Here is a 132,585-nt window from a genome sequence, read left to right as displayed (position 1 = left end):
ATTGGCTCTTCTCTATCACTGTTTCACCCTCTCTCTCCAAAGCTCGCTGCGTTTTGGTGGGCTGGATTTTAATGTATGTGCTTACACAAATTTAAATCCTCTAGATTGGGTTCGTAAATGGTACACAGAGAACTACTAGCCCAATCATAACAGGTTCCACCCACCAGTAAAAAGGGCCTCTGACTGGGCTGCAGAGTTTTACGCCCACCCACTCTCGAGTCCCAGGTTAGCCTTTCTGCTATCTCCTGAGCGTCTGTGCCACCTCCCACCTCTTTGGAGGCCAAGTCTCCACGTCCCCCGTCACCATCCATTCCAGGGTTTGGTCCTGGACTGGGTGCCTCATATTCATCTCCAACATCCTGGGATTTGCTCTCTTCCTGTGCACTGGCCCCTAAGGGGTGGAAGAAGCCATGAGACTTGGCTCAGGACACCTGGATCCCAGGAACTCGGGACAAGGTCACCTGGAAAAGGCCAGATATCCTGGGTTTCTGGCCTCTTCGTATTACCCAGCACACTCACTTTCCATATCCTCTTCCTCCCCCATGTACACTGGCTGAGAAGCCTCTAACTACCCTGGATCTAAGGACAGAGAGGGGTTAGAGTCCTCGGTTTCCCTTCTCCCAAAGACCACCTCAGAGAGACTGGGAGCTAAAAAGGGGCAGAGGAATGAAGTTTGGGACGATAATTATTGGGGCGCCCGTGTGGCTCAGTCAATGAAGCCTCCGACTTTGGCTCAGGTCATGATCTCAAGGTCCACGGGTTGGAGCCTGGAGCCCACTTCAGATTCTATGTCTCCTTCTCTTTCTGCCCTTTCCCTGCTCGTACTCTCTCTCTCTTTCTCAAAACAAACAAACAAACATTAAAATTTCTTTTCAAAAGGAGTCCTGCTATTGGATCATTGGTCATGTCATGAGAAGAGAAGGAACTGTGATACAATATCATTAAGAAATAAAAAGTAATAAAGTACTGATAATGCTACAGCCTAAATGAACATTAAAAACATGCTACGCAAAAGAAGCCAAAGATCATATACTATCTTATTCGATTTAAATGGAATGTCCAGAATAGGCAGATCTAAAGGGATAGATTAGTGGTTGCTTAGGGCTGGAGGTATGAGGTGTGTATGTTGGGGGGTAGGGGATGTCACTGCAAAAAAGGTACAGGGTTTCTTTTGGGATAATGCTAATCTTCTACAATTGAATGTGGCGATGGTTGCTCATCTCTGTAAATATACCAAAAAGCATGGGATTGTAAACTGTTAATGAACGAATTGTATGGTACGTGGAATATATTTCAATAAAGCTGTTACAAAGAGGGGAAGAGGATTTCACCCAGTGTCCCCGAAATTACCAGATCGTTTGCGGGGTGGCCAACCCCTGCGTCGAGTCCCCAGAGGCTCTTTGTGAGGAGGTGGAGAAGCGGGAACATCCTCCACGGACACTTCCTCCAACTCCGGATCGGAACTCTCTGGTAGCCAGGAGAAGGAGAAGGGACTAGAGACCAGGATGGCTGGGCAGGGCAGGGGGAGGGGAGCCTGGAGATTCAGGTTCCTGAGTGTTGGAGAAGGAGTTTCAGGACCCAGATTCTGGTGTGAGGGATGACAAAACCCAGGGTGGGCTGGACTCCTGGGTCCTTTCGAGAGAAAGTTGGAGGTTCCAGAGTCCTGAATTCTGGTGGGAGTGTAGTTCTGGGCTATAGGAGGTCCAAGGACTCGAGATTACCTGCTTCTGTCGGCGAAGCCAATGGGCCACGCTCGCCGCTGCCATCTCCACCGCAGATCACGATACCCAGGGCACTGTGAACACCAGAGCGCAGATGTGCCTCTGGCACGTTCTCTTGGAGGAAAGGGTTCCCAAGGCCTGGGAAAAGGGGCAGCGGGGCCCATTAACACGATGTACAAATTCCATCCCTCTGCGAAGATCTGCTTCCTCACAGACTCCCAGGTACCGTCCTTGATTGACCATCCAAACCCCTGAGACCCATTCAGAACGCAAACTCCATCCTAAGGCTCAAGCAAGCACAGCCCTGCGGCTAAATTGTTGCAGACTGTGGGGGCCCACAATCCCACAGGGGGCTCTCGGTCTCTAAATTATCCCCACGCTTTGTTTAATTCCAGCCTTCATTCTCTCCTGACGGAGGAATCGAGTCCTTAGGGCTTTTCCAGGCCCCGCCCCCGAACTCCAAGAAGCCCAATCAAGAGAGTCTCTCCGGCCTCACCTCCCAGACGGACCAAGCCCCGCCCCCGCGCTCTTGCTTTCGCGCCGCTGAGCTCACACTGGTCCTGCTCCTGGGTCCCCAAGGGTCCTGCACTGGGCTCTTCTGGATTCCGCTCGGCCCCATCCCAAGTTCCCACAGACCCCTCCCTCCAGACCTAGGCTCCTGCCGTCCACTGAGAACTTTCCCTCACCGCTGTCACCTGCAATGCGCTCCTCCCGCCGCCATGGTCCCCGGGGCCGCAGAGAAGCGTCGGGATTGGCCTGAACCATGAGGGGCTCTTGGCGCTTCCGCCGCTGCTTCTTCTCAAAAAGCCTCCGCTGCAGGGGTGGAAAGGGGGTGAGGGGTGGGGGCCAGGAACCGGACAGGAAGACAGGGGTGAATAAGGGCCTGAGGCAAGGGGAGGCATGCGTGGGAAGGAGAGTCCAGGAATCCAGACTCTCAGCGCCTCAGCCCCTCCTTCCTCAGATCCAGGAGTCCTCCCGCAGGACCCCAGCAGTCCTGCCCCCCAGAACCTTCATTCCTTAGAAATTTGGGATTCTCGTCACCAAGGTTTGCTTGTTTACGATCCCAACTTCCTATTTTCTCATTTCCCAATTGCACACTTGAGGCTTGGAGGGAGCCAAAGAAAGGGGGCCAGGAGTCCCGGAGCGAGTCCTGGGGGTGGTGCTCCTGGAAGCTATGGACAAGGGAAGAGGGTGGGCAGGACTCCCGGGCATAGTACCTGCTGTTCCAGCTTCTGGAGCCTCATGGCGGCCGGCTCATCCCCCAGAAGCCTGAGAGAGGTGCAGGCTCATGGTGACAGCAAGCAGGGCAATACCTCCCCCCCCCCCGCCCCGCCCCATCGCTTCCTTCCCTAACCCCCTCCCATCCCAACATCCCCCTCCCTGCCCTCGCGAACTGCCCAAGAGCCTCTCCTTCCCTTCCTTCTCCCACCCAAACTTGGGGTTCTGAGCACTTGTGAGGTCACAGAAAAGTTCCGAAACTTTTTCCCCAGCATTGGCCTGTCTGGAATCCAGGAGTCAGAGATCCCAGGCCCCTCCTTGTCAGGACTCAGGAGTCCAGGCCCCCCGGCCCCTTACTGCTAGGCTGATGGTGCCGAACGAACTGGCCAACATGGGTATGAAGCCAGAGTTGAATGGGTGTGGGCATAATCACACTTTGAGTTCCTCCTGCACCCCCATTTCCCCATCCCTGCCCACCCTGCTCTCCCCACTCACTCTTTCTTCCATGTGTCATTCTCCTGAGACATCCTGGAGAAGCAAGACTGAGGCGTCAGGACACAGATCAAACGTCCCAGCGGACTCTGTCTGTCCTCTAACACCCGATCGTATGCTTTGAATCTTCTCCTGGACGCAGGCAGCCCGAATTCCAGGGACCCAGCAGCCTGTTTGCAGCTTGCATTACTTTCGGGGGCCCAGGAATCCGGTTCTCTCTCCCCCAAATAGCTAACTCTTCTATACTCAGGCATAGGAACGTAGGACCCTGGACCCCCAGGGACTCCAGACCTCCAGCACCCACCTGCCTGGGATCCTGGAAACTCCTCTCCTCTTCCCTGCAGAGAGGCTTTTCACATTCAAGCCTCACCAACAAAGTAATGACCCCTGGCCTCCAGCTGCAGCCAGGCAACCCTGCTCGGGGGTTCTGAATTGGAACGGCATGCAGATGCTCCTTAAAGGGACCCGAGAGAGCCAGCACCACAGGGTCGCTCTCTCACTCTCTCTCTCTCTCGGCTTATATATTAGAAACGTATAAGATGACCAACAGCTACCGACTGATCTGTAACTGGCAGCCACTTCTTGGGGGAAAAAATAAATGGGAAAACTACAACAGCCGTGAGGCGAAGGGGCCCGAGAGGCCCGCGGAAGTTGCCTCATTTTCCACCTGCCTGCAGGGAATTGTAGTTCTCTTTGAAATCCTCCGCTTTCCTTTCGCCTAAAAGGCAGGAAATGCGGCGTCAAGGGGTAGAGCTTCCGAGAAAGGAGGAGAGCCTTTCGAGAACAGGCTAGCGACTTCCACGAGGGGCGGGCCGCTAGACAGGGTCCAAGGGGCCCGAAGCCAGCGCGGACCAATCAGGCCGCCGAGGGCGGGTCCTCTGCGGGAAAGTGGGCGTGGCCTAGGGGGGAAATCACCGGAACGCACCGGAGGTCCGAGCCCGGGAAAACGCCCTCTGCGGTGAGGGAAAGGTGAGCGGCTGCGGGGGTCCTAGACGGGGTCCTGGGGAGGGGCGGGAGGAAGGGACCCAGAGGGCTGGAAAGCTGGGTCTCGGGGAGGATGGACTGAGCACCAGTACTTGTAGACCCGGGCGAAAGAGGAGGCTGGGGGGTCCTGGACCTTTGGTTCTGGGGAAGGGGACTGAGATCCCGGATTCCTGAGTCTGAGAGAAGAAGCTGGGTGCTGGGAGCCCGGACTCCTGGGTCTATGGAAGGAAGAGCTGGAGGTTCGGAATCCCGTGTCCCGGGAAACGAGACGCTTTGAGGCTTGACTTTTAGATGGGGGGCGGGGGGCGGGGGGACGACGCTGGGGGCCCAGACTCCTGGGTCCAGGGGAGTAAACGACTTGGGACAAATATCCACCCCTCTGCCCCCCACAGGCCACGTCGCCATGCCTTCCTCCGGGCCCCGCGCTGTCTTCCTCCTGCTACCGCTGCTGCTGCTGAGTGTTGTTTTGGCGGTGCCCCTGGAGCGAGGGACGCCCCAGCAGGAGACCCCTGCGACCGAGAGCCCCGTGAGTGGCCCTGCCCTCCTCTCCAGCCAGGTGTTTGCAAGTGGTACTACAGTTCCCGCAAATCTCTGTCGCCCCTGGGTGGATACTTCCCCCAGGGTTGCAGCCTGGAGTTTGACATTCTTTGCAGTCCCGGTGCTTTTGATGTTGTGAAAAACGTGGGGGGGGGGGGGCTGCATATTTCTAAGTCCCTGGCTCTGAGCTGTGGGAAATCAGGTCAGATTTTAAGTGACAAATCTGCATTAACCCCTACCTAAACCTCTATTCGTTTAAGCCCCCCCCCCAGCAGGAATCTGGGGAAAAAGAACTACATTTCCCAGGAGCACCTGCAGCAGGTGGTGTTAGCCAACTGGAGTGTTCTCAGTTCATGGAGTGCCTAGGAAGGGACATGTAAACGGCCCATATGTTAATTCCAGCATGTGTTTATCAAATGCTAGGAAGCCTTCCGGGTCTTAGGAATTTGGAACTTTAAACCTCTTCTCAAGGCCAAGGTCCTGATTTGTGGCCTGAATCTGCCCATAGCGCCTATCAGTAAAGGGCATGTTACTATCTCTGGAACACTCGTCTCTGTTTGGTGTGGCGGTCCTGTCCCGACCTTGTGAATTAGGCTGCTGCTTTGTGAAACCTTTGCTGACACAGAAGGACACCTTTGAGTCCCCTTTCCCTTCATTCATTGCACACATTTCTTGAGTGCCTCCTATGATCAGGCCCATTGCTGCTGCAGCCCCGTGCCCTCAGGGACCAGCCTCACCTCGCCAGGAAGCGACCATTGGGGCTCCCTGAGAACGGACACCAGAGTGATAGTCAAGGATGTCAGGTCACGAGCTGAAATCTGAAGTGCAGAGAAAAGCATTCCAGGCAGAGGGAACAGCCTGAGCAATGGCTGTGTGGTGGGGAAAGTAGAGTGAGTGGAAGGGCATGGAGGTGGCCAGTGTGATTGGAGCAGAGTGAGCCCAGGGGCCGATTATTCAGAGCGTCAGTGGGTACTCGTGTTTTTTTTTTTTTAACATTTATTTTATTTATTTATTATTCTTAATGTTTATTTTTGAGAGAGCAAGAGAGAGACAAAGCACTAGTGGGGGAGGGACAGAGAGAGAGGGAGACACAGAATCTGAAGCAGGCTCCAGGCTCTGCAGTGTCAGCACAGAGCCCGACGTGGGGCTTGAACCCACGAGCCATGAGATCATGACCTGCGCCGAAGTCAGATGCTCAACCAACTGAGCCACCCAGGCGCCCCAATGTTTATTTATTTTTGAGAGAGAGAGAGAGCACATGTGTGAGTTGGGGAGGGGCTGAGAGAGGGGGAGACAGAGGGATCTGAAGTGGGCTCTGTGCTGACAGCAGAGAGCCTGATATGGGGCTTGATCTCATAAACAGTGAGATCATGACCTGAGCCCAAGTCAGAAGCTTAACCGACTGAGCCACCCAGGCGCCCCTTATTGCCTGTTTTACAATGGAAGAGTGAGGCCCAGGAAGAAGAGTGTGCTGACCACGGGGCAGGTCTGGGTCCAGGAGCCTAGTGATTTTTGTCGGTCTTGGTCACCTGCTATATCCCCTGTAACGGTCCCCGGCACGCAGTAGGGGCTCAGTGAGCACTTGACAAATGATGAATGAGTGTGTGTCTCACTACTTGCCAACAAGTACTCGTGTGTCAGCTCTAGGCACCCACTCCGTGCTCAGGGGTGGGCTGGGTGTTTACCCATGTGATTTTCACTTGGTCTCCACTGCAGGCCTGGGAAGGGAGGAATGCTGTGGCCCAGAAGATGAGGCAGGTAGCCTGCGGTCACAGAGCAGAAGGGGATTGGACCTGGGGTCGGCTGGCTCCGAAGCCTTTGTCCCATGGCGCAGGCCTGCCCCTTGCTCCAAGCGGGGCGTCTCTGGGTCCCTCAGCAGGTGCCCAGGGGAGCGGGGCCTGGGTCCTACCTGCAGGGAGGAGCCGGGGGGGGGGCTGGGCTGCTACCTTCATCCTTGTCGCCCTAGGACACAGGCCTGTACTACCATCGGTACCTCCAGGAAGTCATCAACGTGCTGGAGACGGATGGGCATTTCCGCGAGAAGCTGCAGGCTGCCAACGCAGAGGACATCAAGGTGTGGCCCGGGTGCGAGCCAGATTCAGCAGGGGGAGGGGCGGGGGGAGGAGCCAGGGGAAGGAGGAAGGGTGCCTGCCCAGAGGACAGAGTCCAGGCAAGGACCCGATTTTCAAGAGGCCACGTGTCCCCAGTCCTCATAAAACCGAGGCAGGGAGGCACGTCTTCTGGGTGCCGCACGGCTGGGAGGGGGTTTGAGGAACACCGAATGTGTGGTTAAGCGTGGGAGCGGAGGACACAGGCTCCTTTGCACCCTGTGTGAACGCACCTCGCCGTGCCTCAGTTTCCCTGTCTGTAAAACAGGCTGACCTGCATTACAGGGCTCGGGTTAGGATCATCCAAGGGTAAGATGCACAAAGGGCTGAGACAGGCCGGGTAGCGGCCCTTGGCCCTGCCGTGTGAGTGCTGGTTCCATGGAACGTTCGATGTACTGCATTGTGCTCAGGAAGAATGCAAAACCCTAGAGGTGCTGGGAACACTAGACTGGCATCACCTCCAGCTCGTGTAAGGCCTCCAGAGGGGCTGAGGTAATCCTCATTGTTTTTTAAGTTTATTTATTTTGAGAGAGACAGAGCGCATGAGCTGGGGGAGGGGCAGAGAGAGAGAGAGAGAGAGAGGGAGGCAGACTCCCAAGCAGGCTCCACGAATTGAGCACAGAGCCCGAGGCGGGGTTCAAACTCATGAAACTGAGATCATGACCTGAGCCGGAATTAGGAGTCAGACGCTTAACTGGCTGAGCTCAGACCCCAGCTTGGAGAGGATGCTGCCTTCCCGGTTCCGTTCCTCCTCCTCCACCCCCCTCACCCCCCACCCCCCACCCCCCACCGCCTCCCTGTTCAGGTGCCTCCCGGAGGCTCTAAATGCCTCAGCCCAGGGCACAGGGCCTGGGACTGGTGGGAAGGTGGCCCTGGTCCCCCAGAACATCCAGCTCTTCCTGGCCCAGTGCTTATCTGGCCCCCAGTGAAGGATGGGCAGAAGCAGAGACTGTAGAGCCCCACCCCTTCCACTGCCCGGCTGGCAGAGCCCAGGTTCAAGAGCCTGTCATCAAACTGGCCCAATGCCACACAACTGGAAAGCGACCTTGGAAAGGGCTCGGCCAGGGAGGCGGGCAGGTTCGGGACTGGGACATTGCCTGCCTTCAAGCCAGCTCCTCCTTATGCACTCAGGGCCAGGGCCCGTACCCTCTGTGCACGCACTGGGTCCTTTCTGCGAAAATGAGGAGGCTGAGCCAGATGTGGGGCTCGAACTCACAAAATCGCAAGATCATGACCTGAGCGGAAACCAAGAGTCAGACGCTTAACTGTCTGAGCCCCCCAGGCGCCCATGGTTGAGGCCCGGAGCAGGAAAGGGATGCAGGGGTGCCAACCTACTACCCTCGCTGTTTGAGGGCCCTCGGACAAGTGGCTTCTTCACCAGGGCCTCAGTTTATCTGGCTGTAAAATGAGGTTGTAGGCAGGATTAGGGGACAGACCCAGGGAGTCCGGCACAGGGCTTGGCCCATAGTAGATGCCTCACTGGCTTTGGTGAATGTGACTGTCGCTACTGCCTCTCGAGAGCCACGCCTCCTGCGGGCTGGAGAGACCACGTGAGTCTCAGGTGACTGAGAAAGCAAGCTGAGCAATGACAGATAGTAGAGGGTGCTGGGGAGGCCCCAGGGAGGGCCAAGTCCAGTCTGACAAGTGAGAGAGGGCTTCTAGAAAATGGGTGGCCCTGAGTGAGGTTTGAAGTCTCACCAGGAAGGTCTGTGGGGTAGAAGTTACGGTGGGGGTGGGGCAGCGGCTTTTCAGACAGTGGGAGCTGTGTGTGCAAATGAAGCATTCTGGGGCGGCTGGGGGGCTCAGTCGGTTAAGTGTCCAGCTTCAGCTCAGGTCATGATCTTGTGGTCCGTGGGTTTGAGCCCCGTGTCGGGCTTTGTGCTGACAGCTTGGAGCCTGGAGCCTGCTTCCGATTCTGTGTCTCCCTCTCTCTCCACCCCTCCCCAGTTTTGACTCGGTCTCTCAAAAATAAAATGTTAAGGGAAAAAAATTTTTTTAATGAAGCATTCTGGTACCTTCCGCCACCTGCCAGTGGTTTCTTATAACGGACCCAAAGGAGAGAGGGGATGCGGCTGGAGAGATCCGTACGTGTAGGATCTTGAGCGCCAGTCCCAGCGATTCTGTCCTGTGGGCCCTGGGGAGGCTTGGCAGTTGTGAGCAGGACAGGGGCGGGGTTAACTCCAGGAAACAGACATAATTTGCAGTGACAGTCGAGGGGGCCCAGGGAAGCCACCTCTATCAGCAGTGTGTTGCCATCTGCTTTGAGTGTTTGTTTTTAAAGTTTATTTATTCATTTGAGAGAGACAGTGTGAGCGGGAGAGGGGCGGAGAGAGAGGGAATGAGAGAGAATCCAAAGCAGGTTCTGTACTGTCAGCGCAGAGCCCCGTGCGGGGCTTGAACTCATGAAATTGTGAAAGCATGACCCGAGCCCAAACCTAGAATCAGATGCTTAACCGACTGAGCCCCCTAGGCACCCCTGCTTTGAGTTTTGAAGGGCAGTGAGGATCTGCTTAGACTTGAAAAGTGGTGGCAGGGGAGAATCCGAGGCAGAGTGGCCAACCAGCAAGTGCAAAGGGAAGGAGGTAGGAAGGAGCCTTGAGTGTAGGCGCCAATGCCCTGTTAGTGCTGCTGGAACTGAGTGCTATTCGTTGGATGACGGGAGACGGGGCTACGGAAGTGGGCAGGGCCTCGAATGAGGGCCTGGAGTTTTTTCTCTGAGGCTCTGGGGGCAGGTATGGGGTCTGTCAGTTTTCCAGGCATCGAAAAGCTGGTAGAAGGTTCCAGAGAGGGCAGAGAAAGGACGAGGTCGCCCAGTGTGCCCCCTCCCAGTCCCCCAGCCTGACCTGCGTCCCCTCCCTATTCGGGCAGAGCGGAAAGCTGAGCCGAGAGCTGGACTTTGTCAGTCATCATGTGCGCACCAAGCTGGACGAGCTGAAGCGGCAAGAGGTGTCGCGGCTGCGAATGCTGCTCAAGGCCAAGATGGATGCTGAGCAGGAGCCCAGTAAGTGGGGGCAGGTAGGGTGGGATGGCCTCCCTCGTGGGGACTCACTCCCTGCCCCAGAAAACACACAGAGACGATTGATCGATTTTTCTTTCTAGAACATTCTACTGCTAACATAACTGATTGGGAGGTTGTTTGTTGTTTGTTTTTTGTTTTTAATGTTTATTTATTTTTGGGAGAGAGATAGAGCATGAGCTGAGGAGGGGCAGAAAGAGAGGGAGACCCAGGATCCGAAGCAGCTCCAGGCTCCGAGCTGTCAGCACAGAGCCCTATGCGGGGCTCAAACCCACGAATTTGAGATCGTGACCTGAGCCAAAGGCAGACACTTAATGGACTGAGCCTCTCAGTTTTTTGGGGTGTTTTGTTTTCAGTTTCTTTTTTTTCTTTTCTTTTCTTTTTTAAATCATGGTGATTCAGAATTTTGATGTAACTTCCAACTTCCAGAAAAAAGTTGCAAAAATCATGCAAAAAGCTCCCGAATACCCTTAACCCACATTCTCCAGATGTTAGCTTTTTTCTAGTTGCCTTTCAGTCACATTTGCAAGTTCCTCTTAGACTGTTCTCCTTTCCCCCTCTTTCAGTGTGATTTTCCTCTGAGCCACCACATTCTCCTGCATAACCACAATGGGTGATCAAAGTCAGGAAGTTTCAAAGGGTACACTGTATTTTTCCTTGCTTTGTTATTCTCTATCTCCTCTGCTGGGAAGGCATTTTTATCCGAGATTATATTTTATAGTCTAATTATTTGGCTGGGAAAAAGAAAGAAGAAATGTACCTGGAGGAGAAAGGCAGTTTTAGATTCTAAGATCCCACCCAGTGTCTTTTGTTTTAATGTTTATTTATTTTTGAGAGAGAGAGCACAAGCAGGGGAGGGGCAGAGAGAGAGGGAGACCCAGAATCCAAGGCAGGCTTCAGGCTCCGAGCTGTCAGCACAGAGCCCGACGTGGGGCTCGAACTCACAAACCGTGAGATCATGACCTGAGCTGAAGTCAGATGCTTAACCAACTGAGCCACCCCGGCACTCCAGATCCCAGCCAATTTCTAACAATCCCAGAGAGGATTTGTCAGAGTGTGTCTGAACCACAGTATTTCTTTCTTTCTTTTTTTTTAATGTTTGTTTATTTTTGAGAGAGAGAGAGAGAGAGCATGGTTGGATGGGCCCGAGTAGGGAAGGGACAGAGTAAAGAGGGAGACAGAGGATCCGAAGCAGAGGCTCTGAGCTGTCAGCACAGAGCCTGACTTGGGGCTCAAACTCACAGACCCTTAGATCATGACTTGAGCTGAAGTCAGACGCTTAACTGACTGAGCCACCCCGGCGCCCCCACATTATTTATTTTATTTTTTATTAAAAAAAAAAATTTTTTAACATTTATTTATTTTTGAGGGACAGGGAGACAGAGCATGAGCAGGGGAGGGGCAGAGAGAGAGAGAAGGAGACACTGAGTCCAAAGCAGGCTCCAGGCTCTGAGCTGTCAGCATAGAGCCCGACACCAGGCTCGAACTCACGAACTGTGAGATCATGTACGATGTGAGCCGAAATCGGCTGCTTCACCGACTGAGCCCCCCAGGCGGCCCACATTATTTCTTTTAATAGCTTTATTGAAATACAATTCACACGTCATATAACTTACCCATTTAATGGGTACCATTCATTGGTTGTTATTGATTCACAGGTATGTACCACCATCACCATTATAATCCCCCCCAAAATCAAACCCAGAACCCCTCGGCTATCACCCCCCACCCAGCCTCTGCAACCAGCCCCCTACTTCTGGTCTCTGGATTTACCTATTTCTGGACATGTAAATGGAATCCTACCATCCATGACCTTTCGTACCTGGCTTCCTTCACTTAGCACAATGTTTTCAAGGGTCAACCGAAATGTGCCATGCGTCAGTCCTTTGTTCCTTTTGAGGGATGAGTAATATTCCACCGTGTGGATGGACCACACTGGGTTTATCCATTCGTCAATCGATGGGCTCCTCGGTGGTGGTTTGCCCCGCTTTGGCCATGATGGAGCGGTGGCTTTATACTTACTGTAGCTTCGTGGCGTGTCCTGGGCCGCTTGGGCATCTTCCCGCCTGTCGCTAAGTGTAAGAGCAAGCCCCCTTTATTGAGATTCACCCCCTCCTCTCCTTTCATCTCCGGACACCCCAAGGGGCTCCCGTGTTACGGATGGGGTCGCCGAGCGTTGGTGGATGGCGTGGATGGCATTGAGGGCCACCAGGAGAACCGGACTTTGTTTTCATTTCTTTTTTTTTTTTTCTTTGTTTTCATTTCTGTCAGACTCCATTGATCCATTGAGCAAACATGCCTCGAGCTCTGCTGTGTGCTGGGTACCAGGCAGCCTCCTCTGTATTACATGCCCATGCCTCCTCTGTCCTTCTGTTTTATTTATTTATTGTATTTGTTATTTGATTTAATGAACTAATTTATTTATTTTGAGAGACAGAGAGAACCTGTGGGGGAGGGGCAGAAAGAGAGAGGAGAAAGAGAGAATCTCGGGCAGGCTCTGTGCGCTCAGCACAGAGCACCATGTGGGGCTCATGAACCGTGAGGTCATGGCTTGAGCCAAAGTCTATCATTCAACCAACTGAGCCACCAGGCGCCCCTGTTTATTTGTTTTTTTGAGGGGAGGAGGCTGCATTCCTTTGCTAGGACCTGCTATAACAAAAGTGCCACAGACGGGGGTGGCCTTAACGTGAGAGATTTATTGTGTCACAGCTCTGAAGACCGGAAGTCCAAGATCAAGTTGTGGCAGGATTTGTTCCTTCTTTTTTTAAGTGTATTTATTTATTTTGAGAGAGAGAGAGAGAGAGAGAGTGTGTGCGCGCGCGCATGCGCATATGAGTGGGGGAGGGCAGATAGAGGGAGAGAGAGAATCCCAAGCAGGCTCCATGCCATCAGCACAGAGCCCGGCGCGGGGCTCGAACCCACGGACCATGAGATCATGACCTGAGCCAAAGTTGGACCCTTGACCGACTTGAGCCCCCTGGGTGTGCCCCCCCCCACATGCTAGTTATTACTACGGTTATTGTTATTTTAAACTGACCTTTAGGGCACCTCTAACCCAGGACAGAGATTTTAAACGGAAGAACATTCCATGAGGTGTTCTTTTGGGGGGAGGGTTGTTGCTGTTGATTGCTTACTGTGCCTCCCTCACCCAGGTGTGCAGCTGGATCACCTGAGCCTCCTGAAGCAGTTTGAGCACCTGGACCCCCAGAATCAGCACACGTTCGAGGCTCGGGACCTGGAGCTGCTCATTCAGACGGTAGCCGCGAAGGGGCCCGCAGGCAGAGGACTGAGGGAGGCTTTGCGGCAGGGGAACAGGGAAGGGAGCCTGGGACGCGAGCCTGCCCGCCCCGGCCTGGTGTTGTCTGAGGCCGGTGGCCGCAGAGGCCCGGGTGGTGCCCCGGAGGCTTCCCCAGAATCTCTCTGGGAAAACAGGTACGGGCAGGTGGGCTTGACCCAGTTCAGACCTTTCAAATTGCCCCTTGGCTTTGTCCTTCCCATATGACTTGTGGAGGTGGGGTTGTGGGACTGTCCCTTCTGTGTCCTTGTGGGAGGCAGAACAATGGCCCCCCAAAGATGTCATACCATATACATCCTTTTTTTTGAGAGAGAGAGAGCGCGCACAAGTGAGCGAGGGGCAAAGAGATGGGACCTTGCTTTCTTCCTTTCTTTCGTCTCCACACCCAGTGTGGGCCTTAAACTCACAACCTGGAAATCAAAAGTCCTACGCTTTCCCGACTGAGCCAGCCAGGCACCCCTAAATGTGTATTGTTTTCAGCCACCAAATTTATGATAATTTGCCCCAGCAGGCATAGGAGTTAATAGAGTCCTTATCTGAGAAATAGGATCTCCAGCCCAGCCTCATGAGGAAGGCCAAGGGCCACGGGGTTTGGAGTGGAAGAGGATGCCCACACCTGCCCCTGCCTCTCCCCTGCTCACCTTCTTTCTGCAGGTCCTCAACACCCCCAGCACAAACCCCCTCCCTCCACCTGGCCTGAGCCGTGTTTTTCTGATCTCCTGGAGCTCCATCTAGTGGCTGTGGAGATAATAGCAGCAGTCATTTGAGTCCATTTCTGGCCTTGGACTCCGTCCCTGAGGGATGTTTTTGCCGCTTATTTCTAGAATATTCTAGAAACTGTCCATTTTCCCCCAGTCCCGCTGCTATCCTAGTTTTAATGCTCATCATTTCTCACCGCCAGTTCCTCACTGGGCTCCTTGCTTCTGCCTTCCAAGTTCACCGGCCAGACTCTTCAACCTAGCACTCTTAACATTTGGGGCTGAAATATTGTGAGAGAAGTCTGGTGCATTGTATGATGTTTTAAAAAAGTTTTTTTAATGTTTATATTTATTTTTGAGAGAGACAGAGACAGAGCGCAAGCAGGGGAGGGGCAAAGAGAGAGGGAGACACGGAATACAAAGCAGACTCTGAACTTCAATGACCGTGAGATCATGACCTGAGCCAAACTTGGATGCTTAACCGACTGAGCCACCCAGGCGCTCCCATTGTATAGTGTTTAGCCGCATCCCTGGTCTCTCCCCACTCGATGCCTGTAGACCTACCCCTGTTGTAGCAACCAGAAATGCCCTCAGACATTGACAGTGGCGTCCTGTGGGCCACAGTCTCCCCACGTTAAGAACCCTGCTGTACCCTCTGTTCCCCACATAACAGCTGTGTTTATTCCCTGTGCTGCCCAGGAACGAATTACCTCAAACTTAGCAGCTGAAAACAACATGAAATTCTTATCTTACAGTGTAGATCACACCTTACCGGGTGTGTGAGGTTGCTGTGGCTGCTGTGACAAATTACCACAGACTCAGTGGCTTAAAGCAGCAGAGATGGGGGCCACCTGGCTGCCTCAGTCCTTAGAACACGCAACTCTTGATCTGAGAGTTGTGAGTTCGAGTCCTACGTTGGGTGTCGAGATGACTTAAGATTTTTTTAATTAAAAAACAACAGAAATGTATTCTTTCTCTGTTCTGGAGGCCAGAGGTCCAAAATCAGTATCCCTGAGCCAAAACCTTGGTTTTGGCAGAGCTGTTCTCTTTAGAGGCTATGGGGGAAACCTCCTTGCCTCTTCTAGCTTTCGGAAGCTACCAGCCTTCAGCTTGTAGATATGTCACTCCAGCTTCTGCCTCCATTGTCACACGGCCTTCTCCCTGTGTCTCTCTGTATCTTCTCTGTGCCCTTCTTCTAAAGATACCACTCATTTGGATATAGAGCCGACACTAATCTGGTAGGACATCGTTGTAACTAATTAAATCTACAAAGTCCTATTTCCAAATAAGTTCACATTCCGACATTCTGGGTGGACATGAATTTTCTGGGGGGATACTATTCAGCTCAGTGTAGTATCGCTATCTCTAGCTTACAGGGGAGGAAATGGAGGCACAGAGAGGCTAAGCAACTTGCCCAAGATCACACAGCCAAGTGGAATTTGTTCACACACCAGAGCCTGGATTTGAACCCTGGACAAAACAATTAGAGACCCAGAGCTCTTTACTACCTAGCTGTATTGCTGTCCGTAGTCCACCTCATATGTTGTTCCTTATTGCTTATACCTCCAAGATCTTTATTTTTAAGTGATCTCTGTATGCAATGTGGGGCTCAAATTCACAACCCCCAGATTAAGAGTCCACCTACTGAGCCAGGCAGGTGCTCCTGTTCCTCCGAGATCTTGAGATTGTGGAGGACTCAAAAGATGTGGGTCAAAGCCAAGGAGTGCTTAGCTGTCTCAGTCAGAAGAGTGTGCAACTCTTGATCTCGGGGTCATGAGTTCGAGCCCTGTGTTGGGTGTAGAGATTACGTAAATAAACTTGAAAAAAATAATCATTACTGCGTAACCATCCTAATCTCCTTTGAGCAAATAGAGGCGGCTCTGTTATGGGACAACAGTGGGTCACAGAGATCAAGAACTGAGCTCAGGACATGGAGCCCAGGACTGGATGGAGGTTGGGGTGGCCCTTGACCATGTTCAAGGCTGAGGGCTTGGAATTTGGAGGTTGAAAATGAGGGCCTGTGCGCGGCGGTGAGATGAGAATGACCGTCTGCCTTTCCCCAGGCCACCCGAGACCTTGCCCAGTACGACGCAGCCCATCACGAAGAGTTCAAACGCTACGAGATGCTCAAGGAACATGAGAGACGCCGTTATCTGGAGTCACTGGGAGAGGAACAGCGAAAGGAGGCAGAGAGGAAGCTGGAAGAGCAACAGCGGCGGCATCGAGAGCACCCCAAAGTCAATGTACCTGTAAGGACCCCCTTTTGTGCCCACCCCATAACCAAGTTCAATTCTCCAAGCGCCGTTAAGATGAACAAGTAGCTAAAGAACTACAACTCCCAGCAGGCCCTGAGGCTAAAAGTCCCTTTAAATATGCCCAGCCACTCCAGGGACTGCTGGGAGTTGTAGTTTTGGGGGTTTGTTTTGGTTGGTTGGGTTTTTTTCACTCTCTTGCTTGAGGGAAATGACATTTGAGGGATGGGGGCAGACCCAGACTTCTTCCTCATGAGCCCATGGCTCTCCCTTCCACAGGGCAGCCAAGCCCAGTTGAAGGAGGTGTGGGAGGAGCTGGATGGATTGGACCCCAACAGGTTTAACCCCAAGACCTTCTTCATACTGCATGGTAAGGTGGGGAGGGAGCCCCAAGACCCAGGCTGAGCCCTGAGCCTCTGACCTTTCTGAGGCCTGAATACTAAGGAGGGAGCTCAGGCAGCGGGGCTCAGGCAGGCCAGAGAGATCTGAGCCCATCTCGCCTGCTGGTCTAGAAGGCTACACCTCTGCCCAGGGCTGGGATCTTCTATAGAAGAGCTAGTCCTCCTTTTTGGGACACACCAGACTTCTCGGTTCTCGGAACTGGCCGATGTCCACCAAGTAAGTGATCCAGGCTTGGCCAGGCCTGGGCCCCAACTCCCACAGCAGCCCAGGAGCCCTATTGCCAAGGGTGGACTGCGCCGTCATTGCTTCTGGGACCTAGGTCCCCTTCATTTTCTTCCCATCTAGAAACATAGCTTGCGGTTGCCAGGCCGTCTCAGATGTGCCTTGGACCCTGTCTAACCCTAACCCTAACCCTAACCCAGAAGCTGCAGGCGGTCAGCAGGGCTTAACAGGGCATGACTCATTCGTTCAGCTAACATTTACTAAGCTCTGTCTAAAGACCAGGCTTCATGGAGACCTCATGGGTACCGCTGTGAACAAAACAAAGTGCCCCCTCTCACAGAGCCAGTGATCAGGCGAACAGCTCACCCTGTTTTTCAGTGACTGATTCTGTCTCTGTGAATTTGACTGTCCTAGCTCCTCCACATAAATGGAATCCTCTAGCATCTGTCTTTTGTGTGACTGGCTTGTTTTATGTAGCATCATGCCGGAGAACTGAATTCCTCATTGTACGTGATCGTTATTCATTTAAGTCTCACGTGTCCCCTGTGGCTAGTGTCTGCCATATTGGGTGGTGCAGCTCTAGAGAGTTGACATTTGAACTTAGACCTCAGTGAAGGGAGGTTGAACCTTGCAGATATTGGGGGGAAGAATGTTCTCGGTGGAGGAACAGCAGACACACACAGGGAAGAGGGAATGTGGGTTTCCAAGGTAACAGCAGCCCGTGTGCTCCGAGCCTTCTGGCCGGGTTAAGGAATTTGGATTTTATCCACTTTGGGATCGGACACCACAAAAGGGTTTTGAGTAGAGGACTGATACCATCTGCCTTAAGGGTTGACAGAATCCAGCTGGCTGCTTGTGTGGAGGACGGGCTTCACAGGGCCAGGGTCAAACCCAGGAGAAGGCTGGAGACGCTGGTGGCTGCCCCATGGGAAGGAGGGAAGAGTGATTGGATTCTGGATTTATCTGGAAGGTCAAGCTGGTAGGACTCACAGATGGACTGGATAAGGAGTATGAGTGAACAAAAGGGTCAAGTTGACTCCAAGGTGTTTGGCCCCAGCAACTGGAAGGATGGATGAGGAAGAGCAAACATACTTGGCAGGGGAACTTGGAAGCCATGTCTGTTCAGGTCAAGTTGGAGATGTCTGTTGGACATTCACGCGGAGATGAGAGTTGGGGGTCGGGTATTCAGGGGTCGAGGCAGCTCGTGGATGGCACTGGAAGCCGAAGGGTTGGAGGAACCCATCTTGCAGAAGCGCTGGCCCATCAAACTAGTTTTGTAACGATGGAGAATGTTCCGTCCCACCAAAGATGGCAGCCACCAGCTACATGCAGCTACTGAATGCTTTACATGTACGAAGTGGGACTGATTAAGATTTTTATCTTAATTTAAATTTAGGGGCGCCTTGGGCGGCTCAGTCGGTTGAGCATCTGCCTCTTGATCTCAGCTTAGGTCTTACTCTCAGGGTCATGAGTTCAAGACTCACATTGGGCTCCATGCTGGGCGTGAAGCCTACTTAAAAAAGTAATAATAATTACACGTAAATAGACTATAAAGCTAGTGGCTACCAGGTTGGACTTGAAGATTAGCTGGACAAGAGGTCCCAGAACTGAGCTCTGGGTGCACCAATATGTAGCATTCAGGAGGAGGACGGAGCCAATGAAGGAGAATGAGGGCATCTGGAGAAAAGAGAATGATGTTCTAGAAGCCAAGGGCAGAAAGTCCAGTAAAATGTGAATTAAAAATTAACCATCGCCACGGCCCCTGGCTGGCTCAGTCGGTGGAGCGTGCAACTCTTGATCTCGGGGTTGTACACTTGAGCCTCACGTTGGGTGTAGAGATTGCTTTCAAATAAAATCTTTAAAGAAATTAACCATTGGATTTGCAAGGTCAGAGTTCTTGGCCATCTCTGAAGGACCAGGGTGGGTGCTGATCTGAGTGAGCAGAGGAAGGTAGACAGTGAACATGGCCCGTGTGGCTGAGAGGCCTGGAGCCCTGTAGCTGTAGAAGCTGAAAGGCAGGTAGAGGTGCCTCTGGCCTGGTTCTCTGGGCCCCTGACACCCTGGATCCTGGGCAAAGGGGTTGATCCTGTGACCAGATCACCAGGTGTTAGGGATCAAATCATCTTGAGTGACAACTGCCCCGAGGACCGTCCTGGTGAAGCCCACCTTCATTTACTCCATTCTTAGGGCCCCGGTTGGTAGGGAACGGGCTGACCTAGTGATGGGCCAATGGGATACTGAAGGTGGAAGGTATCACTCTATCGTTGGAGACCTAAGGATACCTGGCCTCTGATAACAGAGCCCACACCAGCCCCAAATTCCTTCTCTAGAAGGTTCCTCAGGGACCCGACCCACCCTGTACTCAGTCTCCCAAGATGCCTTGTTGTCTCCCCCTCAGATATCAACAGCGATGGTGTCCTGGATGAGCAGGAGCTGGAGGCCCTCTTCACCAAGGAGGTGAGCATCTTGGAAGCCATGGGTGCAGAGGAAGCCCAATCAGCTATATGTCCCCTTAGGTCCCCTGCACATCCTGGGGAAACTACAACTCCCAGCAGCCCCTGGAACAAAAAGAGGCTGCCGGGAGTGCCGGGGTGCCCCGAGGACTGCTGGAAGTTGAAGTTGCCTGCTTGTGTGTGTCAAGAAGTGGAGTAGCCTGGGAGGGAGGTTGCCCTGGACCCCTCAATGTGTCCTGCCTCTCACTTGCCCCCGCAGCTGGAGAAGGTGTATGATCCCAAGAATGAAGAAGACGACATGCGGGAGATGGAGGAGGAGCGGCTTCGCATGAGGGAGCACGTGATGAAGAACGTGAGAGGAGGGCCCGGGGACCACGGGGACGGTGGGGGCAGGGCTGGACGGGGGCCCAGCTCTGTCACTTACCCTGGCTCCCTAGGTGGACACCAACCAGGACCGCCTCGTGACCCTGGAGGAGTTCCTCACATCTACCCAGAGGAAGGAGTTTGGGGACACCGGCGAGGGCTGGGAGGTGAGCACGGGGGGATTCTCTGGGTCCTGGCTACCTCTGTGCCCCCAGCCCTGAGGCTTCGTTTACTGTCTGGGTCCCCTACCCTGGGTCTCTGCCTCCTCTGTCTCTGGGTTGTCTCCGTGCCGCCTCTGGGTCCCTGTTCTCCCCTTTCTCTGGGTCTTTATCCCCCTCCCCGGCTTGCACTCAGGCGTCCCCCGTCGCACGCATGGCCCTGGCCTCCCAGCCTCCCCCACACCTCCTCTGCTAGCGGTGCCCTCTCGGGCGTGAGTGGCCCCAGGCTGGCATCGGCCCGCTGACGGCCCCTGTCCCCTGCCCGGCAGACAGTGGAGATGCACCCTGCCTACACGGAGGAGGAACTGAGGCGTTTTGAGGAGGAGCTGGCGGCCCGGGAGGCAGAGCTAAACGCCAAGGCTCAGCGCCTCAGCCAGGAGACGGAGGCCCTAGGGCGCTCCCAGGGCCGCCTGGAGGCCCAGAAGAGAGAGCTGCAGCAGGTGACTGGCCGGGGAGGCTGGACCCGTCCTCTGAGTCTCTGGTGGTCTTTGTCTCGGGTGTTCAGAGGCTGGGAAGGCCCGTGGCCACTGTGTTCATCACTGGTAGAGCCTCGGGTGGCGACCGCCATCTTGAGTAAGGGCAGACGTGGTCCGCGTCCCCGACGGTTCTGTGGCTGCCATGTTGGATAAGGGCGGTGGCGCTGTAAGCAGGAAGGGAGGAAGAGGAGGCCAAGAACAGGGCGGGTTAGTTAGACTCAGCCCAGTTTCAGGGCCGGCTTCCCTGTCCCAAAGGATGACCCGAGCCGTGACCGAGGAGGGAGAGCTGGATCTTTTTAACTGTTATTAAGCTCAACTCAAGGGAGAAAAAAACAGGCCCATAGAGAAGGGGCTGGTTCACCACCACGGAGACTCGGTGCCTTACCCCCTGGCCTGTGCCATCTCCCCCACCCCCTGCAGGCCGTGCTGCAAATGGAACAAAGGAAACAGCAGCAGCAGAGCCACAGTGGCCCAGCCCCCGGCCCCGAGGGACAGCTCAAGTTCCACCCGGACACAGGTGCTCTGGGCCCCGGGCCACAGGGCGGGAGCGGGAGCGGGTAGCCGACCCCTGGGTCTGAGGGAGGAAGAGGTGGCAGAGACGTCTGCTGCTACCATTTCCCCCCTCCGTTTCCAGATGATGCGCCTGTCCCAGCTCCAGCCGGTGACCAGAAGGACGGGGACACTTCAGAGAAGAAGGTTCCTGATCAGCGCCCTGAGCTGCCCCAGTTGAATACCCAACACCTGTGATCCTCCTGGGACACCCCCCCCCCCCCCCCCCCCCCCCCCCGCCCAGCCGCACCCCCGATACATACACTCTGGGTTCCTGACGGGAAGGAGATGAGGAGTCTCAGTCCACCCCCTCTGGGGGCCAGTCCCATGCGGTGGCCTCCTGGGGGAGGGGAGGGCAGGGCGCCCACATCTGTCACCTCCGCCTCCACAGCCTCCCAGTCTGCGGCCACTTCTTGCCCGTCCCCTCCGAGGACTTACCTTCTCAGCTCTGTTCGGGGCCCTCACTGGGCCACCCTAACTTAGGGAAGCCCTCTCCCTCCAGGAAGGGTGTGCTTCGGGCCTGCCTCCCTAGACGGTAAGGCCTCAGCTGCGCAGGTTGGGGCCTCTGTGTCCCCACAGCTGCTGGAATTCTGCCTGCTGCCCAGCTTCTGTTGGTTTGCGAGGCTTGGGTGGTCCTTCGAGAGCTTTCCCTACCTTCCCCTTGCTGGGGTGTGAAAGCAGCAGAGTGCTCAGCCTAGCTGATTCGCTGGTAACTAGGACCCTGGTCTTCCAGTTGCCATGGCCTGGCCTCCGCTGGGCTCCTTGCCCCTCCCCCCCACAGTCCCAGAAGGGCCCTGGATCCAACCCTGCCCCAGGGTCAGGTTCCAGGCCCTCAGCCTCCTGTGGGGGGCCTCACCCTTTCTGGCCTTCTCTCCTACATCTCCCAGGTCTGCTCTCTCCTCCCGTTCCATCCAAATACAATTTCTGGAACAATCTATGCATCTGTCTTTGCATATGCTGTTCCCTCTGAAATCCCATCCCCAATTCACCTGCTAAAGTCCCCTCCTTTGTCTTTTTTTTAAGTTGTTTTATTTTATTTTTAAAGTTCATTTATTTTTGAGAGCGAGAGAGTGCACAAGTCAGGGAGGGGCAGAGAGAGAAGAGACAGAATCCCAAAGAAGCTCCTCGCTGTCAGTGCAGAGCCCGATGAAGGGCTCGAACTCCCAAACCGTGACATCATGACCTGAGTCAAAATGACGAGTTGGACGCTTAACCCACTGAGCCACGCGGGGCCTCAAGTCCTCGTTCTTTAAAATTCAATCCAAGCGTAATATCTGAGAGGCTCCAACCTGGCATCTTTTTGTCCTCTCCTGATGTGTCCAATGTGAGCGCACGCACACACACACACACACACACACACACACACACACACACGCCAGCAGGATCTTGGCCACAAGGATAGAAAGGCTTAGTAAGGGGGCGCCTGGGTGGCAGAATCGGTTAAGTGTCTGACTCTTGATCTTGGCTCAGGTCATGATCTCACCATCTGTGAGTTCAGCCCCGCATCGGGCTCTGCGCTGACAGCACAGAGCCTGCTTGGGCTTCTCTCTCTCCCTCTCTCTCTCTGCCCTTCTTCCATTTGTGTCCTGTGTGCACACACGTGCTCACACACCCTCTCAAACTGAACTTAACAAAAAAAAAAGGCTTAATGAGGGAAAGTATTATCTCCCAACCCAAGACCTCCCAAGGTAGGGTGCCTCGAGGCCCTGCAGGGAACCACGTTCTCCCATGTCCTCGCTCCCCGGTAGTAGATGGGGGGCTGCTCTCCTCTTGTGCTCAGAGTGGCTGCAGCTGCCCCGGATGTTACACCTGCTGCACCAGCAGCTGAGGAAGGAAATTAACAAGCGACAAATCAGAGCCGCCTCCTACCCCCTCCCCACCAGAGCCTTCTGATCAGCGCACCACTGGGCAGGTCTGGCTGGGCATCCACAAAAAGGAAGAAATGTGAAGGAGACTCCGATGATGAAAATTACCCGAGGAGACAGAGAAGGCTTTGTGTGGGGCACAAAGGGCCAGCAGATCGGTGGGAAGGGTCAGGCCCCGCCAGGCCAGGACCGGGGGCTCCGCATGCGGCAGCTGCCCCTGGGTGCCCCTGCCACCAGGGAACGTCCCTTCGAGCCCATTGGCCTGGAGGCAGCCGGCAGGCATCCTGGAAGAGGCAGCAGTGCAGGGAGGGGCCCAACACACACACTTGACCCTGGTCTGGGGAGTGGCGGCCTGGCCCCTTGTCTACTTTCAGAACTCCCCTGGGGCTGCAGGTCAGGGCCCTGGCAGGCAGCAGCTGCGGGCATGAGGGCCCAGAGGGGCACCAAGGGAAGGTCACTGTCCGATTTGACCACCAGGGGGCGCCTGGGTGGCTCAGCCGGTTAAGCGTCTGACTTTAGCTCGAGTCATGATCTCACGGTTCATGGGTTCGAGCCCCGCATTGGGCTCTGTGCTGATGGCCAGCTCAGAGCCTGGACCCTGTTTCAGATTCTGTGTCTCCCTCTCTCTCTGACTCTCCCCTGCTCCCACTGCCTCTCTCTCAGAAATAAATAAAACATTAAAATAAAAAAAAAAAAACAAACAGAAAAGAAGTTTGACCATCAGGAGCTCCGGAAACGCTCCATAGGAGTGGATCCTGGAGCCTCGCCTTTCCCACTGGCAGGAAGAGGAAATCCCGAGTTGGAGACTGATGTCGAGCTGGGTCTAGTCGCTGCTGGTGACTGTTACAAGACCTGCACCCTTCATCTCTGGCCTGGGGCCCTCTTCCCTGTCCCACTCAGACTTCCTTTTGGGGGATTTTTCAATTGTTATTAAACTGATGAGACTTAACTTTTTTTTTTTTAATTTGAAAGACTCATTAGCAATACAAATTCCCAGAGCCTGAAATGTCCTACGGAGGGTTCTGGAAGTTGTGTAGCATGCCATGCCCCTCAGCTTACACCCCAACAATGACCACAAGCATCAGCTTCTGGGAGACTGGGAGCTGAACCTCACTGAGCCGATCTGGAAAATGGCATTAAATGGCAGACTTCTTTGAAGGATCCGATAATCATACACATGAATAGCATGGCTCCTGGCTTGAAATCTAAGATCAGCAAGCACTAGTTTGTTATTATATGGACACATTTGTACAATGAGAATCCCCAAGGGCCTGTCCCTGACTTCCATATGGAAGGAGACCCATTCCAGCTGCTCAAGATGCTTTTCACGTTTTGCAATTATTTTATTTATAAGCGTCTGCTTGAATACTCTGTCTCCCCAGGCAGACTCTAAGTTCTGAAAGGGGTGAGGAGAGGGAGGCTCATGTCAAGTCTCCATTCCCATACAGCAGAGTGCCCAGCACACATGGTCAAGATCGAAGTCACCTCTTTCCTAGGCAACCTCCACCCCATATGGCTTCCTGCCTGTGTTTTTGTTCTAGTTTTATTATTTTTTAAGTTTTTTATTAAAATATGTTCTTAATGTTTCTTTTTGAGAGAGAGACAGAGATAGAGTGCAAGCAGGGAAGGGGCAGAGACAGAGGGAGGGAGACACAGAATCCGAAACATACTCCAGGCTCTGAGTGGTCAGCACAGAGCCCATTGTGGGGCCCGAACCTATAAGCTGTGAGATCATGACCTGAGTTGAAGTCGGACACTCAACCGACTGAGCCACCCAGGCGCCTCCAGTTTTAAATAAATAGGACTATTTTGACCCTTTATGTTTAATCGGAAAATGATTTCTCTAATACTACTATTGCTATTATAGCAGCGACGAGACGCTAATACACAGTAGCTAATGGTTCTAGAGCACTTACAGTGTGGCAGCTGCCATCCAAGCACGTTATATATTGTATAATTTTTTTAAGTTTATTTATTTATTTTGAGGGAGACAGAGACAGCGTGAGTGGGGGAGGAGCAGAGAGAGGGAGAGAGACAGAGAACCCCAAGCAGACTCCGCACTGTCAGCACAGAGCCCCCACGCAGGGCTCGAACCCACAAAAGCGTGAGATCGTGACCTGAGCCAAAACCAAAAGTCAGACTCTTAACCTACAGAGGCCCCCCTCCAGCCACCCCTGATATATATTATAAACAGCAGTTCATTTCATCTTCATAAAAACCCTGTGAGGTAATTACCCTCATCAACCTCATTCTATAGATGAAGCAAATAAGAGAAGCCTATTGATTCGCCTGAGATCCCACAGCTAATCAGCGGCAGGGCTCTGATTGAATCCCCGGCAGGCTGGATCCAAAGTTCATGCTCTGAAGTATCATGTTAAGTTCTTTTGGGCACGGAATCTGTGCAAATAAATAAATAAATAATAAAATAAAATAAAATTCTCATGAATAAGTGAGTTAATGAGGGGTGCCTGGCTGGCTCAGTCAGAGCATGGGACTCTTGATTTTAGGATCGTGAGTTCAAGCCCCATGTTGGGCATAGAGGTTACTTTAAAAAAATGTTCGGGGGGTCACCTACGTGGCTCAGTTGGCTAAGCGACCAACTTTGACTCAGGTCATGATCTCATGGTCTGTGAGTTCGAGCCCCAGATCGGGCTCTGTGCTGACAGCTCAGAGCCTGGAGCCTGCTTGGGGTTCTGTGTCTCCTTCTTTCTCTGCCCATCCGCTGCTCTCTCACTCTCTCTCTCTGTCTCAAAAATAAACATTAAAAATTTTTTTTAATAAATGAGTTAATGAATAAATGCTCTGCTCTCTGCCTGGCACGCTGTCGACCCATCTGTTACATGAATGACAGTTAATGTGTGACCTTTAGTTTCACAGGTATTTTTTTTCAAACCCTATTTATCTCCTCCTTTACTCTCACCTTCACACTCCTTCGCCTGCAGGGTGAGCTCCTTGACCCTTCACAAATGGTCCAGTTGACCCCTCCAGGTTTATCTTTCACACATTTTACCCACTCCCATCCTGGATTCCAGATTCTCACTTTTTTTTTTTTTTTAAGTAAATGCCTTACTTAAATGACATGGGCTTAAATGACATGGGCTTCAGCTCAATGACCCCAAGATCAAGAGTCCCGTGCTCTACCTTAATGAGTCCCCAGATGCCCCCAGGCTCTCACTTCTGAATCCATCCAGCTTTCTCTTACTGGAAGGAGTGGTTTTCTCTGGAATGCTATCTCTCCTTCTACTCCTTCTAAATCTCCACCAAAATCTTTCAAAAATGCAGGGACGCCTGGGTGGCTCAGTCAGTTAAGCATCTGACTCTTGATCTCAGCTTAGGTCTTGATCTCAGGGTCATGGGTTCAAGCCCGGTGTTGGGCTCTCCACCCTGGGAATGAATACTACTTTAAAAAAATCTGCTTGGAGGATGCCTGGGGGGCTCAGTCGGTTAAGTGTCCAGCTTGGGCTCAGATCCTGATCTCGTGAGTTCAAGCTCCGCGTCAGGCTAGGTGCTAACAGCTCTGAGCCTGGAGCCTGCTTCAGATTCTATCTCTGTCTCTCTGTCCCTCCCCTGCTCAGGCTCTGTTTGTCTCTCGAATATAAAATAAAACATAAATAAATGAAAATAATAAAAAACAATTAAAAAATCAGCTTGGGCATCACTTCATCTGCCCAGCCTTCCCTGGTCCCCAGGTTGAGCTAAGGGTAACCCCATTCCCACCACCTGCGTCTACACTGCCTAGCATTTCCACCATATGGCATGAGTCCTGGATTGTGCACTACACACAGCCCCTCAGGAGCTGTGTGTGAGTTTCCTGCTACAACAAAGTAACACAAACTTGAGGCTTAAAGCAAGAATGTATCACCTTGCAGTTCTGGAGGTCAGAAGTATAAAATGAGTCTTGCTTTGTATAAATCAAAGTGTGAGCTTCCGCACCAGAACTTTCCAGGACTTGCTGGAAACATCATGTACAGACCTTGGAGGAAGTTGAAGTTGTGGGGAGAACAGTCTGCAGGGCTGCATTCCTTCTGGAAGTTCTGGAAGGGGGAGAATCTGTTTCCTTGTTTTTCCAGCTTCTAGAGGCACCTGCATTCCTTGGCTGATGGCGGCTTCCTCCAGCTTCAAAGCCAGCAGCACAGCTTCTTCAAAAAATGCAAAAATGTTGGGGCGCCTGGGTGGCTCAGTCGGTTAAGCGTCTGACTTTGGCTCAGGTCATGATCTCACAGTTTGTGGGTTCCATCCCCGCGTCTGACTCTGTGCTGACAGCTCAGAACCTGGAGCCTGTTTCAGATGCTGTGTCTCCCTCTCTCTCTGACCCTCCCCTGCTCACGCTGTCTCTCTCTCTCTCAAAAATAAATTAAAAACTTTTAAAAATGTAAAAATGTTTATTTATATTTGAGAGAGAGAGTGATATCAGGAGGGGGGAGGGGTAGAGAGGAGGAAACTGAGCATCCCAAGCAGGTTCGATCCTGTCAGTGCAGAGCCCGACGTGAAGAGCCCGACGTGAGGCTCAAACTCATGAACCGTGAGATCATGACTCAGCGGAAATCAAGTCAGACACCTAACTCCCTGAGCCACCCAGGTGCCCCATCGAATCTCTTTACTCTCTTTTGTGGTCACATGCCTAGTTGAGTTCCCTTCCTCCTTCCTGCCAGGACCTTTGTGATTACAATGCGGCCACCACAAAGTCCGGCATAATGTCCCCATCTCCAGAGCCTTAAGGATCACATTCACAAGTTCAGGAGATCAGAGCGTGGACCTCTTGGGGGGGGAGGGGGGCATTCCCGAGCGCGGCACAGGTTGTGTCTCCCTTCCCCACTAGGGGGCAGCAGAGAGCGGAGCGAGGCTCATCCCTGGGTACCCAGCATCACCCAGCGCATGGCCAAGTCAAAAGTAAAAAAATGTTTGTTGAGGGGCGCCTGGGTGGCTTAGTCGGTTAAGCGTCCGACTTTCGCTTAGGTCATGATCTCGAGGTTCGTGGGTTCGAGCCCCGCGTCGGGCTCTGTGCTGACTGCCAGCTCAGAGTCTGGACCCTGCTTCAGATTCTGTGTCTCCCTCTCTCTCTGACCCTCCCCTGCTCGTGCTGTCTCTCTCTCTCCTAGGAATAAATAAAACATTTAAAAAAAAAATGTTTGTTGAATGAGTATGTGAGTCATGCCCATGGTGCTGCTGAAACAAGAAAGCTCCTCACAGTAGATCTTTGCCCCTGCTCCTGCTGAAAACCCTCTGGTGCCATTTCCAAGCCGGTCATGACTCCCCCCCTGCCTGCGTCCCTAGTGTCGTCTTCCATCCCACTTGCCCATCGTCTTTTTTCCTCAACCATGCCGGCCCCATTTTTAGTTCTCAGAACATAACTAGGTCTTTTCCACCTTACGGCTCTTGGTCATGCTGTTCCCCACACTATCAATTCCCCTGGACTGAGAGCCGATCGAAGGCAGAGAGAGTCTGTCTCATTTCTGATGTGTCCTCAGGACCCAGAACAAATTAGATGCTCCACAAATATTTGTGTTCTGTGGGGAAGACTGTCTGTGGAGTGATCCTGGAGCCTGGAATTCCTGGCTATGAGCTGACCGGGACAGGGTCTTCCTCTGTCCGCACAACTTCAACTTCCTCTAAGGTCTGTACATGATGTTTCCAGCAAGTCCTGGAAAGTTCTGGTGCCCAAGCTCACACATCAAGACAATGGTCTCGGGGCGCCTGGGTGGCTCGGTCAGTTAAGCATCCTAGTCTCCGTTTCGGCTCAGCTTGTGATCTCATGGTTCATGAGATCAAGCCCTGCATTGGGTTCTGCTCTGAGAGTGCAGAGCCTGCCTAGGATTCTCTCTCTCTCCCTCTTTCTATCTCTGTCCTTCCCGCTCTCTCTTTCTCTCTCAAAATAAGTAAACTTTAAAGAGAGAGAGAGAATGGGCTCCTTTTTATTCACTGATGCTCTGCCTGTTTTATTTATTTGTCTGTTTACTTATTTACTTAGTTATATGCTCTGCTCTACATTTCACTTTGTCTTACTACCTCTGTTAATCTCCTGACTCTCACTCTGGGTCCCAGAAATGCTGTCATGCGCTTAGCGCTCGTAGTCTGCCTCCCAGGAGGGTGCCTGACTTGCTGCGGGCCAGGCTCCTGTCCCAGGTCAGTGATTTTTCCTGACTCAATTATGAATTAAATTAAACACAGCCGACTCGGTTCAGTGTGTGCGTGATATCCTTGTGATGTCCCTTGATTTTTTTTTTTTCGGTGAAGTTGAAGGGCTTGAGATTCCTTGGGATGTGATACCCTGTTGTTAGAATTCGCCACCATTTATTCCTACGTTTTTCTACTGATGGCCGTTCCCAATTTTGAGCTATCACACCCAACGTTGCAAGAAGTATGCTTGCGGGGCGCCTGGGTAGCTTAGTCGGTTAAGCGTCCGACTTTTGCTTAGGTCATGATCTCGCAGTTCGTGGGTTCGAGCCCCGCGTTGGGCTCTGTGCTGACTGCCAGCTCAGGGCCTGGAGCCTGTTTCAGTCTGTGACTCCCTCTCTCTCTGACCCTCCCCTGCTCACGCTGTCTCTCTCTCTCTCTCTCTCCTAGAAATAAATAAAACATTAAAAAAAAAAAAAGAAGTATGTTTGCATCTCAGGCACACGTTTGAGAGTTTCTCACGGGTATGTACCCTCTATCCACAATGGAGATCACTAGACCATGCAGATACCCTTATTTTGTACTTGACTGGGAATCCGGGTATAGGAACCCACTGACAACAATTTTAAATCATAACATCTTCTTCTGAAACTGTTTAAGAACTTACAAAAATAATACAGAGATTTCCCTTGGACCCTACACCTAGCGTTCCCCCAGCCAAGCCCACCTCGTCATATCTTAGGTAAATATAGTGCATTGTGGAAAACAGAAATTGACATTGCTACATTATTGAATCAGGCACATACCAGATATGGATTTTTCCAGCATTTTTTTTTTGTTTTTTGTTTTTATTTCTAGGAGAGAGAGAGAGAGAGACAGCATGAGCAGGGGAGGGCCAGAGAGAGAGAGGGAGTCACAGACTGAAACAGGCTCCAGGCTCTGAGCTGGCAGTCAGCACAGAGCCTGACGCGGGGCTCGAACCCACGAACCGCGAGATCATGACCCAAGGGAAAGTCGGACGCTTAACCGACTAAGCCACCCAGGCGCCCCTCCAGCATTTTTAAAAAATGTCCAGGATACAGTTCTCTGAAACGTTATCAAATGTGAATATTCCAGTATCCAGCGCCACAATCATGATACGGAACTGTTCCATTCCGCTTCAGAAACTCCTTCGTGTTACTCCTTACTAACAGCACCCTTCTCCAAAATTTAACCCCTTCTCTCTCACAAATGTTACCGGACAGAGAATTGATTCCAAACTCAGGTTTGGCTGCTTGCCATGGGAAAATCAATACTCGATATACAAGTGATGGTGGGAAAGGGAAGTTTCTTTATTCAGGAAGCCGGCAACCTGGGGAGATGGTGAACTAATGTCTTAAAGACCATCTTCCCCATCTTCTTTTCTTTTTCATGACAGCAGTGATATCGTGTACTCAGTGCGAGCCATTAATATTTTTAGTCAGCAGTTTGTGTGAACGTGGAGCCTCTGAGTCTGTGAAACTCAGATCTTAATTGAATGCCTACAAGGCAAGAGAGGTGAATGGATTTGCTGTGGGTAAAGTTGGCCAGTCTTTGCCAACTGACTTAAACAGTCATAACTTGCTACATTTTGCAACAGGTAGATACCATTGTAACCTCTGTTTTCCAGAATAGGAAAGTGAGGCTCTGAGAGGTAAACCCTTTGTACAAAGCAATACAGCCGGGCAGGGGCAAGGAGGGGCTGGGAACCCATCAGCCTGGCTCCAGGGCTCCTAAGAAGCAGTATAACCTGATTTCTTTTAATATTTTTATTTATTTCTAGGAGAGAGAGAGAGAGAGAGACAGCGTGAACAGGGGAGGGTCAGAGAGAGAGGGAGTCACAGACTGAAACAGGCTCCAGGCTCCGAGCTGGCAGTCAGCACAGAGCCCGACGCGGGGCTTGAACCCACGAACCGCGAGATCACGACCTAAGCGAAAGTCGGACGCCCAACCGACTAAGCCACCCAGGCGCCCCAGTATAACCTGATTTCTAAAACTATAATCTGGGGGCACTTGGGTGGTTCAGTTGGTTGGGCGTCCGACTTTGGCTCAGGGCATGATCTTGCGGTTCGTGAGTTTGAGCCCCACATTGGGCTCTCTGCTGTCACTTGGAGCCCACTTTGGATCCTCCGTCTCCTCTCTCTATGCCCCTCTCCCATGTGCTCTTTCTTTCTCTCAAAAATAGATAAACATTAAAAAAGAAAAACCTATGATCTTTGGAAGCAGCCACTTTGCAAGTCCTCATATCCCATGGCTCTCTGGGGCTGCTTCTCCCTCTGTAAACAAGGAGCAGTTTGCAGACCTGTGGTGAGAAATTAGAAATATAAAAAGTAAGGGGCGCCTGGGTGGCTCATTTGGTTGAGCATTTGACTCTTGATCTCAGCTCAGGTTAGGATCTCAGACTTTGTGAGATCCAACCCGGCTTTAGGCTCTGCACTGACAGTGTGGAGCCTGCTTGGGAGTCTCTCTCTCCCACTCCCTGCTCCTACCCGGCTGGCTCACACTCCCTCTCTATAAATACATACATACATACACACATAAACTTAAAAAAAAAATGACAAAAGTAAAGTGTGGAGCCGGGGCCCTGGGCCACAACAGGTGTTCTAGAAATATTAGTGATTCTTAACTTTTCTATTACTATCTTGTCCCTCCGTCTGAACAAATCCTAACGGTGTGCAGCTTTCTGAGCAAAAGAGTTGGGAGAAAGAGGAAGAGGGACAGCCCCTAAGGGTTGAAGGTGACAAGAAAGAAAGCCTTTCTTGGGGCGCTTGGCTCTCTCAGTCCATAGATCATGAGACTCTTGATCTCTGGGCCCTACACCTGGTATGGAGTTTACGTAAGCAAAAAACAAACACCCCCCCACCCACCCCCGCCCTGATATCAGGTGGTGAGACATCTCCGACGAGGTATGAAGTATTTCTGGCCTCACCCACCGCTAGGCGGAGCCAACGGTGCGCTCTTCCAATGGGGATGCGAGATTTAAATAACCTTCTCCTTTGCACGGGGACTGGAGTGGCTCGCAGGCCTAGTGGCCAATGAGGAGTGGCGTAGGGGCAATGGGGGCGGAGTGATGACCACGCCCCCTGGTGGGCGGGGCGTCATAGCTTTAATTTCCCGCAGGAGGAGGCTGGACTTCGGGACCCAGCGTTTTCGCGATGGCGCTGCGCTGGGGCATCGTGTCAGCCGGCCTTATCTCCAGCGACTTCACGACTGCGCTGCGGACGCTGCCTCGCTCCGAGCACCAGGTCCACACTCCCTCCGGAGTCCTGTGGAAGCGCAGACCGGGGAGCCGGGACTCTGGGTCTCAGGGAGGAGGGTGTCGGGGTTCCATATTCTTTTCTCCACTTCTGTGAACCCCAGTTTCGTCAAGTTTGGGAGGAGGTTTTTTTTTTTTTTAGTTTTTAAAAATTTTTAAAACTTTATTTATTTCTGAGAGAGAGAGAGAGAGAGTGAGCAGGGGAGGGTCAGAGAGAGAGGGAGACCCAGAATCCGAAGCAGGCTCCAGGCTCTGAGCTAGCTGTCAGCACAGAGCCCAACGCGGGGCTTGAACCCACGAACCGTGAGATCATGACCTGAGCCGAAGTCAGATGCTTAACTAGGCGCCCCGGGGGGAGGGTCTTGTTCTGAGCTGCTGTGAAGAGAAGAAATGTAGGTATTAAGGGGTTAAATAATTGCTTGTCCCAGATCTCTTTTCCCCAGGGCCAGTGTCCAGCCCCCTCACCTCCTTCCCTAAGACCATTATCTCCCCGCCTCTGGCCTGGGAAATCCAGTTTTTCTTATCCCGGGGCCTTCTCCATCACCTCCTCCCATCCACCTGCCCCGCGCTGCGCCGGTCCCAGCCCCTCAAGTCTGACCCTAGTGTCCCACCAGGTGGTGGCGGTAGCCGCCCGCGACCTGACCCGGGCGAAGGAGTTTGCGCGGAAACATGACATCCCCAAGGCCTATGGGTCCTATGAGGAGCTGGCCAAAGACCCGAACGTGGGTGAGTGACAAGGGCCTCCGAGGCTCCCGCGGCGCTGCCTGTCGGCTGCTCCGTAGGATCAGCAAGGCTCTGCGGGATGGCCCAATCCCTGTGTGCTTCTGGAAGGATCTGGGGCTGGGAGGCAGAACTATAAAAAAGGATTTGGTCTGGGATTAGTGGTCTAGTATGAAATTGCGTTCAGGGACCTGGCCTCCGCCTTATGGGAGGGCCTTGAGTTCCTAAGAGAGCCCATTGAGGCTTGCAGTGTTCTGGAATGGCCTGGAAGCAGAGGCAGGGCAGTGTCGTTGCACAACAGCCTGGCTGGAGTTAAGCTGCCTCAACTGGCCTTGCCCTCTTCTGCTTGCCCGTCTCAGTTTCCTCATCTGTAAAACGGGCAAAATAATAGTATCTACCTCTTGGTGGTGTTGTGACAAATGACTTACTGATAATTTTGGAAGGCTGGAAATTATCTAAAGAAAAGAGTTGTAGTAGAGAATGGTTAGCTCCTTCCTAGGTTAGCCCCTCCCTAATGAGAGACTATGTTTGGCCACTGGAGAGGACTTTGCCCTTGGTTGGTGGAACCCAAGGTCCTAGGATATTGGGGGTGGGGCCGCTGTTGGGAGCGGGTCCCAGAAGTCTGGGGAAGGGCGGGGCTTCTGATCTCTTGATCTTCTCCCTTCCTCACTAGAGGTGGCCTACATTGGCACTCAGCACCCACAGCACAAGGCCGCAGTGTTGCTATGCCTGGCAGCAGGCAAGGCCGTCCTGTGCGAGAAGCCCATGGGCGTGAACGCTGCGGAAGTTCGAGAAATGGTTGCCGAAGCCCGATCCCGAGGTCTCTTCCTCATGGAGGTGAGGGTGCACCCTTCCAACTCCAATGTAGCGCTACTTGCCCTTACTAAACATGGTTGCCAGTGGATGTTTTTGGAAGAACACCAAGGAAGGGGTTGTCAAGAATTAGGTTGTCCAGGAAGTGAACTGGGGTTGGTGTGTTTTCCAGGGCATGGTTGAGCGAAGCCATGCAACCTACTAGCAACATCTAGGAGGAGTGAGAGCCATTGCTTGTGGCCGTTAGCAAACATGGCCGCCTGAAAGATCCTTCGCTCAGCTTTTCAGAGAAAGATGCCAGTGGTGAAAGTGGCACAAAATAGCAATGGGCTTAGTTTGGGTGGAATCCCAAGGATAGTGGTCAGAAGGACAAGAGCGCTCCTACCAACTCTCAAGGTCAAACTGCCTTTGTTTTTGCCCTTATCTCATAGGGGCCATTTGACAGCTTGCAGAATGCCAGTAATTAAGATGGCTGCCAAATGGCAATGGATAGTGCCAGCAGTTAAGATGGCCACCAGATGACTTCTTGGCTCTTAAATGCTACCTTGCTGTAGGGTCTGCCAGTAGTAGCAACAGCTGCCTCTTAGCTCCACATGCGCTTTCTATCCAGCTGCCCTGCGCCCATTAAATAACTGTGCAACGTAAAAACTTTGCCTAGTCTGCAAAGTCCCCTGTACCTCAGAAATAGATGATCAAGGTTTTGATCTGATTACCCAGTGCTTCTGGTTCTCACTGTGCCTTGTCAGTGCCAAAATCCTGAATGTATTACTTCCTCATTGTCATTGGAACCTATGCCAATATGTATGGGCGTATAAGTATACGTGCCAATGCGTTCCAGATCCACCCGTAGGAACTGGGGATTCATAATGTGTAAGATACGGGCTCAGATTTCCATGAGCTCAAGATCGGCTATGGTCACACAAATGGGCTATCCTGATGCCCAGCTGCATGGACTTTCTTGGATACAGTATCAGGCAGATGACAGAGCACGGGGGGCAGGAGGGAGAACCATAGTCAGTAATTTGCCCAGGTAAAGGGGCCGCAGGGGGAAAGCAGAGTGGAGACTTAAACAAGAATGGGCAGATTTCACCTATTGAGTGTGCACTTGACCTTGGACAGGCTTTAGAGTCAGAGGACTCTAGACTTCTTGCCAGTTCCTAGCTCTGTGATCTTGGGCAAGTAATTTGACCCAACCGAACCTCGGTTTTCTCATCTATAAAATGGGCATATGACAGCTACCTGGCAGGGATGTTGGGAGGACTCATTGTGCAAAGTATGTGCACAGTGTCTTGTTCCACACGTACTCAGTAAATGGGGGTTGATATGAGGCATTGGGGAGCCATAGGAGGGGCCTGGGCAGGGGTGAGACAGGGTCAACTCGAGGAGAAGGAAAGATGCCTTTGGGGCCAGGTCGGGGGTGGTCTGCATTGCGGGGGAGACTGTGTCTGTGAGTTTGCTGGGGATGCTATGACCAAGTCATGACTGGGGGGCTTAAACAACAGAGGTTTGTTTTTGTGTGTGTGTGTGTGTGTGTTTATAGTTTGTTTATTTTTGAGACAGAGAGAGACAGAACATGAGCAGGGGAGGGTCAGAGAGAGAGGGAGACAGAATCTGAAGCCGGTTCCAGGCTCCGAGCTGTCAGCACAGAGCCCGATGTGGGGATGGAACTCATGAACCGTGAGATCATGACCTGAGCCGAAGTCAGACGCTTAACCGACTGAGCCACCCAGGCGCCCCATTAAACAACAGAGATTTGTTTATTTCCTCCTGCTTTTGGAGGCTAGGAGTCTAGAAGATGTCAGAGGCTAGGAGATGTCAGCACGGTGGGTTTTTCCTGAAGCCGCTCTCCTTGGCTCCTAGACGGCCATCTTCTCCTCGTGTGTCTGAATGTGGCCTTCCCCATGTGTGTCGCTGTCCTAACCGCTTCCTGCTGGATTAGGGCCCACCATGATGGCCTCATTTTAACTTAATTTCCTCTTTAAAAACCTGGTCTCCAGACACACTCACCTTGGGAGGTACTGGGGGGGGTTAGGACATCAACATGAATTTGGTGGGGGGCACAGTTGAGTCCCTAACATTGGGACGCTGGGGTAATGATCCAGATGAGAAGAGACAAGGCTAGAGCTGGCGCTGTGGGAAGGGAGAGGAGAGGACGCGGCAGGGAGAGTTAGGGGCCCAACCTGGGGGCTGACGGGGTGTGCGAGGAAGGGGAGGGGTCTTGGTTGGATAGTGGGGACCCCCTCAAGATTGGGCTCCAGGGGCGCCTGGGTGGCTCAGTCGGTTAAGCGTCCGACTTTGGCTCAGGTCATGATCTCACGGTTCGTGGGTTCGAGCCCCGCATCGGGATCTGTGCTGACAGCTCAGAGCCTGGAGCCTGTTTCAGATTCTGTATCTCTCTCTCTGACCTCCCCTGCTCACGCTGTCTCTCTCTCTCAGAAATAAATAAAACATTTTTAAAAAATTAAAAAAAAAAAAAGATTGGGCTCCAGAAGGGAGAGGCACTGGCTGGCTACCTCCTGGTCCTGACGCTTTTCCTTCCTTTTCAACGGTCACGCTCTCTCCCCCTGTGGCGTGCAGGCCATCTGGACCCGCTTCTTCCCTGCTACCGAGGCTCTGAAGTCAGCTCTGTCTCAGGAAACTCTGGGGGAACTCAGGGTGGCTCGGGCAGAGTTTGGGAAGGACCTCACCCACGTGCGCCGGGCTGTAGACTGGGCCCAGGCTGGCGGCGGCCTCCTGGACATCGGCATCTACTGTGTCCAGTTCATCTCTATGGTCTTTCATGGGCAGAAGCCAGAGAAGATTGTAGCCGTGGGAAGGCGCCATGAAACAGGTACTTTCTATCTCGGACTGGACGATGGTGGTAAGTCCTCCTCTCTCACCGGGAGCCCTGAGCTGGGAATTAGTCTCCTAGCCCATGAAAATCAGCTTAGACGTCTGGAGGAAGCTTCTCCCTGATGTCAAAGAAGGTCAGATCTGGGGCGCCTGGGTGGCTCAGTCGGTTGAGCATCCGACTTCAGCTCAGGTCATGATCTCAGGTTTCTGGGTTTGAGCCCTACGTCGGGCTCTGTGCTGGAGCCTGTTTCAGATTCTGTATCTCTCTCTCTCTGACCCTCCCTGCTCATGGTGTCTCTCTCTCTCTCTCAGAAATAAATAAAACATTTAAAAAATTTTTAAAAAAAAGAAAAAAGAAGAAAAAGAGGGTCAGAGCTGAGAGAGTGGGCAGGCTCCATACTGGGATTTGCTGGGTGATCTCAGCCAAGGGACTCAACGTCTCAGAGTCTTGGGTTACCGGTAACGTGTCGATAATGGGGTTGTCATAGGGGCGCCTGGCTGGCTCAGGCGGTAGAGTATGTGACCCTTGATCTCGAGGTTTGAGTTTGAGACCCCTGTTGGGAGTAGAGAGGGAAGGAAGGAAGGGAGATAATAGTTGAGTTGTCATAAAGAGCGCATTAGTGAAGTTTTTCAGCTGGCTAGTTTGGCCTCATGCACGCTGTCGGTGCAGCAAAAAGAAGGCAGGATGCAACGTACAAGCATTTTTCCAACTTTTGCTTGTCCCTTGTTTGCTACTGTTCATGGCCCAAAGCCAGCCCCGGTTTCAGAGGCCCAATAGTCTACACCTCTTGACGGTAGGAGCTACGAAGTCCTATTGCCGTAGGGGCCCTCACAGGGTAAGGAGAGGGATTCTGTGGCCATCTTTGCAAACAGAACCCCAGGAGGCAGTGAGTGACCGGGAAAATATTTATGGGTGAAGGTCACACTTTAGGAAACCTTCTCAGGCTAACATCTGGCCAACTTCTAGGCTACATGGTAGCTCTAAAAACAAGAGTCTATTTACCGGGGTGCCTGGGTGGCCCAGTTAGTTGAGTGTCTGACTCTTGGTTTTGGCCTGGGTCAGGATCTCCCGGCTCATGAGTTCGAGCCCCATGTGGGGCTCGGTGCTGACAGCTCAGAGCCTGCAGCCTGCTTCAGAGTCTGTCTCCCTCTCTCTCTGCCCCTCCCTTGCTTGCCCATTGTCTCTCTTTCTCTCTCCCTCAAATATAAACAGTAAAAAGCTTTAAAAAGTAATTTATAAATAAACAAATAAAAACAGATTCTATTTTATCAAGTGCCTCCTCTGCATTAGGGTTATTATAGGGATGATCCCACCCGGGATAAGGACTTGGGCTTCTCTGGAACCAGAGAACGAGGTCAGTAGGTTCCCCCGTCAATGGCATGCGTGCTGTGTTCCCGAACCAGCCGGCTACCTCGCATGCTGCATTTCACGTTTAACTAGCACTTATATAGCACTTACCGTCATCTCAATAGCATTCTGAGTGCTTTGTGCATTTTACATCATTTAACGTAACACTTGTAATAACTTGTATCAGTTTCCAGTATCCCTATTTTATTTAAAAAAATTTTTTTAAATTGAGAGAGCAAGTGAGTGAGCAGGGGAGGGGCAGAGAGAGAGTCCCCAGCAGGCACTGTCAGCACGGGGGCCCAAACTCACAAACCGCGAGGTCGTGACCTGAGCCAAAATCAAGAGCCGGACGCTTAACCAACTGAGCCACCCAGGCGCCCCCTCTATTATCCCCCCCATTTTATTTTATTTTTAAATATTTATTTTTGAGACGGAGAGGGAGCACGGCCGCACATTAGTGGGGGAGGGACAGACAGAGAGGGAGACAGAGAATTCAAAGCAGTCAGCGCAAAGCCCTGCGTGGGGCGTGAACCCACGAACTGTGAGACCATGCTCTTAGCCGAAGTTGGGCGCTCAGCCGAGCCACCCACGTGCCCCTGTTACCCTATTTTAGAGCTGGGGAAACCGAGTCTCCCAAACCCATACCCCAGGTATTTGCAGAGGAGGCTCTGGGGCTCTGAGCCGTTCAGTCTCTCTCCCTCTCTTTTTCTCGTTTTGGTAACAGCTTTCCTGAGCTATAATTCACGCACCATGTAATTTATTCATTCAAAACGTATAAATCCATGGCGTTAGTATATTCACAGAGTTGTGCGTTTAATGCGATCAATTTTAGAATATTTCATCACTCCAAAAAAAAAACCATCCAAAGGTCCACCCCCACCCCCCAATCGCCCCCTGAGCCCTCAGCGGGCACCAATGTCTCTGGCCCTAGGGATACGCCCAGTCTCGCACACTTCCCAGGAGTGAGATCCAACAACAGGCTGCCTTTCAGGGGTGGCTTCTGTCGCTTAGCATAGCACTTTCTCGTGGCTGCGTTAGAGAGATCTCTTGCCCAAGGCGTCCCAGGCAGGCTCTGAGGCAGGCCTTCTCCTCTGCTGTGCCTTCCCCAGGGGTGGACGACACGGTCACTGTGCTTCTCCAGTACCCAAGAGGGGTCCACGGCAGCTTCACCTGCAGCATCACTGCCGAGCTCTCCAATGTGGCCTCTGTGAGCGGTACCAAGGGCATGGCCCAGGTGAGGTGCGACGGGCCACGCCGGGCTGGGGCCAAGTGCCGGGAGCCGTGGCCCTTGGCCACAGGAGCGGGCCGGCCCGCTGTGGCTGCTGGAGCTGGTGTGGGCCGAATCGCCCTTCGCCCACCAGGCTACGGCATGGGTTTGGACCTCCGGGCTCCTTCCTGACCATGAACTTAGTCTGTCAGAAATCCTTAGGCCTGAGGAGAAACCGTTATCGACCCTGCTTAGAGGGCAGTTGTGGCCTTTGGGACCGCTTCCAGGACGGGACCTGAGCAGGACTTCGCTGGGCTTCGTGGGGCCCTGTCGCTAGAAAGAAATCCTGTTCTGAGCTGAAGAGTTTGGACCTTGCCCCAGACTTGAACTGCAAAATGTGGACCTTGCCCCGGACCACATGTCTATTTCCAGTGTGGCCTAGACTGGGGGACGGAAATGATGGAGGCTTCCCAGGGCTCTAGGGCCCAAAACTCAAGTCACCTCGTGGATAAGAAGGTGCTGGATTATCTAAGCCTCCTCCTTGCAAAGGGGATTCACACACGTGTAAAGATAAGCTGTCTTCACTGGTCCTAAGCATCGGGTGAGAGAGGTTTGCCGCCGGGGACATGGACAGACAGGCTGCTAGCGGGACAGTCGTGCTGTTGAGGAACAAACCCCCAGTGGGGGATGGGGGAGGCCTTCCTGGGGCTGGAGGGTAACCAACCTCTAGCCACCAGGTGGGAGAGGGAGGTCCCTGAGCATCGTTAGGCTGGAGCCCCCTGCAGCCACCTCTCATCTGCCCCCAGATCCTCGACCCCTGCTGGTGCCCCACAGAGCTGGTGGTGAAGGGGCAGCATAGGGAGTTCCCGCTGCCCCCCGCCCCCGGCAAGGAGTTCAACTTTACAAATGGAATGGGCATGACTTACGAGGCCAAGCATGTCCGGGAGTGCCTACTAAAGGGTAAGGGCGCATGGGATAGGGTGAGAGGGTGGCAGCGTGGAGAGAGGCAAGCCTGGTACAGAAGGTGGGCCATTCCAGACCCCTCGGCCACTCTCAATAGCCATTTTGAACTACAACTCCCAGGATCCCCTGGGGCATCCCATCGGCTCAATCCATGGTTACTTTTGTGCCTCAGGGGATTCTGGGGATGGTAGTTCTTTCAACCTTTGTGGTGTGAGTAGGAGGGGTCCCTGACTGTACTCTCCCCCAGGCCTGAAGGAAAGTCCTGTGATTCCCCTGGCGGAAAGTGAACTCCTGGCGGACATCCTTGAGGAGGTGAGGAAGGCCATTGGAGTCACCTTCCCCCAAGACAAATGCTGATGCATGCCCCGAATAAATAAAGGCATGGTTCACACAGAAATCTTGGCACTGGTGGTTTGGTGGGGGTTGATGCAAGCCCACCCATCAAAGGGGTCGCTAGTGAGTAAATTTGGTAGAAGGAGGTGGGGAGGGCGGGGAAGGCAGAGTCAGGACCACATTTCTCACACGTTTTTGGAGCAGACAGCTGTGGGCAGATCCTTGGTTTGACTACCATAGACTGTGACCTTGGGCAAGGAAGAGTGGGTGGGTAGGAGGCTTTCCCAGCTGCCCTCTCCCACAGCCTCTGCCTGCCCCTGCCTCCTCATCGGCAAAGGAGAGACAGAATACCAACCACTCTCTGGAGAGGAGTAAATGCAATAGTGTATGAACAGCCTCCACACACAGTAGGTTCTCAAAAAATGTTAACTGATGGGGGCACCTGAGTGGCTCAGTCAGTTAAACGTCTGACTTCAGTTCTGGACATGATCTCACAGTCTGTGTGTTCGAGCCCCGGGTCGGGCTCTGTGCTGATAGCTCAGAGCCTGGAGCCTGCTTTGCTTTGGATTCTGTGTCTCCCTCTCTCTCTCTGCTGCCCCCACCCCACTTACGCTCTGTCTGTCTGTCTCTCAAAAATAAATAAACGTTAAAAAAAATTGGGGGCACCTGGGTGGCTCAGTCAGTTAAGTGTCCGACTTCAGCTCAGTCATGATCTCACGGCTTGTGAGTTTGAGTCCCATGAGGGCTCTGTGCTGACAGCTCGGAGCCTGGAACCTGCTTTGGATTCTGTGTACTTCTCTCGCTCTGCCCCTCCCCTGCTCATGCTGTGTCTCTCTCTCTCAAGAATAAATAAAAAATACTTTAAAAAAATTTTTTTTAAATAAAAAAATACCCTAACACATATACAACATACATAACGTCGTGACATTCATTGGCAAATACTAGTCATATGACCTTGGTGAACCAGAGAGTCCAGGAAGTTCAATTCTGCCAGGTTCTAGAAATTCGAGATGGATACTTTGGGTTTGCATGAATAATTCTCACTGTGGGCAAATGAGAGAGACTAGATGTCAATCAAATGAGTTTTCCGTTCCAAGTCCCTTTATACATCATTCAGGTATCACTGACGTTGGTTTCAGCCCTCTGTTTGGTTGGCTTCAATCTTTTGTGCGGCAAACATGACTAGATGTCCCTTTAATCATGTACCGTAGGAAAGTTTTCACTGGACATATGGCTGCCCAGCTAAAGACTGCATTTCCCAGGCTCCCTTGCAACTAGGTCTTGCCACGTGAATAGGTTCTGGCCAATGGGATGTGTGCAGCATCTGAGTTATGGCCTTTTATAGGCAAAGAGGATGGCCTCCCTTTCAACCTCTCCTTTCCTGGGACTGGAGTAGAGATGCGTCGGGCATTGGCGCGTCCATCTTCCACTGAGAGAGGGAAGCCATGTGTTGCAGATGGTGGAGAGAAGGAGAGAAGAAAAACACGATCATGGAGCAAGGCAGGCCCCGAGATCTGCAGGGCGAGTTGGCAAACTGAAGACCCAGGAGGGCCGATGTTCAGTTCCAGCCCAAGTCCACAGGCCTGAGTACCAGGACAGCTGATGGCATAGGTCTCATCAGAAGGCAAGCAGCTGGAGATGCAGGAAAAAAGCCCATGTCCGAGGTGCAAGGCAGGCAGAAAGAATTCTTTCTCCCTCTGAGGAGGGTCAGCCTTCCTCCGATTGGATGGGCTCGCCTACATTAGGGAGCATGGTTTGCTTTCCTAAGTCACCGATTTAAATTTTTTAAATGTTTTTAGTTATTTTTGAGAGAATGAGAGAGAGAGAGAGAGACAGCATGAGCAGGGGAGGATCAGAGAGAGAGGGAGACACAGAATCTAAAGCAAGCTCCAGGGGCGCCTGGGTGGCTTAGTCGGTTAAGCGTCCAACTTTCGCGTGGGTCATGATCTCGCGGTTTGTGGGTTCGAGCCCCGCGTCGGGCTCTGTGCTGACTGCCAGCTCAGAGCCTGGAGCCTGTTTCAGTCTGTGACTCCCTCTCTCTCTGACCCTCCCCTGCTCATGCTGTCTCTATCTCTCTCCTAGAAATAAATAAAACATTAAAAAAAAAATTTTAAAGCAAGCTGCAGGCTCTGAGCTAGCTGTTAGCACAGAGCCCGACGTGGGGCTCGAACCCAAGAACTGTGAGATCATGACCCGAGCTGAAGCCGGCTGCCTAACCGACTGAACCACCCAGGCACCCCCCAGGTCACCAATTTAAATGTTAATCTCACCCAAAACACCTCCCAGAAACACCCAGAATGTGTTCGACCAGATATCTGGGCCCAGTCAAGTCGACATAGAAAATTAAGCAGGCAGTTCCTGACACCAGAAATTCACTCCCTGTTAATGTCACCAAGGACTGCATGTTCTTGGACTGTTTCTACGCGAGAGGTCAGTAAATTTCATTGTTATGTAAGCAACTCTTACATTAGCCCTTGAGAAAGCAGCTGAACTGGTGTGCCACTTTCCATTTTTCCAGAGATATCTCCTGTCCCCACTTACTTGCCCCATTAAAAGTTGGAGTCTAGAGGAGCCGGGGTTGCTCAGTTGGTTAAGCATCTGACTTTGGCTCGGTCATGCATGATCTCACGGTTCGTGGGTTCGGGCTCCGTGTCGGGCTCTGCGGACAGCTCAGAGCCTGGAACCTGCTTCACATTCTTTGTCTCCCTCTCTCTCTGCTCCTCCCCCTCTCACACACTCTCTCTCTTAAAAATAAAAGAAATAAAAAATAAACTAAATAAAAAGAGGTGGAGTCTGCTTAGTCTCAGCTTAGGTCTTGCTCTCAGGGTCACGAGTTCAAGCCCTGCATTGGACTCTGCGCTGGGTGCGGCGCTTACTTAAAAAACAAAAAAAAAAAACAAAAAAAAACACGGGGAGCTGGAGTCTAGTTCCTCTTCCCTGAAAATGGAGCTCATGACTCACCCCACTTGTAACCCTTGCAACACGGATGCTGCATGACTAGTGAGGCTGGGGGGAAGACAGTACAATTTCTTCCTTGTTCCCAGAAATACTCTTGAAACCTTTGGCCATCATGCCAGTAGTTCAGCTGTCCTGAAGCCACCAAGCCACGAGAAAGCTCAGACGAACCCATACAGAAACTACATAGGAAGCCTTGAGACTCCGCTCAATGAGCAGGTCCCGACCACCTTGGCCTATTCCCGTTCTAGCTCCAGCTGCTGTCTGAAAACAATGAGCAGCCCCAGCTAAGCCCTTCCCAATGCCATTACCCACAGGCCTATGCAAGATAAGATGTTGCTTGTGGCTTTAAGCTGCTAACTCTCTGGGCTGATTTGTTACCCAGCAGTAGCTAACCAGAAGAAATGCGATCAGAATTTTTATGACATGAGAGATGGATTCATTAAATGTCTAAGCAATAGTGGAACCCCCAAATCCCAGCCATTATCCTCCACCCCAGAAAATTTCCTAGGTCAGTCACCAGAGCCCTCTGTCCCTGAATAACTTAGTGCCACAATGTTATTCCTCTCTTCCACTGCCCTTACTTGCTGCACAAAGGGTTCCTCCTTTCCTGGCATGGGGAGGGGCAAAGAGAGAGGGAGAGACAGAATCTGAAGCAGGTTCCAGGTTCCAAGCCGTTGGCACAGAGCCCTATGTGGGGCTCGAACTCATGAACCACGAGATGATGACCTGAGCTGAAGTTGGACGCATAACCAACTGAGCCACCCAGGCACCCTGAACCTGCAGTAACTCTTACCAGTTAACTCTGGAAATCACACTGTCATTTCCACAATATCTTATTGGTCACACTGGTTAGCCCTATTGAGTGTGGGAGGGCCCTACACAGGGGCATGAATTCACCTGAAGACTATAATAATCATTGGGGACCATCTTGGAGGAGGGTTTCACAGTTCCAATGTAGCTTCCTTGTTACTCTAAACAGTTTTGACTTCAGAATGAGCTAAAAAGTTTTCAGGGGCCCCTGGGTGGCTCAGGTAATCATCCAACTCTTGATTTCGGCTCAGGTCATGATCGCAAAGTTGGGGGATCAAGCCCTGTGTGGAGCCCGCTTGAGATTCTCTCCCTCCCCCACTCATGCTCTCAGTCTCTCAAAAAAAAAAAAATCAAATAAATAAAATAAAAAGTTTTCTCCCTCTTGCTCAATGGCCGCACTGTTTAGAGGTCAGCACTAAAAGCCCTTTCTCCTCTTCTTTGTAATTAAGACAAAGGCAGGGCTAATTCATTGGGCTGAAATAACAGGCGCAGATGAAGCGAGCTTCAAAGTTAATAGGAAACACTATTTCCCCCAAGGACATGTCTTCTTACAGAGAAACTTTGTTCCCTAAAATCGTAGTGTTGAACATTTCCATCAGTAAAAATGAAACATCCCACTCTTGCCTGTAGGCGTTTGACACAGAGTAGCAGCCTCAATTTCCAATCCAGGTGCAGAGCCTCACATAATGGATTTAGGGACCACTCCACATCTAGATTCACCTTGTGATCTCCAAGACCTCCAAGACCCCGGTTCCTCGTCACACTCTGTGCCTGGTGTTGCCCTACCCTTCCTGCAAATCCTGTAAGAACTCTACCTTTTCCTTTATTTTATTTTTTTACTGTTTTATTTATTTCTGAGAGAGTGAGAGAGGCAGCGTAAGCAGCAGAGGGTCAGAGAGGGCGGGAGATACAGAATCTAAAGCAGGCTCCAGGCTCTGAGCTGGCTGTCAGCACAGAGCCCGACGCGGGGCTCGAACCCACGAACCGTGAGATCATGACCTGAGCCGAAGTTGGACGCTTAACCGACTGAGCCACCCAGGCGCCCCTGAACTCTACCTTCTCCTTTGTCGAAATGCCCCATGGTTTCTCTCTTCCGTGGTCTCCATCATCGCAAATGGTCAATAAACTTGACTTTGTCAGACTATGTTCCTCTGGTGTTAGGCTGATGTGTAATCTTCTATTGCTATGGCTCCCAGCCACCCTTAGGACAGAGATCCCTTCTCTTATATGCTCCCCCCACTTCATTATCTGACCCCAATCTATTTTCGAATCCGAATTCTCCTGCCCTCTTCCTTTCTTTTTAAAAGGAGATATGATTTCCACGCAGTAAAGTGCTCATTTCATACGTACCGCTCCATGAAGTTTTCAACATATGTATCCCCGACTGATCACCACGTAGATCAAGATACAACACATTTCAGGCACCCCGGGAGCCTGCCTTGGGGCCCCTTCCCTGTTCATACCCTGCCAACCGGCCGCCACAGATTCGTTTTGCCAAGTTTTGAACTTCGTATTCCTTTTATTTTCACAAAAACAACTCAGACTCTAACCGTCTAAAACGTCCTGCCTCAATGAATGGTATTTTGGCCTCCGATGTTCCTTCTGCCCTGGGAAGGGCTTCGGTTGCATCCGAAACTTCTGAAAATACTGCACGAATGAACGAATGAATGAAAGTTACAGCTGCGACTGAATACTGGGCGGGTGGAAACGCGCCACGACCGGTTCTCACCTGGAGGCTCTGATTTGATAGTCACGTGACAGGGGCCCAGGCTCCCCAAGCCGCCGAGGCAGGTGCCGTCACGTGACCCGACAGCCCTGCGGGGCGATCGCCGGCGGGCAGCCATTTTGCGGGGCGGTCACGTGAGAGGACGCACGTTCAGCGGGGCGCTCACGTGACCAGGGGCGTGCTGCGGCCGCCCGGGCGGACCCGGCGAGAGGCGGCGGCGGGAGCGGCGGTGATGGACGGGTCCGGGGAGCAACCCAGAGGCGGGGGTGAGGCGGGAGGCAGACGGGCGGGAGGAGGGCGAGCCCCCTCGCCGGCCAGCCCCACGATATCCTCCTGCCGGTCTCGGGGCCGTGCGATCTCGAAGCACTCCGGGGCAGAAACTCCCGGATCGGGCGCTGCCAGCTTCCAGCCCCCTCCCTCCCCGGGGGTCCCCGGCTCTCTGGCCTCGGCTCTCCGATCCCTTCCTGTCTGGTGCTCTCGGACCCCCGAGAAGCTGGAGACCCCAGAACCCAAGCCCCGGGGCAGGCCCGGGCTTGTCGCCGGCACCACTTCCTGGTGGGAGGGGCGGGTCTCTCCTCTGCCCCCTCAGGCCAGGGGTCGGGATGCTCAAAGCGTTCCCTCAGCCTCCTCCCCCGGAAGAACGCAGGATACAGGCCGAGGCTCCCGGCCTTTTTCTCCATCAGGGACTCAGATGTCCGGGCCCCTAGGCACTATATCTACCAGGGACACCGAAATGCAGGACCCCTTAAGGCTGCCCTCCCTCAGAGATCATGAGCCGCCCCAGTTCCCTGGATCCCCTAGGACCCAAGAGTCCAGGCACCTCTTCCCTCCTTTCTCCTCTAGGGCCCACCAGCTCTGAGCAGATCATGAAGACAGGGGCCCTTTTGCTTCAGGGGTGAGTTTGAGGTGTGATTATTGCCGAGCGGATTGGAGGAGTGATGCCCCATTCTGATTCTGCACCCCCCCCCACTCCCTTCCCACTCTAGTTTCATCCAAGATCGCGCAGGGCGAATGGGGGGAGAGACACCCGAGCTGGCCCTGGAGCAGGCGCCCCAGGACGCGTCCACCAAGAAGCTGAGCGAGTGTCTCAAGCGCATCGGAGATGAACTGGACAGTAACATGGAGCTGCAGAGGTGCGGCCCCTGGGCCCCAGGAATCCAGCCACTGGTCCCCTTCTCCCTCACATCCCCGGAGGCCCCTCTTCCCCTGGGCCTGGAGTTCAGATCCACAGTCTGCTGCTCCCTCGGACCCACGCGTCCGGGGCCCACCTCTCTACTCAGCTCCCTGGCCGAGAAGCCCTTCGTCCTCCAGGATACTGGAACCTTCCCTCAGGGAGTCGTTTTCACCACCTTCCTAATTGTCCGTCTTGCCCCTTTCCCTCAGGGCGGCCCCTTCTTTTCCGTGACAGCCTAACACGCCTCCTTTTCCTCGTCTGGTGTGAGGCGGACGCCAGAGTCTCCACCATGCTCTGCCTGGCCTTCCCTCGGCAGCGCTGCCTTCTCTTTCCTGCAGGATGATCGCAGCCGTGGACACAGACTCCCCCCGCGAGGTCTTTTTCCGAGTGGCAGCGGAGATGTTTTCTGATGGCAACTTCAACTGGGGCCGGGTGGTTGCCCTTTTCTACTTTGCCAGCAAACTGGTGCTCAAGGTGGGCGGCCGCCGGGCAGTGAACCCCGAGGGATGCTCCGCTCAGACCTAGAAGGACCTGGGAGTCGTGAGGTCACCCCCTGTGGCAGCCCGCTAAGCGCAAAGGGAACAGAGAGGGCAACGGGCTGGTTTGGGGGCCCCTTCAGTTACTCCTGCGGCCAACATTTTTTAGGCCCGCTGTGTGCCCGACCCGAGACGCGGCACCCAACAAATCGGCTAGGTCCCTGCTCTGGTGGAGCCCACGGTATCTGAGGAGTGCTGAGAAAAGCAGACTAGGATGATGTCATTGTGCAAAGTGGGGGGGAAAGACTTCTAAGAGGGGATGACCTCAAAGGCAAAGTTGCAGCGATCTATGAAGATCGGGGAAGAGGCACCTGGTAGCGGCCACAGCAAGTGCAAAGGCCCTGAGGCAGGCCCAAGGCTGATGCGTTGAGCGCAGTGGGGGGGGGCGGGCAATGGGTGGGAAATGAGAGGAGATCGCAAGGGGTCCGCCGGGGCCCTGCGAGGATGTTAGCTTTGCTCCGAGTGAGATGCGAGTGACTGGCTGGTTCGAAACAGGAGCGTGGGGCCACCTGATTGATAAATCTAAAGGAATATTCTAGCAAGCAAAATGTTAATTGTACAACCTAGGCTGCAGGCGTATGGCTATGCACCGTAAAATTCTTTTAACCTTTCTATCATAAGTTTGTCATGGTAAGACGTGGGGGGAGCAGAAGCCCAACAGTTTTCTTCTGGCCACTGTGGGTAGAAGAGAAAGATTATGGAGCAGAACCTGGGGAGTTGGGAAGGAGGCCCCTCTAACAGTCCTGCTGCTGACCAGATGCTGGTGGTAGCTGTGGAAGCAGGGGTGGGGCAGATTTCTTAATGTGTTTGCCAGATTGAACTGATGGGGCTTGAATGTTGGAGGTGAGGAGGACAGCAGGGAAGAAGCAGCCGGACAGAGGGTGGGAAGGGGAAGTTCAGGTCTTTGGAGAGTCACGGGCAGGGGGGTATGGCTGGTCCTGCCTAGTGTGAAGGTCAGAAAACCCCTCTCTGGAGAATGACGTCAGACCTGACATCAGAGCTTTGAGGGAGGAGTAAAAATTTGCTTGGTTGAAGCCTGTTTAGGTAGAAGAATCAGCATGTGCAAAGGTCCTGAGGCAGGGAAGAGTTGGTGGGAATGAAGATGTGGAAGAAGGTAAATGAGACACAGAAAAGAAGTGGAAAATTGGAATGCGATCAAGTCAGAGCCTTCATACAGGGCCTTATGGGCTGAGCTATGCCTTTTGGTCTTTACCACCTGGGGAGCCATGGAAGGTATGTGAGCAGGGCAGTTGACAGTAAAAAGATCCAGTTAATTTATGAAGCTCGTTCTGATTATGAACGGAAAAGAGGCTGCAGTGGGGCAGGAGGGGAGGCAGAGGTGAGAAAGGCATCGGGCCACTGTCCCCAGACAGTGGGGGCAAGGCTCAATCCCTAAGGCCTATTCCGCTCCCTGCAGGCCCTGTGTACCAAGGTGCCCGAGCTGATCAGGACCATCATGGGCTGGACCCTGGACTTCCTTCGAGAGCGGCTGCTGGGCTGGATCCAGGACCAGGGTGGTTGGGTGAGGCCCCTCACCCCCCTCCCCTGCTGCTGAGACCCCCGAGTCCTCCTGAGCCCAACACAGTGTTGCCTCCCTGACTCTGGATCATCAGATGGGGTCTATAATGCATTTCCTCACATGTCTGATCAACTCCTGGTAGTCGTCTGGTTCCCACTGACCTCTTGGTGACCTCTGACCTCTTGGTGACCTCTGACCTCTCAGTGACCCCTGACCTAAGTAGTATCTGCTATTCTCCCCCCTCCCTGTGCCTCCACTTTCCCTGGAATCCGTCAGGATTTTTGAAAACCCTCCAACCCCAGCTCTTTCAGTATCCATTAATCTTAGGCCCTTGCCCCCACTCGTGCCCTTTGACCTCTCGCTGGCCCCTCTTCCTTCCTGATTCCTCATGTGCTGGCTCAGGGGGTCCCCCTTGGCCCAGCTCCTGAAGTGACTGGTGTGTCTGTCTACAGGACGGCCTCCTCTCCTACTTTGGGACACCCACGTGGCAGACAGTGACCATCTTTGTGGCCGGAGTGCTGACCGCGTCGCTCACCATCTGGAAAAAGATGGGCTGAGGCCACCAGCTGCCTTGGACTGTGTCTTTTCTGCATAAATTATGGCATTTTTCCGGGAGGGGTGGGGATTGGGGACCCTGGGCATTTTTCTTACTTTTGTAATTATTGGGGGGGGTGGAGGGGAGTGGTCCGGGGGGGGTCAATAAACCTCTTTCGGGCCACACTTCGGAGTCTGAGTCACTGAGCCCCCTCCCTGGCTGCCATGGAGACCAGGCTTCCTGTGCTGACAAATCTTTTGAAGGAGCCCAGCGCCCTCTGGGTTGGTGAAGTTAGGTCTCCACTCTGCCCTCCAAGAGCCCGTGGTTGTGAGGGGACCGAAGAGCACTTGTGTTGAAGCCTATAGCAGTGGCGCGTCCCAGGCCCCAGGCTGCAAGGGGCGAGACGTCAGGCAGGCAGCGGAGCCCGGGCTGTAGGGCAGGGCAGCAGGCTCTGAGGAACAATGCCTCGGAAGTTTCCACCATATGGGAGCAGAGGAAGTTGTCCACTTACCGAGGTGGAGAATGGGGGGGCAGGGCGGCAGGACTCGGGGCTCTAGAGCGTGTGGGGAAGCTACTGGAGGTCAGAAGGCTGGGACCAGAAGGGCCAAGGGACAGGTCAAGGCCTGGACTTGTGCTATGTGGCCCGAGAGGAGGGGACAGGGCTGGATGGCGGGGGAGGGGGGCTAGTAACACTGGGTGGGGCCTCCCAGAGAACGGGCCCCAGGGCCCCAGTAAAGATCGTGCTGACTGGACACAGAAGAGGAAATCCGAGCCTGAAATCACTTATTACAGGGTCTTTCTGTCTCTTGTCTTCCCCCGTCCCCTCTCTACCCCTCACCCCTAAAATCTGGGTCCTTCAAATCATCCCCCTTCATCTTCCTCTACCTGTGGGCATTTCCAAAGCCGGCCCTCTCTGCAAGCGCGACCTGGCGACCTGGCGGAGGCCAAAGGTCTTGAGGCTGAGGTATGAAATTTGGTGAATGAGTAACTCAGGCCCCATTGTGACTGTGTGCCTGGGGCAACCGCCCCTCCCCCAGAGACACCAAGTCTGGGGAGAGCTGTCAGCTAGATGAGATAGCAGTGAAGGGAGACTGAGTCACCGCCCAGAGAGAGGGGACAACATGGCCGCAGGCGGGAGGAGCCCAGGGAAAACGGCAAAGGAACTGAAGAGACAGTAAGCTGCGGAGACAAAGCACTCTCGAGGTGGCACCCTGGGGGTGGGGGTGGGGGGCAGGCTTGGATCCCCGCCAGGTACAGTTCCCGGGGTCCCAGCCAGTCAGCAGTCTGGCGGGACATGAGGTCAGTCGTGGCCCCACCCCGTCCCCCCGCCTGAGACCCTTACCGCTGAGCTCAGCATGACTCAGCACGGCTGCTCTCCGGGTCACTGGCCCACGGGCACCTCGAAGACCCCAGATACCAGCCTCCTCCAGTGTCCCCTGAGTTGGAGTCAGGGGACACCTTGCCTGGGCTGCTTGGAGTGCCCCCCACCCGCCGCCCCCTGCAAAGCGGGCCTCAGTGGCTTTAGCTCCCCGGCTCAGCCCGCTGGCTACCTCCATGAGGGCACTGAAATAGGTTCAAGTTCCTGTCTTTGTCTCCTTAACCCCCCCCCCCCCCCCGCATCGACCCCGATGGGTAGCTCCTTGAGGGCAGATTCCTGGTTTGAGCAAGCTCTGCCTCCGGACGCCAGCCTGGAACGGACACACTTAAAAAATGCACATCCCATCCACAGGCCCTCAGACGCTCCTTGTTTCCCCAGGACCCAGGGCTTCTCTTTGTGACTCTGAAGAAGCATGGGTTAGGCGAGATGGGGACAATGGAACAGACACTGCTTCAGAGCCAAAGAGAATTCCAAGTCTCTGGCCACCCTCAGAAGAGTCCCCAGGAAATGCAGCCTCACAGAGACCCCAAAGCTTGAGTGTCATTCCCCCAAGATACTCCAAGTGGCCCAATCTTTCAAAGGGTCCAAAGGGCTCTCCAAGCCCCCCTACCTCTTAGAAAAGCCCCTACTAGGCTTCCAGAAGCACCCCTCTCCCGTGTTATGGGAGGGACGAAGGGGGGAGGACCCCAAGAGCAACTGTCCTTTTAATCTTGCAGATCACTTCATGAGCCTAAAGACCCCCAACCCTCCTGAGGGAAGATTCCAGAAAGTATAGACTTCCATTGTCAGCTCTAGGGCTGCAGAAATTGCCAATCTTTGAGTGAACCCCAGGGCCCCGGGGCCCTCTATCAACCCAGCTATCAGAGGGATACCCCAAGATTCCAGAAATATCTCACCGCACAGCCTTCCAAACTTCTTAATGATCCAGGGACCCCTTATCTTCCAGAGCAAACCCCAGTCATCTGGAGATATCCGCACCTCTGAGGAACCTCCAGGGCGCCAGAAAGATCCATGCTCTTAAGACACAACCCCAGAATCCAACCTAAATTTCCTGAGACAGTCCCAAGGCCCCAGAATCATAATTTTCCAGGGCTCCCAGTGTCCTCATTAATCTTACATCTACCAGAGAGACTCCCCCCCCCTCCCCCCAAGAATCCCTTGACTGTCCAGAATCAGCCCCAGGACCCTTGCACCCGTAACCTCCCCACCCCCATTTCCCCATTTCACAACAGCCTCGCGCACTGGCGCGTGACTTCCCCACCTCTGGGCGGGCGTCTGGGACTCCTATCAACTCGGATTGGTCAAGTGCGGGCTCCAGGCCCCGCCTCCCAACACCGCAGATTGGCCGATCGCGCCCCCTGAACGCCCCACCTCCGAGGGCCCGCGCGCTATAAAAGAAGCCGCCTCGGCCACGGCCTTTCTCAGTGCGCTCGGCGGTCCTGCGGATCTGTCTCTTGCTTCAACAGTGTTTGGACGGAACAGACCCAGGGACGCCCCTACTACCAGCATCCGACCACCCTCCAACCTTTTTTCCAGTCGCAACCTTCGGAGCCATCGTCTTGCCCACCCTCCGCCTTCGGGACCAGCCAACACCCGATTTTCAACTTAACTCATTACCGATCAACCATGACCTCCCAGATTCGTCAGAATTATTCCACCGAGGTGGAGGCCGCCGTCAACCGTCTGGTCAACGTGCATCTGCGGGCCTCCTACACCTACCTCTCTCTGGTGAGGGTCCCCGGGACGCCCCCAGCCCAAGTTTCCCCCAAGTGCGTACCTCTGGCCCTCTGCGCACGCGCTGGCTTTCTTTGTCCCGTTGGGTAGTCGGGGGGCGGAGTCGAGCGCCTGGCCAGCCTTTCTTCCCTCTAACCCGTGTTCGCGCCATCTCTTCCCGCAGGGCTTCTATTTCGACCGTGACGATGTGGCTCTGGAGGGCGTGGGCCACTTCTTCCGCGAGTTGGCTGAGGAGAAGCGGGAGGGCGCTGAGCGTCTCCTGAAGATGCAAAACCAGCGTGGCGGCCGCGCCCTCTTCCAGGACGTGCAGGTAAATAGCGTGCGGGCCGCGGACTACATATCCCAGCAGCCCGTGCGTGCGCGTAGCGGGTTAGGCACCGCGTGGGCTTCTGGGTGATAGCGTTCTTGTTTGTTTGGCTCAAAATGGAGGCGCCCCATGTTTGCCCAAAGACGTAGGTGTCCACACCGCAATGTGGTTTCTTCGCATGGGGAGTTGTAAGAGACTGGGGGTGATAGAGGCGGATCTTAGACGGCTTTGCCACGTATGTACTAGTCCTGAGCCCTCCGTCGTCTGTACAGAAGCCGTCCCAAGATGAGTGGGGTAAAACTCTGGACGCCATGGAAGCCGCCCTGCTTCTGGAGAAGAACTTGAACAAGGACCTTTTGGATCTGCATGCCTTGGGTTCTGCCCGCGGAGACCCCCATGTGAGTACCCCATCCACCCCATCCACATGTAATTGGAGGCAGTTTTCCTTTTGGGCCTCGTTTGCCCACCGATCGCACCGTTAATGTGGAAATGCAATATTCTCTCCTCTCCTGCTCCTCAGCTCTGTGACTTCTTGGAGAATCACTTTCTAGATGAGGAGGTGAAACTCCTCAAGAAGATGGGCGACCACCTGACTAATCTCCGCAGGCTCTCCGGCCCCCAGGCTGGGCTGGGCGAGTATCTCTTCGAGAGGCTCACCCTCAAGCACGACTAGAAGCCTCTGGAGCCCCTGGAGCCCGGCAGCCTCTGAGAGGGTCCCTCTGGCATCCCCCCCCCCGGTGCCAGGGCTTGTGCCTAAGTTTCTCCTTGCAGCCACGAGGCAGCTTTTTCACCCTGGAGCCCTCTCCCAAGCCGTGGACCAAATGAAACCAATAAAGCTTTTTGCAGCAACTGGTGCTTTTGGGTGTGTGTCGTGTGTGATGGTGTGGGAAGTGAAGTGGTACCGATGTTCACGAGGCTCCTAGCTGGACTGCCCCGGCAGAGAGAGGTCTTGGCCCCTGGCCCCACATCGTTGCTGTTCTGGAAGGCCAGGTCTTCCCCAGGTGGTGGGGCTCAGCCCAGAAATGGGATGTGAAACTTGGGGCTGGAAGAACCTTGAGGCTTAGCAGGCAGCAACTGGGTCCAGGCTACAGAACTATGAACTTTGACACCTCCCCCCCCCTCCCCGTCCCTTCTGCTTCTGGTAGAATCTGAAGAGGAAATGACTCCTGGACACCTGTTCTGACCTGTTACTTCTCTCCACACGTTGGTGGCCGCTCATGGTTCTGGCACGGGTGGGGGGGTTCCGCGTGGGTCACAAACACCTGGCTAACGGGAAGGATGGTCACCTGCATATCCAGTTTTCTATTCCCTGAAATGGGATTGGCTTGGAGATGCACTGTAGAGAAGACGAGAAGTGAAAACAGATTTTTCTCAAGAATAGAGCCCTTCAGGGGGGCAGTAGGGCTAAAATCCAGAGGCCCGTGCCCTAGGGATACATTCTAAGCTAGTTCTGTTCAATAGAACTTTTTTGCAATGGTGGAAATATTCCATCTGCACTGCCTAATGGGGCAGCCACAGCGCTACTGAGGAGTTTGGTTCACTTAAATCTAAATAGTCACAAAAGGCTTTGAGGCTACCCCTTGGGTCTCTCCCCGTGCCCCAGCGACAGTTCCTCTCTGCCACAGAGAACCTCGCCAAATTTTTGCTGCTTGCAAGTCCCAACTGAACAAAGAAGTGCCTTCCCCTGGAATAAAACTAGAATCTAGAACAGCAATTCAAGCCTCTCCGAGGCAGGAAAATGAGACGGGGTGTCAGAGACACAGTAGTGCAGGCAGGGGGAGGGGAAGAGGAGGTAAAGATAGAGAAGCAGTCGGGGGAGGCAGGAGCCAGGCCCAGTGAGCCCTCACAGCGGACCAAACCTCAGATTCTTAAATATAGATGTATTTTTTTCCAACTCTGGACACACATCAATCACACCTCTTCTGCCCTCCCCTCCCAACTGCAAACCAAGTGCATCAGACACAGCACAGCACACATGAAGGGCCCCTCTCTTTCACCAAAGCTGGGGGCAGGGCACAGCTTAAGGATGGAAGAGCCTCGAGGTAAATAATGAAAGTTCTAGAACCTAGTGGGCTCAGTTCTAGACTGGGGAAAGGGACCGGAAAGCAGCACAGTGGTGAGGTTCCAGATTTGGCAGCCGGGACCTAGAACCCAGTGGTTTTTCGGTGGGCCTAGGGTTTGGAGGCTGTGGCAGGGGACGATGGCCAGTTCCGTCCTCAGCAGAGGGATCCTCTGGAAGGCACCAGAATCTCAAGATACAGGGGAGAGCTCAGACTCTCAAGGAAGGTGGTACAGGGTCTGGTTCAAAAAAGGCCCGAAAGGCATCTAGACCGAGACTGAAGGTTCTCCAGTAGAAATGAGAAGCCACGTGGTTCTGTACCGCCTCCCACTGGCCAAAGTACCAGAAAAAGAGCAGGGGTGGAGGGACCCTCCGGGCAGAGCCAGACACCCCAAGAAGGGCTAGATCGGCGTAAACACGTGAGTGCCCTGGCCTGGAGCCCGAGTTCTGGAGTTGAAATGAAGGACCTTCTGGATTCGGTGAAGTCCCTGAAAGCACCCCAGCTGTGGAGCTGATGGCCCCATTAGCAGGGGCAACACCCGGTTTCCAGAGCTTGGTGGCCCCCGAGCCACGCCTGAGCATGGCATGTTCTCTGTGCTGGAAAATCAGCCGGCCACAAAGGGCTCAGGAGCCTCCCGCCGCTGCTGTTAACACGGACCAGGTTTCCTACCCGCCCCGGGCGCCAAGGCAGGGTGATGGCCGACCCCTGGCCCTCCTGGGAGGCGGCCGAGGCCCAGGCCAGGCCTGGAGGGCTCCAGGGCACAGAGGGCTCCAGGGCACAGATTATGCGTTCTGGAACCCAGGAAAGGCACAACAGTCGTGATTCCGGAGTGTGGGGGATTCCAAGGGCGGAGCTGGAAGGGCCGGAGTGCACGGCGGCGGGGGCGGGGCTGTGGACCCCCAAGGAAGGTTCGGGACGTGGAGTGGGGCTTCCCCAACCACCCTTGGACCAGGGAGGCGGGACCGGGCGGGGAGTGTGGGACTCAGTTGCGCTCCTCGCCCAGGGAGCTGGCGGGGCTGAGGGGCTCGCTGGGAGTGCTGACCGAGCTGGAGGGCGCCGTGTCCACCGAGCCGCGCTTGCTCCCGCCCGTGGAAGAGGCGGACGAGGCGCGGCGCGGCCACTCGGGGGCGCGGATGTTGCGCCGGTCCTTGGCGGCCTCCTCTTCCTCGTCGTAGCGCTCCCCGTCTACATCCGGCGGCCCGTCCCGGGGCTCCTCCTCGTCCTCGCTCTGGTGAGGGCTTGAGTGTCGCGACAGCGAGGGCGAGGGCGGCACCGAGGCCGGCCGAGGGTAGCGGTAGCCCTGGGTCTGCGTCACGGGGGTGTGAGCACAAACCCAGAGTGAGCGGGGAATGGGGGGGGGGCTGCAGCTTCCCCCAGGGCCTTCACCCTCCAGGAGGGACGTGCACCCACCCCAGCCCTCTAGCTCCACGCCCATCAGAGAGATCGGGGTCCACTCACCGCGTCAGCCTCGTGGGGCTCATAGGTGAAGTGTTCTGGAAAGGCCTTGGCCAGCGCCATGTGGCGCGCAGACATATAGTACTTAGGGGAAAGAAAGGGAGGGAGGGTCAGCGGAAGGGAACCAGACGCCCCCACCCCACCCCCCGCAGATGGAGAAGGCGGCGAACCCTAGCTACACTCTACGCAGATGAGCGCCTTCTGGCACTTGCCAATCAGCCCCTATGCCAAGCATCCGTCTTTTGGCAGCACTCAGTAGATAGGCAGAGCTGTGAAGGGACAGTCGCTGGGCCACACCCCCACGAACGCGGGCGGAGTTCTTAGGCCAGGTACCGCTTTGGCCACCCGCTTATGCGAGTAAGGTAACGCTGGCCAATGAGGGCTACCTGCGAAGGTTGGTTAATTTCTCAAAGGATGAGCAACTGCTTCACGCACGAGACTGCCCCGCCCTGCGCCAGCCTGGGAGGCGGAGACATCAGAGACCGGAAGAAGGGAGTGATACCCGGCCTAGGTATTTCCAGTCCAGGAGGTCTGAGAGGCGCTCCGTGCGGTTTCTCTGGATGATGCGCTGCCGCCGGCTCTGCTGGCAGAAGCTGTAGAGGAAGGAGGTGAGCTGCGAGCAGGAATCATCCAGGCTGCGGAACCGCCGGTCCAGAATGTAGATGCCTGTGGGGCGCCAGGACGGGGCAGGGCTCAGAAATCACACCAAGGAACCCTTCATTCTCCTGGGGACTCTGTGGCACCAGGACCCGTCTCCCTAGCCCGGCGCCCGGGAGCCCATCCCTTCCCCGACCCAGGAGCCAAGTGTCGGCTCTCGGTCTGGGCGCTGACCGTAAGCTGAGGGGTCTGCGATGTGCTCCTCCATGAAGCAGCCGAAGCCGGAGAGGTTGGTGGAGATGCTGGGGATGCCCATAACCGTGCACTCAGCTGCGGGGAGGAGGGAGAAGGGTCCACGTAAGCTTTCCCGTTTTGCACTTTTAAATCGCAATAGAAGCCTCAATAGCGGGGGCGCCTGGTGGCTCAGTCGGTTAAGCGTCCGACTTCAGCTCACAACATGATCTCACGGTTCGTGGGTTCGAGCCCCGCGTCGGGCTCTATGCTGACTGCTGGCTCAAAGCCTGGAGCCTACTTTGGATTCTGTGTCTCCCTCTCTCTCTGACCCTCCCCTGCTCTCTCTCGCTCTCTCTCTCCAGAAATAAATTTAAAAAAAAAAAAAAAAAGCCTCAATAGCGCCATCTACTGACAACGTGAGCAAATCACTGAGCCCACAAAACCAGACAGTGAGGGCATTCAAAGATAATAATAGTCTGTTCCTCAGAAGGGAAGCTAAGAGGCTCAGAAAAGGGAATCACTTGTCCCAAGGCTTCAGAATAAGGAATCTAAAGTTAAGGTGACAGGATGCTAAATTATTAAGTACGTACTCAGTGCCAACGTCTACCATTTTACTCAATCCTCACAACCTGTAAGATATTCTTGTACCAGACATACTTTTGACAGGAGACAAGAAAAAGTCTCTCATTCCTGCCTCATTTCATACCCTTAACAAGCCTGAGAAGTGGTTCAAGTAGTTTATTATAATTCTCATGTAGAGCCGCCTGGGTGGCTCAATCGGTTGAGTGTCCAACTTCGACTCAGGTCATGATCTTTCATTCCTGGGTTCAAGGCCCGCATCCAGCTCTGTGCTGACAGCTCAGAGCCTGCAGCCTCCAGATTCTGTGTTTTTCTCTCTTTGCCTCTCCCCCACTTGCACTCTGTCTCTCCCTATCTCAAAAATATGCATTAAAAATTAAAAAAAAAATTCTCACGTAAGTGTTCCTAAAAACCTCTCTAACCTGCAAATGCAGGCAGCAACTATAACAGGGCTTAATGAGAAAAACAGGGTTGGGGCCAAGCGCACAAGACCTATGCACTGTAACCATGACCGAAATGAAACTGGCAAAATCATTACCCTAATTACTATGCAAGCACAGTTTACAAAGATGTTAAATTGCTCATAAATTAAGAAGTCCTAGGGGCACCTGGGTGGCTTAGTCGGTTAAGCGTTCGACTTTCGCTTAGGTCATGATCTCGCGGTTTGTGGGTTCGAGCCCCGCGTCAGGCTCTGTGCTGACTGCCAGCTCAGAGCCTGGAGCCTGTTTCAGTCTGTGACTCCCTCTCTCTCTGACCCTCCCCTGCTCACGCTGTCTCTCTCTCTCTCTCTCTCCTAGAAATAAATTAAAAAAAAAAACATTAAAAAAATTTAAAAAAAAATCGGGGCACCTGGGTGGCTTAGTCGGTTAAGCATCCGACTTTCGCTTAGGTCATGATCTCGCGGTTCGTGGGTTCGAGCCCCGCGTCGGGCTCTGTGCTGACTGCCAGCTCAGAGCCTGGAGCCTGTTTCAGTCTGTGACTCCCTCTCTCTCTGACCCTCCCCTGCTCACGCTGTCTCTCTCTCTCTCCTAGAAATAAATAAAAATATATATATTTAAAAAAAAAAAAAAGTCCTATGGGGGTGCCCGGGGGGCTCAGTTGGTTAAGCTCCCGACTCCTGATTTCGGCTCAGGTCACGATATCACGGTTCGTGGGATCGAGCCCCACATCAGGCTCTGCGCTAATACCATGGGGACTGCTTGGGATTCTCTCCCTCCCTCCCTCTCTCTGCCCCTCCCCTGCTTGTACTCTCTCTGTCAATAAAGAAATAAACTTTAAAAAAAGAAAAGAAATACTACAGCAAATGTGATATTTGCTTCGCCTCAAAAGCATGAAGGTATCTTGACTGAAAAGAGTGTGAGAAGTGTTGAGTTTGGGGCCACAGCAAAATGTCCCCAAATGAGGGAGAGCTGCAAATAAGCCCCAACTTGGAGCCTGTGTCTAAAAGGAGCCAATGCAGGGGCACCTGTGGGGCTCAGTTGGTTAAGCAGCCAACTCTTGGTTTCAGCTCAGCTCATGATCTCACAGTTTTGTGAGTTCGAGTCCCACATCTAATCCCCATTTGGGATTCTCCCTCTCTCTCTGCCCCTCCCATGCTCATGCTGTCTCTCTCTCTCTCAAAATAATTAAATGTAAAAAAATAATAATAATAAAGGGAGCCAGCGCCTTCGTAAAAGAGGAAGGTGGAGTGAATGGGCACTGGGGACACCTCGGAGAGACTTGGCCACATTCAGTCGTGTGAGTGAGCTATGCATTCAGCTGTGGATATCTGGGGGGTCAAACATCAGCAGATTGGGGGAAATCGCGTGTGACCTGTGACATCAGCCCTCTAGTCACACATCACCTGAGCTACTGTGTCACAAAAAAACATGCTGTAGGCCAACAGACTGTTGCCATTGTCCCTGTTTGGCAAAGGAGAGCTGGGGGCACAGAGCAGGCAAGCGCCTTGCCCCATCTGATTAGGAGCCGACCACCATGCTGCACTCACCCGGCGTGTAGCCCCAAGGCTCATAGTAGGAGGGGAAGACCCCAAGGTGGCAGCCACGGACAAATTCCTCATAATCCACGGGGAGCAGGGGGCTCGTGGAGGAGAGGAACTCTGGGTGGAAAATCACCTAGCAGTGAAAAAGAAGAGCTCAGCCCAAACTCCCTGGGATCCCAGAGGCACCCAGAGAGGGTGAAAAACTTGTCTAAAGTCGCACAGTTCAGCGGTAGGACAAAGCATTGAATCCAAGTCTGTCCGCTTAACGTGCTGAGGTCTTAATAAACCAGGGGATGTGAAGCCCAGCTCCCCCTACCTCCACCCCACCCCACCATGCTTAACCCGGCCTGGCCACTGCCCTCACCTTGACCCTGTCAGCACTACTATTGAAGAGCCCAATTCGGCGGATGGTGGTCAGGATAGGATCCGAGGAGTCATCCAGCATATTGTGGGTGCACACAGGGGGGAAAGATTGTCGCTGTAGGGGCCACAAGAGGGATGGGGGTCAGAGAAGGGACAGAGGGCTCCCTTTTCCCTGTGATCCATGCTGACCCAGGGGGAGACCGCAATTCCCACCAGGTTGTGGGGCCACAAGCCCAAGAGATTAGGAGTTATAAATACTCAGGGACGCCTCGGTTGGCTCAGTCGGTTAAGCATCTGACTTTGGCTCGGGTCATGATCTCACAGTTCGTGGGTTTGAGCTCTACATCAGGCTCTGTGCTGACATCCCAGAGCCTGGAGCCTGTTTCAGATTCTGTGTCTCCATCTCTCTCTGTCCCTCCTCTGCTCACCCTCTGTCTCTCTGTCTCTCTCAAAAATAAATCAACATTAAAAAAAAAACAAAAAAACACGCCACCATGAGCTGAAAAGAGACTACAATTCCCATGTGTCTTTGAGGCAAAGCCAGCATTAACCTGCCTTCCTGACTGCAGGGGGTTGTAGTTATTTGGTTCTGTACTCTTGGCCCCATCATCAAAGAAACCTAAAGGAAGTAAAATTCCCCCAAGTCAATGGGGTAGAGACTTTGGCAATATGGCAGCAAGCTTCAGGGGCTGCTGGAAGTTGTAGTTTTCTTATGAAAAGTATGAAAAGCCTGGCTTGCTTTCCAAGTTCCCTTTACTCTCCATCCTCGAATTCCCTCCACCTCCATGCCCAACCGAGGCCCCGAGAAACCACAATTCCCAAGAGTCACTGGAGGAGGCGAGAGCTAGGAAATCCCATGGGGTGCTGGGATATGTAGTTATTTGTAACTCTTCCATTCACTGAAAGTTCTACTCGCCTTCAGTCAGCTCTAGGGGCCCAAGAAACTACAACTCCAGCACCCCCATAGCAATGCATACACAGCCTCGGTGAACCTGACTGCTTAAGGGACTATTAGAAATTGTAATTTAGGGGCACAAGGTGGCTCAGTCAGTTAAGCATCTCTTTGTTTTGGCTCAGGTCATGATCTCATGGTTTCTGGGTTTGAGCCCCAAGTCAGGCTCTGCGCTGGAAGCGCAGGGCCAGCTTGGGATTCTCTTTCTTTGTCCCTCCCTTATACTCTCTCTCTCAAAATAAATAAATAAACCTAAAAAAAAAAAAAAAGAAAGAAAGAAAAATTGTAATTTGGCCCAAAGTGCATCACACCTTATTTGTGCAGCTTATCTATCTAGATTTCCATTCCCCAGGAAGTGGCTCACCCACCCTGACCACAGGTACCAAAGATTTCTGACTCCTGAGAAGAACTCTCCCTCCCAGGAGCCTCAGGGACAGGGGAGGCATGCTGAAGCAGTGGCTGCTAGGAGTTGTAGTTCTCTCTCTCTCTCTCTCTCTCTTACTGCTGTGTCCTTCTAAGGTTTCCCATCTAGCTAGTTCCATTCACTTCAGTAATCTAAAGAGGCTACAACTCCCAGGAATGTCTGGGGACTAAGGCACACAGCCTGTGGGATAAGAAAAACAGCAGTTCCTGGGGCGCCTGGGTGGCTTAGTCGGTTAAGCGTCCGACTTTCGCTTAGGTCATGATCTCGCGGTTCGTGGGTTCGAGCCCCGCGTCAGGCTCTGTGCTGACTGCCAGCTCAGAGCCTGGAGCCTGTTTCAGTCTGTGACTCCCTCTCTCTCTGACCCTCCCCTGCTCATGTTGTCTCTCTCTCTCTCTCCTAGAAATAAATAAAAAAAAAAAAAAAAAAAAAAAAAAAAAAAAAAAGAGTATGAAGCTAGTCTGCAGCAAGACCCAGGGACAATGGGGACTTGTAATTCTTCTGTGGGCTGTGTTGACCTCCTAAAGTTCTCTTTCATCTTTTGTGCACTGACCCCAGGGGCTCAATGAAATTACAACTCCAAAAACAAAACAAACAAACAAACAAAATACAACTCCTAGCATCCCCCGAAGCAGAATAAGCCACTGGGGGGCGCCTGGGTGGCTCAGTTGGTTAAAGCACCTGACCTTAGCTCAGGTCAGGATCTTGCAACTGGTGGCTTCAAGCCTGGCATCAGGCTCTGTGCTGACAGCTCAGAGCCTGGAGCCTGCTTTGGATTCTGTACCTCCCTCTCTCTCTCTGCCCCTCCCCTGCACACACTCTATCTCTCTGTCTCTCTCTCTCCTTCCCTTGAAAATAAATAAACCTTCAAAAAATAAATTGATTCCCTGATGAGGGCTGCCGGTAAAGCTGAGCTTCCAGCAATCTCTGGGGTCAGCACTAACATGGCAAGCTGCCCCTGGGGCTGCCTGGTGTCACCCTGTCTCTGTTCAGGGGCCCAGACCATACCTGTGTGGCAAAGATGGCTCTCTTCATCATAGTGAAGTCTTCCTTGTCCAGCATCTTGTTCATGTCCGGGAGGCTCCCCCTGCAAGGAGACCAAGGTATGCCTCTGGGAATGGTGATCAGAGGAGTCAGGGCCCAGGAGGATGCAGGGCCGGGGGCGGGACACTCACACCAGCAAGGACTCGTAAAGCTTCCTTCCGAACTTCTCCTTCACTGTGTTGGCCGTATCCCTAGAAGAGGAAGAGGCAGAGCATCACAGAGATGCCACTTGTCATTTATTGTCAGCTGTTAGACTGAGATCTGAGCAGAGAGGCCCTGGGGGTTTTGAGCTGGAGCATTGGGACCTGGGAAACAGGCCTCGGAAGGCTCGAATCCCCTGTGCCTTGCATCAGCTGTGTGGCCGGGGACAGGTGGCCTTCCCTCTCTGACTTCGGTGACTCATCTGTCAGACGGGGATAAAAATAGAACCAACCTCAGAGGTTTGCAGGGAAAACTTGAAGTCATGACAAACAGCGCACAGTGCCTGGCACACAGCGAGCCTTCCAGAAATGTCAGCTATTATTAGGACTTGCACTAGTCCTGACGGCGGCCATGCTAAGCCCCGTGTTATAAAAAGGGAAAATGATGTTCGGAGAGAGGAAATTTTATGTGCACAAGCGAACTAGCACAGGGACACCCCGTGGCTCAATGACATTCTTCTAATCCTCATCCTCTCATAGCTCTGGCCTCATTTTCTACCCCATCTCCCTAAAGCGCCCTACGCTAGCCGCACTGGTGTCCCTGTGTTTTCTCAAATACACCTCAGGGCCTTTGCATCTGCTGTTCCTCCTCTGCCTGAAATGCTATTTCCCAGATACACACAGGGCTCCCTCCCTCATTTCTTCTACTGGTCTCCATCCAATGGCAACTTTCTCAGCACGGCCTGTTCTGACCATTCCGTGTCCCGTCTCACATTCCAGTCCTGCTTTATTTTCTCGCCAGAGCACTTTCTTTTTGTTATTGTTTTAAAGATTTTATTTTTGGAGGGGCGCCTGGGTGGCTCAGTCGGTTAAGCGTCTGACTTTGGCTCAGGTCATGATCTCACGGTTCGTGGGTTCGAGCCCCGTGTCAGGCTCTATGCTGACAGCCAGCTCAGAGCCTGGAGCCTGTTTCAGATTCTGTGTCTCCCTCTCTCTCTGACCCTCCCCTGCCCACGCTGCCTCTCTCTCTCTCAGAAATAAATTTTTAAAAAAAATTTTTTTTAAGTTGAAAAAAATTTTCAAGTGGTAATCTCTATCTATGCCCAACATGGTGCTCGAACTTACAACCCCATGACCAAGAGCCACATGCTCTCCCAAGTGAGCCAGCCAGGCACCCTAGAGCACTTTCTATAGAACTTTCTAGAATGTGAGCTCGGCGAGGGCAGGGATTCTATGGTCCTCATTCACAGCTACGTCCCCAGGGCCTGGAACAGTGCCTGGTTCGCGGTAGGTGCTCAGTGAACATCTGATGGCTAATGAATGGCTTTTGTGGATGAGGGAATGATCACAAAGCCACCAAGGGTCAGTGGCCCAAGTGGGACCTCGCCAGTTTGAGGTCAGGGCCCTGGTGGTGCGATCGCACTTGTCCTGCCTGAGACTCCTTACTGCCCGAGCTGTAGGCATCTTAAGCAAGTGACTTCACTAGGAATTTCTGGGGGGCAAACTGCTCGTGTTCCAGGGGTAACAACACCGAGCCTCCCAAAGCCCTGGCTCGGAGTGGGAACGGCAGGGATCTGGGGCCAAGGGCTGCTGACCAAAGCTGCTTGCGCACAGCCTGGCCTTTGAGGGTTTCCACGTTGAAATTGTTGGTCCGAGCCGGCATGATGAAGAAGGCGACCACCGTCTGCTCGCTGCCGTTCACCTGGACAGAGGAAGAGGCGTGGGGTGGGGTGAGGGGGTCAGTATCACCTGGGAGAAGGCTGAAGCCACCTCCCCTTTTCTACCCATCAAGACCACTATGGCCCAGCTGTGCTCCTTCCCGCCAAGGAGAATTAGATTTACCATCCGCACTGGGACTCCCGTCTTTCTGGGTTTCTATGTTTTCCCTTCACAACCCCCCCCCACCCCACATTATGTGCTGATTTTCTCTTCCTCTTTTTGTCTTCTCAAAGCCCAGGCCTTACTCTGAGCAGATAGTTGAGCCGGGCCAAGGCCTCTAGGAAGACATCAGCCCCCTTGTTAGAGAACTCGTAGCGGCCGGCGATAAAGAAATACAAGGTCTTGTCCAAGTTGAAGTCCAGGTGCCTAAAAAAGCCACAAGGCATGGGTGAGGCCAAGGGTGAGGACCTGCTATCCCTGGCCTTGAAACTACAAACCCCAGAAGCTACGGGGCAAAGAGCATCTTAGGCAGTGCAGAGGCATCGTGGGGGCTCCTGGGAATTGAAGTTCTTTTCTCCTTAGACTGGGATCAATACGTCAATACTCCGCCATTGTTCTGGCGCTCAGGAATGTGAGAGGCTGGGCCCTCGGTTGTCCCATCTCTTAGACTCATGCATTGGGTTCCTAGCCCCCTCCTCTCTTAAGACCTACGTATCTGGTCCACGTACCCATAAAAATGGCCCCGCACAAACTCCTGGATTCGAGCCTTGCTCTGAGCATGGAGGTTCTGGAACTCATGCATAGCAGAAAACTTCTTCACATTCAGTCCATTGGGGGTCACGATATCTGGGATTTGGGGGGAGAAAGTCCATGTTTCATATCTTCATTTGTTCATACTAATCCGTGTGGTTGAATGAATAAACAAAGGAAAGACTCCTTTCCTTTCACAATCCCTTGGTTATAGAAGTTCCTCAAGGAGCTCCCTTGGTGACCCAGCTACCCTGCCACTCAGATGCTTTCTTGCCCAAAGTCACTTGCTTATGTTCACAAGCACAACTACAACTCCCAGCAGCCTCTGCAAATGGCTAACCACACAGAGAGATGATCTACCTTGGGGCCTATGGGAGTTGTAGTTATTTTGTTTCCCCTATCACACCCTGCACTGGGAAGATTTAAACATCCCCATCCTGCTTCTCCCAGAATTCACCCTCAACCTTCAAGCCTCTTTGAGGGTCCCAACTATTTCTTATCGTCCTACAAATTAAAACACATCAACGAAACATTATAACCACCATCAGCTCCAGAAGGAGAAAGAGCTGGCTAGCCAAAGGCCTCCTGGGAATTGTAGTTCTCACAATACACCCATTGAGAATGGGTGCTATAACCCAAAAAGAATAACTGATTCCAGGGGTGCCTGGGTGGCTCAGTCAGTTAAGCATCCAACTTGGTTTTGGCTCAGGTCATGATCTCACGGTTCGGGGGATCAAGCCCCGCCTTGGGCTCTACGCTGACCGTGCAGAGCCTACCTGGGGTTCTCTCTCTCCGTCCCTCCCCCTGCTTGCGCTCTCTCTCTCTTAAAATAAATAAACTTAAAAAAAAAAGAATAACTGATTCCAACACCGATCTTCTCAAAACCAAAACCCAGTGAAACTCCATTCCCTTTCCGAAGACCAATAACTACATTACCTAAGAAGATAACTTTATCATTTTGAAATGACTGTCAAAGGAACTATACTTCCCATTAGCCTCTTGAGTGTATAACCAGGCAGCTTCCTATTCAAGCCGTCAACTTAGGGCCTTCTGGGGGTGTACAGCCTTCCCTATCTACAGTTACAAAAAGCGGTATACGCCTTAGCACAGACTGCCTCATTCATGTCTAGGGACCCCAGCTTATTCCTTACCTGGTGTCCTCTTGAGCAGGTGTTGAGCCTCGATGGCAGTAATCTGGGACACGGTAGTAAAGACGTGAGCGCAGTGGGCCGCTGCCCGCTCCATGCAGTAGCGGTGATAGATTTGCCTCTCCCCTGCTTCCTTGTCCACGTTGAACTGGGTGGGAAGGGAGGGCACTCAGGTTAGAAGAATCAGGGAGAAGACTCTGGAGGTCCAGACTCCAGGGTCCCAGAGGTGGTTGGGGTTGGAAGCTGAACTCCTTTGTCTAAGGGAGGAAGGGGTTGAGGACTTGGACCCCTGGATCACGGGAGAAAAGGAAGCTTGTGATGCCCCTGGGCTTCCCGGGCAGCTTTGGGCGGTCCCGAACCACTCGCAGCCCCCATCTGCCATGTTCCGGGCTCACATTCTCCAGATTGTTGTAGAAGTCCACGGCACCGGCACACAGGTATCGTCCCAGGAGTGTGGCGTGGGTGGTGAAGATTGTAGCCACGGGCAGCCGCCGGGCCCGGCACAGGCAGAGGCCAATGCCCGCCAGCCACTCGTGGAAGTGTGCCACCACATGTGGCTTCTCCTTGCTCTGGGCCAGGAACTGTGGGGCAACAGCAACAGGGTCACCGAGTCTCCGTGTGTGTCGTGCAGACAACCGACAGTCCCCAAGGTGGACGGGGAAGCAGGGGAGAGCTAAGTCTATCACCATTCTCGCACAGAGTGGGTGGCAGCCTGCTGCAATTCCTCTGGAACAAGTAACTGTAAACCTTTGATGCAGCCATACCAGTGACCCCAGCCCTCAAAGCTGATGGGAGCGGGGAACGGGGGAGAGGTTGGCCAACCTTCTAAGTCCCAGCAGGGCTGTAAAAGGAAAGTCTGAAGTTTCAGTGTCCCCAGGTCCTGGACGTAATTCCTGGAGACTCTTTTATCTCAATCAAGAGTGGAGGGGCACCCAGTACGGACTCAAGGACTGCAACTCCCAGAATGCCCTAGGACTTGCCAATTCATAAACTGGTTTCCCTGGGGCAGGAGAAGTGAAGTTTCTTCAGCCTTTTAAAGCCTAAAAGGGGGTCAGAACCAGGGTTCCTGGTTCTCCGATAGGCTGGAGCCCCCCAAGCATCCAGGGCCCCATCTGAGAGCTAAGTCCAGCCACTATCAGACTACAGAACTACAACTCCCAGAATGCCCTGGTGCAAGCCCTCTAGCCAGGCCTGCACCCCCAAAAGCTAATGGTTCAAAATTTCTATACCGAGGAGATTAGAGTGAATGACGCTGGGGTTGGGAGTTTGAGCTTCTGAGGAAAAAAAGAGTCTGGGGCCCTGGGTGTCCATGTTCCCAAAGGTCAGAGCTAATGCTGGGAAAAGGACCGGCAATTCCCAGAATGCCCTGGGAGAAGACAGCCACAGCCAGGCTCCCACTCAGCCACCCCCTCCCACCCTGCCCCCTCTGTCAGGGACTAATGGCCATTGTAAGTTGGGGTCCGGGTCAGGAGTGACATGGGGACTGGCGTGGGGCCTACCTCACCCAGGAACCAGGTGGTGAGGAAGCCAAAAAGGACAGCGTCGTTGGCCTCGCGGTCATACCAGGGCACCCCGATGTTGCACGTGTCCCAGAGCTCCCCCTTCCAGCGCTCCAGGGCCCAGGCTGAGGCCCCCACGTCCAGGAGCACCACCAGGGGGCCCCCCTCGATCAGCCAGCGTCCGAAATACACCTGGGGGACCCACAGGAAGGCTCAGGCCTTTGGCCACACCTCTCTGGGCCCAGGGGGCTTACCTCTGCTAATTTCTCCCCCCTGCCTTATTTCTCTACGTGCTGCTGGTTGTTCCCACCACAATCTTTGTCCATCTCTGTTACATTTCCCCTGTCCCTTGCTTCCTTTCTATAACCACTGCCATCGTTCCCCACCCACTGCCTCCTTTCTCTTACCTATAAGCACGCATGTCACACGGTCCTGACTCTGTGCCCTCCACTGCCTTGCTTCTCCACCGTTAGCCTTTCTCCAATGTCCTGCCTCGTTTCTGTGTCTGCTGCCACTTCTGTCGCACCGACCCTCGTGTTACCTTCTGCCGTTATTCCTTCCCCTGGCTGCTTCTTTCACTGTTCCCATTGCCACATTCTTCCACCCCCGCTGCTTTGCTTCTGACCCTCTCACTATAAATTTGTCACCTGCTGCCTCCTTCCTCTGCCCTCAGGCCCATTTTTGGACTCTGCAGCCACCTTTCTAACACTGGCCATCTTTCTACCCCCAGGGGCTGTATTTTTCGACCCACTGGCGTGTTTCTAAACCTTGCTGCCACATTTCTTCCTGCTGCTGCCACATTTCTCCCGGTGGCTGCTTTCCTCCTGAGATGATGGCCTAGGTCCTGGGCCGGCTGCCAGAGCCCTGTGCAGGCGGCAAGCAGTCGTGCGTCTTCCTGACCTGGCTTTTCCCAGCCTAGGGAGCCTGACTTTGGAGCCCCTCCCCCTCCCAGCTGTTGTCTGCCCTTTTGCTGGGGGGGGGGCTATTCTTAGGCCCCCAGCACGTGGGGAGCAGCTGCCATGGGGGAGGGCTGGGCTGTCCCTAGGGTTCCTTAGGGACACGGTCCCCCAGCCTCACTGGACTCCAGACCCCACCCCAAACCAGAGGCTGTGAATGAATGAAGGGACCACTATACTCTTCCCTCCCAGACCCCAACCAGTCTGTCCTTCCACCCTGCGACATCATGGCCTTTCCCGTGGGAGGTGGCCACCTCTCTGTGCTTATCCTTCAGTCCTCATCCGGGGCTCTGGGACTCTCCCTTCCTATCTTTAAGTCCTGGCTCTGCTCCTCTGAGACTCTGCCCCCTGGGTCTGCCTGCTGGTCTCTCTTCTCTGAATCAGTACTCTATCTTTCTCTCCCTTCTAGGTCCTTCGCCTGGAAACATCAGGCTGCCTCTCTACTGCAGTAGCCCCTAGGGCTATCACCACATTTTGGAACACTCAACTCAATCTCTCTCCATCCATCTCGCTCCCTTGGTCAGCCTGTCCACCTCACTGCAAGCCTGGCTGTTCATAATAATAATGATGACGATGATCGTGATCACAAAACCTCACACACAGTCCTAACTGATGCCAGGAACAGGGCTGAAGACTTTATTAACCATTGCATCCTCCCCCCCACAAAACGAATAAGTTAGATGCTAGTAGCAGGCTTATTAGCCAAGGTCACACAGGCAGGAAGTGGAGAAGGTGACTTTGAACTTCAGGCTCCAGAACCTCCACTCTGGCACTCCTGCCTCCCCCCGAGCCCACCTCTCCCAGGTTCCACCTGGCTGTCTGTCTTTCTGTCTAGCTCTTATTCTCCCTGTGGGTCTGAAGATCTTGGCCCCTGGGAACCATCTCTCAATCTGTCTTGTGTACCTGCTGTCAGTCTGTCCATCCGCCAATGTCTTACAGCTTGGGGTTCACCCACCCGCTTCATGGGGTCCTGGGTCTGTCTGAGTGTCTGTTACTCTTACCTCCTCTGTGTCTGCCTGGGAAAGTACTGGGTCATCCCGTGTTTCTGTCCATGCCTCCCTCCCTCTGTGGGTCCCCCCTTCCCCCCTCCCGTCTCCATCTGCTGCTCCCGCCCTGATTCCTGGCACCCGCCTCCCTACCCTCAGCCAGGCCATGTCCCACCTTGCAGCCCTTGCTGTTCATGGAGTCCAGCGTCCTCTTCAGGGCCGGGGTTGGGGGCTCGAGCAGCTCCACCTGGGTCCTCACGCCCTGCTCCGTGTACGGTCCCACCAGGTAGTAGTTGTCGCCCCATTCATCCCCTGTCACTTTCGCCTTCGTCTGCAGCACCGTGTAGATGCCGCCCACTGTGGGCCCAAGTGCATGAGGGCAGGCCCCAGCCGAGGTCCACGGGTCTGGGATCTGGGGCAGGGAAGGGGGCCACGGGAGGTACTGGGGCCCTGGACCTCCGGCTTAGAGGGAGGAGGGGGCTGAGAGCCCATCCTTTTGAGTCAGAGGGAGGGTGGGACAGGAGTTCAAGGGCAGTCCTCCTGGGTGTAAGGGAGAACGGGGCTGGGGTTGGGACTCAGAGGGAGAAAGGGGCCCAGGCTAAACCTCTGCGTCTGAGACACGAAAGGGCTGGGGACCCAGGCTCCTGGGTCCGAGGGAATTAGGAGCCGGGGTCCCAAGGATGACAGAAGCTGGCAAGGAGCAGCAGAACTCAGGTCCCCAAGTTCCCAGTTTCTGGGAGCTGAGTTTAAATTCTCAGTCAGGTTCTAGGTCATGGTAGGGGCGAATCTCTCTCCATGGCCTGATTCAGCTTCCCACAGTTGCCCAAGAGAAGCCTGAATTATCATTCCTTGCTCCCAGGGACTCTGCTGACCTGTCCCCCAGTTTTCTCTCCCCAACTGAGAACGCACATGCAGGGCCCGGCTCTTCCCGTGACTCCACTCCAGACCCAGAAGTCTGGGCTCTCAGCCTCTTACCTACTGGAGCCTGGGCCCTGGTGATGCATGGCTCCCAGTTCCCGGGCTGCCTGCCATGGTCTAAGACTCAGCCCCATTCTCTCCCAAGACTCAGCAAAGCAAACCCCCTGCTCCCTCCAACCCCATCGGGTTTTCCAAACCCAGAACTTTAAGACCTTCAGAGCCTGGGACACAGAAATCTAGGCCCCCAGCCACTCCCATCCTGGGCCCAGCCCCTGACCAACTTAGGACTTCCCAGCCGTCCCTCATTCCAGTACGCATGTGTCTGAGGCCGCAGGCTCCAGTACTCCCAGAAACACATAGCTCACACCCTCGCTTCCTTCAGAGTCTAGGCATTCGGACCAACTCTCTCCCACCCTAAGATCTAAGAATTAGAGTCGGCCGCCCTTCCCGTCTTTACTTTCAAGTGGCCAGCCCCCAAATTCTGCCACCACGACTCATGCATCCTATCCTATGTCCCCGTTGGCTCTCTCCCAGATCCGGAGTTATATCCCCAGACTCTTCCCACAGGGCCACAGGTCTGACACCCAGCCACTTCCCGGTTTTGTGCTCGAAAGTGCCACCCCCCTATCTCCTTCCCAGTTCAGGACTCAAGTCTCTGGTCTCTGGGAAACCTCCCTCGAGGACCTAGGAATCGCTCCTTTTAGCGCCCTCTTCTCTAGGACCCAGTAATTGGACTTCCAGCTTCCTTTCATCTTAACGGTCAGACGCCCCATCCCCACCCCGCCAGGGTCCAGGAGACATACCCCGGCCCCTCCCCAAGGACACAGGAGTCATAGGCTCCTTGCCCAGAATTCAAGAGTATCATGCCATGTAGCTCCGTCCTCCAGGACTCGAGAGTTCCGGCCCCCATCCCCGACTGCCCTCCTGGTGCAGGACCCATCGCCTGGCGTGCTCACCCTTGTTAGCCACCTCCCAGGCCACCTCGAAGAGCACTGTGTTCTCCAGGTCGAATTCATCCTCCCAGTCCTCCAGTCCTGGCAGGGAGGACATGGACAAAGTGCGGTTTAGAGGCATGGCCGACGCGTGAAGGGGGCTCCAGGGTCCACAGGTGGGGTCTCCAGAGATGTCCGGGAAATGCAAAGGGCAGGGCGCGGGGCCAGGTAGCTGGTGCCCGACGGGAAGCTTGCAACGCCCTCGGCTTCCTATTGCACGACCGCACCCCCGCCCCAGAGCGCTGGGCTCTAGGCTGGAGGCGGCCGCAGCGTCACTGAGGCCGCCGGGGCCCCTGCAGTGAAATCTTGCGGCCGCCAGGGGTCGGGGCCCGCCCCCCGGCCGGAGCCATTGGTCCGTGCCCGGGGGAGGGGGCTCCCGCGTCTCCTCATTGGTGGACAAGGTAGGGTTTGCTCTGCCCCTCCCCCAGCGGTCTATGAGAGCGTCAGGGGGCGCGGCTTGTCGCTGCGCTAGCGGATTGGTCCTCAGCTCTGTCAATCCTAAACTTGAGGCCCAGCGTTAACAAGGAGAGGAGAGGGTGGAATAAGGAGGAAAGGGAGCGTGGGGGACGTGTGGTTGCCCAAAGAAGTCTCAAGAATTTTGCAATCAGCCTCAGCAAGGAGGCCTGGGTAAAGGGAGGAGTCAGGAGGCGTTGGGACCCGACCCAGGCGTTCCGGGCGCCCGTTTACCAGCTCAGCCTCCGCGGAAGAGCGGGGCCTAAAAAGTGGCGCCACGCCCACGCGAGGAGAGTTTGCATATTTATGAGGAAACGCCGAGATCTTTGGAGGACCTGGGCGTCTAGAGGGACCAGAACGTCTCGTTTCGAGCGCGTTTCCGTTTCCGCTAGGATATTGGCGGTTGGTGAGCATCATGGCAACCGTGGTAAGTGCGGCGTGCGGAGAGCTGAGGAGCAAACCCACACTCCCGCGTCGGAGCGGGAAGGGGGCCGAGGGCCTGGACCCCTGCATCTAAGGGAGGAGGGGGCTGGGGGCCCGGACTTCCTAGTCTGAGGGAGGAGGGGGCTGGGGACTGGACTCCTGGGTCTTCAGGAGGAGTGACGGGCTGGTATCCTGGATTCAAGTGGATAATCAAGGGCTCTGTGGTCAGACCTTACCGCATCGTGTTATGGGAACTCCAGCTTTCCATCCTGTGGGTGCAGTCAGCAGCCAGTCCTCCAGGCTTTTGCACTGAAGTCTGATGGGGGTTGTATGAATGGCACCTGAGTATAGGAGGTAGCCCAGACGGGGACCTGTCCTGTGTGCTTGAGAGCGTGAAGTTGCTTAGCCTTGAGCCACAAAAGTGTTGAGAAGCTGGAGGGTGTCCGTGGGGATGGGGAAACGGCTGGGGCATCCAGAGGTTTGGGATCGCGTCATGGGATTGTTTTGGCCATTTTCCTGCTACGACACCTCATACTCCGTGTGGATCCTCAGTAAGTTTTCACTTGAAGGTTTGAATGAATGAGTGCATGTGAGCTCTATAAAGGAGAGACCAGCTACACTGGCCCTGGCACCAAGTACTCCCCCGAGAAATATCTGAATGAAGAAGGGGTGTAGCCTCAGCTTGGGGGTTGAACTGGGTTGCCAGCTACCTGGGTTCCCATAGGGACTCCGAGTGTTGAGGGTGGGACTTGAGTCTGTGGCCGCTGCCATGGCAAAGGGGGTGGATAGGGAGGAAAAGATAATGGCCACACTCCTGAGACCCAGTTCCCAGGGACGTGGATGAAGTATTGGAAGTTTGAGGGGATGGTGGGTGCTGAGTTTTAAAATGACCTCTGCTTAGGGGCGCCTGGGTGGCTTAGTCGGTTAAGCGTCCGACTTTCGCTTGGGTCATGATCTCGCGGTTCGTGGGTTCGAGCCCCGCGTCGGGCTCTGTGCTGATTGCCAGCTCAGAGCCTGGAGCCTATTTCAGAGTCAGTGTCTCCTTCTCTGTCTGACCCTCCCTTGCTTATGCTGTCTCTCTCTCCTAGGGAAAAAAAAAATGACCTCTGCTTAGGGCACCTGGGTGGCCCAGTGGCTTAAGTGTTGGGCTCTTGGTTTCCACTCAGGTCATGATCTCACGTTTCGTGAGTTCGAGCCCCACATCTGGCTCTCTGCTGACAGCGCTGAGCCTGCTTGGGATTCTCTGTCTCCCTCTCTCTCTCTGCCCCGCCTCTACTCACTCTCTCTGTTTCTATTGAAATGAATAAATAAACTTAAAAAAATTTTTTTAATGATTTCTGTTTCCATGGGGGTCAGTGGGCAGCACAGTGTAGGAGAGGCTTCTGGTGAAAAGGAAGGCATTGTAGGATGCAAGTCTGTTTGTCTTGGGATTATTAAGGGTTGGGATTTCTTTTTCTTTTTAAATGTTTTATTTATTTCTAGGAGAGAGAGACAGACAGCGTGAGCAGGGGAGGGTCAGAGAGAGGGGGAGTCACAGACTCTGAAACAGGCTCCAGGCTCTGAGCTGGCAGTCAGCACAGAGCCCGACGTGGGGCTCGNTCACAGACTCTGAAACAGGCTCCAGGCTCTGAGCTGGCAGTCAGCACAGAGCCCGACGTGGGGCTCGAACCCACGAACCGCGAGATCATGACCCAAGCGAAAGTCGGACGCTTAACCGACTAAGCCACCCAGGGAAGCCCCTAAGGGTTGGGATTTCTGAGGGCACCTGGTGGCCCAGTCAGTTAAGCATCTGACTTTAGCTCAGGTCATGGTCTCACAGCTTATGGGTTTGAGTCCCGCATCGGGCTCTGCACTGACAGCTCGGAGCCTGGAGCCTGCTTCGGATTCTGTGTCTCCCTCTTCTCTGTCCCTCCCCGACTTGTGCTTTGTTTCTCTCAAAAATAAATAAACATAAAAAAATTTTTTTTAATGCTAAAAAAGGGGGGGTTGAGATTTCTGGATCCACGTCCATTTATCGCCTCAAGTGGGGTCTGATGGGCTGTGTTGAGATGCGAGGGGCTGTGTTCTGAGTCTTCTGATCGTATTTGGGGTCAGCGTCCAGTGCTTTTGGTTCCAGCCTTCTGTGAAGAGAGGGTAGGTGGGAGGGAAGCTTGGGACCGGGTGCCAGCCGGCAAGTCTAAACTCGGTTTTGGAGACCAGAGGCTTCTACTAGATTGGATGCCTGCGTCTCGCCTCCTGTAAGAGGAAAGAAGGGTTGGAGGCACGTGGCCGAGGGGCCGGAGCAGCAGGCTGGCTTCGTAGGCTCTCCTTTCCTTATTAGAAACTGAGGGGCATCTGGCTGGCTCAGTCAGGGAAGCAGCAACGCTTGACCTCAGAGTCTTGAGTTCGAGCCCCAGGTTGAATATAGAGATTACTTAATTAAGTAAGCTTTAAAAAAAAATTGTGAAACACTCCAGTGTCTGAAAATAATACAGCCTAAGACCCACCGCCCGGATTTTTTTAACAGCCTTATTGAGATAATAATCCCCTCCTGTACAAGTTACCCATTGAAGATGTCTAGTTTGGTGTCTTTGGCGTGTTCACAATTGTACAATCATCACCTCAATCAATTTTAGGACATTTTTATCCTCCCTGGAGGGAAACCCCGTACCTCTTGGCCATGATCCCCCAGGCCCCCCATACCCTCTGGCTCCAGGCCTCTAGGCCACCACTAATGTGCTTCCTGTCACTGTGGGTTTGCTCATCCTGGACGTTTCCTATCAGTGATGGCATACCATCTGTGATCTTCTGTATCCAGCTTCTTTCACTTAGCATGATGTTTTCATTTTTTTTAAAGATTATTTATTCATTTTGAGAGAGAGCCAGAGAGAGCAGGGGAGGGGCACAGAGGGAGAGAATCCCAAGCAGGCTCCATGCCATCAGCACAGAGCCCGACGTGGAGCTTGAAATCACGAATCACAAGATCATGACCTGAGCCAAAATCAGGAGTCGGAGGCTCAACTGACTGAGCCACCCTGGCGCCCTGGAACTTTCTCTTTATGGCTGGATGATATTCCAAGCGTGCACATACCACATTTTGTTTATCCATTCATCTGTTGACACACATAAAAAAAAAAATTTTTTTTTAATGTTTATTTATCTTCAGAGAGAGACTGAGAGACAGTGTGAGCAGGGAGGGGTAGAGAGAGAGGGAGACGCAGAATCTAAAGCAGGCCCCAGGCTCTGAGCCGTCAGCACAGAGCCTGATGCGGGATTCCAACCCACTAATTGCGAGATCTTGACCTGAGCCAAAGTCGGACGCTTAACCGACTGAGCCACCCAGGCGCCCCTGTTGACTTACATTTAGGGCTTTCCCACCTTTCGGCTCTTGTGGGTAAGGCTGCCGTGGACACTTGTGCAAATCTCCTGGGGGTCCTCAAATTGTCCCAGGGAGGTACTACTCCTCTCTCTCCGCTACCTGACAAGAGATGGTGGCCGGCTCCTCTTTTCAGAAAGCTGGGGACGCCAGAGGACTCAGTACCTGCCTGTTGAATGAGCTCAGCACTTCAGTTCATCATTCATCCAACCTGTAAACATTGCACCCCAAGTGAACAAGCAAGATGCGGGGTGTGCCCTTCAAGGGAGTCACATCTCTTGGAGCTGAGAACGTTGATCAGACAGTCTCCCTCCTGGGGCGCCTGGGTGGCTTAGTCGGTTAAGCGTCCGACTTTTGCTTAGGTCATGATCTCACGGTTCGTGGGTTCGAGCCCCGCGTCGGGCTCTGTGCTGACTGCCAGCTCAGAGCCTGGAGCCTGTTTCAGAGTCTGTGACTCCCTCTCTCTCTGACCCTCCCCTGTTCACGCTGTGTGTGTGTGTCTCTCTCTCTCCTAGAAATAAAAAAAAAAAAAAAAAAAAAAGACAGTCTCCCTCCTGTACGTGAGATCACACAGGGAAATCAGGCTCCCAGAGGAGACCTTTCGTTCTGTCCAGACACCCAGAGACCCCAGAACTGGTCCGGCCAGGGCAAAGGTCATGGAGAGTCTCCCTTAGTGAGTAGTGCTTGATCTAATTCAGCGACGGGGTCAGGGAGAGCAGGCTGGACTCTGGGATGTGCACATGCAAAGGGCCTAGTGACAGATCCAGGCGGCGTAACGCAAGGGGGCCAGGCTGCCGGGGCCAGACCGCGTCCAGCTTGCTGATGTGTGTTCGTATCGGTTATTACGGTTGTGGGAAAGCGAGGCGGACTTCTTTCTTCCCCACATGATTCCTGGGCACCAAATAAGGTGGTAAGGCCCCAGGGACAGAGCTGTGAATGAGACAGCCGCGCTCCTTGTGTTTCTGGGACTCGGCGTGCCGGGGTCAACCGGCCAGCCTGTAGTTGGTGACAGACGGGAAGGATGAGAGTGATAGATGTGTGGGCTCTTGGCGTGCCCGCCGGGAGGAGGCATGGGAAGGACTTCCTGCCAGGGTGTGGGTGGGAGGCACAGACAAGTTGCTGGTAAAAACGGGGACCACAGGCGCTCTTCTGATGTGTCTTTCTCTTCCTCTGCCCCCAGACAGCCACAACCAAGGTCCCAGAGATCCGAGACGTGACGAGGATTGAGCGTATCGGTGAGTGAGCGCGGGGCACTGACACGATCGTGGGTTCTTGAGGCCCGCTGCTGGGTGCCGCTTCCATTGCAAGAGACCGGTTGCTCCCTGCCTCGGTGTCCTTATCTGTAAAATGGGGCAAAGGTAGTTCACCTCATCACTCAATATAAGATTCCATGAGGTCGTGCATATAAAGCACTTAATGTGCAGATGCCGACACTGTGTTCAGCTATGCAAGGCCCGGGCGCTGTTGGAGCTGAGGACCCAGCCGACACTAGCTGCACCCAGTACCTGCCCTCAAGGTGCTTATGGTCTAGTGCTGGGGTCAACAGATCTTTTCTTAAAGGACCAGACAGTAAATGTCTTCTCGGTGGAAAACATTCCGTTCTGTTGCGGCATGGAAGCAGTCGCAGGCAGCATCTAAGTGAACGGGTGTGGCCGTGTTCCAATAAAACTTTATTTACAAAACCAAGTACCTGGCCTCCAGGCTGTAGTTGGCCAGCCCGGGTCTGGTGTGTAACATCGAAACCCCACGTCTTTACCTCCCGCTGGCTGTGGGATCTTAGGCAAGGAGTCTAACGTCTCTGGGTTCCCTCAAGTTCATGTTGATGAGGGCCTGAGGTGGCTACTGAACCCCAGAAGCACTCCGGCGTGATAACAGCTGGGATTCACTGCTTCTCAGGGTTACGTGTGACAAAAGAACTGTGCCGCCACTTAGGCTTAAACATAAAGTAATTGTGACCTTTCGCTGTCACAGTCAGTTCCTGACCTGGTGACGCAGTTAACCAGGTCTCGGTCACTCTGGTTCTGCTGTGCTAAGTGCACCCCCGGTTTATTGAGCATTTCCAGTGACCGGCCATCCTTCCAGGGAGGTGGAAATGTGCCGCCCCCCCCACCCCCGCCATTTGACCCAGGAGGAAACCAGGGCCGAGGGAAGGAACCCCTTTCCTCAGCCGCCATGCTACCATGAGCTGCCTGGTAACCATGGTAACAGTCTTCTGGTTCTTTCCCCCAACACAGGTGCGCACTCCCACATCCGGGGGCTGGGGCTGGACGATGCCTTGGAGCCACGGCAGGTAGAGTCGAGAGCAGCAGGGTGGGGAGGCTGGTCTGTGGAGGTCTCGGGCAGGGAGAGGGCTCCCAGGGCCCTGGGGTGACTTAGGCTCTCCCAGAACTCTGGCTACTTATTTATAACATTCAGCCAGGTGTAGAGAGGTTTTTGTTTGTTTGTTTGTTTGTTTTTACTGTTTATTTATTGGGAGGAGTGGGGGAAGGGCAGAGATGGTGGGAGACAGAGAGTCCCAAGCAGGCTCTGTGGCGTCAGCACAGGGCTCGAACTCAAGAACCGTGAGATCATGAACTGAACCAAAATTAAGAGCTGGACACTTAACCGACTGAGCCACCCAGGCGCCCCTGGAGTCTTATTAATCTTAAAAAATTGGAGGCGGGAAAGCTTTTTTTTACCTTTTCCCCGAGTCGTAGCCAACATCGTGCCCTTGCATCTCACAAGCCAGGAGGGGCTGGAAATGGGGTGGCAGCCGTGCTCTCGCTTCCTACCCTACAGGTTTCCCAGGGCATGGTGGGCCAGTTGGCGGCCCGGCGGGCAGCTGGCATCGTGCTGGAGATGATCCGAGAAGGAAAGATCGCCGGGCGGGCGGTCCTCATCGCCGGCCAGCCGGGCACTGGGAAGACAGCCATCGCCATGGGTAAGCGGCCTCTCGGGGCAGGTGCTCATCTGGGCTCTGCCAGAAGATCCTTCCTGTGTACGTCAAGCTTGGGTTCAGCCACATTTAACCGACACCCCAAAATGGCAGGATCTTAAACCCTCCGGTGCATTCTCTCACATAGAAGAATCTGGACGTAGGCCACTTAGGCCCTTGTGTCCATGTCAGGGTCACCTCATGTTCCAAGAGAGTTGCCGAAGCTCCAGCCTTCGCGCCTGTGCTCCCAGGTAGGAGGAAGGAGAAAGAGGAGAAAGAGGACCTGTGGTGAGGGTGTACCTCCCTCCCTTTAAATGCCCCTCACACTATTCACTAGATCTTAGTCATCTAGTTACGATGCATCTCCACTGCAGCACGCTGAGACCTTAAGACATTTCTTGTATTTGAATGTGGGCCGTTGCTTCCTTAATAAAATGAGGGTCCAGGCCCTGGGCCAGACGCCAAGGACGCTTAGACAAGTAAGACCAAAGCCTTGACTTTTTGGGAGTTTCCAGTGTGGGGACACAGCAAGCTGTGATGGACGGAAGAGGCTCCTGGCCCTAAGGGGGAGCCAGGGAGACTTCCCAGATGAGTCAGGAGCAGAGCTAAGACGTGCAGGATGCCCGGGAGTCCCCGGGGGGCTGTCCAGGCATGAGTGAGGCACACGGAAAGGGGACCCAGAAGGGTTCAGTGACTTCCTGTCCGTGAGACGTGGCGTGGTGCTTGGCATGACCTTGAGAACAGCCCCGCTGTCCCCCAGCCGTCCCCATGCCAGAGAGGAGACCCGCCTCGTGGGGGTTCCGGGCCATATGACGGTCGGGGTTGAGCACCAGCGGTGCCTGCTGGCCCCATATCGCTTCTCTGCGGGGTGCCGTCCAATGCCGGCATGGGTTCCGTTCTCCCCCTCATCCAGCAAAGCAGACAGGCTCAGGGGCAGGCGAGACTTCTCAGGATCACGTGGTGCTCAGTGGTAGAGCCAGGATTCGAACCGAGGCCACCTGGCTCCAGAGCCACCACCCTTCACTATACGTCAGCCGTGTTTTGGCCTCTACTCTTGCTCGTTACCCCTGAGCTTGGAGGCTCAACAGATCCTAGAGGTTGGGAGGGGGGCTTGGCACAATGAAAGCGCCATGAGGTTGGCCCCCGGGGCAGCCTGGGGTTTTAGTCCTCCCTGTGCTGTCCGGGGCTTCCTCTGCATCCCCCAGCGCTGAGCCCACCTCGTCTCCGCTCCCTCCTGAGGAGGGAGAAGAGCTGGGTTGACACAGGGTGGTTTTGGGGGGCCTGGCGCCAGGCTGCCCCACCTACCCAGGCCGCCTCTTCCCCAGGCATGGCGCAGGCCCTGGGCCCTGACACCCCGTTCACAGCCATCGCGGGCAGCGAGATCTTCTCCCTGGAGATGAGCAAGACGGAGGCGCTGACGCAGGCCTTCCGGCGCTCTATCGGGGTTCGCATCAAGTAAGCAGAGGCCCCGGTGCAGGGGATGAAGCCAGCTCCCCGCGGCTGCGGATGACCCCTTCCTTGGCTTGTCCCAGGCCCAAGGGCTTATGGGAGTTAGCGATTCCCGAGGGTCCAAGCATTGAGCTCTCTTGCTCATGCCCTTTCTGTGCCCAGGGAGGAGACCGAGATCATCGAAGGCGAGGTGGTGGAGATCCAGATCGATCGGCCAGCGACAGGGACGGTGAGCCTGCTGAAGGGTGGGGTGGCGGCCGGTCCTGGCCGAGGTCAGAATCCATGGAACGTTTGAGCTGCGGGTTGGAGCCCCCTCCGTGCCTGTGGTTGCGGGTCAGTTGAGTTGACAGTTTATCCATCTGCAAGCCACACAGTGAGCTGTTAAACCACGTGGGGTAATGACAGAGAATCTCTGGAAGTTTCTCACCATTAATTCTTAATGATTATGCTTAAGAACCTATTCTGTGGGATCTAGACAGCTTAGTGAGCTTAGTGCTAAAAGGCATTGCCTGTGCAGCATACGTGCAAGTTGTGATCCACTGCCTTTTGTTTTCGTAATGTTTTTTATTGAGAGAGAGCGAGAAAGAGAGAGAGCGCAAGTGGGGGAGGGACAGAGAGAGAGAAAGAGGATCCGAAGCGAGTTCTGAGCTGACAGCACAGAGCCCGATGCGGGGCTCAAACTCATCAACCATGAGATCGTGACCTGAGTCAAAGTAAGACGCTTAACTGACTGAGCCATCCAGGTGCCCCGTCATCCTTAGTCGCTCCCTTTTTATTAAGCTAAGAATTTTAACACTCTTGTTGTAAAATAAGTGTGTAGTCTACTAAGTTCTTCTAAGGCAGATACCTTTTTTTTTTTAATGTTTTATTTATTTCTGAGAGAGAGAAACAGCGTGAGCAGGGGAGAGTCAGAGAGGGAGACACAGAGTTCAAAACAGGCTCCAGGCTCTGAGCTGGCTCTCAGCACAGAGCCCGATGCGGGGCTCAAACCCACGAACTGCGAGGTCATGACCTGAGCCGAAGTCAGACGCTTAACTGGTGGAGCCACCCAGGCGCCCCGGGCAGATACCGTTAAAACCACCATGAAGGGGCGCCTGGATGCCTCCGTCGGTTAGGCATCCAACTCTTGATTTCAGCTCAGGATATGATCTCAAGGTTTGTGGGATCAAGCCCCACACTGGGCTCTGTGCTGACAGCACAGGGCCTGCTTAGGATTTTCTCCCTCCCTCTCTCTCTATCCCTCCCCCACTCACACACACTCTCTCTCTTTTACTTTTTTTATTTTTTATTTTTTTTAAATATTTTTATTTATTTCCAGGAGACAGAGAGACAGCGTGAGCAGGGGAGGGTCAGAGAGAGAGAGGGAGATACAGACTCTGAAATAGGCTCCAGGCTCTGAGCTGGCAGTCAGCACAGAGCCCGACGCGGGGCTGGAACCCACGAACCGCGAGATCATGACCTAAGCGAAAGTCAGACGCTTAACCGACTAAGCCACCCAGGTTCCCTGAGAAGATCTTTTTCATGTAGCAGTTGAAAAGAGCAGACCCTTATGCGGGGAGACCATACTCGCTCTATTCTGGGACCTATAGAAGTTATAGACCACATCTAGCTTTCATCAGATTGTCTTAGAATGTACTCATGTAGTATGTGACTAGAAGGCAGCATGGGATTGCTTCTGATGGTCATTTATTTATTTGATAACACTTGTTGAATCACTTCTATGAACCAAGGACTGTGTCAGGTCCTGAGAGCACGAAGATTAGCAAGATAGTATAATATGAGACAAAACTATTAAACACACACACTAAAAACATAATTATAGTTTTGATAACTAGTAAACAGGAACAGCACAACACACCCTAAGATCATCACAGGAAGATCTTATCTTACCTGGAGGGTGTGCAGGGGAGGGCAATGTCACTAGAAAGACCAGGGAGGCCTCTCTGAGAAAGCCACACTGAAACTGAGTCTAATAGGCAGGTAGGAGTTATTCAGGCTCAACTCCAGGGTGAGGGGGAAGAGGGTGGAGTTGTCCAAGTGGAAAGAAGGATGGGTATGAAGGTCGGGATGGTAAGGAACTTGATGTCATTCCAGTAAAGGAGGGAGACTATTGAGCGAGGGAGGAATGATATGAAGAGGTAAGCAGAAACCAGACCAAATAAAATCTTATTAGTACAAGAACTCTGAACTTAATTAACAGTGACAGGTGGGCAGTGAGTTGTTAAGCAAAGCACTGACATGGGCATGTTGTACTTTTAGAATGTCTTTCTAGTTTATAATTGATGGGAGGGGTTCCAGAGTGGAAGTAGGCAGGGGAAGGCAATTGCTATAACCCAAGTGAGAGGTGTGCTTGGGCTGAGGTGGTGGCAGTGAACTGGAGTAGTGTGNTTTTTTTTTAGTTCATGTCTTTTATTGACCCATATATAATTACTTGTCTTCGGGTTTGTTGAAGCAGTAGGTCAGACAACATTTGCCACAATAATGTCTATCAAAGTGGCTAGCCATAAAAACTCCAGCACCACATTCATCCGAAGGGCACTCCCGACGAAGGCGACTGATTTTGCCATTCTCATCCACCTTACAGTATTTCAGGACTGCCAGTTTAACCTTCTTTCTCTTATGCTTATTCTTCTTGGGAGTGGTGTAAGACTTCTTCTTCCTTTTCTTAGCACCACCACGAAGTCTCAACACCAGATGGTGAGTGGACTCCTTTTGAATGTTGTAGTCAGACAAAGTACGCCCATCTTCTAGTTGCTTGCCAGCAAAAATCAATCTCTGCTGATCAGGAGGAATTCCTTCCTTATCCTGAATCTTGGCCTTCACATTTTCTATTGTATCCGAGGGTTCGACCTCAAGAGTGATGGTCTTCCCCGTAAGAGTTTTCACGAAAATCTGCATCTTGGCGGCGGTTCCACCGCAGATGGCAGATCGGAAAGGCTCACGGTTTGTAGTTTTGAGCCCCACATCAGGCTCTGCGCTGGTAGTGCTGGGCCTGCTTAGGATTCTCTCTCTCCCTCTGCCTCTCCCCTGTTCACTGTCTCTCAAAATAAATAAATAAATAGAAAGAGAGAGAGAGAGAAAGAGAGAAAGAGAAAGAAAGAGAGAGAAAGAAAGAAAGAGAGAAAGAAGAGAGAGAGAAAGAGAGAAAAAGAAAGAGAGAGAGAGAGAAAGAAAGAAAGAAAGAAAAGAAAGGAAAAGAGAAAAGAAAAGAACCAGGGGCTCCTGGCTGGCTCAGCCGGTGGAACATGCAACTCTCGATCTCAGGGTAATGAGTTCAAGCCCCACCTTGGAGGTAGAGACTACTTAAATAAATAAATAATTAAAAAAAAATTTTTAATATTTATTTTTGAGAGAGACACCGAGCAAGGGAGGGACAGAGAGAGGGGGAGACAAGAATCTGCATCAGGCTCCAGGTTCCGAACTGTCAGCACAGAGCCCTACGCGGGGCTCGAACCCATGAACCATGAGCTGTACCTGGTGCTCAACCCACTGAGCCACCCAGGTGCCCCGATAAATAAATCTTTAAAAATGAAGATGTGGGGCACCTGGGGGGCTCAGTCGGTTAAGCGTCCGACTTCAGCTTAGGTCATGATCTCACGGTTCGTAGGTTTGAGCCCCGCATCGTGCTCTGTGCTGACAGCTAGCTCAGATCCTGGAGCCTGCTTCAGATTCTGTGTCTCCCTCTCTCTCGGACCCTCCCCTGCTCATGCTGTGTCTCTCTCTCAGAAATAAATAAAACATTTAAAAAAAATTAAAAATAAAGATGTAAAACCATAGTCATCTTTTCACCCTCCTCAGTCTCCGCCCTTAGATCCTGACACCTGTCCCTATGGGAAAGAGAAGACAGGCGGATGTGCTGGAAAAGCCAGAAAGACTTGGACTGTGTTATCTTGTGGGGAGGGAGCATGGCATTTTTGTTTTCGTAGCTGTGTTTAGCTTCGCTCTGTTTTCTGGGTTTGTGATCAATTAAAAAAAAAAATCATAAAAACAAAACACCTGTTATTTGTCTGTGAAACAGAGACTGGGCGAGTGTGACCTCCATGTCGTGGCACCTCTAGTCTTTATTGTTTTTATACTTGATCTTTAGGTGGGTTGTTGTGTGTTTGCTGGGTTTTGGGTCCTCGGTTTCCTGAGGTGCAATTGACATACAAAAAGCTGCCCGCGTGGAAAGTTTACAGGATATTAGGTTTATATGTGTACGCACGAGGTCATCCATGGTCATGACCTTGAATGTGTCCGCCACCCCGAGATGCTTCTGTGTGGCATGTCCATTTCAAGGCTGTGTTAGGAAGACATTGGACCCCCTCTGAACTCCTTGCCTGATGTGTGTCATCTCCCCCCCCCCCCCCCCCCCCCCCCCCCCCCCCCCCCCCCCCCCCCCCCCGCCCAGGGCTCCAAGGTAGGCAAGCTGACCCTCAAGACCACGGAGATGGAGACCATATACGACCTGGGCACCAAGATGATCGAGTCCCTGACCAAGGACAAGGTCCAGGCCGGGTGAGCGGCATTGGGGGGACCACGCTGGGTGGTCAGGGTAGTTCGGGCCCTTTCCTGTTCTCACTCCCGCCCTCCTTCCGCCGCGCAGGGACGTGATCACCATCGACAAGGCCACGGGCAAGATCTCCAAGCTGGGCCGCTCCTTCACACGTGCTCGCGACTATGACGCCATGGGCTCCCAGGTGGGCCACGTGTCCCCAGCACTCGTGATTCTTCCCTGTACCCTGTGGGGCAGCCAGGGCCCTTGAGCTCCAGGACCCTCGTCCTTCGGCGCTCTCGAAAGCCCTAGCGAGGACTGCCTCTTAGGCCTGGGGTTTCTGGGATCCAGTCTCCCCCACCCCCAACAGCCCCTTTGGGCCCCCCGTTTCATGCTCTTCTCTGCCCTTGTCTCCCACCCCTCCCCCCGGCCCCGCAGACCAAGTTCGTGCAGTGCCCAGACGGGGAGCTCCAGAAACGCAAGGAGGTGGTGCACACCGTGTCCCTGCATGAGATCGATGTCATCAACTCCCGCACGCAGGGCTTCCTGGCTCTCTTCTCAGGTGGGGTCCTGTGGGGGACACGTGTGTCCTGGGCTCTGTCTCCAGCCCTCCTCCTCTCTGGGACGTTTCCCGGCCCTTCTGTCACTTTGCCACTCCAGTCGTGGCCCCTCTTCCCTCTGTCCCTGGTGTCCTATCTTTATTTTCGGCTGCCCTCGGGCCCTGGACCCCCGCCTCCTGTGTGACACTCCGCGTGCCGCTCGGCCTCCCGCAGGCGACACCGGGGAGATCAAATCAGAAGTCCGAGAGCAGATCAATGCCAAGGTGGCTGAGTGGCGCGAAGAGGGCAAGGCGGAGATCATCCCTGGAGTGAGTCCTCGGGGAGGGTGGGGAGGCGGGAGCAGAGAGGCTCGGGCGGTGGGTTTGACCATCAACGGCTCCCAGGTGCTGTTCATCGACGAGGTGCACATGCTGGACATTGAGAGCTTCTCCTTCCTCAACCGGGCTCTGGAGAGTGACATGGCGCCGGTCCTTATCATGGCCACCAACCGAGGCATTACCCGGTGAGCCCCGTCACGGGCCCCCTGGGAAACGGGGTGTTCCTGGCGGTGGGGAGAGCCACAGGGCGAACAGGCCATGTTTGTTGGTCTCCTCACTAGGACCTTAAACAAGGTAGGCAGGCATCTCTGCTCCACGAGGAAGTTGAGGAACCATGTTCTTTCTGTCCGTTTTCATAATGCTTGAGGCTGCGGTTCCCAAACTGTGCGCCGAGGTATCCCTGGGTGCTGCAGAAAACTTGCAAGTGCTGCGGGGTGTTTTAAAGTGTGTGAGGCAAGCACGGTGACCTGTGTTGGACACTGCGTAAATCACTCCCATTAAGTCACTTCGACCAAACCACGTAATTGGACAGAACTTCACGTTTCTTTTGGCCTGAGGATGCCACGGGAAAATTCTGGAGACCCGAAGGTCCCCAGGTTCTGGTAAAGCTTGGGAACCTCTGCCCTAGGGCGTTGCCGGTGCCTCCTCGCCTGCTGCCATCCTCTCTACCTTGTCTGCCCGGGGCGCCTCCCGGGATGGGCAGCAAACCCACTCTCTCCTCGTTATTTGCACGTGACGTTTTTGTGAGTCTGCGTAGTCTCACTAAAATTTATTTGTAACCCAGATTCATGGCACTTTTGTGCTCCTGTGTGGACATGCGCAGAGGGGCAAAAACTTTGAGTCCCCTGACGTGGACACCCCAGACCAAGGTCCAACAAGGTGACACTCTGCCATCTAGTTTCAGCTTGCATGCTGTAAATGCGCGTCCTTTGCGCGATCTGTTTATTGCCACATTTGTCGCACTTTATGCTTTTGGTTGGTGATGGTATGTTTATTTTAAGTTTATTTACTTTAGAGAGTGAGTGGGGCAGGGGCAGAGAGAGAGAGAGACAGAGAATCCCAAGGAGGCTTCTCAGTATCAGCACAGAGCCGGACACGGGGCTCGAACTCATGAATCCAGAGACCATGAGATAATGACCCAAGCTGAAATCAAGCATTGGATGTTTAACCGACTGAACCACCCAGGCACCCTAGGGACTGCATGTTTAAAAGGACCCCTGGCTGTCCAGTGTCCCTAAACACAGGAAGGCTGGGATGTGCCTTACAGAGAAAGTGTGTGTGTTAGGTGAGCCTCCTTTGGGTGTGATGTAGAACGCCGTCAGCCATCAGTTCAGTGTGAGAGAGTCAGTAATGTGTGTTAAATAAGAGTTCTATTAGTTTATTAGTTTATTTTTAATGTTTGTTTATTTTTGAGAGAGAGCACGAACAAGGAAGGGACAGAGACAGAGGAAGGCAGAGAATTCGAAGCAGGCTCTAGGCTCTGCACTGTCAGCACAGAGCCAGACGCGAGGCTCGAACACGTGAACCGTGAGATCATTACCTGAGCCGAGACCAAGAGTCAGACACTTAACTGACTGAGCCACCCAGACACGCCTGCATTCCTAATTAAAGACGTCTTATTTGGGGCTCAGTAGGTTAAGTGTCTGCCTTCCGCTCAGATCATGATCTCACAGTTCATGATTTTGAGGCCCACATTGGGCTTACTGTCTGCATAGAGCCCGCTTCAGATCCTCTGTCCCCCCCTCTCTCTGCCTCTCTCCTGCTTACATGCACACTCTCTCAAAAATAAATAAGTAAAAACTTTTAAAAAATTTATGGGATGCCTGGGTGCCTCAGTCGGTTAAGCGTCTGACTTCAGCTCAGGTCATGATCACACGTTTTGTGGGTTCGAGCCCCACGTCAGGCTCTGTGCTGACACCTTAGAGCCTAGAGCCTGTTTCAGATTCTGTGTCTCCTCTCTCTGCCCCCCCGCCTTGCACTCTGTCTCACTCTCTATTAAAAATAAATAAACATTAAAAATTTTTTTTAATTAAAAAAACACGGGAACACATAGAACCAGGTTATGTGTTGGTTCACGAAATGCTGGGACCCGAGGCTCACAAGAACCTGACGGATTTCCCCTAGAAGCAGCTATTCGTCATTTGCTAGTGAGTGTTTGCCCCACCTTGTAGGATGGAATGGTCACGAATAACGAGGCCCCCGCTCCATTCCCTGGCCCCTGCTGGGTGCTGGCTTGTGCCGGGCCAGGTGCGCAGGGACAGGGCCGGTGCGGTGTCTCCCCTACGGAGTGCTGCGTCAAGCAGGGGAGCAGGACCTTGAGCCAGTAATCCCGGACAGAGACACCTAGCTAAAACCACCCCGGCTCCGCAGGGACAGTGACGCAGTTGGGGGACGGCTGCGTGGTGGGTGGTGACGGCAGCCATGAGCTGAAGGTTAAGTGGTGTTTGCCCGGTGAGTGGGCTGTGGGGGAGGGGGTGGGCGGAGTAGTCCATGCAGAGGTAGCGGCGCACCGGGAGCATCAATCCTGACGGCCCTCCCTTCCCCCTCCTCCCCAGGATCCGGGGTACCAGTTACCAGAGCCCCCACGGCATCCCTATCGACCTCCTGGACCGACTGCTCATCGTCTCCACCTCGCCCTACAGTGAGAAGGACACGAAGCAGATCCTCCGCATCCGGTATGAGCAGGGCTGCCTGGCGTCCTGGGGCGGGACCGGATCGTGGGCCCGAGCGGCAGGGCCGGCGGCCACCCTGTTTGGCAAGTGGGGTCAGCGAGGTCTAAGGAAGGGAGGCCTCTGGGCCCGTAAGTGACCGAGCTGGGCTGGGCCCGGCATCCAGGCAGTGGCCTCTGATCCGGGGGTGGGGGCCACAGCAGAGAAGGGAGGGCCCCGGCCAGTGGCTGACACTGGGGAGAGGACCTGGCTCGGGAGGGCCTGGAGGCCAAGGTTACAGGCCCAAGCTTCAGAGGCCCTTCTTGCCCAGCATTCTGCGGTTCCGGGGACATAGGGCCCCCATGTCCCCCAGGACGTCCATTCAGGGAGGGGGTCCCCAGGCGGGGAGGGCCAGCCCAGGGCCGGGGCTTCACTGCCATCAGCGCCCCTGAGCCCTGGCTCACCCCCGCCGCCACCCTGCCGGCCCACAGGTGTGAGGAGGAAGACGTAGAGATGAGTGAGGACGCCTACACAGTGCTGACCCGCATCGGGCTGGAGACGTCGCTGCGCTACGCCATCCAGCTCATCACGGCCGCCAGCCTGGTGTGCCGGAAACGCAAGGTCAGCCAGCCAAGGAAGCACACGGGGGGTCCGGCCTGAGCCAGCAAGCGGCCCACTCACTGCTCCGACCGCTTTGAGCGGGTCGTTGCATTGAGTCCTTTATTAAAGGCAGGGGACTTGGGTCTGTCGGGTTTATACCTGTATCTCCTGGCCTGACACATAGGACGTGCTTAGTAAATGTCTGGCAACTAGAGGTTAATGCTGTTCAGTTCATTTTACAGATGAAAAAACAGAGGGGTTGGGACTGGAGGGGTTGGGCCCACAGCTGGGAGGTGGCCGAGGAGGGATGCGTGCTAACCCAGGCAGCCTGGCCCCGGTGTCCCCACCCTGATCTACCACCCGGTGGCAGAGGGGTGGGGGGGGGGGCACTGAGATCTTGCCATCCCTTCTCAGGGCACAGAAGTCCAGGTAGATGACATCAAACGAGTCTACTCGCTCTTTCTGGACGAGTCGCGCTCCACGCAGTACATGAAGGAGTACCAGGACGCCTTTCTCTTCAACGAGCTCAGTGAGTGTCCCCTGCTGCACCTGCACCTGTCCCCCCGGGTCGCCTGCCGCCCCAGAGAGCTCAGGCCCGGCCGCCTGGGCCACGCTGACCGCATGGCCTTCCTTCTCCCCACAGAAGGCGAAACCATGGACACCTCCTGAGCTGATGTGACCCTCGTCCCCTCCCCCCCCCCCGTTTTCTACTGGAGTTCTGACACTGTGACTTTGTATAAAATGGTTCTGATATTGGATCCATCCTGAGCCTCTGTGTGTGTGTGTGTGTGTGTGTGTGTGTGTGTGTGTGTGTGTGTGTGTGTGTCAACACTCGGACACATACCCTAAGCCCGACAGAAGACAACATGAGTGCAGTTTGAGAAGCCTTTATTGGGAGGGGTGGAGAAGAGCGTCTGCTGGCTCCAGGCACTGGGGTGGGGGATCCTTAGAGGAACAGGAGGCCCGGGAGTGGGGGGCGGTCACAGGCCAAGGGTTGGGCCCTGGGACCCCCACAGTCGGAGCTGCTGAGGCGGCAGGGCCCACAGCGACAGCTGAGGGCCACGGGGAAAGAGACCATGGGGTCCACACCGGGCGGGCATCCGGGCAGCCGGATGGAAGCAAAGCGCAGCTCACGGTAGGTGCACACGGGCTGGGGCACTGGGGGCAGGGCGGCGGGCAGCACGCGCACCTGGAGGCCAAAGGGAGGGATAGAGGGGCGTGGTCAGGCCCTCCCCTGAGCTAATCCCCCCCACCACAGGTCTCAGATTCTGGTGTCCAGCAGACCCTCTGTGCTCTCCCCCCCTCCCCCATGCCCAGCTCTGACTCCCAATTCCCCTGCCCCTGTGGGAGGTGGGCGCAGGCCACCCTGCCATCCAAGCTGCCACTTCCCATTTTCTGTGGGCCTGGCCTTCAGTGATCCGCCCTGGAGCTGGGGTGGCAGCACCCATTCCCCGCCCGCCGTCCGCAACTCACCATGCTGGGACAGTAGCCGGCACAGATGGTGGTGGTGAAGGTGATGCAGACCGGGCAGGCCTCGTTCTCAGCAGCCAGGGTGGCGTTGATGGGCCTGCACAGCGGCCGCAGTGGCCCCCTGGATGCCCACACCCCAGCCACATTCAGCAGCAGCCACAGCAGCAGCCCCTGGGACGAGGACAGTGTCTCAGGGCCTGCCAGACCCCGCTACCCGGAGCCCTTACCTTCCCATCCCCCATGAACACAGTCGGGGACCCAGCTCCCGTGCCTGACAGCGTCCATCCAGGGTGCATTCGTTCCACTTGGATCCCTTTTTCCGAGACTCAGGAACCCCAGATTCTGAGAATTCCCACCCTCAGGCCCTGCTCCACCTATTTCCTTCCTGGCAGGAAGCCCGCTGGCCGTCCTCACCCTTCTAGAAGGAAGCCTCCTCCATCAGGTCACAGGACTCTCCCTCTTTGTGGCAGCTGTGGCCTGGATGGAGTTGCAAAGTGCCTAGGGGACCCCACAGTCTTACCTGGAGCGTCTCCATTCTCCGTGCCTCCCCAGTGATGTTTACCTGGTCTTATACTTGCAGGGTGTGGGGGCGGCAAGGCCACTGGGGGTGGCGGCCTGATGGGGTAACCTGGACACTAATCCTTCTGGGGGCGAGAAGCGGAAAAGGTCAGGGAAGTGTGCGGGAGAGGCCCCTACCCCCACTCCCTGAGTGGCTCCCGCTCCTTGGTGCGCCCAAGGTGAAGCTGACTTCACTGACTCAATCGTCAGGTGCTATCAGGTGCCAGCGAAGTCCTGTTGGGTCATACATAGGAAGTAGGCTATGGGGACCCCCTGACCTAGTTCTCGATGGTGTAGCCCCGCTTCCGCCCATCATGGTGGGCGCCTGGGGAAGGCTGGAGCTCGTCCCTCCAAGGACCCTCGTCCAATGGTGATCGGCTCAGACCTCAACCCCACTCCATCTGCCACAGGCGAAAGCCATTCCTGTGCCACAGTCTAACCTCAGGGGGCGTGGCTTCATTTCTGGATTCTGGGCTCAGAGGCGGGGTCCCACCTGTAGGCAGACTTGGCTTCCTTCCACCAGGGATTCAGCAGGAGACCCATCTCCCGCACACTCGGGCCCCCAGAGCTGAACCCAGCGATGAGCACGATGACCACAGTTAAAGACTATTTTAACTCTGTCATTGACTAAGGTAAACTCTGCCCCCTCTGTCGCAGAGGGCGTGTCCCGCCCGTGAGCACACCGCCCCAAAGTATATTTTCCAGCCTCAGCACCCATCTTCGTCCCGGACCCGGTCACCCTCCTTAGTCCGGTGTGGGATCCGTCCCGCTCACGCCTGGTGGGCGGATCCTGGCGTGATAGGCGGGTTTCCCGGCCTTAGCCCCGCCCAGTGTGCCCCCGGCCGCGGTCTTCCAGGCTCGGCTCCGGCCCCGCCCGGGGGCGTGTTCTGGGCGGGGCTGGCGCAGCCGGCTCAGATTGGGCGTGGCTTCAAGCTGCCGTAGCTGGAGTTCTCCGTGCGGTAGGCTCGTGGCACGCTGTAGATGCCCGGCACCGGCTTCCGGTGGGGGCCGCCCCAGGGCAGCTCCAGCGGGCAGAAACGGTCGAGCCGGAGGAGTGGGTGCAGCGGGCGTCTGTAGGACTCGTGAGCCAGAGACAACGCCCCACGGTGCGGCACGGCTAGCGTCGCCGGGTGGACGTGGGGCACGCGGATCCCTGGCGGCCGAGAGGAGCGCGGACAGGGCGGCCGCTGTGGGTCCTGGCCCCAGACCCGAGGCGTCTTCTGAAAGCTCCAGTAGGTCAGCGAGTCCTTGCGGGGATATCCAGACAACTCCTTCCTGTTGGTGGGGAAGGCAGGAGTGGGAAGGCACGGTTAGATCCTAGGGACAAGGCTGAAGTTCAGACCTTGGCTCCTGAGGAACCTGTAGATCTGAACTCCTGCGTTTCGAGGCAAGGATATATTTGTAGGAGCCGGGGATCCCTTGGGAAGGATGGGGGTTGAGGACGCCTAACCTCAATTCCTGGGCCCTCGAGGGTCCTTAAGGGCCGGAAATATAGAATTTTCGAATCCTTGGGAAAGAGTATCTGGGAACCAAAGTAGGCCCCTCCCTAGACCCTTGGAGCCCCGCCCTCAGTCCAGAACCCCTTCTAGGACAAGCCGCAGGTTTCATATTCCTAAGAGTTGATTGACACTAAGAATACTTGGGCGCTAAAAGAGGTAGGAGCTGGGGTCTAAGCTTTTCTGGTTCAGGAGCTGAAGGCTGGAGGCTACTGAGTCGGACAGGCGGAGCCGACACCGGGGTTAGGTGTGTTGGCGGCGGTGCCGAGAGGGGACCCAGACTCACTTAGGGTAGGCCCGGAAGTCCTTGGCCGAGGTGGTCAGATAGAGCTGATGGCGGTCCAGGACGCCCTGGTCAGATACTGTGAAAGGCTGGCCGGACAGCTCGGGGTTCTTTGTCCAGGGGATTAAAGCCTGAGGAGGATCGGGGGGAGGAGGGATGGAGCAAGGCTTCATATCCATCCCAAGCCCGGGGTCCCAGGCTCAGGATCCCTCTTCTTTGGATGAATCCGAATCCTCCCCGAGCAATCGCAAGCCAGGGCACTTTATCTTCTCTCCCCCAAATCAGAGCCCTTATTAGGGTTACTCCAAAATCTGAACACCGGTCGTTGATCACAAAGCCCAGCCCTCCAGCCACAAAAAACTTTCCCAGCTCCGCCCCCAGACTCAACTTCCACGTCCCGCCCCTGGAATTCAGCCGCTATTTGGACAAACGTACCTTTTTACTTCATCCTCTCCACGGAAGCCTAGCCCCGCCTTCCGACCCGATTTGGTCTCAGAATATTCAAGGCCCGCCCGCCACGTACCTTCCGCTACCTGGTCCCGACCCCCTCCTCAGAACCCCCTCCCAGCCCCGCCCCGAGATTTACTAATCGTGGCCCCAGCCTCAGAGCTGGGATTTTGGTCTCCAGTCCCCTCCTCCTTCTGGCCCCACCTCAAAAAGTCCAAGCTCCACCCCCAGGCTCTGTAACCTGATTCCATTCCAGCCCGTTTAACCCCGACCCCCGACTCGGAGTTCCCCGCCCCAGGGTCTCCTAGTCTGGTCCCAAGTTCAGAGCCCCTCCGGCCCCGCCTCAGGCGCTACAAGCTTTGTCCTAAGGTGGCAGCGGTCTTCTCCGCTACCTGAGAAGGGCCTCCGCGGTGGTGGTCCGCAAGCTCCAGGGGCTGGGGCCCGACGTGGAAGGTGGGGCGCAGGTCCAGGCCGGGCTGGCCGGTGTACTGCGCCCTCGTCTCACTGCACTGGTGCTCTGTGATCCGCGGGAGGCGCCAGCCACGGCTTCTGAGCTGCGGGAAGGCGACGCGGGGATTCAACGTGAGGGTGCCTGGTGCTCAGCGCGATCCCCGACCCTGTCCTCGGCGGACCTCTGCATCCCACAACCTCACCTTTTCTCCTAAATCCTTGATCCCCAAAGTCCGCGTGGGGTCCGAAGGCTCTGGGGCCCTGGGCTGTGCGTAGGGCCCGCCGTGGGTCTTAGGCACGGAAGCCGAGCCAGAGGTGGTCTCCCATCTGCTGATGACCTCGTCAAAATCCCAGATGTGCAAACCCTGCTTTGCGGCCGGGGGCAGGGGCTCCGCGACCGTGGACTGGGGAGAAAGGACGTCAGCTCAAAGGATTCAACTCTGGCCGGAGGGTCCTGATCTCTCCCAGTCGGTCCTCAACCCTTTCCTCCCTCCAGTTCTAGGCATCCACGGTTCGCTGGCCCCTCCTCTCTCAGACCCTGGACTCCGGGACCCTCCTCCTTCAGTCAGAGAGAACTCCAAGCCCCCAAGCCCCTTGTCTCTCAGCAGGTGTTTGGATCCCCAGTCTCCTCTGGTCAGGAACCTAGGGTCCTCTTACCTGCACAGTGGGCGGGGGAAAGGGAACAGGTGGGATAATGTGGTGGGCGACACCACTGCTGGTGAGATGCCAGTTGGGCCGGCAACCAGGCACCTCCGGCCCGCTCCGAGCTAGGGTGGGCCCAGCCATGGTCCCACCCCCGGGGGGTAGCCCAGCGGAGCAGGCTTGTTGTCAGCTGTTGCCCCAGGTGATAGAACCCGCCCACCCTGAACCCAGCCAATGGAAGGCCTGCAGGTGTGTGGCTGGTTGGACTGAATGAGAAAGAGGCCCAGGCACAGAGTGACAGGGACTTTTGAGAGAAGGGGCACAGAAACACAAGAGTAATGGAGGAGGGGAGTCCCAGAGAGAGAGGGACTGCCAGAAAAGGGGGCGGAGAGGAAGGGGAAATAGAAGCTCTGAGTTTTAGAGAATTTTAGAGACACAGAGACCCGGGGTTGGGGGGAGATAAAGACCACCCACCGCATCAGGGAACCCATGAGAAATACCCCCCCTTTCCTACAGGGTCCCAGCTCTCTCAGCCCCCTCCTCCCTCTGCCAGGCCTGCCTACATCGGGGGTAACGATTTCCAGACTTCCCCAGGGCTCTCCCTCCCTCCCTCCCTCCCTCCTGGAGTCCGCTGAAGGAGTCAGCCCCGGCTTTGGCTTCGTGCGTCCTGCCTGCCTTTGATTTGGTTGAAAACTTCCACCTGGATATGGGGGTGGGTGAAGACGGAGAGACCCACAGACAAATACACAGGGAAATACTTAGCAAAAAAAGAGAGGGGAGGGGATGTGGGGAGAGCTTTGAAGAGAAAGAAATACATTCAAGAATGGGGGAGAGGCAGTGAATGAGAAACAGAGGTAAAGAGCTACTGACACAAGAGACAGGAAGACGGAGAGAGAGAGGGAGGTGGCAAAAGAGAGGGTGGGGAACCACAGATCTAGAAACACAGAGATGTCGAAACAGCGGCAGCCAGACCCTGCCTGGCCCCCCGCCACCCCTACTCTTCCCAGGGGCCCAGTCCATGTGGGTGAGGGATGGGGATGTCTACATCCTTAGACCAAAGCTGGTCCTAAAAGAATTTGTGTGTGTGTGTGTGTGTGTGTGTGTGTGTGTAGGGTATGAACTGGTGACATATGAAGGGTTATCCTGAAGGTGTGGGGTCTACCCCTGACTTCTCTTGTCCCTTCCTCACTTTATTTTTTTTTTAATTTTTTTTTTAATTTTTATTTATTTCTAGGAGAGAGAGAGAGAGACAGCGTGAGCAGGGGAGGGTCAGAGAGAGAGGGAGTCACAGACTGAAACAGGCTCCAGGCTCTGAGCTGGCAGTCAGCACAGAGCCCGACGCGGGGCCCGAACCCATGAACCGCGAGATCATGACCTAAGCGAAAGTCGGACGCTTAACCGACTAAGCCACCCAGGCGCCCCCCCTTCCTCACTTTAAAGGCCACTTCATCAAGGCCTCTGCCTCCTCGGCTCCCATCATGTCAACCCCACTGACCCATTCTTCAGATGGGGAAAACTGAGGCTACCTTCTGCAGCCTGGCACAGGGTCCCACTGACCCCGTCATTCAGGGCTCTGGGGCCACTTCTCCTTTTGGATTTTCCTGGCCCACTCACAGCCTATCACTGTCCACATGACCCCAGATTCTAGCCGGGAGTCAGGGCAATTGGTCAGAACTTCATGCCATACTCAAGCTGGACGATTCTAAGGTCTATCTCTTTCCCGATATGGGTACACGTTGGGACAGGAAAGGGAGTAGACTCCAACTCCCCACCAGGGCCAAAGTCTCTAGCCTCCTGACGTCCGATCAGTCAACCTTGTTTTTGCTCTACTCTAATGGGTGGCTCACTACCTCAAAATGGAACACTCAAAGCCAACAAGTCTGACCAAGTAAGATTTCTCATTCAAACCCGGGCTCCCAGCTAGTTGCTTATGTGTTCCAGTTTTTACACTCCCCCACCCACTTCTCGACAGATCACTTTCTTGTCACTCTCTCCAGGGTGTGCAAGATGTCCTCTGAGATCAAGTGGTTAGCAATTGGGAACCCAAGGGCCTCCGATGGTCAAATCCACTTGAGTTGATTTGACAAATTGTGTATTAACGCTGATAAACAGTAGACACTCAGAAAACTTGGGCTATTATTATCATCGTTACCCTCAAGTTCATCCAGGAGAACTCCTATTCGTCCTTCAAAACCCCACTTGGTTTCACCACCTGTCTTGCATGGATTGAGCTCTCAAAATCAGAAAGCTGTGACTTTGTGACCATTTCACAAGTTCCCAAACCGAGGCCCAGAGCAGCCAGGCCACCCCTGAGGTCCCTCGGCATCCAGCGGTCTTCTTCCTCTGCCTGCCTGGTTCCTGGGCATGGGCCTCAGGCCCGGCCAGTCCGGCTGAGGAGCGTGCAGACGCAGGCGGTGTCAATTCGAATCCATCGCCAGCCTACGCGGCCCTGGGCATCAGCGGTCAATGCCCGCACGTAGGACTGCTTGGCTTTACACTCGGATACCCAGTGCCTCCGGTCCACACCCCGGCAGCCCCCTCCTCCCCCACCAGGGCCACCTTCCTCAGTGCTGTCGGCCTTGCAGCGGGTCTCAAAGAAGTACTGGCGGAGGGGACTGCCGCCAGCCGCAGGAACCTCGCCCAGCACCTCCACCTCACGCCCACGCAGGTCCACGGCCGTCCGGCGGTCTGTCACCCAGCCACTGACTGCATCACACACAGCCAGCTCTCCCCGGCGACTCGCTGGTGCTGTCTCACTCGCCCCTCGCCGGCTGCGGTTGGCGGGGCGGCCAGCTGGCTCCCCAAAAGCCCCGGCCTCCAGCAGGAAGAGCAGAGGGGGCCCGGCGGGGGTGCCCCTGGACAGGACTACTCTGGGGGACAGGAGATCCCACTCAGGGGCTAGAAATGGGGGCAGCGGTACGGGTGGGGGGTGGGGCTCCATTGGTGCACTGGGGAGGAGGAAAAGAAGGAGGAAGGGGAGGGAGCGGGAGGGGCTGGGGGGCATCTCGCTGAGCACCTGAAGACGGAAGGGAGACCTGCGTTAGAGACGAGGGTAAAAACTTGGGGGGGGGGGATGAGGGGGACGGAAGTTGGGAACTCCAGAGGGAACTGAATGCCAAACCACTGGGGAGGCCCTTGTTCTAGAATCTTAGGAGAGGGGCCTTATTTTCTAGGACTTAGGTAATGCCCAACTTCCCGATTAGTCACAATTATTCTACTGCTATTGCTAATAATAGCCACCAAACCAACAAATGGAGAAATACAGGCTCAGAGAGGTGAGTGACTTATACCAGGTCACACAGCCCACAAATACCGTAAGGAGGACTTGAGCCCCATGGGAGCGACTCCGTTCCGCCTCCTACCTCTACAACCCTGAAGAGCCCTGAGTCCTGCAGCCTAGAGGAGGCTTGAGGTCCCAAAATTCTGAGAAGGGCCACGTTATGGAGCCCTAGCAAGACCCAAGTTCGGCTCAAAATTGCCACTGAGAAGGCAAGACATTTCCTGTTATGTGGGGCCTCAGTTTCCCTGTCCAAGAAATTGGCCAGGGCCTGGGAGATTCTGGTGAGGGCATGGATACTACAGTTTGTCTGCAATATTCTGGAAGTCTTTGGTTCTGGGAAGGAGTGGTGTGGAGGGAACTGGGAAGAAGCAGGTGGTTACCAGACCTGTCAGCACCTCCTCCACCTCCAGGCTCCAGGGCTGGGGGCCCCCAGGCTCTGGGGGGCCCCAGTGGCGGACATGGGTGGTGCCCTCCTTCCTGACATCTCAGGAGAGGGTCGGGGCAGCCGCCTAGGGGAAGAAGGGAACGGGCAAGTTATATGGGCAAGTGGGGGGGGGGGACGCGAACACTCCCCTTCCCTGTGTTCCTCTTAAAGTGTAGGGGACCCAAGAATCAAGGCGGCGCCCCCTTCCCAGAGGCCCCTTCCCTGACCAGGTGATGGCTCCTGGCTGGGATGGGAAGCAGATGGGGGAGGTGTGGGGAGGGGAGAGGAGGGGGGTTGGGGAGGGACGGGAGGGGTAGAGGAGGCTGGAAAAGATTACATCCTCCACGGGCCATTCATCTCCCAGACAGGGCGGGGGCGGTGCCGGTCTGGACACCCGGGTCCCTGAGGGCCCACACTCAAGAAGAGCCTTGGGTCCCTGAGGCTGCTTCCTGGAATGTTCTATCCTCACGGGACAGGCCAGGACCTGTCCAAGACTTCTATTGCACATACCTGGAGTGGCTGCCTGCCTTGGCTCGGAGATGGGGAAATGGAAAAAGGGGTGTGAAGGGACGCAACCGCGCTGATCCAACCCGGACCGGGAGTGTAGATCCCTAGCTACCTCCTCCCTCAGACCAGAAGTCCCGGTTCCCAGCTCCCACCTCCCTCAGACCCAAGAGCCCTGCTTCCCAGCTGCCTCCTCTTTCCTGAGCCCAGATCCCCAGCTCCCTCCCTCCCATGCGGGAGTCCAGGCGCCCCGCGCCCTCCTCCCTCAGACCGAGGAGTCCAGACCCCCAGCGCCCTCCTCCCTCGGACCCTGGAGCCCTGAGTTCTGAAGTTTAGGACCCTCCTCCCCAGGTACCCAAAAGTACGTACTCCCGGGCCCCGCCTCCCAAAGATTTAGGCTGGGAGGCGGGGGTGGGGGGGGGGTCCAGTCTCCTGAGACCCCGACGGGGGGAACCCGCTGCAGAGCTGCAGCACTTCCCTCCTGCCTCAGTTTCCTCCGCCAAGCCCCGCCCCCGCAGGCCCCGCCCCCGTCCCTCCCTACCCGGGGGCAGGGCGACCTGGACGCCGGAATCCCGCGGGAGGAGGCGCGGAGGCTCTTACCTGGGGCGCCCTCTCCGGCTCCTCGGCTGCCCCTGGCGCGGCGCGGCTCCTCCTCCCGCTCGCTGGCTGCAGGGACGCCCGCTCGCCCGCCGGCTCCGCGCTGCACACTCTCCGCAGGGCGCGGGCGGGGGCGGGGGCGGGGCGGCGCCCGACGGCGGAGGAGGGGCCGGGGGATCCCGCCCTCCACACGCGTGCCGAGACCTCGGAAGCCCGGCCTGGCTCGCTCGGCTCTTGGCCCGCCTTGGCCCCGGGAGGCCAGGCGCCAGCCCCCTTCTCCCCCGGTCCCAGCAGCCGGGACCCTCAGCCCCCTCCTCCCTCAGACCCAGGAGCCCTGACCCCCAGCCCCCTCCTCTCTCAGACTCAGGATTCGGGTCCCCAGCCCCTCCTCCCTGAGACCCAGGAGCCCGGACCCCTCGTCCCTCCTCCCTCAGACCCAGGAGTCCTGACCCCCAGCCCCCTCCCTCCTCAGACCCAAGACTCCGGACCAGCAGCTCCCTCCTTGCTTAGAGCCAGGAGTCTGGGCCTGAGATTCCCTTGCGTTGTTTTGCCAATGAAGTGTCAATCCCTGGGCAGATTCCCGCCCTCGGCTCTCATCCCCACTTTCCCAGGAGCTCTAGGCCAGACATTAACCAGCTGGACTTGGGCAGCGATAAGGCCCGAGGCCCAGGGAGACGGTGGATGGGGGGGGGGGGGCTCTCCCACAGTCTTGTCTGCTGGAATTTCCTGGGTGGGGACTGGGTCGAGGGTCTGTCCCGGGCTCAAGAGAGGAGAAACTCAAGGTATTCTAGGGCACGGAGCCAGACAAGGGTACGATGATTTGGAAACAGGATGACCTGCTCAGAGAAAGAAAATGAATAGTGACAAAGGGAGACAGGGGAGAGGCACATAAACACAGAGAAGGGGGGGCGGGGAGGACAGAAGCCCAGAGAGAGAAGACCCAGAGAGAGAAGGGGACAGAAGCCCAGAAGGGGGAATGGAGACCCATGGAGAAGAGAGGCCCTAAGACAGACTGAAGTCAGAAGCCGTCCTAGGACCAGCAGAGCCCTTCACCTCTCCCCAGGAGCTATTTCAGGAGGAAAGCTGATACTCATCTGGGGGGGTCATCCCATACCCCTCCCTCAGCCTAAATATAACATGGCAAGGTGGCAGGAAGGGTGTCCCCGGATTAGGGTGTTCCCCTCCTTTTCCCCATCCCAGCCAAGGCAACATAGAAGGCGGCTACAGTTGTTTATTGAGGGTGGGGGAGGGGCTCTTCCAGTGTCCCCTTGGGTCACCTCCATGACCTCTCCACGCTTCCCCACCTTTTCCTTAAGCACCCAATACATTCTACCCCCTACCAAAGAGGCTCTAGGTACCTTCCAGCCTCTGATGGAGTAATACAGGTCAGTTTTCAAAGAAAAGTAAAACCGTCTCTGTGCGCCTCCCTCTGGATATCTGTCCCCTCCTCCTTGGTTGCCTTCCCAGCTTCTGTGGAGCCCCGTCCAACCCCCCCTCCACCACACCAGTCTCTGATCCCCTCCCAGATCACTGCCCTCCTCGCTCCTGCTCTCCCTCCTCCCCGTGGGTGTCCTCTCTCCAGGTCTTGGCTCCTCCCTGCATGGGCTTCCTCCTCTTAGGGTCTCTGTGCTGAGTCTCTGTGCTGGGTCCCCGTGAGGGGGTCTGTCCTCCAATTCTGTCTCCAAATGTGTCTTTCCCTCCCATCTCAGAGAGAAGCAACTACCTAAACGTTCGATTATTTTCTGCCTTTGTCAAACTCCTCCCACGATAATCTGTATTTTCTTCCATTGCTCTGTATGGAGCACGTGTGCAGGGGAGGGGGACAGAGGAAGGAAAAGAGAGAGAATCTTAAGCAGGCTCCTCGCTCAGCCTGGAGCCCGGCTCGGGGCTGGATCCCACCACCCTGAATCATGACCTGAGCCGAAATCCAGAGTTTGACGCTCAACAGACTGAGCCACCCAGGCGCCCCCCGCAAGCTGAATACCTTAGCTGCATTCCAAGTTGCCAAGAGGGACTCCATTGAGGAGAGTGTCCCTCCGACCAGACCCCCTCTGATGCCTCACAGGGCCTCTGAGTAAGTTGCAACTGAGTAACATTTCATTTGAGAAAAAAAAAAGGCGGGTGGAGGGAAGGGGCAGCAATAGCTAAACATAACAACAACAGCAGTCTGTAAACCACTGGTTTTAATAAATTAATACAAGTAAAGTACTTTGAATGATGCTTGGCACATAGGAACCCTATACGTGTTAGCGATTGAGGTATCCTGTGTCGTCTTCTTCCAAATGCCCTTTGAGTACTGAAAGTCCTCTGAAAATGTTTGGGTTCATGACTTTGGGTAACACCCTCTCCTCTGAGCCTCAGGTACTGTGTTTGTAAGAAATGAGGCTCTAGGATCCAATGAGGACCCGTGCCCTACCAGCAGGGTGACGGGGCACGTGGGGTCGGGCACCCTGGGGACGTGCCACGAGACCTCGGGAAGCCACCCCCATGCTCTACGGCTCTGGCTTCTCCCCTGGAAACTAGAGTGGCCCCCCCACCCCCCGTCTGTCTGGCAGCCTTTCTGAGCTGTGGGAGGACAGGGTGATGCTCCCTGATTTGGGATCTCTGTGATTCCATGGAAGACAGACTGCGTATATTCTTGGGTTCAGAGATGCTGACTTTTCTTTCTTGGTTTTCTTTCTCTGGGTCACTCCAGTCTGTCTCTAAGTCTGGTGTCTGCCCTTCTCTGGGTGCCTGACACTTCCCCCCATCTCTGTCTCCCACTCCTGGCCTCTATCTCCCTTGCTCTTTGGATTTTCTGTCCCCCTTCCTCTGAGTCTCTTTTCTCTCCCTCTCTCTGGGTCTTTGTCTCCTTCTCTCTAAATCTCGCTTCTTCTCTCTTTGGGTCTTTGTTTCCTCTTCTCTGGGTTTCTTTTTTTTTTTCTAATGTTTTATTTATTTCTAGGAGAGAGAGAGAGACAGCATGAGCAGGGGAGGGTCAGAGGGAGAGGGAGACACAGACTGAAATCAGGCTCCAGGCTCTGAGCTGGCAGTCAGCCCAGAGCCCGACACGGGGCTCGAACCCACGAACCGCGAGATCATGACCTAAGCGAAAGTCGGACGCTTAACCGACTAAGCCACCCAGGCGCCCCCTCTTCTCTGGGTTTCTATCTCTTTCTCTGAGTTTCCATTACTACCTAGGTCTCTGTCCCCTCATTTGGGTTTCTGTCCCCCTAACATGCCTATACAGAGTACATACAATTTGTCCCCTTTTCTCTTCCCTTGTGGCTCCGATATCCATGTTTGGAAGCAAAGCTGTACCGGAGGACAGCTCGAGAGGGTCTGAATGGCAAAACGAAGCAGGTGTGGGGTAAAAGGAAGGAGCATCTACATCTTCCTAGCTCCCCCAGACGCCCTCTGCGTGAACAACTGAATCGATGGGTCCAGAACCCAGCCCTGCCCCTTCTAGTAAGTGACACCAGGCAAGTCAGTTCAGTTTGTGTCTCAGAGTCCACAACACCACACTTGCTTCCTGATACATGATTCCCCCCAGTGCTGTTATTCTTGGGTCCCGGTGCTACCACTAAGTGCAGAACAAACCAACATGGCCCTATGGAGCCCATACACGCAGTCCAACTCAACCTAACATTCCTACAGGACTCACAACGACACAACTTGGTGTAACTCCACTCCACACAGCCGTACAAGACTCACGAGGTTGTACGATTCAATATGGTTCATCTCCACGTAGCCCCCCAAACATCCAGCTACATAACTCTACACAATTCAACCCAACAGAGCCCTGAAAGGCTCATACGCTCATACATTCCAACCCAACTTAACCTAATGTGACCTAGAAAGCTCACATTCTACCACTTGACTCTTCGGATTTCTACATGACTCACAAGTTCACAGAATCTAAAATAACACAGCCCTACAAGAATCACAAAGCCGCACAACTTCCAGCGTGTCTCAACTCAGCTCCACAACACCATGCATGAACACGCCATCAGTCACAACAATGCTGTGGGTGACCACCTAACTTGATCCAAAATGGCCCCAGGGGACTCCTGAAACCACAGAATCCCGCACGGTGCAGTTGGACAAGACTCCTCTAGACTCAACAACACAGCCCAACCCAACGAGGACCTAAAACACACAACTATGTGATCAAATCTATCTCAACACTTAACCACAAAGGCTCCATAAGTCTTGTACAACCCCAAGCAATATAAACCAATGGAGTCTCTGCATCGACTCAGCATGACTCATTGCCGTTCACTGTCCCTTAAGGAGGTACCCATAGGAGCTACCAAGCCACAACTCAAGACCCAACAAGACTCAGTGTTCCCCAACTCGTTACCACTTAACCTAGTTCTTTCTATACCCAACCCCCTCCCCCTAGCCTTCCCTCCTACCCCGCCCTCCATCCCTCCAAGGAAACGTGAGGTCCCTCACACTTCGGTGACCATGTGTTTCCCAGGGAGGGCCCAGAGTGGAGGTGGTAGCTCAGGCATCTCTCCGTCCACCAACCCCCCATTGACCTTGCCCTCCAGTGGGCCACAGGGCTGCGTGTCCACATGGCTGTACATCCCGGCCTCTTCGCCCTCTGTCTCCCGGTGGTAAAAGTAGCTGAAGTTGGAGACAATGACCGGCACGGGCAGGGAAATGGTCAGCACGCCGGCGATGGCGCACAGAGAGCCCACTATCTTGCCGCCCACAGTGACGGGTGCCATGTCTCCATAGCCAACTGTGGTCATGGTGACCACCGCCCACCAAAACGACTCGGGGATGCTGGTGAAATGGGAATCTTCCCGGTCGGCCTCTGCAAAGTAGACGGCGCTGGAGAAGAGAACCACGCCGATGAAGAGGAAGAAGATGAGGAGACCAAGCTCACGCATGGAGGCCCGCAGTGTCTGGCCCAAGATCTGAAGGCCCTTTGAGTGCCGGGACAGCTTGAAGATTCGGAAGACGCGCACCAGTCGGATGACTCGTAGTATGGCCAGTGACATGGCTGGCTGGGCCACGCCGCGCTGCCTGGCAAGCTCGGTGCCTAGCGCCACAAAGTAGGGTAGGATGGCCACAAAATCGATGAGGTTCATGACGTTCTTGAAAAAGGCCGCCTTGCTTGGGCAGGTCGCCAGGCGCACCAGGAGCTCAAAGGAGAACCAACAGATGCACAGCGTCTCCACCATAAAGAACGGGTCATCGAAGGGCATGCGAGACAGGGTGCCAGGCACTGGGCTGGAGCCATTCAGCCGAGCGGGGAACTGCAGGGAGGAAGGGCGTCAGAGAGGACCGCACCGAGACCGGGACACACTGGAACGGCCTCATTTTGGTTGAAATGTCCAACTGCTTCTGTACAAACTGGTCAGTGGTCACTGTCCCCAGGCCTCCAGTGACCCAGCTGCCCTAGACTCCTTTCCAGAACCCTATGGATCATCCCTGCGTGGCAGCCTGTATGGTCCCTGATCCTTCACTGGGGGGTGGGGTGGGGGGCTCCTGGAATGGCGCCCCAGTGCGACTGGGTCTCTTCCTTCCCAAAGTCTCACCGCCACACTGATTTTCCAGATGGGGAGTGTCGCCAGCCTGGTCCCGCTCCCTTGTGCTCTTTCTTACCCCCAGTCTAGACTTTAATGGTTAAAGACCTTTGAACTCCAAACCCTGGGGTCCCTGCTGTCACGGCCCTCAGCCTGACTTTATTTGTGATGGATTCCTCCTACCTCAGCCATCGGGCCTCACTCTTCTGTCTCCAGCGCCCTCCAGCCCATCCTTCCCTTGGTTCCTGCCAGCCGCACGGACCCCTGATTTTTCAGTCTCTGCTCCCTCAGCTTCATTTCTTAACGTACCTGTCTTCCCGCCCTCGGCAAGCCGGTTTCTCACCTGCCTCAACCCCGTCCCGTGACAGGAAGGGCCTCCCTTGCAGATCCTCAGGCCCCGCCTCCACAAAGCTATCCCTTCCCCGCCCCCCAGCCCAGCTTTTAAAGGTAAATTCCCCAGGTCAGGCCCAGACCCTGGGTTGCCCACCTCTCTAGCCTCTCGCCCACCTGTGATCGGCCGGTCCCCCAACAAGCCCCCCCAATGCCCCGCCCGCCCGTAGCCAGGCCCCACCTTCCTGAGGGGCCCCGCCTCCCAGTGCCCCTCACCCGCGCCTTGTAATTGGCCAGATCCCCGTGGACCCCGCTCAGCTCCTCCCAAGCCCCGCCTCTCTCCACCCAGGACCCGCCCCCTCACCGGGCCAGCAGCCGCCACCGCAGCGAGCCCCGGGTTGTCGCGGTCGTTGCGGAAGTCGGGCAGCGTCTCGAGGCAGAAGACGACGATGGAGACGAGGATGACGAGCACGGAGACGACGGCGAGCACGCGCGCGGCCTGCGAACTCTCGGGGAACTCGAAGAGCAGCCAGAGCTGGCGCGCGAAGGCGCGGCGGGGCAGGGGGCGCTCGGGCGGCAAGGGGCAGCCCTCGTCCTCGCGCAGGCGCGCCAGCGCCGCCGCGCCCAGCCCGTAAAAGGCCACCTCCTCCAGGAAGACGTCGAGCGGCACGTGCGCCGGCCTCCGCAGCCGCCCGCCGGACTGGTAATAGTAGAGCACGGCGTCGAAGCTGGGCCGATGCCGGTCAAAGAAGTACTCGCGGCGCGCGCCGTCGTAGAAGCGGCTGCGGCGCGCCGGGTCCCCTAGCAGCGTGTCCGGGAAGCGGCCCAGCGTGCGCGCCCGCGTCTCGAAGCGCAGCCCGGCCACGTTGAGCACCAGCCGCTCGCAGCAGCCGCACGGCGGCGGGCACCGCGGCTCCATGGCGCGCGCAGCCCCGGCGACCCGCGGACGGACGTGTGGCCCCGACGCCCGACCCGGCCCGGCCCGGCCCCGCCTCGGCCGCCGCCGCCGCCGCCCCAGCCTGGTGTCCGGTGTCCACGCGTAAAAATAGCCCGGCCGTGCGGCCAGGGCGCGGGGGAGGGGGCGCCTGACCCTGGCGGGGCAGAGGGCGACCGCGCGCCCTCTGCCGGGGCGCCCGCCCTTTCCCCCCAGCCGCGGCCGCGCTGCGCTTTCCCTGTGTCTCGCTCTCGCCTGGGATCTCTATTCCTCGTCTCTCCGGGTTGCCGGGGGTGCCTTTCGTCTCTTTTTATGAATGTCCCAGGCCCTGTGTTGCAGTCACAAACTACTAACACGTCTTTCTGTTCTCTTCTACGTCTCTGCGTCTGGCTATGTCTTCACTTTGGGTGTCTGGTAAGGGGTGTATCTCTGGGTATCTATCCCAGTGAGCTTCGCACTTCTAGAGGATTCAGTGCTTGGGGGTCTGTGGCAGTTGTCTGTGTCTTGGTCTCTCTGGATCTCCGTCTTTGATTCTTGTATCTTAGGGGTGTGCCTCTGTTTACCTCTGTCTCTCGCCTCTGTCGGGGTTTCTTCTCATGATCTCTTAGCCCTCTGTCTCTGTCGCGGGGTTTCCGTGGGGGAGCCCCCCACTTTGGGTCTCTTTCCTTGTATTTCTGAGTTATTGCGAGTGTCTGTCTCAGGGCCTCTGGAGAACTCCGGGTCTCTGGAGTCCTATCTCTGAATCTCTTTATGACCTTAACTGTAGATCGGCTCTGCCACTGGCCTGGTGGTTGCCCCGTCCCGGAGACGCTCCAGCAGCTGCAAGCCGTGAGCGTGTGCGCCCCACACCCCTTTCCGTCGCCAAGGTCTCCACCTGTATTCTCGGTCAGGCAGACATTGAGACACAGTGAAGGCGGAGCTGTCACCCTGGATAGTGCAAACGGAGGTCGAGCCTGCCAGGGACAGGTGGCGGGGTGGGCTGGGGAGATGCCGCAGGGTCACTGGAAGGGACCAAAGGACAGACAGACGGTGGCCTTCCAGCCACCGGTATCCTATGACATCGCGTAAAAATAGCCGCGGCTGATAGGTTTGGGGAGAAGTGGGGATAGGTTACCCGGACTCCAGGGAATGGGGTCCCGCGCGCCCTCTACCGGCCAAGTGCAGAGAAGCACTAAGGTGGCGACTCCCTCCGAATGCCGGCCCCCTCCTGTGTACAGTTTCTGGGAAGCAATGTCACCCTCCTTCTGGATTTTGTGTCCCTCTTTCTGGGTCTCTGTCTTACCTCTCTGTGTGTCTGTGTTTCTGTCATTCTCAGAGACCCACAAGGAGACTCGTCTTTGTGGTGTCTGAACTCTGTGAACTGAACCCTTCTCCCTGCAGCCCTGCCTTACACCCTCATACTTTACACCCTCCTTTCCCAGGTGCTCCTTTTTGCCGTTTCTACACCGTTCTTCCTCCCACTGACTTTTAAATCTTTTTAAAGTAAGCTCTATACCCACCACCATGGGGTTCGAACTCACAACCCCAAGATCAAGAGTCTCATGCTCCACCCAGCCAGCCAGGCACCCCCTCCCCCAGCTCTTTTGAAGCTTAAGCTACCCACGGACACTTTCCCATCCTTCCTTACTGAACTCATCCCTTCCCTTCTGGCCACTCCTCCTCTTTCATGGAAGATTTGAGAACCTGGCTTCCTATTCCCCCTTCTAAAACTACTGTCATAGGGGCGCCTGGGTGGCTCAGTCAGTTAAGCGTCCCTCTTCAGCTTAGGTCATGATCTCGTGGTTCTGAGTTCGACCCCTGTGTCTGGCTCTGTGCTGACTTCTCAGAGCCTAGAGCCTGCTTCGGATTCTGTGTCTCCCTCTCTCTCTGCTCCTCCCCAACTTGTGCTCTCTCTCTCTCTCAAAAATAAATAAACATAAAAAAAAAAAAAAGGCCACTTTCGGCCCCACTCTTTTCCTTGGGACACCTGCGCAGGCCAGGCCAGATGGTGAGGTCCATGTGGAGAGGCCGCTAGGTTCCTGGCCCCCGGCTGAGACTAAACTCACAGCTGATCGTAAATCAGGCTTGTGACTGAGCCACCTGAAGGACCACGTTCTCCTGTCCCGCTGACGCTCAGGGAGCAGAGCTAAGACCTCCCTCAGGCCACACTGCCCACCTCCAAGCCCTGTCGGGACTGCAGACCCAGGACTGTCGTAAATGATCCTTGTTGTTTTCGACCACACAGTCTTTGGGTGGTTTATTAGAAACACCGTGGCAACAGATCATGGAAACATGGCCTCTTGGTACACTGAGCCCATCACGTCCACCCAGCTCGCTCTCTCGCCTACCGCAGCCATCTATGATCTTTTTATTATTTTTTTTTTTGGAAGTTTTATGAAGCCACAATTCACATATCGTAAAATCCAACCATTTAACCTGTATGACACCGGGTTTTTTGTGTATTCCTAGGAGTAGTGCATCCACCCCAATCCACCTGAGAACATTTTTGGTAACCCTCACAGATACTTTTTTCATTCGTCACCCCCTACACGGGCCACCCGCTTTCATGGTCATACCCTTGTTCTTGTCCTTACCAGTAATGACATACCCTCCAAACTGTTTGTTTATCATCCCGTGCTCTCCTTTTCCCCATCAACTGAATTGAAAGACTTTCGAACCTGCCAGCACATAGAGTGCATTGACCCTGTTCTCTTTTCTTTTAAAATTTTTAAATGTTTATTCGTTTTTGAAAGACCAAGAGAAACAGAGTGTGAGTGGGGGAGGGGCAGAGAGAGAGGGAGACTCAGAAAGAATCTGAAGCAGGCTCCAGGCTCTGAGCTGTCAGCACAGAGCCCGACGCAGGGCTCGAACCCATGAACCATGAGATCACGACCTGAGCCGAAGTCAGATGCTTAACCAACTAAGCCCCCCAGACGCCCCGACCCTGTTGTCTTTTCATTGCCTCTGGCTCCCCCACCTTGTCCTCTCTTCCTTCTTTTCCTGCTTCCACTGTTCCACGGGCCACCCCTAAAATCCCTCACTTTCCCATGTCTTAAACTCCCTTGGCTTATGACCCCCTCCAGGGCACACTTGTAGCCGAATCCAAGTCCTTCTGGTAAATCCTTCTCTCATCTACTCTGTGCCTCCCTGGGGAGCCTTGATGGGGAGGGGCTGGGCCCTACATCCCAAGCCCTGCCTGTGACCCTGGTACATTTCCCTCATTAGGGTACCCTCTGCCTCCCCAAGATGCCTGTTAACCCATCTTTCTTCTTCAATCCCCCACAGCACCCTGGAGCTCCTCACCCACAGGAAGCTGATCACCTCACTCCTCATCCCACTGAAAACACAGAAGCTAGCAGAAGCCCTAAAGATGTCCACCTCCTAATCCTGGGGACCTTTGAATCTGTGACATCATATGGCAAAAGTGAGACTTTGTGGATGTGATTAATTCAAGGCTCTTGAGTTGGGGAGATTCCCTGGATGATCTGGGTGGGCCCAATGTAATCCTAATGGTTTCTATAAGAGGAGGGTGGGAAGGTCAGATTCATAGAAGATGTGAGGATGGGAGTAAAGGTCAGAGAGAAGATGTGACAGTGCCATCTTTAAAGAGGGAGGAAGGGGGGCCGCTGGGTGGCTCAGCCGGTTAAGCATCCAACTCTTTGATTTTCGGCTCACGTCACGATCTCATGGTTCATGTGTTCATTTTTGAGTTGGAGCCCCTCAACTTTTTTGAGTTGGAGCCAACTCAACTTTTGAGTCCAGCCGCCGACTGAACCACCCAGGCACCCCATGAACCATGAACTCAACACTTTTTAAGAATACTGGTCATTTATACTGTAGATTGTCCCTCAATTTGTTTATCTGGTGTTTGATCTTGACTAGAGAATGACTATAGAGGGTTTTTCTTGGGGGAGGGGGGTATACCACAGAAGTGAAATTCCCTTCCCATCGTATATTGTAGAAACATGATATGTCTAACTGCAGGTGTTTATTAACTTAGATCAGTTGGGTACAGTAATATCTGCTGGGTTTCTCCACTGTTACTATTTTTTCCGTTTGTAATGAATGAATGTTTGGAGAGCCGTCTCTTTTGTTCAGTCATGTTTATTGAGGTTGACTTGACCTACAATCAAAATCACCCTTCATAGTGTATTTTTGTGAGTTCCGGCCAGCGCGTACAGCCACGTGACTGCCAGTACAAATCAAAACACCGAATCGCTCTGTCACTCCTTGAAAGTTGCCTCTTGCCCTTTCTAGCCAACCGGTTCCCAACTTCCAGCTCCCAGAAGCCACTGCTCTGTTTTCTCTCCCTCTGTTCCTGCGGGGTTGTCTTTTCCAGAATGTCAAAGAAACAAAACCATACAGCGTGGAGCCTTGTGAATCAGGCTTCTTTCGCTTAGCAAAACGCATCGAAGATCGTTTCCAGTCGTGTCTGTGAGTCAGTAGTATTCCAAGTCACGGATTGGTGCTCATTTGTTTACCCATCCACAGTGTAGACATTTGAGTTCCATTTCGGTTTTGATGATTATGAATAAAGCCGCAATGAAAATCCATGTAGAGGGGCGCCTGGGTGACAATCAGTTGAGCGTCCAACTTCGGCTCAAGTCATGATCTCACAGTTCGTGAGTTTGGGCCCCACGTCAGGTTCACTGCTGTCAGCCTGTCAGCACAGAGCCCACTTCGGATCCTCTGCCCCTCTCTATCCATCTCCCGCTCACGCTCTCTTTCTCAAAAATGAATAAAACATTCAAAAACACCCATGTATGTGTTTACCTGCGAATGTGTTTTCAGATCTCTCCAATAAGTAGTAAGAATGGGTTTGCTGCAGGGCCCCTGGGTAGCTCAGTCGGTTAAAGGTCTGATGTTGGCTCAGGTCATGATCTCACAGTCCATAAGCTTAAGCCCCGCATCTGGCTCTGTGCTGACAGCTCAGAGCCTGATCCCTGCTTTGGATTCTGTGTCTCCCTCTCTCCCTGTCCCTCCCCCACTTGAACTCTGTCTCTTTCTGTTAAAAATAAATAAACAGGGGTGCCTGGGTGGCTCGGTCGGTTAGGCATCTCACTTCGGCTCAGGTCATGATCTCACAGTCTGTGAGTTCAATCCCCGTGTCGGGCTCGGTGCTGACAGCTCAGAGCCTGGAGCCTGCTTCAGATTCTGTGTCTCCCTCTCTCTCTGCCCCTCCCTGGCTCATGTTCTGTCTCTCAAAATAAAGACATTTTAAAAAATTAAATAAATAGGGGCTCCTGGGTGGCTCAGTCGGTTAAGCGTCCGACTTTCACTTGGGTCACGATCTCACGGTTTGTGGGTTCGAGCCCCGCGTCGGGCTCTGTGCTGACTGCCAGCTCGGAGCCTGGAGCCTGTTTCAGTCTGTGACTTTTGAGAGAACCAGAGAGAGTGAGCAGGGGAGGGGCAGAGAGAAAGGGAGAGAGAATCCCAAGCAGGTTCCGCACTGTCAGCGCAGAGCCCGATGTGAGGCTCAAACTCACAAACTGTGACATCATGACCAGAGATGAAACCAAGAATCGGACACTCAACCGACTGAGCCACCCAGGCGCCCTTCTTACATTAAAAAAAAAAAAAAAAACTTAAAAAAAAAAAGTTTTTTATTTATTTTGAAAGAGAGAATGGGGGAGGGACAAATAGTAAGAGGGAGAGAATCCCAAGCAGGCTCACACGTGGAGCTCAAACCCATCAACTGCGAGATCATGACCTGAGCTGAAGTCAGATGATTAGCTGACGGAGCCACCCAGGTGCCGTTTTCTTCCCACATTTGCAGTCACTCCTGCTCGGTCCCCTTTGCTGGGTCTTCCTGCTGTTTCTGAACTGTCAGGGGTGGGGAGCCTTGGGACTCAGTCCTCACACTTCTTCTATTCCCCATCTTAGCTTCTCTCGTCTCCCACGTGAGTTCATTCAGTCCCATGGCTTCAAATACCAACTCTAACCCAAGGGCTGCCAGATCTAGGGTTCCAGCCCCAGACTCCTCTGTGGCTGTCATGCACTCCAATGTGACAACAGCACCTGAGTGTCAAACAGACATCTTTGCCATGTCCAAACCCAGAGCTGTGAGGTCAACCGCGAGCCCTCCTCAATAACCCCCCTCCATCCCCATCTCCTCTCTCGAAATCAATGGCACGGGGGCGCCTGGGTGGCTCAGTTGGTTAAGAGTTTNAGCCTGGAGCCTGTTTCAGTCTGTGACTCCCTCTCTCTCTGACCCTCCCCTGCTCGCGCTGTCTCTCTCTCTCTCTCTCTCTCTCTCCTAGAAATATATAAAACATTAAAAATTTTTTAAAAAGTTAAATAAATTGTTTTAAGTTTATCTATTTTGAGAGAACCAGAGAGAGTGAGCAGGGGAGGGGCAGAGAGAAAGGGAGAGAGAATCCCAAGCAGGTTCCGCACTGTCAGCGCAGAGCCCGATGTGAGGCTCAAACTCACAAACTGTGACATCATGACCAGAGATGAAACCAAGAATCGGACACTCAACCGACTGAGCCACCCAGGCGCCCTTCTTACATTAAAAAAAAAAAAAAAAACTTAAAAAAAAAAAGTTTTTTATTTATTTTGAAAGAGAGAATGGGGGAGGGACAAATAGTAAGAGGGAGAGAATCCCAAGCAGGCTCACACGTGGAGCTCAAACCCATCAACTGCGAGATCATGACCTGAGCTGAAGTCAGATGATTAGCTGACGGAGCCACCCAGGTGCCGTTTTCTTCCCACATTTGCAGTCACTCCTGCTCGGTCCCCTTTGCTGGGTCTTCCTGCTGTTTCTGAACTGTCAGGGGTGGGGAGCCTTGGGACTCAGTCCTCACACTTCTTCTATTCCCCATCTTAGCTTCTCTCGTCTCCCACGTGAGTTCATTCAGTCCCATGGCTTCAAATACCAACTCTAACCCAAGGGCTGCCAGATCTAGGGTTCCAGCCCCAGACTCCTCTGTGGCTGTCATGCACTCCAATGTGACAACAGCACCTGAGTGTCAAACAGACATCTTTGCCATGTCCAAACCCAGAGCTGTGAGGTCAACCGCGAGCCCTCCTCAATAACCCCCCTCCATCCCCATCTCCTCTCTCGAAATCAATGGCACGGGGGCGCCTGGGTGGCTCAGTTGGTTAAGAGTTTAACTTTGGCTCAGGTCATTATCTCATGGTCTGTGAGTTCGAGCCCACCATTGGGCTCTGTGGGGTTTTTTTAAATTAAATTTTTTTACATTTATTTATTTTTGAGAGACAGAGTAAGACAGAGCGTGAGTGGGGGAGGGGCAGAGAGAGAAGGAGACACAGAATCTGAAACAGGCTCCAGGCTCTGAGCAAGTGTTCAGCACAGAACCTGATGCAGGCCTCAAACCCACGAACCATGAGATCATGACCTGAGCCGAAGTCAGATGCTTAACCAACTGAGCCACTCAGGAGCCCCATCGGGCTCTGTGTTGACAGCTCAGGGCCTGGAACCTGTTTCAGATTCTGTGTGTGTGTGTGTGTGTGTGTGTGTGTGTGTGTGTGTCTCTCTCTCTGCCCCTCCCCTGCTCATGCTCTAGCTCGCTCCCAAAAATAAAATAAAAACATTTACAAAATTAAATAAAATCAATGGCACCATCAATCACCCAGTTGCTCAGCCTACAGCTCAAGGAATACAGATTATTACTATTATAATTTTAAAATGTATTTATTTTGGGGAGAGCACAAGCGGGGGAGGAGGAGAAAGAGGGGGGCAGAGGATCTGAAGTGGATTCTGCACTGACAGGCTGACAGCAGCAAGCCCTATGCGGGGCTAGATCTCTGGAAGTGTGAGATCATAACCTTAGCCCAAGTGGGACACTCAACAGACCGAACCAGCCGGGTGCCCCAGGATTATTCCTATTATTTTTAAAAAAATTTTAAATGTTTATTTTTGAGACACACACACACACACACACACACACACACACACAGTGAGTGGGGGAGGGGCAGAGAGCGAGGGAAACACAACCTGAATCAGGCTCCAGGGTCCGCGGTGTCAGCACAGAGCCCCATGCGGAGCAGAACTCACAAACCTGGAGATCGTAACCTGAGCGGATGCTTAACGGACTGAGCCACCCAGGCTCCCCTGCACTATTTTTCTTTATTGTGCTGGCCACAAACCGCAATTTATTCTTTTTTAAATGGCTTTATCATCTCCCCAGTACAACGTAAGCTCCAAGAAGAAAAACACTTTGCCTTGGTCATGTGCTGAATCTCCAGAGCCCAAGCAGTGCCTAGCATTACACTAGGCGCTGGGTGAACAATTACTGATCTAACAAGTAGCCTTCAATGTAACATCAATCACGTACGGACTCTTTGCAAAGCGGCGGAGGGGTATTTTGTCGTACAACGCACGCATGCGTACAAGATCCGGGAAGTGTGTTAGGGGAAAGGGGCGGAGCATCGCGGAGTCTCGCGCACAGAGGCGGTTGGAGCCCAGAGCGGAAGGTGGTGGGGGCTGGGGCTTGGTGCGGTACCCGCGTGCGCACTGCGTCCTGCAGCCCGCCGCGGCAAAGGAGTTTAAGGTGCCCGTGGGCGGGGAAGTGACCTCGCGCGTGCGCAGTGCCAGCGGCGCCGGCAGCTCCCTGTGTGTGGGTTGTTCTGGCTCGCGCCGCGCGTGCGCATTCTGGCTCGCGCCGCGCGTGCGCAGCGGAGACGGCGGAGGGATTTGAGGCTGGCTCCACCCCTTGCCCCTGTCGCGAGCCGAGGCCGCGCGGGCTCGTGAGCAGCGGCCTGGTACGCGCGCTGGGCGGGCGACTGAGGGAGACCGACGCGGACGCCGCCGGAGTCGAAGCCAGACCGGGAGTCCCTGCTGCTGAGGGGCCGCCGCAGCCGCCGCGAGCCCCCGGACCGTCGCCAGGCCGAGGAGGGCGCCGCGCGGCGGGTGAGTGAGACTGAGTGGCCTTACCGGGTGCGGGGCCGCTACCCACAACCCCGTGCGGTGGGCCCTTGTCGTTTCCCCGCGGCCGGGCCCTCTTCCCGCGCCACCGCCGCAGAACCCTTCTGCACCCCTTACCCAGAGTCCTCTGGGCACTGAGGCCCTCTTCCCACAGCTCACCCGCGGTCCCTTACCCACAGGCCCTTGCGGTGTGTTGCCTTTTTCTTCCTCGCCTCCGCGGCCTCCTGGACCCTTACCCATAATTCCTTTCGTCTTTGGGGGCCTAGGTCTATTACCCACAAGCCCCTGGCTCAAGGGGCTTGTTGCTTATGCGCTTCTTCCCTTGATCGGGGACTTCTTGTGACCTTCGCCCCCATAACCTGTTCTCCAAGGTGTGGGACCACCCACGCCGCCATTGCTTTGGGCCCCCCTCGTAAGGATCCTTGAGCCTCCCCCCGCCCCTCCTCCCCCCAGCTTACAGGGGGCTTCTCAGCCACACGGCTCCTTGCTCGGGACCCTGAGACTCAGCTCCTCATCAATTCTTTTTCAGTCATTGTTTCCCTCACCGGCCTCGCCCTCACAACAGCCTCTCCCCAAGAACTTGATATTTCTCGTTCAGATTTCCTCCTTTCTTCTGAGCCGTACGATCGTTCCATGTTCTTACAGACCTATCTTAATACTGAGATCTTACTCTTCTTTCTGTTTTTGGGGGAATTGTAGGGTCTTCATCTTCACCCAGTCAGCCTAACACGAGGCTCTTCTCCTTTCAGACTTGGCAAGATGACCCAGTTCCTGCCACCCAACCTTTTGGCCCTCTTTGCTCCCCGTGACCCTATCCCGTACCTGCCACCCTTGGAGAAACTGCCACATGAGAAACACCACAATCAACCTTACTGTGGCATTGCACCCTACATCCGAGAGTTTGAGGTGAGTTGGCCGAGCAGACCCGGAGTGGTTTGGGTTCAGAGGCCGGTGAGCTGTATTTGGGACACCAGTTTCTGGCCACTTTCTAGCTCGGTAATTTAGGCGGGGGACTTACTCTCTCTGATCCTCGGTTTCTGTGTCTTAAATGGGGTTGATCATGCGTTTCTTGCAGGGTTTTTGTGAAAATGCAGTAACCGGCAGCTGAGGATTCAGGTTCTGGGGTCAGGCAGACCTTGGCACGTCACGGATCAGCCCTGTGACCTTGGGCCAGTGGTGTATTCTCTTAGTGGATTTCTTCGTTTTTAGCCAGGGGATGATATTTTTCTCACAATATCGGTGGAGAATTAACTGCAACACTCGTTACAGGGCTTGCCGCCAAGTAGTCGCCAGAACGTTGGCGTTACCATGTTGACCAGTTGTGTTACTACTAGGATGATGTTCAAGTGGGCTTGAGGATTGCAGCTCTGTAAATGCAGGGAAAACACAAGTAACTTGGGCCCCGGGGCCTCCGTGTTTTGGTTTTGTTTTGGTTTTTGTTTTTCATTTGTAAAACTGGCACAGCCACGTCCACCTTGTAAGGTGCATCAGAGCACACCTGAGAAACGCTGGCACTCAGCCAGAAGTCAGAAGTGGATAGTTCTGGCATCACGTAAGAAAGGGAAGCTGAAGGCGGAGGCAGCTGCAGAGCAGAAGTTAGTGGAGAGATAATGGGAGGCTTGCTCCTTAGTAGGATTTGCCACCCTCGGTGAACCAGTACTGGGAAGTGTTATTAGCTAATTAAACTAATTTAATGGCTACAGGCCAATGGCACCGTTGATGCGGGTCACGTAGCAGTTACCGTTGAATGGGTGGTGAGGAGACCTTAAGAAACTGCCCTGGCTCTCAGGAGGTGGTCCAGTTGTTAACTCTGAACTGCACTGTCCACTCCTTTTGCATCAGCCCTGGGCCCAGTCTCTATGATAAAGAATAAATCTTTTGTAGATTGGAGTATTGATAAACAGAGGGATCATTTTCATTTTCCTCGTATCTTTAAAGAAAGATCACAGAATAAAAGATCAAGTTTTTATTTTTTAATGTTTTATTTCCTTTTTTAAAAAGTGTTTTATTTAAAAAAAATTTTTTTTAACGTTTTATATATTTCTGAGAGAGAGAGAGAGACAGCGTGAGCAGGGGAGGGTCAGAGAGAGGGGGAGATACAGAATCTGAAACAGGCTCCAGGCTCTGAGCTAGCTATCAGCAGAGCCCAACGCGGGGCTTGAACCCATGAACTGCGAGATCATGACCTGAGCCGAAGCTGGACGCTTTACTGACTGAGCCACCCAGGCGCCCCAATGTTTTATTTATTTCTGGGAGTGTACAGACAGACAGATGGTGAGCAGGGGAGGGTCAGAGAGAGAAGGAAACACAGAATCTGAAGCAGCCTCCAGGCTCTGAGCTGGCTGTCAGCACAGAGCCCAATGCGGGGCTTGAACCCATAACCGTGAGGTCATGACCTGAGCCTGTCAGATGCTTAACCGACTGAGCCACCCAGGCGCCCCGCCCTTTTTATTTCTTAACTACATTTATTTTAGAGAGGAGATAGTGTACGAGTGTGCGTGTGCACAAGCAGGGGAAGGGCAGAGAGAGAGGGAGACACAAATTCCAAAGCGGGCTCCAGCCTCCGAGCTGTCAACACAGAGCCCAAGGCAAGGCTTGAACTCATCAACCATGAGTTTGTGATCTGAGCTGAAGTCTGACACCTAACCAGCTAAGCCACCCAGGCACCCCAAGATCAAGTTTTTATTAATTTCAGCGGTCATGAAAGTACTCTGTGAGATTGCTGTAGAAGTTTCTGAATCTTCTGATTACTCTGCTGGTCACAGACCAGGAATAGTTGGTGAATGGCATTGTTCTGTGGACCGTGTTTTGACGCTGTTCCCCCAACTCCACTGGCCTGGGAATTGTCCATATTTCCTTGTTAGTGAGTGGCTGAGGTATTGTGTTTTCTAGATGGGTGTCCCTTGCAGTTTCCCCTTGTCTCTCCTACCCTGTCACCTTTCTCCTTGTTCCCAGGACCCTCGAGATGCCCCTCCCCCAACTCGAGCAGAAACCCGGGAGGAACGCATGGAGAGGAAGGTATGTAATTTTCGTCTCTTGGCCACGTGTCTTTTTGCCACTTTCATTCTCTCCAGGATGTTCCCTGACATCAGGGCACTTTTGTCCGCATTCAGTTGTCCAACTTTTTCCTGACAGAGACGGGAAAAGATTGAGCGGCGACAGCAGGAAGTGGAGACAGAGCTAAAAATGTGTAAGTCTGTCTTCCTCTCCCATCTCTTTTTCTTCAAACCCTCTTGCGTTTCTCTCCCACTGATCCAGCTCAAGATTCTCATTGGGGAAGGTGGGGTGGTTCACGTTTTTAGCCCACGAAGTCGGTCAAGCACTGTGTTTGGTTTAGGCACGTAAGAAGTACTGCATGGGGTGAGGCTTGGCGGGAAGGGAGGCCACGTACCGCAGGCTGCTCACTGCTCAGGGGAGCGCACTCAGGCCCCGCCACCAGCTGCGTGGGAGGACAGACCGCTTGCAGTCAGTCATCAACCAGACTTCACAGAGGGTCACCTCAGTCTCAAGTGGCCCTTTCTTGTTGGAGTAAGGACGTTGTAGTTGGAAAACATGGTCTTTCCTTCTACACCCGTGAGGTGAGGAATCGTGTCATTTTGGACCTTACTCCCTGGAGTGGGACATTTCCTCGGGGCTGTTGTGCAGATGTCAGACATCTAAATGCCTGGATATCCAGCCGAGAGCTCTCTGAGCACTGACTCACTAGGGCTGCCTTTCGGTCCCTTCTCAGATGCCTCCAGGGCATCTCAGACCCAGTGTCCAAACCTCATTCAGAATTACCTCTTCCTACCCACCCACCCACCTGCTCTCCTTGGATGTTTCCTTCACTGGAACTTGGCCATGTAGCCTTGCAAGTCATGGTCTCTGTTGTTGCCACCTAGTTTGTTTTAACACTTTCTTTCCTCCTCTCTTCAGTCTGTCACCACGACCAGTCCCTGTTACTCTCTGAATGTCCCAGATCTGACCCTTTTCTCCATGTTTCTTACCACTCAGGTTGCCTCTCATCTGGACATACAGTAACCATCTAACTGGTTTACTTATGTGTCTGTCTCCACCAGGTTCTTTGGGTCTTTTTTTTTTTTTTAAATATTTTTATTTATTTTTAGGAGAGAGAGAGAGAGAGAGCATGAGCAAGGGAGGGTCAGAGAGGGAGGGAGATACAGACTCTGAAACAGGCTCCAGTCTCTGTGCTGGCAGTCAGCACAGAGCCCGACGCGGGGCTCGAATCCACGAACCGCGAGATCACGACCTAAGCGAAAGTCGGACGCTTAACCGACTAAGCCACCCAGGCGCCCCTCTTTGGGTCTTTTTAAAGTACAACTTTTTCTCGTTTTCTGGTAGCAGCTTCCATTTGGTCTTGGCATAAAGACCAAAGTCTCTTTCCTGCCCCTTGTTCCAGACTTGCTGTGCACCGTGCTTCCCACTCTAGCCATAGCGGCCTCTTCTCACGTTTCATTCTTGCTGGATGGCCCCCTGGTACTGGGCTTTTGCCCAGGCTGTTCCCTAGTCTCTGACGACACCTTGGTTTATGTGTAACAGCTCTTTGTATCCCTGTTCAGCTGTCGCTTCTCAAGGAAGCCTCTCGTGACTTCCGCTCAGGTCAAGTCACCTTGTTTGCTGAAAGCCCTGAGTCCAGCTACCAGTTGGTCGCTTCGGTCTGCAGGGGGGATTTGAAGAGCATCTCCATCTCTGCATTGTGGGTCCACAGCTGCTCTAAGAGAGCAGGGTTTGGATGAGATTGCTCATCACCGTGGCCCCACCTCCGCTAGGGCCTAGCACACAGAATTGTGGGCAGCAGTGAATTGGGGGAGTCTTGGCTGCAATGCTAGGGCACAGGCCTTGCAGCCTGGCCACGTGCGTTGTAACCCCGATCCTGCCGCTTAACTGCCAGGTGGCCTTGGATAAATCACTTCCCCACTTGGAAGTTATTTTCCACATTTTAAGGATGGGATCTTGGTATGTTAAACGACATCATGAAGATGCACTTGGTCGAATTCAGAATGTGGGAAATGATATAAAACAAAGTTATAACCCAATTTCTTAAATAAAGGACAAGGAGAAAGAGCAGGGAGCCCTTTCGAAGTCTGATTAAAAAATCAAAAGATCAGGGGCGCCTGGGTGGCTTAGTCGGTTAAGCGTCCGACTTTCGCTTAGGTCATGATCTCGCGGTTCGTGGGTTCGAGCCCCGCGTCGGGCTCTGTGCCGACTGCCAGCTCAGAGCCTGGAGCCTGTTTCAGTCTGTGACTCCCTCTCTCTCTGACCCTCCCCTGCTCATGCTGTCTCTCTCGCTCTCCTAGAAATAAATAAAAAAAAATATATATTTAAAAAAAAAAAAATCAAAAGATCAGTCAAGCAAGTGATGTGTGTGGAGCTTGTTTGGACCCTGATTTAAATGATCTAACTGTATTGTTAAATCATCTAACTGTATTGGAGCGCCTGGGCTGCTCAGTCACTGAAATGTCTGACTTTGGCTCAGGCCTTGATAATCATGGTTTGTGGGTACAAAGCCCTGCATCAGGCTCTGTGCCCTCAGCCTCAAATCTCTGTCCTCCCTGCCCCGCGCATGTGCGCTTTCTTTAAATAAGCATTACAAAGAATGAGCTAACTAGAAGAGTGTAGTTTTAAAAATAATGGATCATATTTGAACCTTGGGTTTCAGGTTAAGGATCTGACCTTAACCTTTTAAAGTTTAGTGAGAGTATGGTGGTTATGATTTCTTAAAGTCTTAGTTAGAGACTGGAATGCTACATCTGGGGTTTGATTTAAAATACTTCGGTGGGCTGGGGATACAGAAGAAACGAACATGGGCATGTGTTGATAATTGAAGCTGGTTCCTAGGGCTTCATTATATTGTTCTCTGCTTTCCTAAGTGCTTGAACTTCTGCATAATTGGAAAGAAGAAAGAATGGGTCAAATACATTAGGGTTTTCATGGCCCCAAGAGCCTCCATCTCCAACCAGAGGTTGGCTCTGCCTTGTCACTGGTAACTGCTACCATTTGAGGGGCCTTGTCCCTTGTTAAGCAATTGGTGTACTTCATACTGTTGGCTTCTCACAGCTTCCAAGTGTGGTGGGGGTTATTACTCCCTTTTTTTTTTTTTAATGTTATTTCTGAGAGAGACAGTGTGAGCAGGGGAGGGTCAGAGAAAGAGGGAGACAGAATCCAAAACAGGCTCCAGGCTCTGAGCTGTCAGCACAGAGCTCGATGCGGGGCTCGAACCCACAAACCGTGAGATCATGACCTGAGCCACGTCTTGATCATGTCTTGAAGTCAGATGCTTAACCGACTGAGCCACCCAGGTGCCTCAACTCCCATTTTTAAGATAAGGAAAAATAGAGGCTCGTTAAGGCCAGTATATTTATCAAGAGTGAGAGTTCTGAGATACTTTTTCCCACCATCTGAGATTCTTTTTTTTTTTTTTTTTAATGTTTTATTTATTTCTAGGAGAGAGAGAGAGACAGCGTGAGCAGGGGAGGGTCAGAGAGAGAGGGAGTCACAGACTGAAACAGGCTTCAGGCTCTGAGCTGGCAGTCAGCACAGAGCCCGACGCGGGGCTCGAACCCACGAACCGCGAGATCATGACCTAAGCGAAAGTCGGACGCTTAACCGACTAAGCCACCCAGGCGCCCCTCCCACCATCTGAGATTCTAAACAGGCTTCCCCGCTCCATAGTGCAGCTCTGCGAGCTCCTAGATAATCCCTTTGACCAGGGGCTTCCCAAGGGCAGAGTTGCCGGCACGGGGGAGTTCCCTGGGTTTGTGCGCACGAGTGCACCAACCACTGAGCTGCTGGCTGCCTTCAGTTCTCTGCTGCCCTCTTCCTGCTGACGTCTTCCGTTTTCAGGTACGTGGGTGCTCTTGGCTCGGCTGCACTGGCTTTTGCCATTATTCACACTCAGGGTTGGCCCCTTGAGTGAGCAAGAATCACAGAGGGTTCCGTAGTGTCCCTCAGGTGCTGCCAGGCCCCTCCCTGGGCCTGGCAGGAAGTTCAGGTCTGCTCCCCTCCTCTCTGCCCGCCCCCTGCAATCACTGTAGGTTTAGCATTCCTGCCCTGCCTGTTACACCACCTGCTGCCTGGGGTTGGCAGATGCATTTCCTGTTGCCATTGTGATATTCTCACGTCCTCAGTCAAATGTCCTCATCCCAGTGAGGCCTTTCCTGACCTGCGAGTTACAGCTCTTTGCCCCGGGTCTGTCACCGTGTGGTAGAACTGGATGACTTCGAGTTCACTGTCCGCCTCCTCACGTTAGTGTCTGAGCTTCAACAGGGCAGGGCTCTTTTCTCTTTTCGCTATTGAATCCCCAACAGCCTATGACGGTTCTGGGTGCTTGCGAATACTTGCCGGTGAATGGACAAGAGCAGTCCAGTGCAGATTGAGAGACAGGGCACCGAAAACTACAGCTCAGAAGGATGGGGGGGTGGGGCAGGTGCAAAGATGGGGTTGTCTTCAGAGGCCACCATCCGTTTCCGGGTAGTTATTCCTTTGAATTTGGGTTCAGTCCTCTGGTTTTTGATACATTCACTAAAGGCTTCTTGAATTTCATTTGTGTTTGCAGCCTAGTCTCCTCAGATCTGCAAGTTTATTTCTCTGGCTTCTTACAACACCCACACTGTCTTCTTGAGAAGCTGGCGTGGAGGTGTTCTGCACGGAGCCTGGTAGTTAGAACACCCGGGCTGCGAGGTTGGGCTTGGCCTCTTTGCTGCTCTGACCCTTCGCCTCTTCCATGCTTCAGAGGCTGGTTTAGTTTCCATTTGCAGAATGAAGATTCACTTTCAGTGTGTAGCACGGTGTCTGGGCCTAATTCTGTGTTTGATAAATTATTAACATTCTTTTTTCACGTTCTCCTGGGATCCGGAGGTCATTCTAAGGGTAGCGCTGCGTGTGTTGTGGAAGAACCAACCACCTTCACTGTGCAGTGGTCGGGGTGCCTTTGGGACTCGGGCAGGAGCCGAGAGCCATTGTGTGCTTGAGCCGCTAGAGTCGATGAAAAGGACTTCTTCCTGGGCTTGAGCCATCAGAATCCCTACTGAAATTGGTTTTGTAATAGATCCTGGCTCCCTTCTGTGGAGATGGTTGTTCCTCAGTGGCCTTGTGGTAGGAAGGCTGGGAGTAGGGCGCGCGCCAGCACCAGGCCTGGGGCACCCTGGGGCACAGAGGTCCTGAGGCAGGAAGTGGGGTGTTGGCCGCCGCCAGGCTCTCCCAGCCTTTGAGCTCAGGTGTCCCTGTGAGCTGCAGTTGCAGGCTGTGCCATTGGGCGGCAGCATGGCCCTGCAGGCCAGGGAGGAAGTTGCAGGCTGTGCCATTGGGCGGCAGCATGGCCCTGCAGGCCAGGGAGGAAACCCGGCACCCCGAGTGCTCAGGCTGCCTCTGGGTGCCTGGCCTTTGCCCAGAGGGGACTGGGCCTTTAGCGTGTGTAGGTCTGAAATGGTGTTCAGGCTGCCAGCCCCCATCCAGTGTCAGCTTAAGGTCAGCCTGTCCCCTTACCCATCAGCCTAAACTGGTTATTGACATCTCCTACTTACACATTTTTTTCTTCTGCACAGGGGACCCTCACAATGATCCCAATGCTCAGGGTGATGCCTTCAAGACTCTCTTTGTGGCTAGAGTGGTGAGTCTCCAGCTCCCCAACCCTGGGCTGCTGAGAGCTTGGGTGTGGGACAAAGGGTAGTAGGCTAGGTCCTGGAATGTTCTGAGGGCTTTGGGATGGCTAATTTCTTCCATTTAACTTTGTATCTGTCTCCTGATAGAACTATGACACAACAGAATCGAAGCTCCGGAGAGAGTTTGAGGTGTATGGACCCATTAAAAGGGTGAGTGGCCTGGGCCTGGGGTTATTTGAACTAGAAAGGGATGGTGTAGAGGGAGAAAGCTGGCTCCTGGCCCCGAGGGTGCATCCCGTCATTTCAGGGCTTCGGAGTCCATGGACTACGTTTCGCTTCTGTTTTTCTCCACGGTGCACTTGGGTGGCAGGAGTAAAATTAAGATGCGGTAACCAGCCAGGCCCATCTGGTTACCGTTGTCTGTGGCTGCTGTTGCTGTAAGGCAGAGGCGGGTAGTCAGGACAGACAATGTCAGGTCTTCAGGACTGGAAGTATCTGCTGTCTGGCCTTTTGGGGAAGATGTGGAATTGTGTGCTGATTCCTGTTGTAGAGGAAGGCTCTGTGTTTAGCTGATGTGCTGTGATTTCATTGTAAAGTCCCGAGGGCTCTGAGCAGTAGTGAGGGCTTGAGATCAGTGTGCACAGGCACTGCTGAGCCCGGTGCCTGGAGGGCATTAGTCACCCTGGGCTCTCGTGGAAGGACAGGGTACGAGGTGTCTGTTGCTGGCATCTCAGGGCTGGGACCACACAGGGCCTATGGTTGAAAAGATGGGGTTTCCTTGTCTGAGAGCTAATCCTGCGCCTCCCCCAGATACACATGGTCTACAGCAAGCGGTCAGGAAAGCCCCGAGGCTACGCCTTCATCGAGTACGAACATGAGCGAGACATGCACTGTGAGTACCTCTGGCCGGAGCCGTGCCCTCTGACCCTCTCTCTTCTCTGCTGCCCAGCCCCTTCCCATCGTCTGTCCCCCAACCCCCCCCCCCGCCAAACCTGACATTAGCGATGTCTCTTCTCCTCCTCCCTTTGTTTCTGATATATCTTTTTTTTTTTATATACGTGTTTTTTAAAAAACAAAAACCAAAATCCCCCACAACGTGTGTGTGTGTGTGAACCCGGGGAGGTAAGTGTCACACGTTGAACCTCAGGGGCAAGGAGGGAACTGGGTGGGAGCTGGGGCCAGCAGGACGTGGGGGGGAGGGGTCGGGTGTTCGGGGAGCCTCTCCCCGTTCCCCCACCAGAACTGGGGGTGGCCAGGTCAGAATGAGGACTGGCCTTTGAACCTGCCCTCTCTTCCCCCCAGCACAACTGGGGCTGGGCCACCCGACCCTCCGCCTCCCCACCCCTGGCCCCCCACCCTGTTCCTCAGTGGGCAGTGGGCCTGTAGGCGTGTTCGGCGCCTGCCCCCACATCTCCAAAGCCCCTTTTGAGGCCGCGGCGGCGTCCACATGGGCAGGGATGGGTGGGTGGGGGTGGGCAGGGCTGCGGCGTGTCCAGGGGCCGCCGTATTAATTGACTGTTCTTATTGTCACTGCAGCCACCACGCAGCTGGCTTGCAGCTGATGCTTACGCTCCCCTTACAACACCTCAGTGTATGGTTGGTATAAGGGTTTGTATCATGGGTAAGATCACTCAGCACCGCACACTAGCCCAGCTTAGCCAGGCAGCGCAGGAGCAGTGAGGCCTCCCTCCTCCCGTCCCCTGTCGCCCCCTCAGCCTCCCCGCACCCGGAACCCTTTCCTTGTTTGGGTGCCCTTTGTCCCTGCTGCCACCCCTGCCCCCAGTCCGTAGGCTCTCTGGTAATCTTGTCGCTCCCAGGAAGGGAAGGACGGACCCTGATGGGAAAGGCATCTGGCCTCTCCAGTTGGGCTCCACCAGCCCCTGACTTAACCTGGCTTCATGGCGTCAGCGGGCACGTTATAGGAATGCGGAAGACTGGATGCAGTGGGGGGAGGGCTCCATGTGGAACCCTTCAACCCTTTGCTCCCTGCCCCCGTGCTTCTGTGGGGCTGTCACTGTGGTGGCCCTGGAGAATCTTTCTGGTTGCTAGATTCAGGGTGCTGTGCCCCTTTTCTGTCCGCCTTCTCCTGGTCGAGGCCTCCCGAGGGGCCGTGGTGCCCAGCGGCTCTGCAGGGTGCACGGACTTGGGATTGGAGTGTGGGAGGGACTTAGTGACAGGCTGCCAGGGGCTGGAAGTGTCATAAGTTCTACTTAAAACCCTTCCGCTGTCTGTAGAGACCTAAGAGAGGGAGAGAAAGAGAAGCCTAGAAGCACACACGTCCCGTGGTTTCTTTGCTGGTACTCCTGGGTTGGGCCTCTTCGGGGGTTTGGGACACTGAACCAGAGCAGGGTTCCTTTGCCTGACTGTGTTCCCGGTCCTTCAGTCCCGTCCCCCCCCACAACCCTCCTCTGGGTGCGGGGGCCGAGCGGCCCCCTCCTCCTCAGATCCTGGGCTGCACTCCATCTCCTGGGCCCCTGAGGCTGCCCCCTTGGGTGCCAGCCTTTGAGCAGCAGGTGGCGGGAGGGAGTGTGGAGCTCCGGTTGGAAAAGTCCTTCTATGTGCTGCGAGGGGGCGGGGTGTGTGCCTAGTTCAGCGTGGACTTTACCGGGACGTGTGAGGGCGCACAGCTTCACTGAGGCCTCCCCAGCCGCCTTTTTAAACGCAACAAGATAGTCCCGGGGCTTTACCAGCTCCTAGACTTTAGGTTATCCTTGCCTCCCCCTCTTTCAAGGCCTCCACGAGGTTTCTTTGGGGTCCGCCACTTCCTCTGCCTGCCTCCAGATGGTGCAGGAGACGTGGCTCCTTTCCCCCTCCACTGGCTCCCTAGCACCCCCTACTTCCCTTCCCGTAGCTTTAGCTGACCCTATGGTGGTGGGTGTGGGGTCTGTGCGCGTGCTCAGGTAAGCTGGGGGCTCCAGGTAAGCGGTCCCGTGTCCCCCCCCGGGAAGCCCGCCTCCTCGCCAGGCCCCCAGGAGTTGCCGAGCCCCCCCCATCCCGCTCGGTTTGGACACCCGCAAGGCCGGCATCGGTAAATGGCACCTTTTTCTCTTCCTCTGGTTGTTATTTGGGGGGGAGCGGGCTGGGGCGGGGCAGGGTATTGTGGTTGGTTGAGGACGACTCCCTAGGCCAGGGCTGGGGGTGGGAAATGGACTTTTTTGGCCTTCCCGACGCCCCGTGTGAGACAGGCCCTGATTTGGGCCTGCCCGTGGCTGTGATGTGGCCACGAGCAGGAACGTGCCTCACCCTGCATCTCCCCCTCGACTGCTCGCTCTGCCCAAGAGGCTCAGGCTGGGGTTGGCCTCCCAGCGTGTGTTGAGCAGGGGCTGTGGAGGGAGAGACGGGGCGGGGGCTGGGATTGGGTGGCAGTCTGTCGGCTCAGGTAAGGCAGGAATTGTCAGGAGCACCGCACGCCTCCCAGGCCTCCCTCCACTTCCCCTCTCCCCCACCTGCTGTAGGGGGCCCCTCCAGGCCCCCTGGGAGCACTGGACCCCCACCCTTCTGCTCCCTGCCATCTCCTGAAGATTTCTCCCACCCTTCTCTCTGGTTCATTTTCTGTTCTGATGTCTGTTCCCCCCACGCTCACCTCCGTCCCCCAAAACACAAAAAATAATAAAGCCGGTGTGAACTGGGGTGCAGTGCGGCCCAGCTGGGCCTCCGCCCCCAGCACGATGTTTTAGGGTGCATGCCTGGGGTTGTGGAGGAGCCCTCCCCCACAGCAGAGTCCACCCTTAAGTTAACCTCCAGTTTCTTTGCAGCGACTTTGGCCGCCTGGGCAGGAGGGGGCTGCTCTGTCGACTGGGAGTAGGCAGGGCCTGGCGGCCCAGGGGGGTGGGTGGGGGTGGGGCGGTCCTGCTCCCCCCAGTAGCTACTGGGGGGTGATGAACAAGTACCGAGATGGAGCAGGCCCTTCCTGGTTTGGGAGAGGGTTGGTCTGGCTGTCAGTTGCCTGGCTGTCTGGTGGGTGTGTGTGTGTGTGCGTGTGCGCGCGCGTGCGCGTGTGTGCGCACAGCGTGCCTTGATGGGGACGTGGGGGTGGGGATGCTGCAGAGCTGAGCCCTGTCCTGACTAGAGGACCCTCTGGGGACTCTTCCCCCTCCCCCCCCCCACGTCTGTTGCAGCCGCTTACAAGCACGCAGATGGCAAGAAGATTGACGGCAGGAGGGTCCTTGTGGACGTGGAGAGGGGCCGAACTGTGAAGGGCTGGCGGCCCCGGCGGCTAGGTGAGCGCTCCATGCCCAGGCTGGGCCCCAGTGGGCCTTGCGCTCCATTGTGCGTCCTCTGCCCCTCTCTGTCAGCCCTTTTTCTCTGTCTGCGTGGCCGCTCACACCTTCCCTTCGTCTCCCCAGCTTGTCTTCTCATCACTGTCGTCATTCCTGGGGGCTGTCGTCTTCTGGCTTCCTCACTAGCTGGTGGATTTCCTCTTTTTCTGCCTCATTCTCCTTATCCCGGGAAGTGGGGGTAGCCTCCGAGTTCCCCGAGCTCAGCATACCAGATGCCCAGCTTGGCAAGGAGCACCTGGTGGGGTTCTAAATGTCCCCCTCACATCCACTTACTCTCTGCTCTTGCTCTCTGTTGATACATTGGCTCAGCAAATATCTGTTTGGTTACTGGCTGTTCACGGTGTTTTTTTTCTAATTTTTTTATTTTAAATGTTTATTTCTTTAGAGAGAGAGTGTCACGTGTGGGGGGGGGAAGGGGCAGAGAGAGAGAGAGAGAAAGAGAGAATCCCAAGCAGATTCCATGTTGTCAGCACCCAGCTGGACATGGAGCTCAACCCCACAAACCATAAGTTTGTGACCTGAACCGAGATTAAGAGTCAGATGTTTGACTGACTCAGGCGCCCTTTGCGTGTGTTTTAGTCAAGAGCAAGACATACATACATCGACAGTATTTTGTCTGTCTTTAATTATGACTCACAGTGTCAGTCAAGGTCAGTTTGATTGCAAGTATCAGAAATACGTTTGAGGTTTTTATAGCACAGAGGAGTTTTGTGTTTTGTTTTTTTTTTTTAATATTTTTATTTATTTCTTGGAGAGAGAGAGAGAGACAGCGTGAGCAGGGGAGGGTCAGAGAGAGGGAGTCACAGACTGAAACAGGCTCCAGGCTCTGAGCTGGCAGTCAGCACAGAGCCCGACGCGGGGCTCGAACCCACGGACTGCGAGATCATGACCCAAGCGAAAGTCGGACGCTTAACCGACTAAGCCACCCAGGCGCCCCAGAGGAGTTTTGTTAATAGAGAATCCTGGGGGTCGTTTGGAGCCCAACGGTGTGTGATGCCAGTGGGCCTGAAGGGGACCCTGTAGCCAGACCTTAAAGTTGCCAGGAGCCGCCTCTGGTATCTCCGCAGTTTGCTGCCACCTTGCCTGCTGTCTGTGCAGATGGGTCTCCTGCACCGTCCCAGTGTGTCCCCTGCTTTATACCCAGTTGTCTTGAGTCTGCGTTTTGGGGTGGGTGGATCTCAGGGGCTCAGCGTTGGGCCAGGATCTGAGGTCCTGCCATCCAAACATGCCTGTTAAGGACGTACTCCTGTGACGGTGAGAGACCGCTGCCCAGGAAGGTGGTCCTCCCTGGGTAGACCTGTCAGATGGATGCAGACTGGCTCTTAATCCTGCCTCTGCCCGCTCTTCCCACCGTGGACTCACCCATGTGGCGGAGACCACACACTCCGCCTGCTGGCTCTCCGAACTACAGATCGGTTTTTCTCTTCCCTTCATTTCTCTGGGGTGGAGTGAGTTCTTCAGAGTGCGGTTTCCTGTTCTGGTAGAATCCTGGAATCTTCTAGGTCAGTTGGCATTCAGGCTTTATTTATTATTGTTTTTTTAATGTTTTATTTGTTTTAGAGACAGCGTGAACAGGGGAGGGTCAGAGAGAGGGAGTTACAGAATCTGAACACGGGCTCCAGGCTCTGAGCTAGCTGTCAGCACAGAGCCCAACGTGGGGCTGGAACCCACAAACCATGAGATCATGACCTGAGCCACAGTTGGATGCTTAACCAACTGAGCCACCCAGGCGCCCCTAAAAGTGTTTATTTTTGAGAGAGCAAGTGTGGGGGAGGGGCAGAGAGAGAGGGAGAGAATCCCAGACAGGCTCCTTGCTGTCTCTGCAGAGCCCCATGTGGGGCTCAAACCCACAGACTGCAAGATCATGACCTGAGCTCAAGTCAGAAGCTTTACCGACTAAGCCATCCAGGTGTCCTTTATTTTGCTTTTTAATGTATTGTGGTTGCAACCCATCAGATTGATGCTGTAATCCATTGCTGGGTCGTGACCTGACAGTTGCAGACACTAGTCTGCGCCATACCTGTGACGTTCCAAGTGCCTGGTCAGGTGCCTTTGCCTATTAGAATGTTCTCCCAGCAGCCTTTCTCCTTTTTCACCTGGCACCACTGAAAAGTCACTTCCTTGCGTGGAACTGAGGCCTGCCTCAGTGAAGCTTCCCTCCAGTCCGCTGGGTGTAGAACATTGGACCAGAGGGCAGGTTCTGGAGTCGGCCGGGAGTCCTGTCCCAGTTCGGCATCTTCGTTGCCAAGTCCCCGTGTGGGCAAGTGGCAGAGTTTTCCCATTCAAAGAAAGCGCTCTCTCGCTCCTCAGTAGTCCTTTGACCACTGTACCTAGACACTTAATATTATGTGCTGGTGACAGCAAAGTCAGACCTAGTCCTGACTTTCACGCTGTGACAGTCTGCCTGGAGAGGCCAGCGTTCTCCAGCTCGCAGGGGTGTGTACACTGAGGCTCCTCCGGAAGTTTTAGGAAGGAAACATTCGGTCTGTGAGTAAACAGTGGGGAGCTGTGGGGTGGGTCCAGGAAGGCTTGCTGAGGAAATGATGTTCAGGCGGATGTCTCAGGGAGCAGTAAATGAAGCAGACAGGAAGAGCAGACCCCAGGGAGAGCCGTGACTGATCCCCCAGAGTGGGGCACAAAGACGGAGAACATGAGGGGATTGAAAAGCGGCCGGAAGTGAAGAACCAGGGGCCAGCGCCTGCAGGCTCTAGAGGCCACCTGATGGGAGATTTTGGACTAAAGATAGTGGGAAGCCATTGGAGGAACTGAGGCTGACCACATAGTTAAGTCCCTGGCTTTGCCTCGTGTAAGGAGGCGGCTGAGCAGACTGGGTGTGCGAGGCTGTGTGGACCTGGAGGTTGAGGATCCGCTTCGGAATCTGAGCACAGGTGTTGACCGGCTGGCGCTTTGTGAAAGGCCTCACGTGTGTAAACACGGCTCTCCTGTTAGAGTCCGCTGGGCAGAGGCGCTTGCAGGCCTTCCGTTTGCTCCCTGATGCCCCTCTTCTCCCTGCCCTGGGTGCCCTGCCAGAGCTGACCGTCTCTCCGCCCCCGCCCCCCGCCCCCAGGAGGTGGCCTCGGTGGTACCAGGAGAGGCGGGGCTGACGTGAACATCCGGCATTCTGGCCGGGATGATACTTCCCGCTATGATGAGAGGTAAGATTGGGCAGCCGGTTTCCTGGGACGCGGGAGGTCACGTGGGGGAGCCCCGCCGCAAACCTCTGCCCACCTCATCCAGGCCCGGCCCCTCCCCGCTTCCCCACAGGGACCGGGACCGGGACCGCGAGCGGGAGCGCAGGGAACGAAGCCGCGAGCGAGACAAGGAACGAGAACGGCGACGCTCCCGCTCTCGGGACCGGCGGCGGCGCTCACGGAGTCGGGACAAGGAAGAGCGGAGGCGCTCCAGGGAGCGTAGCAAGGACAAGGACCGGGACCGGAAGCGGCGAAGTAGCCGGAGCCGGGAGCGGGCACGACGCGAGCGGGAGCGCAAGGAGGAGCTACGGGGTGGCGGAGGTGGTGGCGACATGGCGGAGCCCTCTGAGGCTGGTGATGCGCCTCCTGACGACGGGCCTCCTGGGGAGCTGGGTCCCGACGGCCCTGACGGTCCAGAGGAGAAGGGCCGGGATCGAGACCGGGAACGACGTCGGAGCCACCGGAGCGAACGGGAGCGGCGTAGGGACCGTGACCGAGACCGGGATCGCGAGCACAAGCGGGGGGAGCGGGGTGGTGAACGGGGCAGGGATGAGGCCCGAGGTGGGGGTGGTGGCGGCCAGGACAACGGGCTGGAGGGTCTGGGCAACGAAGGCCGAGACATGTACATGGAGTCTGAAGGAGGTGATGGGTATCTTGCTCCAGAGAACGGGTATTTGATGGAGGCTGCGCCAGAATGAAGAGGGCCGCCCCCCGTTTTGTTTGGACGCGTTCCTACCCATCCCTTTGCTGTCATCCTCTCCCCTGACCTTGGCCACCACCTAAGTTTGCCAGCCCAGGGTAGGAGTCTCCTTATTTGTTGTGGCCCCTTGGATTTAAAATAAAATTAATTTCCTGTTGATAACCAGCAGCTTGTTTTTTTCACTGCTCTTAATGTCTACCCCAGAAGGCTGTCCCCTTACCACGGCCCCACTCTGGTCTGTGTCCCAGGGCATGTCCCAGGTCCCATGCCGAAAGCTTGGGCCTTGTGACCTGGGACTGGGGCTACCCCCCGCCACCCTAGAGCAGTTGAAAGTGGGATAAGGAGGTGCCTTGTAAGGGTTTTCTCCATTAGGGTCTCAGATCCCTTTGTGATTTTCTTCCTCTTGGGTTTTTGGGCTTTGGGTTTTTTTTTTGTTCTTGGCCTAATGTCTACTACACGTCTGGTGTGGGGCTGTCCCTCTGAAACTTTTGTCCTGGTGGAGGTGGGGCTCCAAGACACCAGGTTACTCTGTGGAAGCTGCGATTTGTGTGGAAGTGGAGCTGTTGCTAAGCTGGAGAGCAGGGAAGGGGGGGCCTGGAATGTGAGCACAAGCTGGAGGAGGGGGGTGGGGCACAGCAGGACGTCCACACAAGGCCAGGAGGGCGGGCCAGTTCATCATGAATGTTTCTATGTATTTTTATTTTTTTTGAGAGTGAGCGGGCCGAAGTGAGTGAGGGATAGAGGAAGAGAGAGAAACGGGGCTCACCCAAAGTGGGGCTGGTATTTTATCTGCAGTGGGGCTTGACCTCACCTGAAGCGGAGCTCAGGCTCACCTGATGTGGGACTCAAACTCACAAACAGTGAGATCCTGACCTGAGCTGAAGTCAGATGCTTAACTGAGCCACACAAGCACTGCTCTTCTTTTTTGTTTTTT

General features: G+C 54.4%; 13 protein-coding genes across 17 annotated transcripts in view; 6 read left to right on the top strand and 7 right to left on the bottom strand.

Moving 5' to 3' along the window:
• TULP2 (TUB like protein 2) overlaps positions 1–3,800 on the bottom strand; it is a 7,395-nt gene extending 3,595 nt beyond the window's left edge. Inside the window, exons 1-7 of one of the 2 annotated variants that reach the window (XM_039245988.1) lie at positions 3,736–3,800; positions 3,435–3,601; positions 2,939–2,990; positions 2,417–2,534; positions 1,722–1,859; positions 1,351–1,467; positions 270–391 (exon numbers count right to left, since the gene is read on the bottom strand). In XM_039245988.1, the coding sequence (XP_039101919.1) occupies positions 270–391; positions 1,351–1,467; positions 1,722–1,859; positions 2,417–2,534; positions 2,939–2,990; positions 3,435–3,466 (579 nt within the window). In that variant the 5' untranslated portion in view covers positions 3,467–3,601; positions 3,736–3,800. The remainder of the gene's footprint in view (positions 1–269; positions 392–1,350; positions 1,468–1,721; positions 1,860–2,416; positions 2,535–2,938; positions 2,991–3,434; positions 3,602–3,735) is intronic. The other variant, XM_039245994.1, reaches the window with a different exon arrangement.
• A 513-nt stretch (positions 3,801–4,313) lies between these two features.
• NUCB1 (nucleobindin 1) lies at positions 4,314–21,941 on the top strand. 2 transcript variants are annotated; one of them, XM_039246006.1, is made up of 13 exons: positions 4,314–4,400; positions 4,808–4,941; positions 6,919–7,026; positions 9,929–10,061; positions 13,229–13,332; positions 16,133–16,318; positions 16,601–16,691; positions 19,344–19,402; positions 19,658–19,750; positions 19,836–19,928; positions 20,249–20,419; positions 20,876–20,972; positions 21,090–21,941. In XM_039246006.1, exons 2-13 carry the CDS (start codon positions 4,819–4,821, stop codon positions 21,200–21,202), a joined length of 1,371 nt encoding a protein of 456 aa, XP_039101937.1. In that variant the 5' UTR covers positions 4,314–4,400; positions 4,808–4,818; the 3' UTR covers positions 21,203–21,941. The 2 variants fall into 2 exon arrangements, with proteins under 2 accessions (XP_039101937.1, XP_039101928.1); XM_039245997.1 differs by lacking the exon at positions 4,314–4,400 and adding an exon at positions 4,470–4,654.
• Positions 21,942–32,142: 10,201 nt separating this feature from the next.
• On the top strand, positions 32,143–40,537 carry DHDH (dihydrodiol dehydrogenase). Its single transcript, XM_039244908.1, has 7 exons — positions 32,143–32,246; positions 32,872–32,983; positions 33,651–33,814; positions 36,368–36,620; positions 39,080–39,204; positions 39,984–40,137; positions 40,388–40,537. Exons 1-7 carry the CDS (start codon positions 32,157–32,159, stop codon positions 40,495–40,497), a joined length of 1,008 nt encoding a protein of 335 aa, XP_039100839.1. The 5' UTR covers positions 32,143–32,156; the 3' UTR covers positions 40,498–40,537.
• Positions 40,538–46,131: 5,594 nt separating this feature from the next.
• Positions 46,132–49,837, top strand: BAX (BCL2 associated X, apoptosis regulator). 2 transcript variants are annotated; one of them, XM_039249953.1, is made up of 6 exons: positions 46,132–46,233; positions 46,811–46,862; positions 46,954–47,100; positions 47,480–47,615; positions 49,095–49,199; positions 49,649–49,761. In XM_039249953.1, the coding sequence occupies exons 1-6, from the start codon at positions 46,200–46,202 to the stop codon at positions 49,751–49,753; spliced, it is 579 nt and encodes a 192-aa protein (XP_039105884.1). In that variant the 5' UTR covers positions 46,132–46,199; the 3' UTR covers positions 49,754–49,761. The 2 variants fall into 2 exon arrangements, with proteins under 2 accessions (XP_039105884.1, XP_039105889.1); XM_039249958.1 differs by lacking the exon at positions 46,811–46,862 and having other exon boundaries at positions 46,168–46,233; positions 49,649–49,837.
• A 2,677-nt stretch (positions 49,838–52,514) lies between these two features.
• On the top strand, positions 52,515–54,004 carry FTL (ferritin light chain). Its single transcript, XM_039250111.1, has 4 exons — positions 52,515–52,837; positions 53,007–53,153; positions 53,423–53,548; positions 53,671–54,004. Exons 1-4 carry the CDS (start codon positions 52,736–52,738, stop codon positions 53,821–53,823), a joined length of 528 nt encoding a protein of 175 aa, XP_039106042.1. The 5' UTR covers positions 52,515–52,735; the 3' UTR covers positions 53,824–54,004.
• Positions 54,005–55,015: 1,011 nt separating this feature from the next.
• Positions 55,016–72,146, bottom strand: GYS1 (glycogen synthase 1). Its single transcript, XM_039248801.1, has 16 exons — positions 71,849–72,146; positions 70,150–70,331; positions 68,033–68,224; positions 66,929–67,114; positions 66,537–66,681; positions 65,364–65,481; positions 64,941–65,061; positions 64,572–64,678; positions 62,968–63,027; positions 62,801–62,879; positions 60,421–60,534; positions 60,063–60,189; positions 57,497–57,592; positions 57,168–57,331; positions 56,669–56,749; positions 55,016–56,516 (listed from the first exon to the last, which is right to left on the bottom strand). Exons 1-16 carry the CDS (start codon positions 71,964–71,966, stop codon positions 56,193–56,195), a joined length of 2,214 nt encoding a protein of 737 aa, XP_039104732.1. The 5' UTR covers positions 71,967–72,146; the 3' UTR covers positions 55,016–56,192.
• Positions 72,147–72,404: 258 nt separating this feature from the next.
• On the top strand, positions 72,405–89,840 carry RUVBL2 (RuvB like AAA ATPase 2). Its single transcript, XM_039245618.1, has 15 exons — positions 72,405–72,764; positions 77,296–77,350; positions 78,350–78,405; positions 78,894–79,035; positions 80,355–80,484; positions 80,641–80,707; positions 84,869–84,975; positions 85,064–85,157; positions 85,391–85,514; positions 85,726–85,820; positions 85,896–86,014; positions 88,385–88,504; positions 88,969–89,098; positions 89,492–89,606; positions 89,721–89,840. The coding sequence occupies exons 1-15, from the start codon at positions 72,753–72,755 to the stop codon at positions 89,744–89,746; spliced, it is 1,392 nt and encodes a 463-aa protein (XP_039101549.1). The 5' UTR covers positions 72,405–72,752; the 3' UTR covers positions 89,747–89,840.
• On the bottom strand, positions 82,867–83,406 carry LOC120240826 (ubiquitin-40S ribosomal protein S27a-like). The gene has a single exon (XM_039245667.1). It carries the CDS (start codon positions 83,374–83,376, stop codon positions 82,906–82,908), a length of 471 nt encoding a protein of 156 aa, XP_039101598.1. The 5' UTR covers positions 83,377–83,406; the 3' UTR covers positions 82,867–82,905.
• Positions 89,841–89,948: 108 nt separating the features above from the next.
• On the bottom strand, positions 89,949–91,168 carry LHB (luteinizing hormone subunit beta). Its single transcript, XM_039245657.1, is given in 4 exon segments — positions 89,949–90,055; positions 90,057–90,266; positions 90,551–90,718; positions 91,068–91,168. Coding segments are annotated over 4 exon segments (483 nt in total). The 5' UTR covers positions 91,083–91,168; the 3' UTR covers positions 89,949–89,965.
• Positions 91,169–91,709: 541 nt separating this feature from the next.
• Positions 91,710–94,575, bottom strand: LOC120240792. The gene is made up of 5 exons (XM_039245625.1): positions 94,439–94,575; positions 93,985–94,185; positions 93,724–93,885; positions 92,888–93,015; positions 91,710–92,380 (listed from the first exon to the last, which is right to left on the bottom strand). Exons 1-5 carry the CDS (start codon positions 94,565–94,567, stop codon positions 92,017–92,019), a joined length of 984 nt encoding a protein of 327 aa, XP_039101556.1. The 5' UTR covers positions 94,568–94,575; the 3' UTR covers positions 91,710–92,016.
• Positions 94,576–96,546: 1,971 nt separating this feature from the next.
• NTF4 (neurotrophin 4) lies at positions 96,547–99,348 on the bottom strand. Its single transcript, XM_039245649.1, has 3 exons — positions 99,232–99,348; positions 98,089–98,212; positions 96,547–97,439 (listed from the first exon to the last, which is right to left on the bottom strand). Exon 3 carries the CDS (start codon positions 97,425–97,427, stop codon positions 96,795–96,797), a length of 633 nt encoding a protein of 210 aa, XP_039101580.1. The 5' UTR covers positions 97,428–97,439; positions 98,089–98,212; positions 99,232–99,348; the 3' UTR covers positions 96,547–96,794.
• Positions 99,349–103,661: 4,313 nt separating this feature from the next.
• On the bottom strand, positions 103,662–106,143 carry KCNA7 (potassium voltage-gated channel subfamily A member 7). The gene is made up of 2 exons (XM_039245637.1): positions 105,442–106,143; positions 103,662–104,477 (listed from the first exon to the last, which is right to left on the bottom strand). Exons 1-2 carry the CDS (start codon positions 105,994–105,996, stop codon positions 103,662–103,664), a joined length of 1,371 nt encoding a protein of 456 aa, XP_039101568.1. The 5' UTR covers positions 105,997–106,143.
• An 8,518-nt stretch (positions 106,144–114,661) lies between these two features.
• SNRNP70 (small nuclear ribonucleoprotein U1 subunit 70) lies at positions 114,662–131,816 on the top strand. Of its 2 annotated transcripts, none has more exons than XM_039245832.1 (10): positions 114,662–114,865; positions 115,630–115,786; positions 117,836–117,898; positions 118,016–118,070; positions 123,424–123,488; positions 123,628–123,690; positions 124,291–124,372; positions 127,599–127,700; positions 130,828–130,915; positions 131,025–131,816. In XM_039245832.1, the coding sequence occupies exons 2-10, from the start codon at positions 115,640–115,642 to the stop codon at positions 131,647–131,649; spliced, it is 1,290 nt and encodes a 429-aa protein (XP_039101763.1). In that variant the 5' UTR covers positions 114,662–114,865; positions 115,630–115,639; the 3' UTR covers positions 131,650–131,816. The 2 variants fall into 2 exon arrangements, with proteins under 2 accessions (XP_039101763.1, XP_039101757.1); XM_039245826.1 differs by having other exon boundaries at positions 114,663–114,865; positions 130,998–131,816.
• Positions 131,817–132,585: the final 769 nt, after the last annotated feature.

Source organism: Hyaena hyaena, unplaced genomic scaffold, assembly GCF_003009895.1.
Source record: "Hyaena hyaena isolate Hyena2069 unplaced genomic scaffold, ASM300989v1 scaffold_9, whole genome shotgun sequence".
Taxonomy (NCBI): domain Eukaryota; kingdom Metazoa; phylum Chordata; class Mammalia; order Carnivora; family Hyaenidae; genus Hyaena; species Hyaena hyaena.
Note: the sequence above shows the minus strand (reverse complement) of the source record. Positions and strands in the feature narration are given on the sequence as shown.

Bases quoted from the DNA above. Each gene is read 5' to 3' on its own strand.
- NUCB1 (XM_039245997.1), top strand. The intron at 4,942-6,918 runs GTGAGTGGCCCT...TTGTCGCCCTAG, and splicing joins CCCCTGCGACCGAGAGCCCC to GACACAGGCCTGTACTACCA. The intron at 16,319-16,600 runs GTAAGGACCCCC...TCCCTTCCACAG, and splicing joins ACCCCAAAGTCAATGTACCT to GGCAGCCAAGCCCAGTTGAA.
- DHDH (XM_039244908.1), top strand. From the start codon at position 32,157: ATGGCGCTGCGCTGGGGCATCGTGTCAGCCGGCCTTATCTCCAGCGAC. The intron at 36,621-39,079 runs GTACTTTCTATC...TGCCTTCCCCAG, and splicing joins GGGAAGGCGCCATGAAACAG to GGGTGGACGACACGGTCACT. The intron at 40,138-40,387 runs GTAAGGGCGCAT...ACTCTCCCCCAG, and splicing joins CCGGGAGTGCCTACTAAAGG to GCCTGAAGGAAAGTCCTGTG.
- BAX (XM_039249953.1), top strand. From the start codon at position 46,200: ATGGACGGGTCCGGGGAGCAACCCAGAGGCGGGG. The intron at 47,616-49,094 runs GTGGGCGGCCGC...CGCTCCCTGCAG, and splicing joins CCAGCAAACTGGTGCTCAAG to GCCCTGTGTACCAAGGTGCC. The intron at 49,200-49,648 runs GTGAGGCCCCTC...GTCTGTCTACAG, and splicing joins TCCAGGACCAGGGTGGTTGG to GACGGCCTCCTCTCCTACTT.
- FTL (XM_039250111.1), top strand. From the start codon at position 52,736: ATGACCTCCCAGATTCGTCAGAATTATTCCACCGAGGTGGAGGCCGCC. The intron at 52,838-53,006 runs GTGAGGGTCCCC...CTCTTCCCGCAG, and splicing joins CCTACACCTACCTCTCTCTG to GGCTTCTATTTCGACCGTGA. The intron at 53,154-53,422 runs GTAAATAGCGTG...TCGTCTGTACAG, and splicing joins CCCTCTTCCAGGACGTGCAG to AAGCCGTCCCAAGATGAGTG.
- GYS1 (XM_039248801.1), bottom strand. From the start codon at position 71,966: ATGCCTCTAAACCGCACTTTGTCCATGTCCTCCCTGCCAGGACTGGAG. The intron at 63,028-64,571 runs GTCAGCAGCCCT...TTCCTCTTCTAG, and splicing joins GCTGTGCGCAAGCAGCTTTG to GGATACGGCCAACACAGTGA. The intron at 57,332-57,496 runs GTCAGCGCCCAG...GGCGCCCCACAG, and splicing joins CGCAGACCCCTCAGCTTACG to GCATCTACATTCTGGACCGG.
- RUVBL2 (XM_039245618.1), top strand. The intron at 80,708-84,868 runs GTGAGCCTGCTG...CCCCCCGCCCAG, and splicing joins ATCGGCCAGCGACAGGGACG to GGCTCCAAGGTAGGCAAGCT. The intron at 85,158-85,390 runs GTGGGCCACGTG...CCGGCCCCGCAG, and splicing joins ATGACGCCATGGGCTCCCAG to ACCAAGTTCGTGCAGTGCCC.
- LOC120240826 (XM_039245667.1), bottom strand. From the start codon at position 83,376: ATGCAGATTTTCGTGAAAACTCTTACGGGGAAGACCATCACTCTTGAG.
- LOC120240792 (XM_039245625.1), bottom strand. From the start codon at position 94,567: ATGGCTGGGCCCACCCTAGCTCGGAGCGGGCCGGAGGTGCCTGGTTGC. The intron at 93,016-93,723 runs GTAGCGGAGAAG...GATCCTCCTCAG, and splicing joins ACCGCGGAGGCCCTTCTCAG to GCTTTAATCCCCTGGACAAA. The intron at 92,381-92,887 runs GTGAGTCTGGGT...CCCCACCAACAG, and splicing joins GACTTCCGGGCCTACCCTAA to GAAGGAGTTGTCTGGATATC.
- NTF4 (XM_039245649.1), bottom strand. From the start codon at position 97,427: ATGCCCCCCAGCCCCTCCCGCTCCCTCCCCTTCCTCCTTCTTTTCCTC.
- KCNA7 (XM_039245637.1), bottom strand. From the start codon at position 105,996: ATGGAGCCGCGGTGCCCGCCGCCGTGCGGCTGCTGCGAGCGGCTGGTG. The intron at 104,478-105,441 runs GTGAGGGGGCGG...TCCTCCCTGCAG, and splicing joins CGGTGGCGGCTGCTGGCCCG to TTCCCCGCTCGGCTGAATGG.
- SNRNP70 (XM_039245826.1), top strand. From the start codon at position 115,640: ATGACCCAGTTCCTGCCACCCAACCTTTTGGCCCTCTTTGCTCCCCGT. The intron at 118,071-123,423 runs GTAAGTCTGTCT...TCTTCTGCACAG, and splicing joins GGAGACAGAGCTAAAAATGT to GGGACCCTCACAATGATCCC. The intron at 127,701-130,827 runs GTGAGCGCTCCA...CCCCGCCCCCAG, and splicing joins CTGGCGGCCCCGGCGGCTAG to GAGGTGGCCTCGGTGGTACC.